Source organism: Rhinopithecus roxellana, chromosome 16 (genome assembly GCF_007565055.1).
Source record: "Rhinopithecus roxellana isolate Shanxi Qingling chromosome 16, ASM756505v1, whole genome shotgun sequence".
Lineage (NCBI taxonomy): Eukaryota > Metazoa > Chordata > Mammalia > Primates > Cercopithecidae > Rhinopithecus > Rhinopithecus roxellana.
Window position 1 is genome coordinate 9882866 of NC_044564.1, and position 137609 is coordinate 10020474.

Sequence of the window (137609 nt, forward strand, 5' to 3'; positions counted from 1 at the left end):
CAGTTGTAAGTGGTCTACCCTGGAGCACAAGCCACAAGCCTTTGGTGGGTCTTTCTGGATGCATGGTTCATGGTATTTCCAGCCTGGCATGCTTTGGACTTTTCAAGAGCAACTCCAGGAGCTAGAAGACAATGTGGAAAGGCCTTTACAGTTCTCCAGGAAAATGTCTCCCAGTTTGGACTTCTATACCCAGCCAAACTAACCATCCAGTGCTCACACGGCAGGTGGAATAAAGACAACTTCAGGCATGCGCCCTTTCTCGTGGAGCCGCTTGAGGGACGTGCTGCCCCAAACAAAGGAGCCTAACAACAAAGAGAAGAGGGCACACAGGAAACAAGGGGTTCCCCTCAGAGGAGAAGCACTGGGAACTCCAGAATGACCTTGCTGGGGAGACCCTGGGATGCCTCTCTTCCTGTGGCATCAACCCGGTTTGGAGCAGGGGAGAAGATTCTGGAAGAATTTCTTCCAGAAGACTAAAGTGATGATACCTGCCTCAGACGTTTGCATGTACACAGGAAATTTAGACACTTGGAAGAAAATTTGAGGTTCAATTATTCATAAGCACCAAAAATTACACAATCCAGGGGGGAAACAAGAGGAAAAGTATTTGTAGACCCTACAGGGTCAGCTGTAAATAGTATTTTCATGTAAATTCTGAATATTGAGTTTATGAGGAGGGTGGGGAGGGACGTATGTGGTCAGACAAGCCGAGAGATGGGGGTGCATGGGGACCCCCTAAACCTGACAGGTTGGGGAGTGGCAGTAGGAATGTGCTTTTTGGTGGCACAGAGTAAATACCGAAGGAGTCAGCTAGAAATGGGACTGCTTGCTTCTGGGAAAGGGGAAGGGAACTGTTTTTCATAGGAAGCCCCATAGCATTATTTGGTTGTTTTGCAAAGACACTTGTAATACCAATTTATCTACTTTTGCCCCTGCCCCCAGGGTGAGGGAAAGCCCATCACACCCCTCTATTGTGGGAAAAGACTCGCTGCAGCCTCTTTAACAGCAGGAGGACAGGGAGCAGGGAGGGCTCTCCTTTTGTTTGAGGTGGGATCTTGCTCTGTTGCCCAGGCTGGAGTGTAGTGGTGCAATATCGGCTGTCTGTAGCCTTGACCTCCCAGGCTCAAGCAATCCTCCCACCTCGGCCTCCCGAGTATCTGGGACCACAGGCACATGCCACCACACCTGGCTAATTTTTAAATTTTTTTTGTAGAGATAGGGTCTTGCCATGTTGCCCAGGACAGTTTCAAACTCCTGGCATCAAACTATCCTTCCACCTCAGCCTCTGAAAGTATAGGAATACAGGTATGAGCCACCATGCCCAGCCAAGGGCTCTCTTCTGAGCAACATGGAGCCACACACAGCTCCTGCCAGAGCTCTCTCCTGAGTGGCTGCTGGGCCCCCCGCCTCTGTAGATATGGAGGAAGGCTGCTTTGGGGCTGGCACAGCTGCTGAAGTGCACGGGGACCCTCGGCCTGCACCTGGAACCCTGACCCCAGGGCCCGGTGGGAGTGGGGCCTGCCGAGGGCTGGGCAGTGTTTGAGCTCTGTGATCAGGCAGGCTCTTGTTAGTAACACTGTGAATCCTCATGAAGCCAACGCCCCAGACAGGCCCCAGGGGCCGCTCCCTCTCGTCAGAGAGCAGGTGAGCCTAGGGAGGAGCTGGTGTGCCCCATGGCAGCACTGCTGCCTCGTTTTGTCCGCTTGGGGGCCATAACCCAACGTGAAGGGACGCGGGTAGGGGATGGTCTGGACACTCAGTAGGAATTTGCCTCCTCTTGCAGGTCCCAGGTTCTGTGCACAGCCCTGGGCCAGGTGAACATCCCCCTGCTTCTCTGACATTGATAGACAAAGTCAGGCTGTCCCCAAAAGCCCACACAAGGACAGCACAAATCTGAGCCCATCCGCGGTGGGAATAAACCCACGAGGGCCTCATCTGGGATCCTTGGACACCTCCTGGCCGTGTTGAGGCAGGCCAAGGGTCCAAGAAGCTCCTGCCGGGGCCGCCCCTTCCCGGCCTCCTGCCCAGGGATAGGGGCCACCTGCAGCATGGCCTTGCCTGGGACAGTGTTGAGCAATCGCTGGGGACCGAGGGATTGCTGCCCCCCAGCTGCCTGCAGAGGAGCAGGACACCCTGAGCGCTGGAGAGACCAGGCCACCTGCCAGCCTTTGCTCCCAACTCCAATCTGAACACCAAAATGAGTTTCTTGGCAACAGATTTGTTTTCCTAGGGTGCTTTTCTGGGTTGGAGGGACACATTTTCTTGGGGGCGGGTGATGGGTGTCAGGGATCCCACCCTCTCCACCAGCAGCACAGCCCTGCGGGCAACCCCACCAGGACGGGGAGAGGGTGCCACCTGCTGGCATCCCCATGGCCATGTAGATCCCCTGAGAGAAGTCTGGATTTTCAGGGGCCACACAGGCTGCCTGTCCCTAAGGGGACCCCTGGACCCCAAGGTACCTGCTTTGGGAGTGGGCAGGGAGTGGGGGCAGCGCGTCCTGTCCTGCAAACTGATTAGTGCCCTTAGTTGAAAAACTGGCCTAATGGCCCACGGGGAAGCTCGGGATCCAAGGACCCAGGTACCCAACACCCTGAGTAGGGGCCACGGGGCCCAGCAGGAGACGGAGGCTGGCAGCCGGGATCCCCACTGCCCTCCCATTACTCCTCTGCCCCCGGCTGACCGCCCCAGCCTGGCTAATTTTTAACTGTTTTTGGTAGTAGATAGGTTCTACTCCAGCAGCCGAGTGGCCTTCAGGGTTGAGTTCGGTGTCACTGGACTTGGCTGTGCCTCTGTCAGTCCCCCAGCCAGGCCTGAACTGCCCCACGGGCCGCCCTTCCATGGAACTGCTTCGAGGTTCGGAAGCAGCTCCGGGCTGGAAGCCTGCAGCTGTCGGGCCCTGCTGGCTGGGTAGGGAGTCCCAGGGGAAGATGCAGAAATGAGGGGTGCAGCAAGCTGGGAGGGCTTGCTGGGGGCTCTGATGGCCCCGCCCTCCCCTGCTGTCCTTGGGGAGCACAGCAGGGGCGTGGGTGGGGTGCCCCAAGTGTGTGCCTGCCCTCTGCCAGTCAGGGTGGGGTCCTTGGTGGTGCCTGGAGACCCTTCCCCTGCTCAGCCCCGCACAGCCCCTCAGGGCCTAACAGGGTGGAGCACCCCAGGTGTTGCCCCACCCCATCCCACCCACAGCAGGGCTGGGGGTCCGGGGGGTGGGGCTGGGGTTGGGTGGCCAGGGGGTGGGGTAGTGTACAGGTGAGGTCCCTGGTGAGTGCTGGGGCTGCAGCAGGGCTCTGGAGCTGCTGGGGAGGAGCCCGCACAGATGCCTGGAGTTTCTCTGGCAACAACGTCCCTCGCCTCCCTGGAGGCACCAGCTCCCTGGGCTCTTGTGTGCCGTGGGCAGTGCCCTTCGAGTGCAGGTGCCTCCCATGACGGTCGGGGAGGCCGGGCCTTCCAGCGGGTGAGTAGGGGGCTTTGTACCTGAGCCCCACCCAGTCCTTCCCAAGCACCAGAGGAGGGGCCTGGGGCTGCAGAGCCGGTGGGGTTGATGGGAGGGGGTGAAAGGGCACAGGCCAGTGGGGAGGGGCTTAGACTTGCCTTTTCCAGGAACTTAGCCGGGAGAGACCAGCCCACACTCTTCCATCCAGCTCCCCTGGGTAGGGGAAGGGGTCTTCCCACCTAGGGGCTCCCTCTGACAGCTTGGGGCCCCCTTACAGGCGAAGCCAGGCTATCCCCAGGACAGGAATTTTCCTTTCCCCACCCACTGGGCTGCCCTGCCTCTGGGCTTAGGTCCCAGGTAGGGCCCTGCGATGAAGTCATCACGTGATGAACTATCTCAGTTTCCCCATCTGTGAAATGGGGATAAACACTGCCCAGCCCCAGATGGCTGATGCCTGGTCCTGCATTTGGTGCTGCTGGGCAGTGTGTGGTAGAGGTGGAGGCAGCCGGCTGACAGGCTTCTCACTGTACCTCCACGGCTGACGGAGGCTCACTGCTGTACCCCCACGGCTGACGGAGGCTCACTGCTGTACCCGCACAAAGGGGGCCCAGCTGACCGTTCTGCACCCCGAGGCAGGGATGTCTGTGGCTCCTCTCCTGGTGGCATCCCATGCCGGCCGCTGCCGGGTCTCAGGCTCCACAGCTGCATGGTTGCCTGGGGAACATGCTAGGCACAGGACTGGGTGCCCTGGGCCACGCTGGCTTGGGAGACGTTGCTATCCACAGCGGTCCTGGGGGGTGACGGGTGGCCTGCTGTGGGGGCTGCCGCCCTCACTCTTTGCTGGCGTGGCTGCGGCCTCTCCTCGGCTGGGGTGGACGGTGTCTCGCAGCAGCTCTCAGCTACCCGTGTGTGCCGTAGGCCAAGGCTTTTATTAGGGGGCTGCATCACCACACGTGGCGGCTGGCCGAGGGTACTGCAGGGACTGGGGCCTAGAGGTTGGAGGGGTGCCGGCAACCTGTGACCCCGGGTCCTACCTGTCACTCCTCTAAGGGCAGGGCCACTATCGCTGTGATTTCTCTGCACCTCATCTCACCCCTTTCAGAGTTTCCGTCTGGCTTCCCCCATGGCACTCTCCCCAGGGTCTTCACAAATAGCTGGCTGTTGTGCCACCTCCTTCCCACCCTTGCATCTGCCACCTCCATGTGGTCCAGTCCCCCCGTGCCCGGCCGAGTCCCAGGGGAGTGGCTAGTGTCTGGAACCGTCTGCAGCATCATGCAGCCAAGGCTGGAGGGGCAGGTGCCTGTACTCAGTCACCCTAGCAGCCTGGGCTGGCCTTGCCTGCCCTGCAGACCTGGGCAGGTGTGTGTGTGTGTGTGTGTGTGTTGTGTATTGTCTGTGTGTGTTGTGTGTGAATGTGTGTACGGTGTGTGTTGCCTGGGTATTCGCGTTGTGTGATGTGTGATGTGGTATGTATGTGATGTGTGGTCTGTGTGCGTGTGTTGTGTGCCTGTGTGTGTTGTGTATTTTGTGTGTGTGCATGGTGTGTGTGTGATGTGTGTGTCTGTGTGTGCGCACTGTGTGTCTGTGTGTGTCTCTGTGTGTATGTGTTTTTGTGTGGTGTGTGTGTACTACTTATCTGTGTGTTGTGTGCATTGTGTGTCTGTGTGTTGTGTTTGTATGTGGCGTGTGTGCACTGTGTGTATCTGTGTGTTGTATTTGTGTGTCTGTGTATGTGTTTGTGTGTGGTGTGCGTGCACTGCATGTATATGTATCTGTGTGTTGTGTGCATTGTGCGTCTGTGTGTTGTGTTTGTGTGTGGCGTGTGTGCACTGTGTGTGTGTATCTGTGTTGTATTTGTGTGTCTGTGTATGTTTGTGTGTGGTGTGCATGCACTGCATGTGTATGTATCCGTGTGTTGTGTGTGTTGTGCGTCTATGTGTATGTTGTGTTTGTGCGGGTGTGTGTGCTGTGTGTTGAATATCACAGGGTGCATGTGCTTTTGGGTGTATGGGTGCCCAGATGCCCAGGCGTCCTCATCCCCTGCGGGTCATTTCCCCGCACCTGGGTCTGCCTTACAGAGCTGGCACTGCTGGAAGGGCTTCTCTTGGGACGCTGGAAACCGGCCCCTTCCTGAGCGCCTGGTGGCCTCAGGGCATGGCTGAGGGTGGCTGGAGCCTCCAGCCAGGGTGCAGGGCCAGCCTGGTGTGTCTGCTGCCAGGGGCCACTGCTTGGCACCCAGGGCCAGGGCTGAGGACGTGGAGGCTGGGTGCCACGCTGGGTGCCACGCCCACGTCCAGGCCTGTGCTTGGCTGCCGTGGCTGCAGAGGGCTCTGCGGTCTCCAGCCCTGGGCCCCTCTGCAGTCTCCAGCCCTGAGCCCCTCTGCAGTCTCCAGCCCTGAGGCCCTCTGCGGTCTCCGGCCCTGGGCCCCGTGAGGCAGGGGCGTGGCGGGCACCTCTCCTTCACGGCCCACTGGCTCCGTCCCCCAGGCCTGCTTGGGCCTGCCTAGGGTTTGCTTTTCTAGGGCGAGGCGGTGCCAAGTAAACAGTGTCGCTAATTAGAGCAGAGCCGCCACCAGCTTCCAGGAGGAAGCCCCCCACCCTGCCACCCACCCAGCCCCGCCATCCAAGACCGCAGCAGAAGTGCGGCATATGCCACAGGCTAGAGTGCCAACAGGCTTCCACGCCGGCAGCCGGCTACGCTTGCCGTGGGAGGTGACACCTGCAGGCTACACCTGCACGGAGTTGGGCAGAGGTGTGTGGTGTGTGGTATGTGTGTTGTGTGTGTTGTGTGGTGTGCGTGTTGTCTCTGTGTGTTGTGTGCATTGCCTGCATGTGTGATGTATGTTATGTGTTTTTTCATGTATTGTGTGTCCTGTGTGTGGTGTGTGTATAATGTGTGTTGTGTGTCTGTGTGTTTGGTGTGTGTATAATATGGATGTGATGTGCGTTGTTTGTGTGTCTGTGTGCATGATGTGTTGTCTGTGTGCGATGTGTGTTGCATGTCTGTTTGTATGTCTGCGTGTGGTGTGTGTGTGTCTGTGTGATGTGTGTTGTGTGTATGTGTGATATGATGTGTTTGCGAGTGTTGTGTGTGGTGCGTGTGTTGTCTGTGTGTCATGTGTGTAATGTGTGTCTGTGTTGTGTGTGTGGTATGTGGGTTGTCTGTGTATTATGTGTGATGTGTATTGTCTGTGTATTGTGTTTGTGTGAAGTGTGTGTGTTGTGTGATGTGTGTGGTTTCTGTGTGTTGTGTGTATTGTCTGTGTATTATGTGTGTGATGTGTATTGTCTGTGTGTTGTGTTTGTGTATTGTCTGTGTGTTGTCTGTGTGTGTTGTGTGATGTGTGTGGTGTGTGTTTCTGTGTATTGTGTGTGAAGTGTGTTGTCTGTGTGACGTGTGTGTGCTGTGTGTGTGTTATGTGATGTGTGTGGTGTGTGTTTCTGTGTGTTGTGCGTGGTGTGTGTGTTGTCTGTGTATAGTGTATGTGTGATATGTATTGTCTGTGTGTTGTGTGTGTGTGTTGTGTGATATGTGTGGTGTTTCTGTGTATTGTGTGTGATATGTGTTGTGTTGTGTGCATGAAGTGTGTTGTGAGTCTGTGTATGTGTGTGGTGTTTCTGTGTGTTGTGTGTGGTTTGTGTTGTCTATGTATCGTGTGTGTGATGTGGATTATCTGTGTTGTGTGTCTGTGTGTTGTGTGATGTGTCGTATGTTTCTGTGTGTTGTGTGTTGTGTGTGTTGTGTGTGTTGTGTGATCTGTGTGTTGTGTGTGGTGTATGTGTGGTGTGTGTGAGATGTGTGTTGTGTGTTGTGTATGGCATGTGGTGTATGTGTTGTGTGTCTCTGTGTGTGATGTGTGTTTGTGTGTGTGGTGCGTGTGTTGTGTGGTGTGGTGTGTGTCTGCTGTGTGTTGTATGTCTGTATTGTGTGTGTTGTATGGTGTGTGCTGTGTGTGGTGCCTGCAGTGTGTGTGTACTTTTATGTGTTGTGTGTGTGTGTTGTGCTGTGTGCTTTGTTATGTGTGTGGTGTGTGTGTCCATGGGTGTTGTGTGTGGTGCATGTAGTATGTGTGGTGTGTGTACTTTTATGTATTGTGTGTGTGTGTTATGCTATGTGTTGTGTGTCTGTTGTGCTGTGTGTTGTGTGTGTGTGCTGTGTGTTGTGTATCACGGGGAGGCATGTCCTTTTGGGTGTGTGGAACCCACAGTGCCCAGGCATCCTCATCCCCTGCGGGTCATTTCCCTGCACCTGGGTCATCCCCGGGAGCTGGTGCTGCTGGGAGGGCTTCTCCTGGGCCCTGGAAACCTGCCCTTTTTCCTTTCCTGGGCGCTGAGCTGCCCTTTGACGACAGAGGTGCCGTCTTGGTCCCTCCCTGGCTTCCTTTCTTCCCCCACCCCAGCCCCAGGGTGAGCACTGTGTACTCCACGTGTCTTCTGACCCCCAGGAGTCCCCTCCGCTCACTTTACAGAGGGGAAGACTCGAGCCCAGAGGGTTGAACGACCGGCCGGCCGTCACCAGCCTCGGAGACAGCGTGTGTCTGGGAATCAGTGCTCTTGGCCTCTGGGCCCCAAGGTCAGTGGGAAGGGGAGCTGCATGGCTGTTCTGTGGGGTTTTCATCCCAGCCGCTCCTGGCTGAGGTGCCATCCCCATGCAGTGGCTCTGCATGATGCTGGGACCCCAGGTGGCTGCTGCTATTTCCTGGCCTTGGGGACATGGAAGGTGTGGGACGGCTTGGCACGCCCGACCTTCTGACCCTGCTGGGACCCTGGACACATGACTTAGGCTGAGCCTCGTCCCCTGGTTAAGTGGAGGTAGCACCTGCATTTCTCCCGTGGGATTGCCCTGAGACGGTGTAAAATAAGTCATCGAGCACTTGCCACGGCGCCCAGTGCACTGGGGGTGCTGGAACGCTCTTCCTAATCTGCGCACCAGTGTGTGCCACGGGCAAGGCTACTTCCTGCCCCCAGGGACCATCCCCCCAGGGAGGGAGGCCTGGGAGGGGCGGCAGAGGGGAACTGCGTATGCCTCACTGAGCCGGACTGGAGCATTGTGGGCCGAGGTGGAGGGAGCGGTGTGGCTGTGGAGGGGCCTGGAGCCGAGGTTCAGGGTCTGAGTGGGTATGAACCCAGCTAGGAGCGGGGTGGGGACATGGCTGGCTGAGCCTGGCTGCAGGGCTCCTGTGCTGCTGGGGACAGGATGGGCCTGGCTTGCCCAGGGGATACCCCTTGACTCAGGCTGCAGCCTCTGCCCAGTGGCCTTCTCGGAGCCTTGCTGCTCCTGTCCACCCCATGCTGAGCAGCCCCAAGCCCCATATCCCAGCAGGCTGAGTCTCCTGGGGGCAGGGCAGGGGCACTAGCTGGTGCAGGCTGTGAGCGGTCCCCCTGGCACAGACATTGGCAGAGGGTCCTGCACAGATGGAACCGCCTTCAGGAGCTGACGTGCATCCCCTGATTCGGAGCTGTGTCTGGAAGTCTCGGCTGGTGACCAGGCCAGCAGGACCGACACTCAGCTGTCCCCCGGGGCAGATGGGGAGGAGAAGGAAGGAAGCTGGCGGTGGGGGCGACTCGCAGGACCTCATGATGCTCTGCTCACTGGATTTGCTTTTCCGTTCCCAGGCATTTGCTGTCATGATTTTGTTCCTGGCCACAATAATGCATTTCCACGGCTGTCCTGCTGTGTTTATGATGCGGCTTCTTCCAGAGCCTCCAGGCAGCTGCTGAGTGGCTGGGTGGTTTTCCTGCTCGTGGGAAAAAGGGAGCCACCAGGCCTGGCCTCTTCTGCTCATAAGGACCCTGCCCCTGTCCTTTTATGGGATCAGGGCTGAGAGCCCAAGACCACTGCTGATTTGGGAGCCTGAAGGCCTGGCAGGGAGGTGGCAACCTGTCAGCAGGGGGACCAGGTCTGTGCGCCACTCAGGTGGCCCCGAGGTGCAGAGGTTGCAGAGGGATCCCCGCGCAGAGCCAGGCTCTGTAGGAATGGAAGGAGGCTGGAAGTGGAGCTGCCTTCTGGGTGCCTGAGAGCTGTCCAGGCTCCGAGGGTGGTGGGGACCCTGTGGTCACACCACTGGTTCCCTGAAGCTTCCTGTAACATCCCAGACATGCTCCCCAGGGCGTAGCAGCCCGAGGGTCATCCTTATCCCTGCCTCATCACAGGAATAGGCTCATGCCCTGGCGCTAGGAGGGTGCAGACAGGCCAGGTGGGGGTGGAGGTGGCCGCACCTCACACTACATGCAGGGCCTGCCTGTCCTTGGATGGCTCCTCTCTCCTTCCCCTCCGAGGCTGTTGGTGGCTCAGCCTCTGTGCCCTGGATGCCCGTGGCTGTGCCTGCCAGTGACCAGGGCCCCGTTTGACTCGGAACCTCCCCTGAGCCTGTGCCTATGTGGGGCTGGGCTTGGGCGGCGTCTCCAGGCGTTCACCTGGTGGTCCCAGAGGACAGGTTCTATGGAGTGAGCCTGGAAGAGGGCCCTCCATCCTTCATGCCTGCCTAGACTTAGGGGGTCTTTTTCTGCAGACCCCCCTTCTCTGGGGTCACTTGGGAAGAGGCACCTTAAGGGCCATTCCTGAAACAAATCCGTGCTCATTTTCACCTCAGCTCCATGCCACTGCCCCTCCGCAAAGGTGGACTCACTAGATGCTCACAGTCCCCAGAGGCAGTGGGGTGGGGTCCCCAGGCTCCAAGGTGGCACTGCCAGTGGGGCTGGGGAAGGAGCTGGGAGGGAACTGGGATCTGAGTCCACGTTCCCCCTCAGGGACTGCAGAATCGTGTCCTCCCCACCACACTGCCCCACCAGGGCCCTCCTGGGGTGTGCAGGGGCTGAGGAGGCCAGCGGGGGCTCCTGACTTGGGACAGCACCTGGCATCTCTGCCAATGTCACTGTGGGCAAAGGGTGCCTTCCAGCCTGCACCAAGGTGAGCCCAGAAACCAGCGTCCCTTCCCCTGCCCAGCCCCATGGAACTGAGAGGTGGCAGCTGATGTGTTTCTGTTGGGATGTCTGGGCTGGGCCCCACAACTGCTGGGACCTCTGTGCCTCAGACTGAATTGAGCCTGACCCTGACCCCCACCAACCAGAAACTTGCCCAACCCTGACCCCACAAGCCCAGCCCGGCCCCATTCCCTCCCTGCATGTCATTCTGGGCCTGGGAGGGCTGGGTGGGGCACTGCTGAGAGCCCCAGCAGGAACTGAAGGCCTGAGGCTCTGTCGCTGAGTGACAAGGTTATTATGCTGTCACCAGGCCAGCCGGAACTCTCCCCCACCCCACCAAGAGACAGCTCATTAGGAAGGCCCCCAGCTGTGGCCAGCCCAGGGCCGGGCTGCCCACCGTGCCAGCCCAGTTTCAATGACCCACCTGAGGGTTTCCATCGTGGGCCAGGGGACCGGCACAGGCAGGCATCCGGAGCCAGGCAGTGGCCGGCCCATCCTGGACAGGGTCGTAGGCGGGGCTGCAGGCCTCGAAGCCGTCATGTGAAGGCAGCAGCGACCCCAGGCAGGTCGGGCCAGGCTGGCCTTGCACCTGCTTACCCCTTGGCCCTGCGGCCATGCCAACCCTGGTCACGGACACCCTGCCCACCCGCCTGGGGGACACGCCTCAGCTCGGCCACAAGAACAGCCAGAAGCAGGGCCTCTTCTCCCATGGGGCCCCAGGGAGAGCAGCCGACTGGGAGGCTGGTGCCAAGCCCAGGTAGCATCTGCGTGGACTCGGGTGGAGGGCTGCACTGCTGGCAGGTGCCATGCCTGCCCCGGGAGGCAGCAGCTCTGTGTGAGATACGAGGGTGTGGAGTTAGAGTGCTGTGCCTGCCTCTGACTGTGCCTTTGGGCAGGCAGCCCGGCCTCTCTGAGACTCAGTTTCTCTATCTGTAAATCAGGCCAATCACATTACCTACCTCAGAGGGGTGTGGTCAGGGCTTGAGAGAGAATGCTGGGGCTGTCTTTGAGGTGGGATATATTCCAGGCCCTCCTCTCCACCTCCAGTCTGCAGAGCAGGAACGCCTGGGGAGGTGGGGCCAGTCTGAGCAGCTCTGCTCGGCACTTCTCCACCTGCACATCTGACCCGCGTGTCTGCTGTTCCCTCCCAGGCTCCGCGCACCTGCAGCCGAGGATGACGTGGCATCCCTGAGGTGGCCCTCCCAGCAGCCGGACCCACCCTGGGCAGCTCCCCACGTGGTCGGGTCTGAAGACCTCGAGGAGCCAGGCCCCTGGGGGAAGGCCCGCAGCCTGCCCATGTGGTCCACAGGCCCGGAGGTCAGTGATGGGGACAGCTCGGTGTCATCGGGCCGCCTCTCGGGCTCTTCGGGGGGCCATGAAGTGTGTGTGTCCTGGAAGGAGAGGCCGCCCCAGGTGTTGGGGCCCCAGTGGCGGCCCAGAAAGAGTGACCCACGGCTGGAGCAGCTGAGAGACAAGATCCGGGCCCAGGCGTGGCAGCAGGGGAGCTGTGCGTCCCTGGGCACCTCAGCCCCCTCCAGCACCTCCAGACTCCACAAAGCCTCCGTGGTGGCGCTTAGGAGGAAGACCCAAGAGGCAAAAAATCCCCCTCCAGCCCCTGAATGCTCAGGTCAGCGGCCGCGTTGCCAGAGAGGGGAAGAGAAGCTGTGAGGCTGTCGGGAGGGTGGAGAGTGGGCAGGTTTGGGCTGTGCTGGGCACGTGGTGGGGGCCAGCCGGGTGTATGCAGTGTGCCCCCAGGGTGGGGATTAGGAGTCATGAAGGGGTGCTTCTGAGCTGGGTCCATGATGTGGATCCCTCCCTGGAGACGGCAGGGGAGCGGTGGAGATGCCAGCGCCCAGGACGGGGGGCACACAGGGCCTGCGGGGCTGGGAGAGGGGGCCTGGTCCCTGGACCTAGAGTCTGTGCCTTTGTCCCTGTAGCCTCGGGGGACGCTGCATGGTCAGGTTTGTGTGGACTTAGGTCAGGAGCTTCCTAAAATGTCAGCCTGGGATTTGGAAAGTCTAGCAGCTTCCCTCCTGAAGGGACAGGGGTGGGAGTGTGGTGGGGGTCTTGGCTTTGGAGGGGTCAAGGGTGGGAGTGGTAACTAAAGAAGTTTGGAGGCCGGGCGCGGTGGCTCAAGCCTGTAATCCCAGCACTTTTGGAGGCTGAGACGGGCAGATCACGAGGTCAGGAGATCAAGACCATCCTGGCTAACACGATGAAACCCCATCTCTACTAAAAAATACAAAAAAAAAAAAAAAAAAAAAAAACTAGCCGGGCAAGGTGGCGGGTGCCTGTAGTCCCAGCTACTCGGGAGGCTGAGGCAGGAGAATGGTGTAAACCTGGGAGGCAGAGCTTGCAGTGAGCTGAGATCCGGCCACTGCACTCCAGCCTGGGTGACAGAGCGAGACTCCGTCGCAAAAAAAAAAAAAAAGAAGTTTGGAAACGGCTTCCCTGTTGGAGTAATGTTGAGAGCCAGTCCTGTGGATTCTCTGTGTCCAGGTATTTAACTCTTTTCCTAAGAAAACAGGAAAGATACTTTTCTCCTTTATTTTATTTTATATATATATATTTTTTATTTTTTCGAGATGGAGTCTCGCTCTGTCACCTAGGTTGGAGTGCAGTGGCGTGAGTGTTTCATGGGGACAGAGCTTCAGGAGGCAGAGGTTGTCGTGAGCTGAGATTGCACCACTGCCCTCCAGCTTGGTTGACCGTGAGACTTTGTGTCAAATAAATAAATAAAGGCTCTTGAGCTGCTGCCAAAATGGAATCTTTTCTTGGAAATTCTTTGTGGATCTCTCTCTTCACGCTGCCTTCTTCTTTTCACCCTGTTCCAGGTTTCGGCATCTTGACCGCGGCTGAGCGCAGAGTTGAAGCCAAGGCCTCCCGTGGCCAGGGGCGCGCGCTCTCCAGGTTCTCCCAGCACCAGGTTCCTGGTGAGTGGCTCTGTGGCTGGCTGCCCTGGTGCTCCGGGTTACATGCTTAGGCCATGATGTGGGCAGCCATGATGTGGGCAGCACATGCTGGACCACACTCACAAAGACACAGGGTCAGGGAGGACCCCAACTGGAAAGAGGCCAAGCAGGGATTTGGAGCCAGACTGCCATTCTCCGGAGCCTGTGTTCTAACCCTCTGCCTCTCCAGTGGGGCAGGAATCCAGGCAGGCCCTGCGGGGTAGGGGAGTTGAGCAGGGGCATTTTTTTTTTTTCCTGAGAGATCTCCTGCACAAAATAGGCAAGGAGTTTCCTGTGTGGCTGCATGCCGTCTTGTAGATGCGAGGCATCCAGCCCACAGAGGGGGAAACGCTGAACCATTGGCGGGCTCCCAGGCCCGTGATGAAGGGGCCGGGGCCAAGGGCCAAGGGCCTCACCAGGTTTTTACTCACTCATTTGTTTGACAAATGGGAGGGGTAGGATGGAGGGGGCAGGAGCTGCTGCTGGGGGCTGGAGGATGTGGCCTTCATCCCGGGCAATGGGAGCCGTTGAGCCCTAGGCCGGGAGTGGCCGTGAGCTGGGCTTGGGCAGGCTCACTCTGCTGCCGGGGCAAAATGGATGCAGGAGGCTCTCTCCAGTCCGGAGAGAGGCAGATGCCGGTAAGATTCCTGAGACCCAGAACGAAGGATGGGGAGCTTGGGAACAGAGGCGTTTCAGGCTCAGCACGGGGAATCATGTGCGTTTTCTCGGGGACAGTTGTCACCCATCCCAGCGGTGCAGTGCTGGCCGGGTGTGCCCAGGTTGATGGTTTCTTCATGAGATCTGGTGGGGCAGCAGCCACAGGCATGCATTTGGGTGTGTCCCTCCCATGTGGTGTGTGAGCCAGTGCAGATGTGGGCGGGGTTCCGGGCTGGCCCTCGGAGAGCAGGGGACAGAGCCCTCTCCCTGACCCCACAGCTGCAGGGGCACTCCTGCCCAACCAGATCCAGTTCCGCCTGAGCCCCGTGGTCAGGGCCATTTTGTTCCTCCCTCCTCCGCCTTCCGGGGGACCCCAATGGCATCAGCTTGTCCAGGTGGCCACTCTCCCTGCCCCTGCCCCAGGTCAAGTTCAGGGTCCAGCAATGGGTCACTCAGGGACCTCAGCCACTCCATCCTATCAGTCACTGGCTCCTGGCAGCCTCGTTTTCATGCTCCCAGTTTGAGAACTCTCCAGAAGCAGGCATGGGGGAGGGCCTTATTTTTTTTTTTTTTTTTGAGACAGAGTCTCGCTCTGTCACCCAGGCTGGAGTGCAGTGGCGCGATCTTGGCTCACTGCAAGCTCTGCCTCCAGGGTTCACGCCATTCTCTTGCCTCAGCCTCCCGAGTAGCTGGGACTACAGGCGCCCGCCACCTCACCCGGCTAATTTTTTGTATTTTTAGTAGAGACGGGGTTTCACCAAGTGAGCCAGGATGGTCTCGATCTCCTGACCTTGTGATCCATCCACCTCGGCCTCCTAAAGTGCTGGGATTACAGGCGTGAGCCACTGCACCCGGCCGGAGGGCCTTTTTTTTAAGTGCCCAGTTCAGTGGCGCTAAGCACATTCATAGCGCTGTGCAGACATTGCCAGCCTCCATCTCTAGAACTTTCCATCTTCCCAAACCGAAGCTCTGTCCCCACTTACTCTCCATCCCCGTCCCCCAGGCCCTGGCACCTACCTTCCTACTTCTTGTCTCTATGGACCTGGTGACTCTGGGGACCGTATAGAATGGGATCACAGGCCGGGCACGGTGGCTCACGCCTGTAATCCCAGCACTTTGGGAGGCCGAGGCGGGTGGATCACGAGGTCAGAAGATCGAGACCATCCTGGCTGACACGGTGAAACCCTGTCTCTACTAAAAATACAAAAAAAAATTAGCCGGGCAAGGTGGCGGGCGCCTGTAGTCCCAGCTACTCGGGAGGCTGAGGCAGGAGAATGGTGGGAACCTGGGAGGCGGAGCTTGCAGTGAGCTGAGATCCGGCCACTGCACTCCAGCCTGGGTGACAGAGCGAGATTCCATCTCAAAAAAAAAAGAATGGGATCACAGTCTGTGTCCCTTGCAGAGGACCTGCCTCTTGAGGCTCCTCCTGCCAGCAGAATTGGAGCCTGTAAAACCAAGGGACAGGCCCAGCCTGGACCCAGCGGTGTTTGGAGGTCCAGACGCCTTTGGGCCAGGGTCCTCTTCTATGGGTCCCCACCCGTGGGACACCCGTCAGACACGGCAGGCTCTCGCATGGTGACGTCCCAGATGCGCCCCCACCCCAGCTGTGCGGAGACTAAAGCTGGGAGGCAGGGAAAGATGACCAGCCAGCTTCCGGAGCCAGGCCCTCTCTGTGGCCGCTGCACTCGCTGCAGGACTTTGAGCAAACTCCACCCCCTGGGGTTCTGTATCGCCTCCCCATCAGCAGAGGGGTCCACCCCGCCATGCCAAGGCCTCTCCAAGTCTTGCCCTTGCTCTTCCTGGCCCTGGTCCCAGAGGTGTTCAGTCCGCTGCTGCCACTCTGTGCATTCACTTGGGTCCTGGCCAGTCCAGTCATTCATTCACTCAGCAAACAGTCCTGAGTGCCCATGGCCCGGGCCCCCAGCTGGGTGCTGGATTCAGAGATGAGAAACTGGTTCCTGTCCTCAGGACCTCTGGGCCCGGAGGGGAGGCTGCCAGACACTCGGGATGGAATTTGAATAGGTATGCCGGGCTCTCCAGGGAGGAGTCCCCAGCGGCAGTCCCCAGGCAGAGCACTGCAGGGGACGTGACAGATAGACTGTGCCACGTCCCCAGCGTTAGCCGCCCACCCTGGCTCTCACCAACCAGGGACCAGGACTGACAATGTTTATGACTCTAGGAACTGTGTTTGCACAGGACCCCAGGGCAGCCATGTGGCGGGGCCTGTGTGTCATTTTATTGCTCACCCTCCCTCCCTTCCTTCCTTTCTCTTCCTCACTGAAGTTCTAAGGGAAAAACCCAAAAGAACCAAGAGCAGTTCTTGCAAAAGAGAGAAGACTCCAAAGTCACCCTCCCCTAGAAGACCAGCCAAAGACAAAGACAAAGATGAAGGTAAGGTTTGCTATTTTGGGGCCCTGGCACACTAGGTGTATATGATCCTGGCGCACACTAGGTAGGCAGATGGCTTTCATTTCTGGAGCTGGGGCTGGCCGGCCGGACTGCCATGTGCACAGGGTTCTGCAGGGCACCTGGGATCGGCAGGCCCGGCTGGAGCGTCAGGGCTGGTGTCCCAGGCAACTGGTGACCTCGGCCACCACTGGAGCAGCACGTGGTTCCTGTCTGGGCAGGCGCATGTCCCTTGAGACAAAGCAGAAGTCCACAAAACACTAGGCACTACTGTCCTCTCAACACTGGGAGACTGGGCGAGTCTAAGGAAACAGAGCCGTTCAACCACACTGTAGCATGCACTGGCAGCTCATGGTACCTACAGCTCATACCACCTGCAGCTCATGGCACCCGTAGCTCAAGGCACCCACACCCCATGGCACCCGCAGCTCACAGCACCCACAGCCCACGGCACCTGCAACTCATGGCGCCCGCAGCCTACGCCACCCGCAGCTCACGCCACCTGCAGCCCACAGCTCTCCAGAGCAGTAACAGATACTGGCATGGGTGCATGTGTGGTGGGCAGCTCAGGGCACTCTTGGCCAAGGGAGCCGTGCTTGCTTTGTCAAGCGGTCACATTTAATGAGTAAGCCCAGGACATCTCCTTCCACCTGCACACTTGGGGATAGGAAAGGGTCTTCTGCAGACCCCACTCCCTCCAGTAGCTTGGGGACTCCGCACAGGCACATGGGGGTGTGGGTCAGGCGTGCGCTTGCGTTACGATTAATGTCATGCGTGTTTCCTGGAGAGTCCAGTCAGGTACTCCTGTGGGTGGATCCCAGTGGTCACAGAGGAATTTCTGATCCAGGCATCTCCCCTGCTGAGGACCGGGCAGAGGTGTCAGAGACCCAGCGGCCCAGCCTGGACATGGGTTTCAGAGATGGCAGGGTGAACCTGAGAGCGGCCCCTGCCCTTGAGTGGGTGGGTGGCAGGCAGAGTCCCTCCGAGGTTTCCCTCTGGGGTGTCTTCACGGTCAGGGGAGTGGTGTGGCCAGCACCCACCCTATGTGGGCCCACTGCAGCCTCCTGATTCCCCGCCAAGGTCAGCAGTCTTGCTCCCATTTTGTAGATGAGGCAACCAAGGTTCACAGAGAGTCCACAGCCTGCCCGGGGCTACACAGGCAGAGGCAGAGCCTCCCACCCATCCAGCCCGAGGCCGATGCTCCTAACCTGAGAGCCTAGCCGTGTGCACCTGGGGCCACGCCTGGGCAGCTGGTCAAGGCCACCCTCCAGGTGTGGATCCTGGGGCCCCCAAACCACGGGATTTTGGAGATACCAGCAACAGCCCCCAGGTGGAGTGAACGCCACCCACTGGGCTGAGATTGGCTCTGTGGGACCCTCACTCTAAGTTTTAGCAGTGCCAGCTTGCCGGCCTCTCCCGTGATGCTCCATGCCTCAGTTTCTCCACACTGTGTGCAGTTACAGCCCTGGGGCCGTGGGGAGGGGCACTGTGTGGCGTGCACTCTGACCGTGCCCGGGTGCCTGAGCGTCTGCCCCATGTCATCAGTCACCGGCCCCTCTGCTCTTAGGCAGAGCGGCAGCTTCCAGCCGAGAGTAAACGTCTCTGTGCCCACACCCAGAGAGGACACAAGGGTTAGGTGGGAGCTCAGCGGGGCCGCGGGGCCACCATGTGCATTCAGCGGGGCCAGAGGCTGAGCAGGAGGGGAAGGCGATCGAGGGACCCGGGCACCAAGAAGGTTCCGGAAGCCTGTGGAAACATGCGTACAATATAACAATTTTCTGCATGATCACCCCCTTCCTCCCCCAGGTCTTTGGTTTGTTTTATTTTAATGGCTCAGTTGAAAAATGACCTGCTTTCTGCCTGACACCGGGTCAGAGGGCATGCCACCGGCCGCATTCATCATCGTAAGCACCATGTCACCCTGACAGTGTTGACCATTAGTTTCTGTCAGTGACGAAGTCACAGCTGGGCTAAGGAGAGATGAGTTTCAGTTCAGAGGTCAGAGCCACAGGACTTGGGAATTGGATGAATTAGAAATTTGCTGTAGTTAACAAAAAATTAAATCACAATAGTTATAAAATATTCATCCATCCGGGCCAAAGGAAAATGAAGCCCGATATTTAATTTCAGATTATATCACCTCACTTTGCATTTTTTATCATAGATTCGGTCAGCCCCGGAACTTTGACAGGGCACTTGGGGACTTCATCCATTTCCACAGATTAAAAATCCTCTCGTAAAAAAATTAATTGCCATTAAACTGCTCAGTGGAAGAAAAAATGTGCCCATCAGGACCCATTTATCGAGCGGGACCCTCTGGCGGGCTGACGGGGAAGTGAGTGGCCAGCGATGGAGGGGCTGGGCGGGCAGGCAGGCAGCCCCTCCCCAGGTGGGCCCCTGGCCCAGCACCCCAGCGAGGGAAAGCAGCTGTAGGGACTAGGATGGAGAAACCCCACTGGGGCTCCTTTCCATGCTGGGTCCCCCCCGAAACCCAGCTGTGGCCAATTGGGTCATGCTGGCCTCAGCTCCGGCCTTTGACACCACCCTGAGCCAGCGGAATCCTGACCTGCTTCCGGGCCTAACTCCTGCAATGATCGTGACTACCTTTTCATTCTTGTGGCCCTATGGGAGGTGCTGTGAGATACGCACCCCATTTTACAGATGGGGAAACTGAGGCACGGATAAGTGAATCACCTGCCTGAGGCCCATGGCTGATGAGTGGCAGAGCCAGACTTAAACCCAGGTCTGGGACTCCTGAGACCACACCCTAAACCTTCCTCTATCTTGGGGTCCTGTCCTAGACAGGGTATGGCCTTAAGGGGTCCTGTCCTAAAGTGGGCATGGGGCATGGCTTGGGGTCCTGTCCTGGAGAGGGCGTGGCTGTGGGAAACCTGTCCTTGGGGATGTGGCTTTGGGAGGACATGGCCTGGTGGGCGTGACTGCATAGCCCATTCCCCTTCCTGGAGAGGTAGCTTCAGGCCTGTGGCTGATGGCCAGGGGTCAGGGCAGTGTGAGGAAGGTGCCATGTCTGGGGGGTGCTAGGGAAGTCCCTGATTCAGTCCAGGAGCCTGCCCCTGGGTGCTTAGCTCTCTGGATGGTCCCTGCCCAAGGCACCCTCATTTGGCAAAAAAATCCCCCTTCGTGGGGGCCAGGGCGAGCCCTGGCTGAGATTCCACTGTGGTCTTAACCCCAGGCCATGGGGTGGAACTGCCCTGGGCTGGGCCTAAGGAAGGGGCGTAGGAGCCAGGGACTCATAGCACGTGTGGTGTTGGCCCTGCAGAGCTAGGTGGAATAAGCAGTGTGTGTGAGAGTGAATGTGTGAGCGAGAGCACGGGAAGGCGTGTATATGAGTGTGTGAGAGTGTGTGTGGTTGTGTGTGAGCGTGAGTCAGAGAGCATAGGTGACTGAGCGTGAAAGTGTGAGAGCATGTGTGGTGTGTGTGAGAGCATGTGTGGTGTGTGTGTGTGAGAGCATGTGTGTCTGTGTGAATGTGTGTGAGAGGATGAGACCGTGTGTGAACACATGTCAGAGTGTGTGCGAGTGTGTGTGCCTGTGTGAAAGTGTGCGAGAGCATGAGTGTGTGGTAGTGTGTGTGTGTGAGCATGTGTGTCTGTGTGAATGTGTGTGAGAGGAGACCGTGTGTGAACACATGTCAGAGTGTGTGCGAGTGTGTGTGCCTGTGTGAATGTGTGACCATGTGAATGAGCGTGTGTGACAGCACGTGTGTAGGCTGTGACTATGAGCATGAGGGTGAGTGTGCGCGTGCCTGTCAGCATTGGAGTGCGTGTGTGAGCCTGTGAGCCCATGTGGGAGTTGTGAGCATGTGTGTGAGCACGTGTGTGGGGGGCACATGTGTGAGAGCGTCTGAGCGTGAGTGTGTGAGCCCAGGGCTGGTCCTGCTTCCGGCCTTTGCCAGGGCCCTCGTGGCTGGGCGCACGGGGCTGGCAGCGCTGATGTTGGCATCGGTGGCCGTGAGCTGGGCTATGAAGTACCACCCTGACGAATGCTGCTCACTGTGTGACGCCGTTTGTGAGCGAAGGCTCGTTTCTACTGGGAACGTGGGGCCGTTTGTTGCCGCGATGCTTGGGACTCCCTGTCCTGCCAGTCTGGGAGCCTTCACCGCTGCCCACCTGTGTGACTGCTGACTCTGCTGGCTTAAAAGCAGGTTAATCTCCTGTGGCTCGGCGCCCGTGGCTGGCGGTGGCAGGACCTCCCGTGTCCGTGCGGAGCCTGATGTGCAGCGGGGAGCCGAGGGTGGGGCTGCTGGCTCGCGATGGTCACTCCTGCTGCTGTGCTGCTCAGTGTTTCCTTCGCATGGGCTGTGTGTCCGGCCTGTGCTGAGAGCTTCACTGGCAGAGCTGTGGGGCAGGTCCCGTTGTCCACGCTTTCCTGAAGACTCTGAGGGTCAGGGAAGCCACCTGCCTGTGGCTGCCCTGAGACTCAGCCTTGCCCCGTGCAGGCTGAGGGTCCCGCTGTGCCCAACAGGGGCCTGGATGTGAGGGATGTGCCCCCCGTGCCCTCTGGGAGTGTTGAAGTGGCCTCTTGGGGCTGTGCAGAGCCACCAACCTCCCCGTCCGGGCCAGTGCCCAGAGGGACATGGGGCGCCCGGCTGTGTGTGTGTTTTCTCTGTTTAAGATTCGGAGCTGGTTGGTGTTTACGCCTGGAGAAAGGGACAAGCTTTGGTGAGGTCGCTGCTTGGGCCCCCTCCCGTCCTCCGCAGCCTCCATAGCAAGGATCCCTCGAGAGACCCGGCTCTCACCGTGGCCTTAGGTACCTGTGCCTTTGCCATGAGCTCTGTCCTGCTCTGCTGTGGCACCTGGGGGCGGGCGCGGAGGAGGAGACACCCAGGCTCCAGGGTGCCTGGAAGGAGGAGGTGTGGGAGCCTCTCTCAGAAGCCCGCAAACACCCTCCAAACCTGCCACGCATTCAACTGGGGACTTAGGGCAATAAGTGTTTTCAAAGCCTAACAAAAGGGTTTCTGTCCCTGCGAGGCTCCATCAGCAGTTCCCAGGGCAGGCACGCTGCTGAGGTGCTCTCCTGGCAGGAAGGCAGGACGGGAGCTGGCAGGGGCTCCCCAGACACTGGCACCCTCCACCTGTGCTTGGCTACCGTGTGCAGAGCAGCGGCTCATCACACAGGCGTGGTGCCCACCCTCAGAGGGCTTCTGCCCAGCAGGGGCCCAAGGGCCTCCTAGCCGCCCCCACGCTCTTTGCCTCCAGCCTGGGTGGAGGAGCTGGCTTTGCGCTCCCCTCCGCTCCTCTCCTCACCCCTGATGCTCCTGTCTTCGCAGGAGACAGCGAGAAAGTCACAGCTGCTGAGTGCTCGCCGGTTTGTGCCCAGTCTCCCGGTGTCACCTCCGCCCACAGTGACCAGCAGGTGTCTGGGAACACACCCAGCCTGGCTTCCTTCGACCAGCCGGCGACCATCCAGACGGCCATGGCCATCCTACGAGACCTGCGCCAGCAAATCCAGGCTGGTCTAGAACTGGCCCAGACCCGCAAGGGAGGGCAAGAGCTGAGGCCATCAAAGCGGAGGCTGCAGGACGTGGCAAGGAAGGGCCCCTGCAGGGACCCCAATGCCCAGATATCCTTCTCTAAGAGTCCCTGGGCTGTGACAGAGGGGAAGCATTCCTCTTCAGAGAGGGCTAGGAGTTTCCACACCTGGGAGCCCTGGAGCTCCTCCATTGGACGGGAGTCCTGTCCGCAGAGGGCCTGGGAGACCCAAGGACAGGACCGCTCCTTCCAGAGGCCGGAGAGTCCCCATGAGAGGTTGGGCCACTTCTCCCGGCGGCCCTGGAGTACGTTGGCTGGGCAGGCCTACAGTTCGCAGAGGGCCTCGGGGGCCCAAAGACAGGGCCCCTCCTCCCAGAGGCCTGGGAGCCCCCCTGAAAAGCGGAACCCCTTCCGAACCCAGCAGCCCTGGAGTGCTGCAGCCACGCAGCCCTGTCCGCAGAGGGCCTGGACTGCCTGTGAAGACTGGGAGGCCCTTGGCCCCAGACTGTGGAATCCTCTGGAAAGGCCCAGTCCTCCAGCACAGCGGCCCTGGAGCAGCTCCAGCGTGCAGAGGGCCGGCCCCCAGGGCAAGGGCAGAGGCATCGGCTCCCCTGCCTCGGGTGCCAAGCATGCCCTGCCAAGGCCCACTGGGAGCTTCCCTCAGAACCCACCTGGGAAGGAGAAGGACGTGCTACGGCCCTGCCCCAGGCCCCGGGGTCTCCTGGGACCCTCACACAGCTCCGAGTCCTTGCGGGAGTTCATGTGCCAGAAGGCGCAGGCCCGGCGGCAGCAGGCCCTGGAGGAGAAGGCCTCGGCCCTGCGCACACAGGAGCTGAGGAGCCGGAGGCTGCAGGAGGTCTACCGGCAGCAGAGGGAGGCCGTCCTTGGCAGGGCGGTCCCCGTGGTCTCCCGGACCACCCCTGGCATCGTGACCTTTGTCCCCAGTTCTGCGCAGTCCGCGGTACGTGCCGGGGGTGGGTTGGGGGGACTCAGCCATGGACCCGAGGCTTAGGCGCTCAGGTGCTGCCTCCAGCCCCCTGGTGCCCTCCAGGGAGTGGCCGGGTGAGGGCTGTGGCTGGGGGCTGAGGGCTGCAGCTGGGGGCTGAGGGCTGCAGCTGGGGGCTGGGGACTGCACGGTGTCGCTGCCACTGCCTGCAGAAAGCCAGGGCTTCTGTGGATGCCTCCCTGGGGGAGGCCCTGGTGAGGTGCAGGGTCAGACTTGGGCGCCTTTGCCCCTGGGTACAACGGGGATCCGGAGAGACTCCCTTGGCTCTCACAGCCCCTGAAGTGGGTCCCCCGATTCCTGCACGGCTCTGGGAAAGCAGCCTGAGACCCCTGGGGGAGGTCAGGGCCTAGCTCTGAGGCTGAGAGAACGGGGCATGTGGGCTTCCCAAGCAGGGGGCCTCTGATGGCATTGCCCTCTGCTTTAGGGCCTGGAAGCCTCAGGGAGCCTGGAGTCCCCAGTGCTGGAGTGGAGCAAAGTGACCTCTGGCGTGGTGCTGGGGGGCCAGGAAGCCCCAGGCAGGTGGGTGTGAAAGTGCAGGGGCTGCATGTGCTGGGCGGGGCCGTGGGTGGGCTGGGGCCGAGGACAGTTCTGGGTGCGTTCTGGGGACCTCGTGATATCGCCTCATGACTGAGAGGCTCCTCAGGTGGGGCAGGCTCTGTCCCACCCGCCTGCAGTACCACCTGGCTGCATGGAGCAGGCGGTCACCACTGTGCTTGTTCTCATGGAGGCAAGAGTTGCATCTAACTTAAATCCATCATGTTAAAGGGCACGTTCTGTGGCATTGAGCACCTTCACGGTGTGCTGTGCAACCAGCACTTCCACTGAGTTCCAGAACATTCCAACTCCCCATGAGCCCCACCCTCAGGAGGCAGCCCCTCCCCCAGCCCTGGGGAGAGCTATGGGTCTGCTTTCTGCCTCAACGGATTTGCCTCTTCTTTTTTTTTTTTTTTTTTTAAGATGGAGTCTCACTCTGTCGCCCAGGCTGGAGTGCAGTGGCACCATCTCGGCTCACTGGAACCTCCACCTCCCAGGTTCAAGTGATTCTCCTGCCTCAGCCTCCCAAGTAGCTGGGACTACAGGCACCCACCACCACGCCCGGCTAATTTTTTGTATTTTCAGTAGAGACGGGGGTTTCACCATGTTGACCAGGCTGGTCTAGAACTCCCAACCTCAGGTGATCCACCCGCCTCGGCCTCCCAAAGTGCTGGGATTACAGGCGTGAGCCACTGCGCCCCACTCGGATTTGCTTATTCTTGATATTTTATCTAAATGGGATTATGGGGTATGGGTCTGGATTCTCTCACCGAGGATAACGTTTTCCAGGCTTATCAGTGTTGCAGCTTGAATCAGAACTTCACTGAGTCTGTGGCTGAATAATGCCGGCTGTGGGCAGGCGACCTTTTCTTCACAGCCTCGTGGCTGACAGATGCCTGGGCCCCACCTGCGGTGGCTGTGAGTGGGTTGCACAGGCTGCTTCGGCCCTTGCACTGTTTCTCTTGGGTACCCGCCTGGGAGTGAACTGCATGGGCACGTGCACCTCTGTGTGCAGCTTTCTTGGGCACTTGCACCCCGTTCCCCACAGCAGCCGCCCTGGTTCCCATCCCCCTGCCGGTGCGAGAGTCCCCATCTCTCCTCTTCCTCGCAGCACTTACTTTTCGGTTATTTTCTGTGTTTCTGTTTTGCTTTGACTACCGTGTATTTGAATTTCTGGAGGCCCCTCTGCCGAGGGCATCGTGAGTCACACACATGGGGTCTGAAGACCTCCCCCCACTTTGCTTGGGGGAGTTGAGCCTGGGTCTCACTAGTTTCCAGCCTGGCTCTCGCCCAGGGAGGGCTGTGGAAGGTCCCAGCTTCAGGCCAGTGGCAAACACTCTCTGGCCTGGCTTCATGCTAGGCACCTGTGAGGAACTCTCAGCCAGGCCTCCTGCATGCCCTTGGTTCCGGCGGGCAGGGGGATGCTGGCTCAGAGGCCGGGGAGGGGGCTCCCACCCACCAGGAGAGTCCCACCCTGGACTCCCTCAGGGCTGCCCCTGGCATATTTTTGGCAGCTGGTGTTGGAGGCTTCCAGTTGGCCCTGGGAGCTCAGCTCCCACCCCTCTCTGCAGGACCCGACCCCTCCCTCTGGCTCCTTTTGACTCCATTTTGTCTTGAAGGTGCTTATTTGGGGATTACTTCCCTGGAGTCTGGGTCACAGGGCAGCCCAGGGGCTGTGTCTGTCGATGTCCAGAGAGACAAGGACACAGGTCCTGAGTGAGCCACTAAGTAAGCGTCCCATGCTGGCCCCGCAGTGCCACCCCCTCCCTAAGGGCAGCCCCTCCCCCACTGGCCACCGTCGGGCTCCGTTTGCTCAACAGGATGCTGCCGAGCTTGGTCCTTATCATCTTGGGCGGCTGCAGGGCCTCATCTCACTTCATCATGTCCTTGTCCTTTTCCCCACCTAAAAAATTGTAGCCAGGCGCGGTGGCTCATGCCTATAATCCAAGCACTTTAGGAGGCTGAGGTGGGAGGATTGCTTGAGGCCAGGAGTTTGAGACCAGCCTGGACAACATTGTGAGACCCCATCTCTATTTTCTCCAGAACTCTTCATCTTCCCAAACTGACACTCTGTCCCCATAAAACACTAACTTTCCATCTCCTCCCCAGCCCTCTGCAACCACCATTCGACTTCCTGTCTTTATGGATCTGCCTGTCCCAGGGCCCTCATGTGAGCGGGAACACACTGTGTTTGTCTTTTGTGTTACTGAAACAGCAGGGGTTTGGTCTCAGTCCTGCTGCTGGCCACACAGAAGGCCAATCGCTGAGACAATGTGCATTGCCAGGGAAGAGGCTTTAATTGGGTGCCGCTGCCGAGGAGATGGGGGCTCAGTCTCAAATCCAACTCCCTGCCTGACTGACTAAAGCTGGGGTCTTGCGTATCAGGGAAGGAGTGCAGCTCCGTGCAGGAAACGGGAACTAGGGAAGGGTGAGGAAGCAAGCGTAATGAACAAGGAGTCTGGCATCTCATTGTCCAGATGCAGTGACCTGGTGCGTTTCAACTCCTTGATTCTGTCTGGGAGGGCTGGTGGTCGGTTTCCTGAGAAAGGAACTCAGATAAGACACATGAAACTTTCTCACGTGTGAAGACCGGCTGGGCTCATTTCTATGTTCATTCAAAAGAAACCATGAAGGTGAGTTCCAGGGGACCATCGGGCCAGTTTCATTTTGTGCCTGACTTATTCTACCAAGGGTGATGTTGTAGCCTGCGTCAGAACATGCTTCCTTTTCAAGGCTGAATACTATTCCACCGTGTCGGTGGACCTCATTTTGCTTCTCCGTTTGTCCCTCGATGGACAAAAGTGGCTTCCACTTTTTGGCTGTTGTGAATAAGGCTGCTGTGAACAGGGGTGACGTCTTTGAGACTCTGACTTCAGCTCTTCTGGGTGCATGCCCAGAGGCAGACTTGCTAGACCCGTGCTTGTTCTATGTTTGACCCAACTGCCTCTTGCCGCGGCAGCACCGTTTTACACCCCCACCGGCAGTGCCAGGGATCCAATTCCTCTGTCCCCTCGCTCACACCTGGCCCTGTTCTTTGCGGCAGCTGTGTGGTCTGTTGTGTGGATACCGTCACCACTTCCCCGGTCCCTGCGGACAGACACTCGGTCGGTCACAGACGCTGCTGTGATGCTCACCCCCACAAAACACGCCTGCTTTCCATGCCCTGCTGGGGCGACTGAGCCTGGGCTGATCTGCCCATGTCTCTCTCCCTGCAGCTTCTGCCTGTGTTTGAACAGAGCCTGGAACCGTGCTGAGACCCTAGAGACCCCAGGGATGGGGGGCCCCCAAGATGAACAGGATGCCCCCGTGCTGCTGTCAGCCTCACCCTCTCTGGGATCCCTGGAGCCCCAGGACCCTGACCACCCACTACCTACCCCGGGGGCTGTGCGTCTACCTGGACCCGAAGGAGGCCGAGCACCTGGGCACTTCCAGCCCCCTGCACCTCCAGCATAAGCAGGCGCGGCTGCAGGCGCTAGAGACCACGGCTAAAGTCCTCAAGCAACGGGTCGATAGCCTCACTGCCAAGCTACAGGATGCCGAGGCACCGGACACTGTCGGGGACCTAGCTGTGGGCCTGCTGCGCTTACGTCCCCACACCCTGCCTGCCGCCCCCACGCTCACCGCCCCAGCCTGCCCTGGAGCCTTGGGGGCCAACGGGGGCAGAGGGGCACCTGGGGAATGGGCGAGCGTGCAGCCCCAGCCCCTTCTCCCTGCCACCTACTTCCTGGATGACGAGACGCTGCCGTGGGGCCCCAGCTGGGAGCAACAGCAGAGTGTGAGCCCGAGGTCCCCCCACGAAAGCAAGCCCCGAGGTAGGCCGGCACCTGGGCCACGGTGACCGCTGAGTGGCCGGGGGGTCCTGTGGGCTGGGAGGAATGGGGACCCCATTTTCTTTCTGAGCCTTGGCTTCCTTCCTGGAAAGGGGGCTAGGAGGACAACAGCCAGGGGTTGTCCGGGGGGTCTGAGCAGCATGGTGTACGTGGGCTCTCCCGCATGGCGTGTGGAGTGTGTGAGCTCTCCTGTGTGGCGTGTGGTACCTGCAACAGCTGTTGCTCCAGTCTTGTCCTCTGGCCAGAGGAAGAGTGAGGCTTCTCCTGTGGTTCCTTCCCTGCTGACTCCCTGCCCTTCCTCCAGCAGAGGGGCCTGAGGGCCAGGGAAGCTCCCACACCCCCACCCCTGTCAGGTGTGGCTCAGGCTCTCCTGCTGTGATGGCTTGGGTCCCCCATCCTGTGCGCCCGTTGACCAGGGAGTGAAGCCAGGTGCTCTCTTCTCCAAGGTTTCCCAGAGGAGGGACACGTGGATGTGAAACTGGACAAAAGGCTGCAGAGAGGTGTGGCCCCCTTCCAGGCCCTCAGCCCCTCTGCGGGGAGGTAAGCCCACCTGCCCTGCGACCCCAGGTCCCTCTCCATCCCAACTCCCTCCTCCCGGGGGAGCATCTGTCCTACCCCAGCGCCTGCAGCCCCAGTGAGCCCCAGGCGGAAGTGGAGCCCAGCAGGTTCGGTCCATGGGGCGTGTGCAGATGGAAACTGAGTTAGCACTCGTGACCGAGGTTGCAGTGCATGTGGCGGCAGGCTCCCTTCTGAGCACCTAAGCCTCAGTAGCAGCTGTGGCCTCGAGTCCCTCCTGGGGACTGGTGAACACGTTTGGATCTCCTCTCCTGAAAAACTCCCCTCCACACCTGCCCCCCACCAAAAATCTTCCTCCGAGCCCACCACCTGCCCAGCCGGCCTCTCGCTCTTGCTAGGGTGGGCCGGGATCCCTGTCCAGGGCCTCCTGGCCAGCAGTGCCCTCCTGGTTGCTACGGCTCCCTGCACACTACATGCTGCCAGGCCTTCTTGGGCCACTCACGGCCACTCTCACCCCTCTGTCCTTGACGGAAGCACCCGGGTGAGGGACCCCGGCCTGATCTGAGCCACTTCCCAGGCAGCCCTGGAACCCAGGCTCGAAAACTCAGCACCATGGGCAGAGCAGGCAGGAGGCCAGGTCGGCGGCCGTCTCTTGGGAAGGCCTCTGCGCATCCTTAACGCGTGGCCAGGTCCACCAGGGACACCTAGACGTTGGCTCCCCAGACGCCAGGGCCTGGGTCATGCCACCCACCTCCACCAAGCTGTCTTCTGGGTGGCCGAGGCCGTGAGGGCAGACGCCACGTGTAGCACTAGGGTGGCAGTGGGCACCACAGCAGAGGGGCTGTTGCTCAGAGTCCACATGTGGGGGAAGGGGGTGCCCCCTCCCCAAGCCCAACCTTCCCTCCTTTCCCCTCCTCTCCCCTCCCTGCTGCTGGGACATTTCCTGGCCCGAAGTCTCCCCTGCCTATCCTTCCTAGGAAACCCCAACAGCTTCCTCTCCTGGAGCCTCACTCCTTGACCTCAGGGGATGGTGGGCTTGGTGCCTGCGCCAGGGCCTTTGGGTTGTGCCCCATCTCACTCCCGACCCCACCTGCTGCCCAGGCCCAGTCCAGCCCGTGGAACTGAGTCATTGTGACCAGAAGAGGGCAGCATCGGGCCAGACCTCGCCTCTGTCCCTGCGTTGCCCCAGACAACTTCTGCCCAGCCCTTGAGAAGCGGTAGGGGGTGGGGGTGGTGAGAATTTTTGGAAAGGTTAATTTCAGTGCCCCCAGCTCCCCGGGGACCAGCTAGATCGGCCCCCAGGGCCAGACCCAGGCTGAGGTCTCCGCATTCCTGGCCTAGCCTGGGTCCAGCCAGACGGGCAGAGGCGCGGCCCAGGCTCCCTGTGGCGATGGCACCCAGACGTTCCCACCAGGGCCAGGCACTGGGCTGTGCCCTCCACCTCCACAGCCCTGCCGAGGCAGCGGAGAGACAGCAGGAGGCAGAATCATATTCATGAACCGTGGCCCGGAGGGACCCGGGTTTGTGGAGAGCAGGGATTAGGGAGAGGCTCAGAGGCTTGCTGGGCCCTCCCAAGGCTTCCGCCCCTGCTCCAGCAGCCAGGAAAGGGGCCTGGCCTGTGTCCTCTGAAACAGCTGTTGCCACTCACCACTTGAGGGGCGGGAGCTTCAGGGCCAGCGCACGCAGCCTCTGCTGGATCCACCTGTGGCCGCCTCCTGCGTTTCCCACGCCGAGCCTCTCGGGTGCCACAGATCCCGGCTGCCACTCAGACTGACTTCTTTGTTTTTGTTTGTGTTTTGAGGTGGAGTCTTGCTCTGTTGCCCAGGCTGGAGTGTAATGGCTTGATCTCAGCTCACTGCAACCTCTGCCTCCCAGGTTCAAGCGATTCTCCTGCCTCAGCCTCCCCAGCAACTGGGATTACAGGCACCCGCCACCACGCCCAACTAATTTTTGTATTTTTAGTAGAGACAGGGTTTCACCATATTGGCCAGACTGGTCTTGAACTCCTGACCTCGTGATCCGCCCACCTCAGCCTCCCAAAGTGCTGGGATTACAGGTGTGAGCCACTGCTCCTGGCCTCAGACTGATTTCTGAGTTGGGGTGTGCGACAAACACCTGTGGGCCCTGCAGGCTGCTGAGGGAGGGTGTGTCTACCCACTGCCCAACAACCCCGGGCCACAGGTGTGGGCAGCATCTTCAGCCACTCCAGTGGATTCTGGGTCACTGTGTACCAGGAAGCACAGATGGGGGTCCTGATGAGAAATGCGAAGTGAGGCGAGCTGTGCTCATGGATGCAGGCTCAGCACACGCCCAGGATGCAGGCTCAGCACATGCCCCGGATGCAGGCTCAGCACACGCCCCCACCCACAAATCCATCTCTCTGTGCACCCCAAAGACCCCTCATCCCAGTAGCGCTGCCTGCCCGTGCCTGGCAGCTCTCCCTCACCACTCAGCCACCTCCAGGGGAAAGGCCAGCAGCCACACCTGGCTCCTGGCTCTGTCAGCCTTGCGTGCTGGCCAGCCTAAGTGGGGGCAGGTGTGTGGGTCCAGCCATGCCTGCCTCCATGGTCACAGCCTGGGAGCTCCCCAGATAGGTTGCGGTTGCCCTGAAGTCTCCAGTGCCAGCTTTGAGCAGAGGGGTGAAGGTCACAGCTGATGTGTGACCCTGTTATGCTCTGGGCCTAATGGGCAGTGCCCTTAGTAGATGGCAGAGGTGGTCCCGATGACCACGCTGGCTGGTGAGACTCTGATCTTGGCCCTGGGGACCGATGGTGGCCATGGAAGCTGACTGTGCACACCCCTGCTCTCCCTGGGGTCCGAGTGCAGAGCCCAGAGCAGCCAGGCTTGGAGCTGGCGCTTCCCAGATGTGGGCTGGTAGCCTCGCCTTGGCCCACGCCACCATGCTAGGACACATGCTCAGGCCCCACCCGCTCACCCCTGCCTCCCGCTCACCCCTGCCTCCCGCTCACCCCTGCCTCCCGCTCACCCCTGCCTCCTGCTCACCCCTGCCTCCCGCTTACCCCTGCCTCCCACTCACTCCTGCCTCCTGGGTCCCAGGCCTCAGGCTCTTCCCCTGCCAAGCTTTTGGCCCTCGGGTCCCATCCTGGGCACACTGTTGGGAGTCTGAGAGCTGCTCCAGGCCACGGGAGCCCAGCTTCCTGCTCAATGAGGGCTGTCCCCTAGATCTCCCTGCCTCCTGTCTCCTCCACGGCCCTGGCCCTGCCATGCGTGTGCCTGTATCTTCCAGCTCACACGCGGGCCCAGCCATGCTCCACCCTATCTGGGACTCCCTGCGACTGGAGGAGATGCCGTCGGCTGGAGGGGCAGACTCTGTGGCGCCCTGGACCCCCCAGAGCTGCGGTAAGGGCGACCCTGCAGACAGGCCCTGGGCTGGCTGGTCGGGTGGCCAGGGGCATCCGCCGAGAACCCCTTCCACTGCCTAGCACTCAAGCTTGGCCCTGTGGGGTAGACAAATACTTTTCCACGTGGAGAGCATCCACGCCTCGTTATTAAAGGTTTTGGAGGCTTTCGGGACCCTCTGCGTGCTCTGTGCTCGCCACGCCTGCAGTGATGGGGGCTGGGTGAATGAGACCCACGTGCTTATTTCATGACAGCCATGCCCCATGCCGCTGTGCTCACCCCACCTCCCAGGGCGCTTCCTTACAGTCCCATCAGCCTGGATTCCACTTTTTCTTCTGCTACTGAGTCTTTTCATCCTGGGTTTCCAACAAGCAGTGCCCACTGCCTGGTGCCCAAGGGACCCAGCAGCTGCTGAAGCCCTGGGCTTGAGGCCCTCGTGCTGGCGTGGGCTGTGCTGTGGGACCCTCCTGGCGGGCGGGCTTGGCAGGGCAGCTGGAGGGGCTGGTGCAGCCATGGGAAGTGAGTATGGACTCAGAAGGTGGGGGACCCCTTTTGCTGCTTCATCGTTGTCTGTTGATTTTCTTCCAAAGAACAGGTTTTGAGCGTTGGAGTAAAACATGTTCATGTCTGGCTGGGGGAGAGGTGGTGGGAGGGTGCATTCCAAGTGAATGGGGGCCCCCATCCAGCCCCTACCCCTGGACCACCACCCCAGAGCAGCCCCAGATACAACCTGCACCCTCCTCAGCTGGCAGTGGGGAGGCCTGAGGAAGTTTCCTGCCCCAGGGCCAGTGCCAGGGGCAGGGAGGAGGTTTTCAGTCCTGGGATGTGGACGCCATGGGCTGGGTTCAAAGCCTTCAGCTGGAGCCCTGGTGGGGGTGCTCATCGGGTCCTCCCCAACTGACAGCATCCTCCCAGGTCCCTGGAGCCACACCTGGCAGCTTCAGGGAAGCTGTTCTCTGTGGACCAGCAGAGAGGGTCCTGTGTGTTTGTGCACGTGCATGTGTGTGTGCATGCTGTGTGTGTGTGGAGGAGAGGGCCTGTCGGGCTCACACCTGGAGCCCTCTGAGGGAGGAAGGGTCTGTGTCTTCCCCACTCCGGCCCCTCCCCTGGGAGACTCTCCCAGTCTCCAGGATGTGGGAGCCTCTGCACCCCTGGTATGCACCTGCCCCTTCCTTCCACACACACCCTCTGAGCATCACCGCCTGCATGGCACTGAGGTAGCAGGCCCTGGCCCTTACAGTGCCTGTGTTTCAGGGAAAGTGGACAGTAAGAAGACAAGCAAGGGAGGATACACAGCGGATGGGGTCTGAGGCAAGAGGCCAAGGGGAGAATTCAACAGGAAGGGGCAGACAGCTCATGTGCTGGGGGGGTTCAGAGCCAGGAAGGCCCCCGCAGGCCTCTGGCCTTGGTTGTTTATGCTGTTGTAACAGAATCCCAGAGACCGGATGATTTATAATGACCAGAAATGTGTTGGCTCACAGTTCTGGAGGCTGGGAAGTCCAAGAACAAGATGCTGGTGTCTGGCAAGGGCCTTCTTGCTGCATGAACACAGAGAGGAAGGCAGGGGGGCGAGAGGGGGTGGGATTGCCCCTTTTATAACGAACCTCTGCCCACAATGATGGCATTCATCCATTCACAACGGTGGAACCCTCATGGCTGAAACATCTCATGGCTGAATCGCCGCCTCATGGCTGAATTGCCTTGTATTTCAACATGAGGAGGGACAAACGTTCAAACCATAGCACCACCTTTCCTCTCCCCAGAAAGTGCAGCCCGGGGAGGTGCAGCGGGCTTCTCAGGGTGCCCAGGGATAGGCTGGGATGGGGCTCTGTTCTCCCACTGCTGGATTTGCTGACTTCCCAATTCCTGAAGGGTGGATGGGCAGGGGCTAGCCAATGTGAGTCATGGACAGTTCCAGTGGCTGCAGGACAGCTGCCTCTTGGCCAGGATCTCCCAAGGGTGTTGAAGTCAGAGTCAGGCTCTGCCTTCTCCTTGGAAAGGGCAGCCTGAAGGGGCAGTTTTTACCCCTATACCTGAATCCACCATCCTATGGGCGAAAGGTGCAGTAGCCCCAGGGGGACAGGCAACAGGAGTCTATTGGGTCTAGCTTTTATGACTGGAGGCAGCACTGTCCTGGAGAATCTTCTAGACATAAACACCTACACCAGAGCTGTCCAGTGGAACCTTCTAGACTCAAACACCCAGACCAGAGCTGTGCAGTGGAATCTTCTAGACTTAAACACCTAGACCAGAGCTGTCCAATGGTACCTTCTAGACTGAAACATGTAGACTAGCTCTGTCCAATGGAACCCTCTAGACTTAGACCTGAGTTGTCCAATGGAACCTTCTAGATTTAAACACCTAGACCAGAACTGTCCAATAGAAGCTTCTAGACTTAAACATGTAGACTAGCTCCGTCCAGTGGAACTTTCTAGACCTAAACACGTACACCACACTGTCCACTAGAAACCTTCTGCAATGAGGGAAATGTTCCAGATTCTGAGTTGTCCAATATGGTAGCCACCAGTCGCATGTGGCTGTCAAGCCACGAAAATGTGGCCAGTGTGACTGAAGAGTGGCATTTTATGTTTTTTTGTGTGTGTGAATTTAAGTTTAAATGTAAACGGCAGGTGTGGCTGCCAGCCGCCATGTTGGACAGCAGGGCCCTGGCTCTCAAACTCCACAGCCCCCACCGAGGGCTTGGGTCCTGTCAGCCTCATTCTGGTTTGAGACTGTGATTCCCCAGGACCCAAGCCACACTGTAGCAGGACGAGCCACAGACAAAACTCCCCAGACACCAGGTTAAAGAAGGAAGAGGTTTTTTATTCAGCCGGGAGCGTCGGCAGACCCACGTCTAAAGAGCCGAGCTCCCCAAGAAAGAAATCCTTGGCCTTTTTAAAGGCTTACAACTTTAAGGGGTCCACGTGAAAGGGTCGTGATAAATCGAGCAAGCGTGGGAAACGTGACTGGGGGCCTACATGCATCAGCTAACAGAACAGAAAGTTTTACATACATGCTGTTTTTCATACAGTGTCTGGAATTTACAGATAACACAAGTAGTTCAGGCCAGGGGTTGATGTTATTATTATTACTTTGTTTAACTCCTAGGGCCGGGTGGTGGTGCCAAGGTTGTCTGGCTATTTATCTTACTTTTGTTTCTTTCTCTCTTTCCTCCTGTCTTGTGAACTAGGCAAGGTGGGGGGAGGAGGGCAGCAGGAGTAGTAGTGGCCTCCTTCCTTAACATGACTGAGAATGTAGCTAGTTAACATCATCATCACCAGCAGTGATGGCAGCTGCCATGTGCCAAGATCTGTCAAACTGTCCCATTGCATCCTCACAGCTACCAGGGACTTTGGGGTGGCACGTGGAGCTAGACTTTTTGGGGCTCCTCACCCATTGCTAGAGGAGTCAGGGCACTCACTGGGGTGACTCCTGCAGTCTCTGTCCAGCCAGGGCCGTGCCCAGCTTGGGGACGGCTCGGTTTCTCCTGGGTCACAGCTCAGAGCTCAGGAAGAAACAGCTCACGTCCCACCACGTCCCCTGAACTGTCGGGTGCTGATGTGGCCGGTGATGACCAGGATTCCCCCTTCTCAGGCCACAGCTGGGAGATCTTGGGGGCCGTGGGACTGTGGGGCTCGCAGGAGCCGGAGGGGCATTTGGTGGGGCTGCGGCCCCTTCGCTGGCTTCAGCCTCTCTCAGGGCCACGAAACAAAAGCAAAGGATGGTTTCTCCCCTTGGCGAAAAAGGAATTTCAGCTCAGAACAGACGCCTGAACCAAAACCAAGAAGTGTAAGAGTGTCTTCACTTTCCATCATCACCAGTTAGATGGGGCCACAGGGGTGACCACGAATGCTCAGTGCACGCCGGGTGGCCACGAATGCTCAGTGCACGCCGGGTGACCACGAATGCTCAGTGCACGCCAGGTGGCCGGTGCCCCGCTGCTCGCCCTGTCTCGGTGCTTTGGGGCGTCCTCTGCTGCTGTGGAAACGCCCAGGAACCGGCTGAGCTGTGGTTCACGGCTGAGCTGCTCCGTTCCAGGAAGGCGAGCAGTCCACTGGATGAGCTGCCGGTCTTGGGGCAGTCGGAGTGGGGATCCTGGTCTTGGCTCCGTCCACACACTAGGCGACAGTGACCAGGGCACTCATCGCCAGCCGTCACGAGGCCCCACCATCTGCAGACCCCATTGCCTGCAGCACCTCCTGGTGGCAGCCTCCGTGGGGTCAGGAGCTCCAACAGCGTGCAGAGTCAGAGCTGGGACCCGGGGCCACCAAGGAGAAAGAGAAGCCCCTCCGCTGCTACTGGGGACTTCACTATCCAAGGAGGAGGCTGAGGTTTTCATGCCCATGCTCTGGACCAATCCCAGAAATTCCAAGGAGAGCCCAGGACTTGTGCCGGGTGCTTACATCAGCACCCACCCATCCCCTCAGCACCTGCTCACCTCCCCCAGTATCCGCCCACCCCCTCAGCACTTGCCCACCCCGTCACCACCCACCCACCTCCTCAGCACCTACCCCCCCGTGAGCACCCACCCACCCTGTCTGTACCCACTTACCCCCTCAGCACCCACCCACTCTGTCAGCACCCACCCACCCCGTTCACACCCACCCGGTCATCACCCTCCCACCCTGTCCACACCGTCAGCAGCAGCTTCTACCTGCTGAATGCACAGCCAGCCTGTACCAAACCATCTCCTTGGACCCTCACACAAGGGAAGGAGGAACCTCTGTGTCCCCACTGGGCTCTGACTGACAAGCGATTTGTTCAAGGTCACATGGCAAATGCTTGACGGACCCAGTCTGTCTGGGGGCAAAGCCCATATGCTGGGCCTCCGCCCTCCCCACAGACTCCTGCCATCCATCCTGGAGTTGGTCCTGGCCAGGGTCAGGCAGAGCCAGCCTTAGCGGGGATGAGGAGATGCAGCGGGTCCCTGTGTCCTTCCGTGGGGCTGCAGCCCTCCCAGCCCTTCCTTGACATGCAGGGCAGGGGCTCTTCTTGATGGAGTTGATGCCAGCTGGGCTCAGGAGTCAGGCCGCCTGCACTCCTGGCTTCCATGCCTCAGTTTCCCTGCAGGTGCAGAGGCTGTGTTAACCCGCTGTGTCATGGTGCGCCAAGGCAGCGGCGAGGGGAGGCCTGGAGAGCGGCCTGGGCCACTCAGCTGCCCCCTCCATTGTTCCACAGGTCAGCAGGAGGACCCGTGTGTGAGACACCTTCCCATCACCCAGCAGAAGGCCTCCAGCTTTCTGGATTCTCTGAAGGTTTGCCCCAGGCCGATGACAGCTGGGTCCCCTTTCTGCTGGGTGGTGAGCCGGGAGCAGCCTCTGTCTCCCAGAGGCCAAGTGGAAGAGACTCTAATGCGCAGACTATAGAATTTAGAAACAGGGTGGCCGGGTGAGAGGGAGGGGAGCACGCAGGTGGGAGGAACAGACAGAGGGTGCCTGGCCTTCCCGGGCTGATAGGGAAGCCCGTGGCAGGGAGAGAAAGTCGGTGGGCTGGAAGGAGGGGCCCTGCCCAGACATAGGATTCCTCGAGGTCACCCCCGAGGAAGGGGCCCACCTGCCCTGGCTGGGGGCAGCAGGAACCGTGAGCGTGGGCTCTCCCTGCAGCTGGACCAGCAGAAGCGGGCACTGGCCCTCCTGCGGCGGCGGGCAGAACTGGAGGCCTGGGAGACGCAGCAGACTCTGGACCGGCTGCTCTTCAGGAGGCGGCTGGAGGTAGCGGCCGCTTGCCACGGGGTGAGCCCCTGTCTCTGCAGGAGGTTGGGAAGGCCAGTCACACTGGGAAGGGGTACGGAGACTTCCACGGGAACAGTGGGCACCCCTCGTCAAGAGGAAGCGAGCCAGAGGCTGGAGCTCCCTTTAAAGCAAAGTCTCTGTGCAGAAACAGGAGGTTTCGGCCACTTGTGTCCTCGGGGCACCGGCACTGGGGGTGCCTCAGAGGGAACCAGAGCTGGGTCACAGATGGCCATTGGAGCCTCCCACCTGTCCGTGCCCCAGGCTTGGTAGGCCCCTGAGGCCTGGGCTCTCCATGGGCGCCTACGACCCAAAACGCGCGTGGTGCTTACACCCCAGGCAGGTCTCCGGCCAGAAGGGAAGGGGCTTAGTGTCTCCTGAGCCGCCTCTGCCGGGCCATCCTGCGCCAATGGCGTCCCCTCCGATAGGCAGCTCTCGCTGTCCGGGGTGGTTCAGCACCTGACCCATGAGGGGACAATGTCACCCAGGCCTAGGAACGGTGGTCCTGGCAGGGCATTGACTGGGCGGCTGACAGCTATGACCTGGCTGGAGGAGATACACCTTCTAGGAAGTGGACTTTTCCTCTGTGTTTGGTTCAGGGGCCGATGGTGGGAAGTACATCCACCGTACGTGTTGGGAGGCATCTCCAGGAGAGTGATGGAAGTGTGTGCATGCAAGCGTGTGTGTGTGTGTGTGTGCACGTGTGGGAGTACACGTACAGGCGGCCTCAGACCCACAGGAGCACTGACACCCTGCCCCGCATCCCTGCCTGTTCTCTCCCTGCTCCCGGCATCACAGGCTTTGCTCCCCTCCTGTGCCTGCCCTCCCAGCACCCCCAGCCAGGACCGGAGCTGGGGATTCCTTCCCACCCATCTCTGTGCAGCAGGCCCCCCAGCTCCCACACAGCCCTGGCTGGGCACCGGCCACCCCTGCTTCCCTGCAGTGGCCTCTCCGGGAGGCAGGAGGGGACCGTCAGCCCCGCTGGCAAGATGGACAGAGAGGCCCCTGAGGTTGGAGACTTGCCCAGCTTCAGGCTCCTCCTTGGGACTGAACTTGGCCTGACTGTCCCGACCCAATGCCCACAGTTGTGGAGCCGCCTCCTGCGTTCTCCGCAACACGCCTCCCAATCCTCACAGCAGCTGATGGAGAGACACTCGACCCAGGCCGGGCCAGAGGAGGCGTTGAAGCTGGAGCGGCCTCCGATTTGCAAGGACCAAGAGCCGACCACAGCCTCTCAGAGCACAGGGACGGCCACACCCAGGTGAGGCCAGGGGCTGGGGCTGGCCACCCCCTCCCAATGTGGAAATGCAGATTGGGGAGTCTCTGGGCACAGGTAGTGGGGCGGGCACTGTGGGCGCTGGTGCCAAGTCTCCTGGGCGTGTCTTCACCTGTAGGTCACACCCGCCTCTGGACACAGATGCTGCCACGTCCTCCCAGGGTCCCGAGGACAGACCAGAGAGTGTGGTGGCCAAGCCAGCCTCTGCAGGTGACAGTGTCTTCAAAACCCCACCCAGGCCTGGAGGCAGGCAGAGCCCTCAGCCAGTGTGAACCCAAGAGGGGGGAACCGAGGCAGGTACACAGCTGGGAGGCCCAGAGGGCTACAGTGGCTGCCCAAGGCCATCCAGAGTGGAGCTGGGATCTGCAGTCAGATCTGTCTGACTCCAGCACTCATGTGACTGACCCTCGGGCAGCCCTAGCCCCTGGCATCCCTTGAGCCCGGGGAACTGGGTTAGACAGCTGGCGGACACCGTCTCCACCCACCCAGCCCGAGGGAGCTGCGTCGGGATCTCAGCAGGAAAGCTTCCCTGAGCTGGGGGACCAGCCTGACAGGAAGGGAGGTCCGCAGCCCAGGGAGGGTGAGTGTGGCAGCTCGGCCCTCCGAGGCTTCTGCCAGGTGACTGAGCACAGTCTGCTGTCGGCCTTGCTCTGGGACAGAGGGTCTCAGCTCCTCTGAGCTGGCATGACCCCCAGGCTGGCCTCCAGGTGGCTGCCATCTCCTGGAAGCCTGGGTACAACCTGTCTCGGTGTCTTCAGGAACGGGAACCCTTCCCTGGTTCCAGGCCTGCTGATATGCCCACCTCCATTCCTTTGAGTGGCTTTCCCTGGTGGGAAAGGTCTCTGCACAGCCTCCCCAGTGTGGGCTGTGCAGAAAGCTGGTCCAGACTCCCCTCCCGTGTGATGTGTGTCAGCAAATAAGGAAGGGTCTGTGTGCAGGTTGTAGGGATGGTGCGGCGAGACCACCACAAGGTGATTTTAGCCCTCAGTGTGATCATGGCAGATGCGGTGACTTCCCAGCTGGCCACAGTCGCCCCATTTCCAGGCTTGGCACCTGCTGCGTATTCCTAGTTTAACTTCATTGTGTTCACAAAACACATTCGTGTGAACCTCATAATGTCCAGACTCGGGTTTTAGCTGGAATGTGGTCTATATCAGTGGGTGCTCCTTGAAAACAGTGTCTATTCTGTTGTTGCTGGGGGGAGCGTTCTGCAGTATCACTTAGATCAAGTTGGTGCATCATGCTCTTCAAATCTACTGCATCTTGGTGGATTTTCTGCCTAACATTCCTATCGATGAATAAGAGATGGGTGTTGAAATATCACATTGCAATTTGCCAAGTTCTCCTTGCAGTTCTAACAGGTTTCACTTCACGTATTCTGAAGCTCTGACATCAGGCCCATAAACACTCAGGATTATTATGCGCTTTTGATGAACTGACCCCTCTATCATTATGCAATAATCCTCTTACCCGCAGCAGTATCCTTCACTTCAAAGGCTACTTTGTCTGATATTAATATAGCCATTCCAGCTCCCCTTCAACTGGTGTTTCACGGTATCTCCATTGCCATCCTTTTACTTTCCATTTATTTGCATCTTTGTATTTCAAGTGTGTTTCTTTTTTTTTTTTTTTTTTTGAGACGGAGTCTTGCTCTGTCGCCCGGGCTGGAGTGCAGTGGCCGGATCTCAGCTCACTGCAAGCTCCGCCTCCCGGGTTTACACCATTCCCCTGCCTCAGCCTCCGGAGTAGCTGGGACTACAGGCGCCCGCCACCTCACCCGGCTAGTTTTTTGTATTTTTTAGTAGAGACGGGGTTTCACCGTGTTAGCCAGGATGGTCTCGATCTCCTGACCTCGTGATCCACCCGTCTCGGCCTCCCAAAGTGCTGGGATTACAGGCTTGAGCCACCGCGCCTGGCTCAAGTGTGTTTCTTACAGGCAGCATAGAGTTAGATCTTGCTTTAAAAAAATCAGTCTGGCAATCTCTGCCTTTTAATTGGGGTGCTTACACTATTCACGTTGAACGTGATGACGGATGCGGTTAGGTTTTCACCTGGTTATTCTTCTTTTGTTCTATTTGTCCTTTATTTTCTTCTTCCACTTACTTTCTGCCTCCCTTTGGATTAAGCAATGTTTTTTATGATTCCATTTTATCTCCATTATTGGCTCAGGAGCTGTAACTCTATAATTTTAGTGGCTGCTTTAGGATTTATGATAGTATACACAGTCGACCACTTCACTTATAGTACAAGGCCAGTTCTTCTTTCCTGGTCATTAGGTGGTTGTTGTCATGAATTTTATTTTAAATGTTTTGTTTGTTTTTTGAGATGGGGGTCTCACTGTGTCACCCACGCTGGAGTGCAGTGGTGAGATCTCGGCTCACTGCAACCTCTGCCTTCTGGGCTCAAGCAATCCTCCTTCTTCAGCCTCCCAAGTCGCTGGGACCACAGGCATGCACCAACACCCCAAGCTATTTCTTTTTTTTTGAGATGGAGTTTTGCTCTTGTTGCCCAGGCTGGAGTGCAATGGTGCGATCTCGGCTCACTGCAATCTCCACCTCGCAGGTTCAAGCAATTCTCCTGCCTCAGCCTCCTGAGTAGCTGGGATTACAGGTGCACGCCACCATGCCTGGCTAATTTTTGTATTTTTAGCAGAGACAGGATTTCACTATGTTGGCTAGGCTGGTCTCGAACTCCTGACCTCAGGTGATCCACCTGCCTCGATCTCCCAAAGTGCTGGGATTACAGGCATGAGCCACCGTGCCCAGCTATTTTTGTATTTTTTATAGAGATGGGGTTTTGCCATGTTACCCAGGCTTATTTTAAATGTTTTATAAACTCTGCAATACATTGTTATCATTTTGTTTAAACAGCCAATTATCTTGTTAAAAGTTTTAAATGATATATGTGTTTATATTTCCATCTGCACATAGTCGTCATTTTACCATTTCTGGTGCTCTCCATTGCTTAGGGTAGATGTAGATTTCTAACAGGCATCCTTTTCCTTCTGCTGGAAGCACTTCCCTTAGTATTTCTGGTGGTGTGTGTCTGCTGGTGTCTTTAGCTTTTGGATGTCTGAGGACACCTTCGTCTCATCTCCGTCTCTGACGTACTCTTTCCTGGACATAGAATTCTAGGTGTGGATTTTCCTTTTCAGTACTTTGAAGACATTACTCCATTGTCTTCTTGCTTCCATTGTTTGTGACAAGAAATTGATTGCCATTCTTCTTGGTTCATCGGTACATCACCGTGTCTTTTTCTCTGGCTGCTTTTAAGACTGTCTCAGCCAGGCGCAGTGGCTCATGCCTGTAATCCCAGCACTTTGGGAGGCTGAGGTAGGTGGATTGCGAGCTCAGGAGATCGAGACCATCCTGGCTAACACAGTGAAACCCTGTCTCTACTAAAAATACAAAAAAATTTAGCCAGGCATGGTGGCAGGCGCCTGTAGTCCCAGCTACTTGGGAGGCTGAGGCAGGAGAATGGTGTGAACCTGGGAGGTGGAACTTGCAGTGAGCCAAGATTGCGCCACTGCACTCCAGCCTGGGTGACAGAGTGAAACTCCGTCTCAAAAAAAAAAAAAAAAGACTTTCTCTTTGTTACTGGTTTTGAGCTATTTTATTATGTCTTTTGTTATAGTTTTTCATTTTGTAATTTTTTTTTTTTTGAGACGAAGTCTTGCTCTGTCACCCAGGTTGGAGTGCAATGGCCTAATCTCAGCTCACTGCAACCTCTGCCTTTCAGGTTCAAGTGATTCTTGTGCCTCATCCTCCCAAGTAGCTGGGATTACAGCCACCTACCACCATACCTGGCGAATTTTTGTATTTTTGTAAAGATAGGATTTCACCATGTTGGCCAGGCTGGTCTTGAACTCCTGACCTCAGGTGATCTGTCTGCCTCAGCCTCCCAAAGTGCTGGGATTATAGGCGGGAACCACTGCGCCCAGTCCATATTTCTTGTCCTTGGAGTTTGTCGAGATTCTTGGACCTGTGGATTTTTCATTTTCTTCATATTTGGAAATCGTTTAGCCGCTATTTGTTCAAATATCTTTTTGCTCCTCTTTCTCTCACATCTCCTTCAGGGACTCCAATTACCCATCTATTAGGCCACTTGAAGTTGTGAGCTTACTGAAGCTCTTTGTATTCTTTTATTCTTTTTTCCTCCCTTTTTCCTTTTGGATCGTTTCTATTGCTACAACTTCCAAATCGTTCATCTCTCCTTCTGCAGTGTCTAGTCTGCCCTTCATCCCATCCAGTGTGTTTTTCATCTCAAGTGTTTTCATTTTCTTTTTTTTTTTTTTTTGAGACGGAGTCTCACTCTGTCACTCTGTCGCCCAGGCTGGAGTGCAGTGGTGCGATCTCAGCTCACGGCAAGCTCCGCCTCCCGGGTTCACACCATTCTCCTACCTCCTGAGTAGCTGGAACTAGAGGCGCCCGCCACCATGCCTGGCTAATTTTTTTGTATTTTTAGTAGAGACGGGGTTTCACTGTGTGAGCCAGGATGGTCTCGATCTCCTTAACTAGTGATCTGCCCGCCTCGGCCTCCCATAGTGCTGGGATTACAGGTGTGAGCCACTGTGCTTGGCCAAGTGTTTTAATTTTCATCAGAATGTGTATTCCATTTGGATCTTTTGGTTTTATATCCTCTGTGGCTCTACTAAACATCTTAAACATATGGGATATAGTTATGAAACTGTTAATGTCCTTCTTTGCCAATTCTCACACCCATGTCGAGCCTGGGTTAGGGTTAATAAATTGTCCTGCTCACTATGGGTTGTGTTTTCTGGTTTCTTTGCGTATCTTCTGGACATTGTGAATTTTACCTTGGTGAGTGCTAGATATTTTTGTGTTCTTGTAAACATGCCTTTTTTTTTTTTTTTCCTTTTGAGACAGAGTCTCACTCTGTCCCCAGGCTAGAGTGCAGTGGAGCAATCTCAGTTCACTGCAACCTCCACCTCCCAGCTTCAAGCAATTCCCCTGCCTCAGCCTCCTGAGTAGCTGGGCATACAGGCACATGCCACCATGCCCAGCTAATTTTTTGTATTTTAGTAGAGATGAGGTTTCAGGGTTTCACCATGTTGGCCAGGACGGTCTCCATCTCCTGACCTCGTGATCTGCCCACCTTAGCCTCCTAAAGTGCTGGGATTATAGGTGTGAGCCACCGCACCGGCCCCTATAAACATTCTTAAGCTTTCTTCTGGACTGCAGTTATTTGGAAGTAATTTGATCCTTTCAGACTTTGCGTTAATAGTGTGTTAGGTTGATCTGGATCAATGCTCAGCCTGGGGCTAATCATTTCCAACAGTCAGGGCAAGAAAGTTCTGTGTACACTGCCTGCCCAGTGACCTGGGAGTGCTGAGGTCCTCCAGTCTGGCTACTGGAAACAGGTGTCATTCCCAGGCTTCCAGTCCCCCGGAATGCTTCTGTCCCAGCATCTGATAGCTTCTTGACATGCATTCATCCATCAGGTCTCTACTGAATACTCCAGGAGGACGCTTCATACATCTCAGAGGTCCTGTCTCTGTGCAACTCTCTCCTCTCTGACACTCTGCCCCCACAAACTCCAGTTGCCTTGGTCCCCCCAGACTCTGCTGTCTCCTCTACCCAGGCACTCCTCCAGCTCAGCCAGCTTCCCCTCCCTCACCGTAGCCTGGCAATTCTCTCAGGCAGTGAACGGTGAGCGTCGCAAGTCTCACCTCCTTTGTTTTCTGTCTCTCAGGGATCACTGTGCTATGTTGCCTCATGTCCAGTGCCTGGAAAACTGTTATTTCATATGTGTGTGTGAAAAAAAAAAAAATATATATATATGTATATACACACACATATCTCTATATAAACACACATATGTGTGTGTATATTTATGTGATTTTTTTAGTTGTTGCAGATGGGATGGTAAAGCCAAAATCCAGTCCTTTTTGCTCTCTCTTTGTGGGGAGGTAAAGTCCTTAAGGATCTTTTAAGTACAGGCTCCGTTTTCCATCACTCAGAAACAGAAGCATGGTCAGCAGAGGTGGGCAGCAGGTCAGCTACTTCAGCTGGGGATCAGGGCTCTGCTGTCACCTGCCAGCTCCCTGGTGCAGCCCTTCTCCCTCTGTGGGCCTCAGTCTCCCCTCCTGTAGAAGCGGAGCAGCTGGGCTGTCTCCCTGAGCTCCCTCTACCTTTGGTCTGGTCTTTCCCACAATCAGTGGGGTTACACACCAGAACTTCACATCAGGAGACTGCTGGTCCCTTCCCACGTGGTCTTGTGGATTCTTCGTGAAGCCTTGTGTGTCCGGGATGGGGCGGGGGCACTAAACTACCCTAGACCTCCTACTTTTATGAGGCCCTCCGGTAGAAATGGCCCCTGACACAGGGCACTTAGACCCCCTACATGACCCAACCATGGTGCTTCCTTCCTCAGAGGTGGGGGGCCCTGACGGAGTCCTCTCCCAGCTGCCCCTGGCCAAGCTCTTCCCTCCACACAACCGCGCCCACCAGGTACGTGGAGAGGTCCCCTGGGGGAGGGGCACAATTTCAGGACCCAGCACGGCCCTGGTAGTGGGCCTCGGACCCAACCGTCCCTCCACTAAGAAGGACCAAGGCAGGTTCTGGGTTGGGAGCTTCTTCCCGCCATCGCGTCATGCAGTCTTCCAGCTGACAGCTACTCAAGCCGGTTCCTCCCGCCCTGGGTGACAGAGCGGGGCAGGCATTTCAACAGGGTGCTTTGGGCACGGTTAGCCCCCGCCCAGGTTGTATATTTTAGGGCAGGTGGCTTGGGCTTCCTGGATCAGGGCTGGTCGTGAGGCCGAGATGATGAAGATCCAGCCTGCCCCGCCGGCTCACAGTCGGGGAAGCGGGGGCGGCATGGGAGATGAGCGGGGCGGGCAGTCCCAGAGGGCTTCTCGGAGGCGGTGGCCGGTGCCTGGAGCGGCTAGAACCTAGGCGGTGACGCGGCCCGCCCTAGTGGAGCCCCGCGAGGCCCGGAAGCGCCGAACGCAGAGCTTTAGGAGCCTTGGGACGCTTCAAGCTGCAGATGCTGGAGCGGAGCCTGCGGGAGGAGGAGCTGCGAGCACAGCACCAGGCCGCGCTGCTGCACCTGCGAGAGATGGCGCTCCAGGAGAAAACGCTCGCGGAGCTGGCCTGGCTGGAGCATCGGCGAGGGTGAGCGCATGCGCCCAGCGCCGGCCCCGCCCCCGCCGCGGCCCCGCCCCGCCACAGCCCCGCCCTGCCCTGTCCGGGTCCCTGCCGTGGCCCGACAGTGTTTTGAGAAACAAGGTACTGGTCCAAGCAGTAATAGGTGTTTGCTGAAACTTAGCTAAGGCAGTACTCAATACACAAATAAAAAAAATACCCCCATCGTCCCAAAGATGACCTCTGAAATCGTCTTTGCGCATTCTTTGTTTTTTTGTTTTGTTTTGTTTTTTTGAGACCGAGTTTCGCTCTTGTTGCCCAGGTTGGGGGCTGTAGTGGCGCATGGCACGATCTAGGCTGACTGCAACCTCCGCCTCCTTCAAGCGATTCTCCTGCCTCAGCCTTCCAAGTAGCTAGGATCACAGGCATGCGCCACCACACCCGGCTAATTTTGTATTTTTAGTAGAGACGGAATTTCGCCGTGTTTATCAGGCTGGTCTCGAACTCCTGACCTCAGGTGATCCACCTGCCTCCACCTCTCAAAGAGCCGGGATTACAGGCGTGAGCCACCGCGCCCGGTGTGGATACTCTGTTTTGGGGAGAAACACACATGGCTATTGCAACGTTGCAAATGGGCGGCGTGTGCTGTTTTGTAACTTGCGTTTTCAATTTAAATGTCAGGAAAACCTTTCTGTGTGTCTACGTAACTGCTGTAATACACAGGGCGCACCGGCACAGAGACAGGGCTGTAACTCCCTTCGCCTGTCCCGGATCTCTGGGCCTGTAGGCTGTCTCCAACTTTTTGCCATTATTAATGAAGATAGAGAGGTCATTTCCTTAAGGTAAAACCTTAGAAGTGGAATGACCATGTCAGTGAGAATGCATTTGGAAGCCGCTTGATAATGCCACATTGGTCTCCAGAAAGGTGATTCCAGTTAACATCCTCACCCAGTGTCTGAGCGGGCCAGGCTGAGGGTGTTTATTCCATGATGGGAGCAGGGGTGGATGTGGGTGACCCCCACCTCCCTCCCCAGAGGACCCACTGGCCTGGGCTGGGTCTTCAGGGTGGCAGGGGCTGCTCTCTGCCAGCCTTTATCTCTTTAGACCAAAAGTCCAAAAGTGGCTGTGAGGGGTGGAAGAGTGACAGCCAGGGCTCGGGCCATCTGGCCACCTCAAGGCTGCCGAGCCTATCCACGCATGGCTGCCTCCTCCCCGGTGCCCGCCGCACCTTGGGAGGGCATTCCAGGTTGATGTGACCGACCAGGGCTGGCTGTGTCTGTGACTTTCTATATCCACTTGCACGGGCTGTCAAGATTGGCGGTGATGTTGCCACCTCCCCCCAGGTGCCTGGACAGCAAGAGGGACAGAGCTGTGCTGGCCGTGCTGGTGGAGAAGCAGCAGCAAGCCCTCAGCAGATTCGAGAAGGAGCAGGTGGGGCCAGCACAGGCCTGGTGGGTCGAGGTGGGCGGCACACAGAGGTGGTCCTGTCATCTTCTTGCCTGGAATCTGAACATTCCCCAGCACCACAGCTAAAGAATTCCCAAGCCCTTGCCACCCTCCAGGGCCATACAAGACCCTGCAGTACACAAGGAGTGCCCATGGCCCAAGGGGGCATCACGGCCAGGGTGGAGCATGGCCCTGTACACAAGGAGTGTCTACGGCCTTCCCGGGGCATCACGGCCAGAGTGGAGGGTGGCCCTGTGGCCCTGGCTCGGCCTTTTGCTGGATGTCACCTCGGGCAAGTGGCTCTGTCTCTTGGCACCTCGGTTTCCTCCTTGGAACCGGAGAAGAATAGTTAGTATCTGTAAGCAAGGGTTTGGGAGACTTTAGCGCAGCCGGCACTTACCCGGGTGGATGTGTGCCATGTACGACCTCAGAGGACTTTCCCAGCTGCTCCGAGCCCAGTTCCCTCATCTGGAAAATGAGGAGAAGCCTGATGTGCGCTGCGTGGGGGCCGTGAGGGTGGTGCAGGTGAATCCCCGGCCACGCCAGCCAGGGAGGGGTCTCCATCTGTGGCTGCTCTTGCCTTCCTGCCATCGTTGTCACCAGGGCCTGGAGGAAGCCCACCCCCAGGGAGAGTCGGTGCTGGGCGCACACGTGGAGAGGGGAACAGCTGCCAGAGTCAGGGCTTTGCCTGCGGCAGAGAGCGAGACTGAGGAGCAAGCCTGAGAGCCAGAGCGAGGACCCTTGCCGGCCCCCGCCCAGGTCACAGGCTCAAGGGCCCCTCACAGCTCGAGGCCACTGTGCCCACATCCTCACATCAGTGTCCCCATGCTGTGGGGCAGGGGCTGGCGCTAACACCCTTGGTACAGATAAAGGAACCTGGCTGGGTGAGGTGGTTCACGCCTGTAATTCCAGCACTTTGGGAGACCAAGGTGGGAGGATCGCTTGAGCCCAGGAATGTGAGACAGGCCTAGGCAACATAGTAAGACCCCCGTCTCTACAAAAACTAAATCTGCCACTACAGGTGGCCAATGCTTGTAGTCCCAGCTGTTTGGTGGACTGAGGTGGGAGGATTGCTTGAGCTCGGGAGGTCGAGGCTGCGGTGAGCTGAGATTGCACCACTGCACTCCAGCCTGGGCAACAGAGTGAGACCTTGTTTCCAAAAAAAAAAAAAAAGAAAGAAAGAAAGAAAAAAAGAAGCTGGCCGGGTGCGGTGGTTCAAGTCTATAATCCCAGCACTTTGGGAGGCCAAGATGGGCAGATCACGAGGTCAGGAGATCCAGACCATCCTGGCTAACACGGTGAAACCCCGTCTCTACTAAAAAAATACAAAAAACTAGCCGGGCGAGGTGGCGGGCGCCTGTAGTCCCAGCTACTCGGGAGGCTGAGGCAGGAGAATGGCGTGAACCTGGGAGGCGGAGCTTGCAGTGAGCTGAGATCCGGCCACTGCACTCCAGCCCGGGCGACAGAGCGAGACTCCGTTTCAAAAAAAAAAAAAAATCCCCACCCCTGCCCTGGATGCCCTGTACATACTGGAACTTGGGGTGTCAGGTGTGGGGCACGGGAGCTGGGGGCGGAGACCCAGGCTGCAGACTCATGCACGAGTCCTCTTGAATATGGAGAAACAGGAAAAGGCAGGCACCACAGAGAACCATGCGAGTCGGGGAAATAAAAGGGGCTTAGAAGGGATCCGCTCGTCAATGAGGGGGCCTGATAGAACAGGCCCTGCCCAGGGAGCCCATGCGGGAGGAGCTGGAGCTGGCCAGGGCCAGGACGCCCAGCCATAGGCAGGCTGCATGTCATAGACAGAGACGCCCTGGTGGACGTGGGGTCTGGGACCCCCCCAGCGAGGCCATGGACCAGACACCCGCTTGGTAGAGCCTCAGTTTCCCGTCTCCCTGATGAAGCTGCCATCTCCCAGGGCGGGTGGGCAACAGCCCGTGCCTGGGCTCCATACAAGGTGGTTCCGAGGGTGCGTCCACCAGGACACTGTGGGGAACAGAGAGAACAGTCGTAAAGGAGGGATGGGGTGGGGGCAGTGCCTAGAGCCTGGAGAGAGGGAGGGCGAGGCCCAGTCAACCTGTGCCAGCCCTGCTCGGGCCCCGGGGAATAAACACCTGTCTCCCTCCTGCCTCCTGCTGCCTGCAGCTGCCTCCTCCACCAAGCCCAGGGAAGCTCAAGGCCATGGGGGTATCCTAGGCCCTGCAGGAGGGGCAGGCAAAGGCCAATTGGAGGGAAAGGGAGGCCCCCCAGTGCGAGGGCCAGGGCGTCCCCCAGACACCCCTTCCCTTTCGTTGGCCTTTTCCTCTGCTGGCTCCAGGGTTATGCTGACATCTGCTTCTTTTGCCTGCTCAGAGGGAAATCCAATACCTGCGACACACGCAGCTGCTCAGGCACCGAGACAGGAAGCTGCTTCTGCAGCATCAGAGGGACGTCGTCTCCATGCCGGGGCCTGCAGGAGCCCTCCCCATCCGCGGGCCTGCGGACACCCTCCCCATCCCGGGGCCCGCGGAAGTCCTCCCCATGATGGGAACCGCGGAAGTCCTCCCCATGACGGGGCCCGCGGACGCACTCACCATCCCGGGGCCAACGGACGCCCTCCCCATCCCAGGGCCCACGGACGCACTCCCCATCCCGGGGCCAGCGGAAGTCCTCCCCATGACGGGGCCCGCAGACATCGTCCCAGTGCACGAGCTGCAGGCCCGGGCCAAGCTGCCGCAGGTGGGTGCTCTCGCCTGGGCTGGGGCTCAGCCCCAGAAATGCTGTACCCTGGGATCGCGCAAGTCCCTTGTAAAAATGCCTATGGCCCCAGGAAGACTTACTGGGGGGTGGGGGTGGGGGTGGGGCAGATGGAGGGAGGGAGGGCCTGCTTCTGGGGGCTGAGGAGGCTTCCTGGATGGGGTGGTCCTGGCCAGGCCCTAGAGCAGAGCCAGACTTTAGGTGGGGGCAGCAGTGGATGGGGTTGGGGAGTAAGCAGGACTGGGGATCTCATGGGACCCAGGCAGGAAGGAGAGTGTGGCTGGAAGTTCCTCAGGGAGGCCAGCCCCTCGGGGACCCCAGGCAGAAGCTGCGTCCTTGGAGGGAGGCTCCTGCTCCCCATGTCCACCAGCAGGGTGAGGAAGCTGTGTGGACGAGGGGTGGGGGACTATCCCCAGGCAAGCTGTGTGCCTTCCCCACCTGCGCGTCTCCTCTGTAAGGCAGGGAGGGCAGCGGGTTCACCCGGAAGGTGGGGATGAGGATTGAATGATCTGAGCTTTCTGAAGCACCTGCTCCAGGCTGGACTGCAGGAGAGGAGACACGAGCAACCTGATTCCAGAGCTGGGCATGGGGGTCTCTGGCCAGCCTTGGGCAAAGACTCCTCGTTCTGGGCCTCCCATCCATACCTCTCAGCGGGGGTGCAGGACCCCTGCTCAAATAAGAGGTCCTGTTTCAGCCTGGCACCCAGCGGGGAGCAAACAGCCCCAGCACTGCACCAGCCCTGCCACAGCCACAGCCACATGACACCTGGCACCGGCTTTTCTGAGGAGAAAATGGGCAGAGACAGCCATGCCAGGCTCTCCTGCACCGTTTCTCACAGGGTTCCAGCCCCAAAGTCAAGGCCACCTGGGAGGGCAGCTCAGAGACAAGCCAGCAGCCAGAGGCCTCCCTGTGTCCCCTGACCCTGCGCAGGCCCAGCAGCCCCACCAGCCGTCGCCCCCAGAGCAGCCCCGCAAGCTCGAAGGCCATACGGTGAGTTGGTTGGTCTTGGGGGTTGGGAGTTGGGGTCTGGACGCTTGGAGGCTGATGTTCGCCTGAGAAGCCTTTCCTGCACCGGGCGGCCGACTCTCACTCAGCCCCATCCCCACCTGTGCCTGGGAGGACGGAAGGGGGTGGGTTTTGAGGGCACTGAGGGAGGCCTGCTGGCCCAGTGGGTCTGGGCAGAAGCCAGAGCTGCCCGGGCCCCATGGGAGGAGCCTCAGGAGCTGGCTACACCTTCCCAGCTCTGTGGCTGGCTGGAGTGTGGCCATGGGGAGGGTCTCCTCTTAGCCTGTTTCCTCACCTGGGAAATAGGGACGGGTTGCTCTCCCCCACAACAGCTGCTGCAGGACGCGGTGGGGCACAGCCGGTGGACAGGCCTGGCTCAGGGGCCAGGGGTGGCACGTGTAGCCCTGGGCACCCCCTCCCAAGGTGGCTGGGGGCTGTTCTGCCCACCAGTGGCAGCTCAACCTTCTCTGAGGCCTGGCCATATGGCCGTTGGCTTTGGTTTGCAGCAAAAGCGCCTCATTAGAGGGCACCAGGGCTCTGCCTGGACTGTGCCCATGGAGCAGGGGAGGAGGTGTGATGACCAGGGTCACCTGCCCGAGAGCCTGGCCGTGGGAGGAGCAACTGCTTTTCCCATCAAGAGCCTCCCGGCTTCCTGATGCTGGGAACAGCTCTTCTTTCAGGGCTCAAAAATGGCCCTGGAGGACCAAGGAGGCCTTCTCTCCTTTGAGCTCAGGCCCCCAGGGCCGGCAGCCCTCAAGACTGTATCACAGAATCCCTTGAAGCAGCAAGCAGCGGGGCAGCACAGACCCAGGGAAGCAGCCTTTGGAGGCCCCTGCCTGCCTGGGGGAGCGTCCTGCAGCTCTTTCCCAGCCCAGAGGGGCCTCTGCAGTGACGGGAGTTGCTGACCACTCAGCCTCGGCCATTGGCTCCGTAGCTCCTCCTCAAGCTTTCAAATAAACCTGGGCACAGACTGATCTGTCATTCACATTGCTGCCAGTTGCCAGTCCCAGGAATCTCTGAAGAGGCTTCCAGGCCTGCTACCGCCACTTGGTCCCCCAGGGTTTGCTTATAGGGCTGGAGGGGAGGGGCCGGTAGACGTATGGTTGCAGACCTGGACCCCAGCGTGGGGGTCAGCCCACCCTCCTGGCGAAGGGGTACCCCCTATGTTCGGCTTGTCACACCAGTGATGTGTAGCCCTGTCCACAGCTAGAAAACAGAGAAAAGTGAGGTATTCACAGAGAAAACTTTGGCTCCCTGGGACCCCACCCCCAAGAAGCTCACCTGTGGTGTTTTGCTGGGGGTCCTGCCACACAGCAGCAGACACGCTTCCCTCCTTCATTGGTCCATTTGAGAGAAGCTCAGTTGTGAGCTGGGTGCCTTGGGGTCGGGGTGTGTCTATCTGCATCCCAGGGGAGCGAGGGAGAAGCTGGATGGAGCAGATGGAGCTGCCGCGGGGTCCTGGCCTGAGACGCTGCGTGCCGAGGAGGGTGTAGGGGAGGGGAATGAATCCTTTAGGACGTGGGGGTTCCTGTTCCCATTTTTATTCAGCCATGTTCTGTTTCTGGGGCAGCTCTGAGAGTACAGTACTTTGCTCTGCTTTGGGGGCAGTGCCAAGCCCTGGGGGCACTGCCTTGTCTCCCTCTAGAGCCTGCGTGGGGCACACACTGGTGTCAAGGTGCCTTCCCAGTCCTGCTCCAGCGAGAGTGTGGGCTCCAGCCCCTCAGCCATCTACCTTGGGATACAGGGATTCCAGGCCCTTAGGGCCACCCTCCTCTGAACCAGCACCTCCTGCTCACCCCTGGCCATCTGTGAATCCAGGGGGAAATGCTCAGGGGCACCCTTGGGTGGGGGCAACCAGCTGTGCCCAGATGTGGCAGGTGCCTGGGGGAGAAAGGGAGTCAGACGATGTGTCGCCGGGCAGGCACCTGAGAGAGCAGGAGTTTTCTTGCCACCCCAGCAGTGTGACCCAGGCAGAGTCAGACGGGGGGTGCCTGGAGGTCAGCGCAGGCCTGGGGTGGCACCGTGCTTCTCGGGGGCCCAGGATGTGCACCTGGGAGGCACAGTCCATCTCCAGGCAGAAGTCTCAAGGGGCCACACCCTGGAGAGAACACAGGTCTCTCCCACCCACCTTACCTGGGTGAGGGGGTCACAATCCTGTCTTCTGCTTGGCCACTGACCACAGCCACCCCTGGATGTGACATGAGGTTGTTCCCAGAGAGAGGGTGCTGGTGGAGGTTGTGGCCAGGGCTGGACACCTGGGAAGGGGCAGCCGGGCGGGCGGTCACCTCCACTCTGCATGGCCGTGCAGCCCTCCTGTGGAGCAGCAGGATGTGATGCCGCCCCAGACAACCTCCGACGCAGATGGTCACCAGCAGCCTCCGAGGCCAGCGTGGGGCGAGGACACACATGACCCCCGGAGCCCGCTGGTGGAGAGTCGCAGCCACATCAGCCAAGGTAACGAGCAGCAGTGGTGACTGCCCAGGGACAGATGGACTCATTCAGTGGGCCCTGGGCAGTGTGGGGTGGCGTCAGGCTCAGGGTCAGGCAGGCCTGCTGTGCCCCACCTGTGACCAGGCCACCCCAGCCTCCCCGTGTCCGCGTCTCAGTGCAGCAGGGCACACAGTGGGCTTGCCAGCAGGCAGGCGACCCCATGCACAGGCAGCCAGCATTCCCAAGATACAGAGCAAGGGATGCACTGGCCGGGAAACCACCCAGACAGGTTCTGTCTGGGAAGGGCTCCTCGTGGGCGGCTGCTCAGAGCCCCTGGGCCACATGCAGGCCTCAGACTGTTGCCAGGCAGGTCCCAGAAACACAGGCCCACAGAGAGCCCCTGGCCAGGGCAGAAGGAGGATTCGGCAGGGCCTGCCCCAAGCTTGCCTCAGAGGCTGCCTTTCCCAGGCTCAGGCTGAGCAGACCCTCAGGCCTCCAGGCAGGGGACATGGCAGGGCAGAGAGCCGGATGTGGCCCCAGGCTGTCCCTGTCTCCCTCAAAGTTGGCTTGTTTGCCATCCATCCTGCCAAGAACAGGGCAGTATGCGGCGACACCCTCCCCACTTCCCCACGCACATCAGTCCCCACCGTGTTTCCCCCACCCCGCACCCCCCCGCAGCTCCATTCTGCCCCTGCCTCGTTCCTTCCCTTCCTGGCCTCAGTCTGTGGTTGCCGTTGGTGACTTCTGGGACTATGTCTTTCAGAATCTGGGAAGCAGCCTCAGGCCCCTCAGCCGGGCCTGCAGCCTGCGAGCCCCACCGACGGACAGCGGCTGGGCACAGCCTTTCCCGTACGCACAGTCCCTGGAAGCCGTTTCCCCAGCCCCATCTGTTTCAGGGCCCTCCTCCCAACATTCTGCCAATCCGCAACTTGATCTTGGTTGGGGCCCCTTAGCTCCTGTGGCCGGTCCTTGGTTCCTGCAGTGGGTCCCTGTCTGTCCCTGCCCGTCCCTGTCTGTCCCTGTCTGTTCCTGTCCGCCCCCATCTGTCCCCATCCACCCCAGTCTGTCCCCATCCATCCTGGTCTATCCCTGGCCCATGGTGCTCTCCCTGCAGGGCCCTGTGGCATGTCCACTCCCCTGTCTCAATCCCCAGGCCGAGGAGGCGGAGGGGCGCCTCCCCACAGCTCAGCGCAGGTCGCCGGAGGCGAAGGAGCCGCTCCCAGGTAAGCACCCTGGAAACAGCATGTGGGCCATCGCGGCGCCGGACGCTTCCCCCACATCCAGCAGAGACTGTCCAAGGCTGGAGCTCAGCCACTGGACAAGGACGGAAAGCAAAGAAGATGGGCCCTGGTGGCCCCCCACCCTGGCCTCGGACCCCTTCACTGCAAGAAGAGTGGCCGGCTCCATCTCCTACCGGAGGTGACGCAGCGGCTCTTCTGGAGAAATTAAAAGTCATAACTGGCTGGGGTTGTTTTAGTCGCAACTTCGTTCATCTGGGGCAGGTTTTTAAGCGTTTGGAAGCCAGCACTGCCTGAGCGTCTTCAGCCGACGGAGGTTTTTGCACCAATTACATTTTTCTCGGCCGGGCGCGGTGGCTCAAGCCTGTAATCCCAGCACTTTGGGAGGCCGAGACGGGTGGATCACGAGGTCAGGAGATCGAGACCATCCTGGCTAACACGGTGAAACCCCGTCTCTACTAAAAAATACAAAAAACTAGCCGGGCGAGGTGGCGGGTGCCTGTAGTCCCAGCTACTTGGGAGGCTGAGGCAGGAGAATGGCGTGAACCCGGGAGGCGGAGCTTGCAGTGAGCTGAGATCCGGCCACTGCACTCCAGCCCGGGCGACGGAGCGAGACTCCATCTCAAAAAAAAAAAAAAAAAAAAAAAAAAATACATTTTTCTCTTTCCGAACCTTACACTTGGCCGGGGGCCTCCCCGAGAGCCAAGTCCCCAATTTGTAGGTGGGGCGGGAGGGGACGCGCTCACCGTGTCAGGGAGCCCTGGTGGTGGATCCGGTAGCCACCAGCTGAAGAGTGAGTGGGGGTTGCATGCCCTGTGATGCCACCTCGGAGCTCCCTGACCAGCCCTGGGTGCCGAGTTCAGAAGGCCCCCACCCAGTGTCCATCCTCGGAAGCAGGGAGACTATGCTACCAAGGGTTTGCCGGACTGTTGGAGCCAGGGAAAGCAAACCTCAGGACAGACGGGTTGAGATAGGAAGAGGTTAGAAGCACTTGTGGGGCTGCCTGCCCAGGAAAGCGTGGCTGGTGGGGCTCCCTGGAGAGGCCAGTGGCACTGAGGGGCGTAGTGAATACAGAGTACTTTCCCCCCGTGTCCCGCATCGCCCCCCGGCCTGCGTCATTCAGACTTCAGCGGCCACCGTGAAGCTTGCTCAGCCTGAAGCCTCCCTCGCCACATGGCCACATGTACCAGCTGTCACCGTTCTGGGGGCCAGCCAGGTGCCCGCACCCACCATGGGTGCTCGTTGCCTCTGGAGGTGGCTTCATTCGTTACGCCCACACTGCAGAGGAGGAGCCTGGGGCCTGACTTAAGTTCTCAGGTGGTCCGGGGCTCGCCCTGGGGCTGCCTGATTGCAGTGCTGGCCGCTCTCTGATCAAAAGACTGCACTCGCAAGGCCTCCCTGGGTGACACCCCACTGTGGTCACTGGGGCAGCCCAGGGCCATGGACAGGAGGGCAGGTGTTCCCACTGATGGAGCTTCCCCCTCCTTGGGCGTTCGCCAAACAGCTCCGGTTCCCTTAGCCAGGTGGCCTTGGCCCTCACAGTCCCCTGACCCCACAGAACGAAAGTCTAGGGAGATGAAGATGCAATGCGGGGAGGGCCTGGTGCTCCTGGGGAGGGTTCTGCAATGGCCCCACCCACCCCTTTGTCCCCCTTTGCGATCCCCTGGCAGTGCACTGGTGACCTTGCTGTGTCTGAGGCCTGCCCCCCACCAGCCCTCTGCGCCACTCCTGCCTCACACCAGTGTCTGTCTGGATGGCACCGAGGGGGAAGAGCAAGGTCTGGCAAAAGGTTTCCCCCAAGGGAGGGAAAGAGGCTTCTAAATAATAATAATATGATAATAATAATTATTATTATTTTTGAGACAAAGTCTCACTCTCTCCCAGGCTAGAGTGCAATAGCGTGATCTTGGCTCACTGCGACCTCCGCCTCCCGGGTTTAAGCAATTCTTTTGCCTCAGCCTCCTGAGTAGCTGGGATTATAGGCACCCACCACCATGCCCACTTAATTTTTGTATTTTTAGTAGAGATGGGGTTTCACCATATTGGCCAGGCTGGTCTCGAACTTCTGACCTTGTGATCCACCCACCTCGTCCTCCCAAAGTGCTGGGTTTATAGGCGTGAGCCGCCGCGCCCAGCCGACTTCTGAATTCTAAACAAATTTTCTCTAAACTTTTGGCTGGGACTTCGATCACTAACTGTCCAATAACAGGATCATTTTAGGAGCAAACTACCACGTACGTTTCCGCCCTCATACTAAGCACTGCAGAAAGGCGTGCGTCACTTTGAATTTTAAGATTTGTTTTATGTGACTTCGGAATTCCCGGGAGCTGCTCCTTCTGCTTCCTGCATCTGTCCCCGCCAGCGCTGACAGTCCCTTTGCCCTTCAGGAAACCCTCAGACCAAGCCTGGGCCTTCCTTAGCGGGGAAGCCCCGGGCTCCGACAGACAGCAGCCATATGAGGAGCTTCGGGGAACGCAGCCAACACTCCTGGGGCAGAGAAGGTCCTTGTGGCCCACAGGAAGCCAGCGTGAGTCGGGTGTGGCTGTGCACTTCCTGTGGGCTGAGTGGGGCCTGGCCTTGCTGTGTGGCCCTGCGGGGTCTCCTGGTCCATCCCATGAGTGTCCCGGGGCCCTTCCCGGCAGATGCCTTCAGTTCTGAAGTTTGCCATTTCTCTGGGTCTCACCCTAACACTCAACACCTGGGCAGAAAAACAGGCTTTTTTTCCATGGTGGCAGGGCCCAATGGGAGGAGGGGAATCTGATGAGTGGGGGTCTCCACGGCCATCTTTTGGGTGGTCTTTGTTCCTTAACCATGGTCGCTGGAAGCACAGGGGCTCCATCCAGCTACAGGAGGTGGACAGAGACAGAGGCCGCATCCTGACAGTGTCATTTCTCCAATGTGTCTCCAGCAGGTGACTGAGGGCAGCATGAGCGAAGAGGGCTCGGAATTGGGGCTGGATTTTGCCGAGAGTCGCGTAGAGGAGTCCCAGGAAACCGAGAGCTGGCGATCAGGGGAGCAGAGGTGTGGGGCTGGGCTCCCTGGAGCAGGCAGGACCTGGGGCAGGGGTGGAGCCTGAGGCACAGAGACGGGTTCAGCCAGCACTGCCTGTCCCCCTGCTGTGGAGACCCTCACTCTCTCCTGGCACAGCTGTGCTGCTAGGGTACAGCTGTGCACCCACCCTGAGCCCTCCTGGGTCTGACCCACTTTTGGAAATAAAGATGTCACCCATGAATCAGCCCAAGGTCAGCAGAGGGGCCTCAAACCCCCTGGGAGTGGCAGCCCCACCCCTCTCTGCCACCTGATCCAGTGGGACTGAGACTGGATGCCTCCTAAGACAAGCCACTGGGGAGCCCTTGCCCTCAGGGTCACCTCAGGTGGTGGCAGAGGACTAGCTGGGATGTTTTTCGAGTGTGAGCTGTGGACTGAGCCCAGTGGGGTCCCTGACAGTGGGCCCTGGGGAAGAGGCCAGGAGGACCAGGATCCCCACAGGGTTCTCCACGAATATGCTTGCAGGATGGAGGCCTGCCTGCAGGAGGTCCCCGGCGTCTCCTCCACCTGGCTGGAAGCTGCCCAGGCTGCTGCCTTCCCAGGTGATGCCCCAGCCCCCAGCCCCTCCCTCAGCCATCGAGTCCCCACTAAGGGTCCCCCAAGGCCGTTTCTACGTCACAGCCAGCTTCTCCCCACAACACACAGCCCCTGCCTTCCCCCCTGCCCCACTGGGGGGCTCTGCCCACGCACCTCCCATCACAGGGTTGCCAGGGGAGGTGAATGACGGTCAGGGATCCTCTGGATCCACCCACATCCCGAATGAAAATAAAACAAGGCAAAGCCAACCAGTCAGTCCTTGAACCACGGCTGCGGTGCTATGAGGCTGGGTCCCCGAGGCTCGGCAAGGTCCCTGGACATGACTCACTGCGTGTGGGTGGGAGTGGGTGTGGTGAACCGCTGGGGTGGAATCACAGGGGTCCAACACGCTGGCACCCTCGACGCTTTTCCTGCCTCTGTTCAGGGTGTTTCTCTGTTCTGACCTCCTGGCTTTGGGGGCCATGGGATATGCGTGGGGTCCAGGGTGCAGAGAGTGACAAGTGTTGATTGTCTCCTCTCTCAGCAGCTCCTGTGGCCCCTGAGGAGGTGGCGCCCCCGATCCTGCACCAGGGCAGTCCCCTTCTCCCCGCCAGCCCCTCCTGCAGTCCCGGCGCTGAGTCTGCTTCCGGAACCTGCTGGGGGCCTTCGCAAGAAGCCATGGTGTCATCCCACACCTCCCCAGCAGGCTCTGTCACCAGCCTGTCCTGTCCCTCTCTCTGGGAGTTCCAGAAAGCAGCGGCTACCCTGGTCCAACTTTCTGAGAGCTCCAGCTCTCTTCCCGGCTCGGAAGCTAAAGACTCCCCAGACAGCGGTTTCGCCTGGCCTGGAGAGCTCTCTGCCCGACACTCCTCAGAGGAAGCCGGCCTGCCTTTGTCCTGGGGGCCAAACCAGGGTGAGCCTCGGCCAGGCAGTGTTCCTGGGGGTGGAGGACGGGTCACCTGGCAGAGGCCCCAGGGCAGTGGGGCCAGCCCCCTGCGTGGTTCCTCCTTGGACACGGCTGTGGCAGAAGGTTCAGCACCGGAGCAAAGCCCGAAGGCAGGCTGGCTGCTGCCTTTCCCAGACATCCCTTCTCCAAGGTCAGGGTCAGAGCTGTCAGAGGCCTCCAGCAAAGTCTGGGACGAGGACAGCAAGGAGGACCTGCCAGAACCCTGTACCGGGGCCGAGCCAGCCTCGGGGAGCTCCCTGCCTGCAGGTGGCTCATCCGGCCTTGAAAGTGGTATGGAGCCCCAGGTAGCTCTTCGCTCCCCACAGCCTGGGGAGGGGCAGGAAGCTTTTGGGACCAGTGAGAGCCTGACCAGGGTGTCAGACACAGGAGAAGCACGCCAGGCACCCCCTGAGGCCGCCGGTGTGGTGTTCCCACCCCAAATCTCTTCTGCCAGCGACTCGGACTCACTGCCAGCCTTTCCTTTGGGGACCTCTGGGAGTGAAGGAGCAGATTTCAACAAAGGAGGAGAGACTTCTGGCTACCAGGAGGGAGCTCGGGAAGCTGACTCAAGTATGTCCACCAAGAGCAAACTCCCGCGCCTCATGCCAGAGCCCGAGACCCCAGTGACCCTGCAGGCTCCTCCCGGGGACCTGGGCAGGCTGGCACTCCTAGTAACTGAGAGCTGGGTGCCTGGGCCCGGTGGGAATGGATCCCCCACTGTCCTGGAGGAAGCCTGTCCCCGACTTGCCAGTGACATCTTGATTGAGATCCTGTCTCCCGTGGACGAGTTGCTGTCCTACAGCAGTGCCGACCTCCCGTCCTCCATCCACAGGGAGGACCCCCTACCCCCACCTCCTCCCACTCCCCAGGCACAGAGTGATGGCGAAGACACCAACCCAGGCTCAGATGCCTTCCCTTCCCCGCCCTCGGGGCCCCTCGGGGAGGACAGCGCTATCACCACCCAGGATTTGTCCTCCTTGTCTGAGGAGAGTCTGCCGGAGGGACTGTTTCCTGGGCTCCAGGGGTCCGCGGGAACCCAGGAGTCGGGGCTCTGCCTAGGAGTGGCTGGACCGGGTGGAAGCCTTGAGGACCAGTTGGGTAGATGCAGTTCTATAGCAGGGGATGAGGCCGGAGGCAGCCAGTGGCCTGAACCTGTCAGCTGGCCAAGGCACCCGTCGTGTGAGGGGTCAGGCAGTGTCCCTGGAGGGCTCCCAGGGCCATCAGTGCAGCCCCCAGCTCCATCCAGAGTGGCCTCTGTGGCCAGGGAAGGTCTGTCAGGGCTGTTGGCAGCTGGTGACGCGGACATGACGATTGGCAGTTCGTCGGAGGACTGGGCTCCTGCTTTGGGCACAGGGTTCTGGGCTGATGTGGCCTTTGAGGAGGTCTTGGGCAGTCGGGGAGAGCCCTGGGAAGGAGCACAGAGCTCTGGGTGTGCAGAGAGCCAGGGAGGGTCGGGGCAGCTCTTGGTGGGTCTGGATGAGCTCCTAGACACTGCTTCATCTGCAGTGGGGCCCCTGGGCAGCCGAGCCTGCTTGGCCAAGACCCCCACCAGGGGCCGAGACCCCAAAGAAATGCTGCGTAAGAGCAGGAAGGCAGCCACATCCCCATAGGCAGCCACACCTCCACGTCCCTGGCAAGCAGCCCCGGCATCCTCTCCCCTAGGCCAAATACCCTTGGCCACCAGTGGAAAGTGTGGGTCCCTGGAGCATGCCAGCGAGGACATCGAGGGAGGCCTGAGCCGCCAGGTAGAGGACCCACCTGGGCCCGAGGGCTCACTGGGCAGAGAGCTGCTCCTGGAGACAGACTCAGGCTGTTGTGCGCATCTCCCAGGTGTGGAGAGAGACCAGGCAGTGGACCTCGTCTCCACGCGGCTCACTAGGAGGGTCCCGCACGACTCCTTAGCAGCTCTCTCCACACTGGCCCCAGGTGCAGCCCCTAGGAGTGTTTTCTGGAACTACAGAGATGCCCAGGAGTCCACGATGTCATTGTGAGCTGTGTGTGGCATACACATGCACACGTGGGAGTAAGAACCTAGAGGCCGGCCGGGCGCGGTGGCTCAAGCCTGTAATCCCAGCACTTTGGGAGGCCAAGACGGGCGGATCACGAGGTCAGGAGATTGAGACCATCCTGGCTAACACAGTGAAACCCTGTCTCTACTAAAAAATACAAAAAACTAGCCGGGCGACGTGGCGGGCGCCTGTAGTCCCAGCTACTCCGGAGGCTGAGGCAGGAGAATGGCGTAAACCCAGGAGGCGGAGCTTGCAGTGAGCTGAGATCTGGCCACTGCACTCCAGCCTGGGCGACAGAGCGAGACTCCGTCTCAAAAAAAAAAAAAAAAAAGAACCTAGAGGCCTGGACTTTCCCAGGGTGGACCGGCTGGGTGGCCAGCTGTGCGGGACGGTCGCCTGAAGCCGGGCCCAGACTGCACACCCACTCCTTCGCATCAAAGCCATGAAGAGGCATCCAAGAAAAGGTGTTGCAGCCCAAAGGCAGGAACAGTCAGAGTCGTCAAGAACAGGAGCGAGGACAGGGGTGGAGCAGCGCCTATGCCAGGACAGGGGTCATGGGGATGAGCGAAGGCCAAGAGAGGAAGAGAGAACATTTGGGGTAAAGAAGAGCTGGGGTGGGCCCGGCTGGTGCTGACTCACACCCCTGAGCCCTGTTTAGAAGACAGTCGGGGCCGGGTGCGGTGGCTCAAGCCTGTAATCCCAGCACTTTGGGAGGCCGAGACGGGCAGATCACGAGGTCAGGAGATCGAGACCATCCTGGCTAACACGGTGAAACCCCGTCTCTACTAAAAAATTCAAAAAACTAGCTGGGCGAGGTGGCGGGCACCTGTAGTCCCAGCTACTTGGGAGGCTGAGGCAGGAGAATGGCGTGAACCCGGGAGGCGGAGCTTGCAGTGAGCTGAGATCCGGCCACTGCACTCCAGCCCGGGCGACAGAGCAAGACTCTGTCTCAAAAAAAAAAAAAAGAAGACAGTCGGGGGCATCTGCCTGCTTTGACTTTGGAGGTGCCCCCCCCGCCACACCTACCCTGGCCACATGGCCAGCAGATGATGTGCAGCTGGGGGGACTGGGCATGGGCGTCTCTCACCTGAGCTGCACAGACCAGAGGAAGCCGCAGCTCAAAGGCCCAAGGTCATTTCCCCTGCAGCCCGCACAGCCGGGGGCTTGTCCTCTGGGAATCGGTGGTCCAGGGTCTCTTTTGGAGCATGTTTAGGATTCGCTGTGCCTGGAAGGCCAGGGCATCCGATTTCTCCTGGTGTCATGGACTTTTCTTTGCTTCCAGAGGATTTGCTGGGACCCCTGTAATTTCTCTGGGATCCTTTTGAATGTGAGGGTCTCTCCTTGAATGGGGAGTTGATGGCCAGTGTGTTGGCCTCAGGGACCTCTGTGTCCCAGCACTGATCCCTCCAGGATGTGGCTTCTCCTGTCCAGGGCCTCAGGCCTCCTCCACTTTGAGAGAGGACCACACTCCAGACTTTATGCATGCAGTCCAGTGGGAGACATCACAAAGCTGGCCTGGCAAAGCCCTAAGGCTCCAGGTCACAGGACACACGGAGCTGCCAGGGCCCTCTACCCCATAGCTCTGGTGAGAGACCCCAGGCCCCTGAGAACCCCTTTGGGCCCCCTTCCGTGAGGTAAGAGCCCCTCTCCAGACACCCCTTGCTGGGCAGCAGCTGGGCCCAGCCTGCCTTCTCCAGCCCCGGGGCGGCTGCTCAGCCCCAGGTGCCGTTAGGATAGCCGGCCTGTGTCAGGGCCCCCACTCACCATGTGCGTGGGAAGCCCAGCTCGGGCCGGGCATCTGATTTTGCGCCGGCTCCTGCCCAGCCCACCTGAGAACGCAGAGGTTTGGATCCAGTGGGGAATGTGTTCCTGCTCCGTGCTCTCGGTTTCAGAACAAACTTTGAGCTGAGCTACAGCTTTCTCATGGATCCCCTTCTAGTCTTCCGAACAAATTAGTCTGTGATTTTTTATTTTTTTCCATTTATTGCTGACCCTTTTGGATTTATGAGGCCGTGTGAGCGGAATTATGTATTTCACACACACGCATCTGGCATGGCAATAAATCTCCCCCACTGAAGTCCCGCCGATTTGCGGCGAATCTGATGGCTTCCCGGCTCACCGCCACATGGTTGGTGCTGACGTGCGGTGTGATGCAGTGGCGGCTGCACTCACGGCTGGAACCAGAGTGACTTTCCCTGGGAGCCCAGCAGGTGCCGGTGGCAGGGTGCCCTTGAATGGGGCTGGTCGTGAGGAACGAAGGAAAACCTGGGCCAGGGGCTTCCAACGACGGCAGCGCTGGAGGGGGCCGGAGCTATCAGGTTACTCTGACTACAGGAGAAAAAGCCACTCCACCAGAGGTGTAAATACATTTAATCTCCCAACACGACACATACAGAGCAGAGGGCTTTGGCATTCAGATATATCGACCGGGCGAGATGATAATCCAAGGTTCCTCTCCTTCAAGGTCTCCTGCTGTTCTTGCCTAGGCTCTGATCTGTCGTCACCGCTTGGGCCAATAAATCTTGATACCAGCCTCCAGAGACGTCATTATCTTTCATAGAAAATGATTATTTCTCAGTTAAACCCTACGTTTAATTTTCCTGTGATCTGTCTCTTTCAGCTTCCCTGCTTAACGGTTCCCTCCTGCATAAAATGCCCATGAACGTGTCCGCAGCACTCCCAGTCCCAAATCATCAGACAAACTTTACGAGTCCTTTTGATTCCCTGCCCTGCGTGGCCATCATGGCCACCCTCATAAAACACACATGAAGGCCAGGGGGGCCCTTTTATGAAAGGTGGCGGCTGCACACACTCCTGGGAAGCAAAGCCTCCTGGCACCCAGGGGACTGGGAGAACTCACTCACTGCCCAGGCGGAGCAGGGTCCCTGCGGGTCATTTTCTCTGTCCCCAGGGTCTAACCTGGCCTGTTCATGCCCAGCAAAGCCAGGCTCAGAAGCCGTCCTTTTCCCGGCTCCCCAGGCAGCTTTGGGGTCCTGGAAGAGTGCTGGCAGGTCCCACAGCCATCCCATAGCACCTTGTCCCGTCCACCCACCACACGGCAGCATCAAAGCTGGGAGCGGAGGATGGGATCACACACACCCCCTGGCCCTGCCCCGGGGCTTCCTGCCACCCTTCCCCTGCCCGCCACTCACCATGTCCATCAGTCTGTAGCCGATGCAGCACCGGCCACACTGGTACTGGGAGCCAGCTCGGGCTCTGAGGCTGCCTGGGCCCTGCTCCACCTCTCCATAGGGGTCTGGCAGGGAGCCCCTGCCCTCAGACGTGCCTCTGTGTCCACAGTCCCAGGAGGGTGGCCACCCACCTCCTCATGGTGTCCTAGTGAGGACATGGAGAATTCTTCCCCTGGGCACTGTTCCTGGCACGTAGCCAGTACTCAGGGGCTGGCACAGGTGTGCACAATTCCTCCTCAGAAGTTTTCCCAAAATGGGTGGTAGTCATAAGCAGCTGAGCCCTCCATGCCAAACTCCTGCTAAAGGGGGAGATGTGGATGGCAGGACCAGTCCTGGAGCCAGGGCCATTGAAATCCATCGGGCCTCATCTCCGCTCTCCCCGTGTGGAAAGGGAGGTGGCTCAGAGCTGGGGTTCTGCCTTTGTCTGCAACACAAGCGTTGGAGTGGGCCCTCCTGGGTTCTGGGAGGCACGTGGGCCTGAGACTCTCCTCTCTGTCACATACATGCCATGTGCCCTTCACCTCGCACAGTAGTCAGCCCTCTGAGCCTCAGTTTCCCCTTCTGAGGAATATCAGGCCAGGCGTGGTGGCTCACGTCTATAATCCCAGTACTTTGGGAGGCCGAGGTGGGCGGATCACGAGGTCAGGAGATCAAGACCATCCTGGCTAACACGGTGAAACCGCGTCTCTACTAAAATACAAAAAAAAATTAGCCGGGCGTGGTGGCAGGTGCCTGTAGTCCCAGCTACTCGGGAGGCAGAGGCAGGAGAATGGCGTGAACCCAGGAGGCGGAGCTTGCAGTGAGCCGAGATCGCACCCCCGCACTCCAGCCTGGGCGACAGCATCTCAAAACAAACAAACAAACAAACAACCAGGAATATCAATACCTGTTCCACGATGGGCAGGCTTGTGCAAATCTGCCCCAAAGATGGAAGAGGCTGAGAGGCAGAAGAAAGGGGCTGACAGGTCCAGTTTCTCAGGAAGAAACATTTAGTAGGGATTTACAAATAGAAGCCACATTTGTGTCTCTGGAGGCCCAGACAGATGGGATCCCGCCAGCACCCCCAGGCCCAGGGCTTATCTGCCACAGGGGAGGTTGGTTTAGAAGGGATGTGCAGAAACCTGAAGCAGATAGCATCAAGGCTTTGTGCCCTAAGGGTAGGATTGACGGCAAGTACCTGCTCTATACAGGGAACAATAGATCAACTGCAAATCTTGGAGGCCTTCCCTGAATCAGGCTCATCAGGATCCAACACAGCAAATTAGGTCCAAGATGCTGCCTCAGCCTGCACAGCACCTTATCTCATCAGGTCTGAGATGTGATCTCCCCACATTTTGATCCCTTTGAAGCCAGAGCTGTCTCTCTCAGGGCACCTGAAAATTACCACCAGCCACGTGTTTCCTCGCTCAGCGGCACGCATGCTAAACGCGCCTGCAGTCACCTGGCCTTTGCCACAGCGACATGCAGACACCTCTCCTGCAGGACGAGGGGCAGATTTCACGCGGGCTTTGGGCAGGACCTGGCTCAGCACAGACAGCTCTTGCCTAGACTCTGAGATTCAATCCCAACCCCTTCTCCTCCCCCACCCTGTCTTGGATTGGAGAAACTCTGGTTGTTCTGGGGTGTGGCCTCTAAGTGCTGGGCTGAGCTTGGTCCCATGGGTGGCTCCATTTCACCGAGCAGGTTTGGGGTGAAGTGTTGCCCCGATGTTCTGAATGTGCCCCTCCAGTTGGGCTCATGGCATCCTCTGTCTCAGCCGGATCAGGCTCCTTTTTTCCACTCCCTCTTCCCCTGCCACCTCGCTGCTGCTCCTTCTGGAGGCCTGGGGCTTGACATGTGGCCCTCCCCTCTGTCCCACAGCCTCCCCGGGGGACCTCAAGCTCTGAGCTCCAGACTCGACTCCCACTTCCAAACCCTGACCTGACACCTCCCTTAGAGGTTGAAAAGGCTGCTCAGATGTAACGGGTCCAAAGCAAACTCCTGGTGTCCTCCCCAGCATAGCTCTCCCATCTCATCGCTGCAGGATTTAGTCTCAGCCATAAGCAACCCCATTCCTCCAATTGCTTTGGCCCAAACTCTGCCAATGTGACACCCTCCACCTCCACCCAGGCTCAGCCGACCCCTCCACCAGCATTGCCTCTCACCCCTCCCCTGAGTCCCTCCAGCTCGTGGAAGGAGGCAGCGGCCCCTCCCAGGTCCCCTGCTTCCCCTCCTGCCCCTCCTACTCTGCAACTCGAAGGGCAGAGCTGCATCCTTGCACCGATCCTCCCATGGCGGACCCCAATTCAGCATCAAAGCCCAAGTCTGTGGCCCGGCTTGTGAGGCCCCCTGGGTCTCGCTCGGGCTCTCAGCTTTTCTTCCCTCCCACACTTCCCCCAGCTTGCTCCGCTCCCACCAGGCCCGGCTCCGGCTCCTCGCTGTTCCTCCAGTGCGCTCAGCACCCTTCTGCCCCAGGGCCTTTGCATGTATGGCTCCTCTGCCTGGGCCATGTGCCTCCTCCCTCACCTCCTTCTCCACTCGGGTCACCTTCTCAAAGACTTCCCCACTCTCCTGTATACGGTAGCCCTGCTGGCACTCGCCTCCTTATGCAGCTTCACTGCTTTTCATAGCACACGTTGGCTGTTTTACGCATTGGTTTGTTTTGGGTCTGCCTGAATGGCAGGCCAGGGGCATTGGGGGCTCGGTTTTGTTCTCACTTTGTCTCCAAGGCTTGGCACAGAGCAGAAGCCAGGAAACATGGGTGATGGAAGGAAACGTGAACAGGGAGACGCAGGACGTGAGGGAAAGGGAGCAGGTGCCTTTCTGGGGAGAATCCTCTCATCTGGGGTTAACTGTTGTTAGCAGCAAAACCGTTTAAACAAAATCTTACATAGAACCCCACAACACAGTTATCTATTTATTTTGAGACAAGGTCTCGCTCTGTCATCCAGGCTGGAGTGCAGTGGCAGAGTCACGGCTCACTGCAGCCTGGAGCTCCCAGGCTCAAGCCATCCTCCCACCTTAGCCCCTCAAGTAGCTGAGACTACAGGTGTGCACCAACATGCCCAGTTTTTTTGTTTGTTTGTTTTTAAGAGATGGGCTCTTGCTATGTTGCCCAGGCTCACCCACTCCCTTTTTTTTGTTTTGGTTACACAGTTCAGAGAAAATACTGACGTGTAAAAATTAGGAATAGGAACTAAAAAACCCCAGGTATCCTGTTCGATGAAGCAAAAAGTCGTATGATTTCATTTCCAAACCTTAAAGCTGCGTTCGACTGGAACACCCTAAAAGGTAGCATGCAACACATCTGACTTTGAGTGGATGCTTTGCTGCATATTCTAAGCGGTCAAATCTCATACTAGAAAGTCGAGGCTGGCTTGCAGACCCTCTGAAGCCCCAGGTGGGGTTGCCAAGTAAAAGAACTCCGGAATAGTTTTTGACGTCCAATAATGTCTTATTAAATTTGCATTTCAGGCATGGCACAGACCTAGGCTGAAAAACCGACTATTTGTCTGAAATCCACATTGAACCTGGCGTCGTGCACTTTCATTTGCTAAATGTGGCCACCTGGCCCGGCTCAAGGAAGGGGTTTGGGGACCGCGCGGCGGGGCGGGGCGGGGCCTGGGCGGAGCCTGCCACCCATGGGCGGGGAGATGGCGTTATCAGACTCTTGGGGGCGGGGCTGCCACGCATGGGCGGGAGGGGGCGGGGCCATACGCGCGGGGGCGGGGAGAGAGGGTGGGATCAGACGTACGGGGGCGGGGCGGGACAGAACTGGACGCGCGGGGGCGGGGCCGGGCGCGCCGGCGCACGTGACGGTGGTTGCTAGGGTGAAAGTTCAGCGCGGCGGCGGCACTTCCAACATGGCGGCGGCCGGGGTGGCTGTGGCGCGCAGCCCGGGAGTCGGAGCAGGACCTGCGCCGGCAGCCCGGCGCTCGTCCCCGCCGCGGGCCGCACGGTTGCCGCGGCTGCTAGTGTTGTTGGCGGCGGCGGCGGCAGGGCCGGGCGCGGGCGGGGCGGCGCGGCTGTACCGCGCGGGCGAGGACGCAGTGTGGGTGCTGGACAGCGGCAGCGTGCGCGGGGCCACCGCCAACAGCTCGGCCGCGTGGCTCGTGCAGTTCTACTCGTCGTGGTGTGGCCACTGCATCGGCTACGCGCCCACCTGGCGGGCCCTGGCCGGGGATGTGCGAGGTGAGGCGCGCCCCCGCGCGGGGACCCCCGACCCCCGGGACCGCGGCCTTCCAGGACCCCCCGCGATCGCCCCAGAAGGCGGGTCCCGGGGCCCCTCTCCCGTTTTTCTTTCCTTACCGCAGAGCCAGCCCCTGCTCCATAGAGGCACCCCACTCGGATCAACCCTGGCCTTTCCAGGGGCAGGGAACTAAGCCAGCTGCTCCCCACGTCTTCCCCAGGTTAGATCCTGGCGAGTCGGGCTGTCACAAGTCAAAATGAAACCATTTTCCCGCAGCCCTCACCGCACACTTGGGGATAGGGAAGCCCTCCCGTATCCGAGCTCTCAAAATACCTGTGTTTTGAGCCCCAATAACTTCATTGACCTGCCAGACCTCCTACCCTAGCTGTTTCCTGGCGTCCACACACCCCATCCCCAGTTATTCCACATCAGTGCCTAGAATTCCTGTTCTCTGAGAATCCCTCATTTCTATTCCACACTCGTAGCAGCTGCCTCATTCCCTTTAAACCTTCATCATTAACTTCCTGGTTCGGATAGCTGGCTATATAGTGGGTGCTCAGAGTGAACCCACAACTTAGCGATGCAAATACTCTGGAGACTTCTCTATCATAACCCACAATAACCTACAAAGCATTTTTTTTTTTTTTTAACTCTACAAAGCATTTCTTTGGTGGGTTCCTTGATCACAGATGCACAGCCTTTGAGAAATGTTTCACCAAACTGCCGGTAGTGTTCCGCACTTTACTGTTTAGTGCTTTCATTTGGTCGCACGTTGTTAGTCACGAAGTTACTCGCCTGCTCTACAGGTCAGAGTTGGCGTGGGAGGGGCATTCACCACACCCTTCCCTTAAAATGGAATTTAAATCACTGAAGTAGGAGGTCCTCCCGAGCCAGTGAGGTTTGGCAGGGCTTCCTGTGTTGTGCTAACCTCTAATTACATGTTTCAGTGGGCAAGAGCTGTAACAAATTGCTGTTCTTTCTTCCTGCACCTTTGTTTTTATGTCTTATACCCAATCCTGCTGTATTTTTCTCATCGCCAAACAGATTTGTAAAGAAATCTTTTTTTTCTCAAGTCTAAATAGGGCTTTTGTATGTGATTGTAAGTGGTTATCTTTAAAATGCATTCTCCTCTTACCTCACGGTGATGGGGCCTTTTGATTCTAATGGGTTCCTCCTCTTTGATCTCATGTTTTCTTATGTCCCTGTTGACCTGACTCAGAACTGAGGTCAGAGACTGGAATAGAAAGACAGAAAAACTGTTCAGTGGGGTTTTCAGACACTGCTTTTAGGAAAACAATTCAATCGTGTAGAGAACCCTTCAGTTCTTGTGTGTTATTCAGTGGCAGAAACAGTTATGTTTTATTAAAATGCAGGTGGCCCTGGCAGGACTTTGTCACCTGTTTTGCTTTTTTGTGGGTTTTGGGTTTGATTTTTTTTTTTTTTTTCGCTTGAGTCGCTGAAGTCTAAAGATGGTAACCAGATTCAAATATTGCAGATTCTGTAGCTGAAGCAGCACTTAGGCAGCCTTGAGAACTGTCCCCGGAGCCCAGAAGGAAGGCCACTCCTGAGAGCCACACAGTAACCTCCATACCCAGTGGTGGGATTAACTCAACTCAATAAGGTTCCTTTAGAGGGTCTGACTGTCTTCCCAGTCACAGCAGGAAGAACAGGCTTGGGCCTGAGACTGAGACTGGAGGAGGATATGGCTGAAAGTGAAAGACAGCGGGTGGCCTGACCAGGCAGCAGGGAGAGGGCTTCGGGGAGCCCAGGCAGAGGGTCCTGTTGGCTAAAAAGCCAAACTATAAAATATTGAAAGAGATTTGTTCTGAGCCAATGAATGGAGTGGCCGTGGCCCGGGGAAGAGTATCAAGAGGTCCTAAGAAAGTGTGCTCCAGGCAGTCATGTTAATTTGATTTTATACATTTTAGAGAGACAGAAGTTATAGGCAGAGAAACATAAATCAGTACATGTAAGGTATAGGAAGGGGTAGATTTACAGATCATAGGTGGATTCTGATTAGCAGTTGGTTGAAAGAGTTAAGCTTTGTCTAAAGACTTGAAGTCAGCAGAGAGAAATGCTTGAGTTAAGCTAAAGGGGCTGTGGAGGCCAAGGTTAAGTAAATGAAGCCTCACAGGCAGCAGCCTTGGGGACAATAGAGGGTAAATGTCTCTTTTCAGACCTTAATGCTGTCAGACTCATTAAATGTCTCCTAGATTCAGGAAAGACCTAGAAAGGGAGGGAGATTCCCTACAGATGCAAATTTCCCTCACAAAAGACAGCTTTGCAGGACCATTTCAAATATGTCAAGGAAATAAATGTATTTGGGGGTGAAATATTTTGATTTCCTTCAGGGTTTGCTATCTATCATGAGGTGCTGTACCCGAGTCAGGCTGGAGTTTGGTGTCATTGCTGGTGAGGCTGTGCTGTTTGTGACCTCTGTTTCCTTCACGCTGGTCAGCTCTGCCTAAACTCCAAAGGGAGGTGGTTACAGCCAGGCGTGAGTGACCTCCCTTGCCTTCAGGGCCTGGAATTTGTTTCCGCAGGTTGCCCTGGGGTCTCCTTGGCCGAGAGGGGGTTCAGTTCAGTTAGTCAGGGGACTCAGGATTTTATTTTTGGTTTACAGTCCTGAGAGCCAAGCTGTGCCCAAGAGGCTTGTCGGGGGTGGAGGCCGGGTAGAAAGGGGTGAAAAGCCCTCGGCACTGAGGAGGCACTGAGGCTGCAGCTCTCAAAGTGGGGCCACTTGGGTACTTGTTAGAAATGCCTGCTTCTCGGCCAGGCGCGGTGCCTCAGGCCTGTAATCCCAGCACTTTGGGAGGCCGAGACGGGCGGATCATGAGGTCAGGAGATCAAGACCATCCTGGCTAACACGGTGAAACCCCGTCTCTACTAAAAAAATACAAAAATCTAGCCGGGCGAGGTGGCGGGCGCCTGTAGTCCCAGCTACTTGGGAGGCTGAGGCAGGAGAATGGCGTAAACCTGGAAGGCGGAGCTTGCAGTGAGTGGAGATCGCGCCACTGCACCACTCCAGCCTGGGCAACAGAGCGAGACTTCGTCTCAAAAAAAAAAAAAAAAAAAAAGAAATGCCTGCTATTCAGCCCCAGCCCAGACCTGCCAGGTCAGAACTGTCTGCTTGGCACCTGGCTCCCTGTCTGTCATCCCTGCATGGAGCTGTCCCACAGGGATAGGGCGCCCACTGCCCGTGGCAGTGATAGGTCTGGCTGCATGCAGTCATCATTCCCATTGTCAGCATTCTCATGTTTTCTTATGTCCCTGTTGACCTGACTCAGATCAGTCACCTGTGGCCCTGATCAGTCACCTGTGACTTAGGTCATCCTGCTGATCCCCTGGGGGCACACAGGCCATGGCTTGGGCCCCCACTTCGACCTAGAGTGTCCAGCCACCTCCTCCCACCGATGCCCCTGGCTGGCACCCGCCACGCCCTGCATTCTCCACGCCTGTAGCTGCTGGAGAGGATGGTAAGGTGTGGGCTCTGCTCCCCAGGAGCCTGCAGCTGGAAAGAGCAGGACAGGCCAGGGCCGCTCTTAGAGGCCTTTTCCCCACAGCTTAGGGCACGTTTGTTTTCCTCAAAAATTTGGATTGAACTTTAGCTCTTGACTGGCATTTTCAAGGTTGGGAAAATAAATGTTTTTCCTTATAAGAAGGTGGCTTAACAAACAAAAGGTGTACTACTGTTTGGTGTGACCCAATGTCATTCTAGTGTTGGTGGAGATTTGGCTTAAGCCTGTCACTTCTAAGTACTTTGCAGAACAAAACCTTGCTGAGTTCCTGAAGATCTGCCTGGCAGTGATGGTTGCTGGGTTTGTGATGGAAGATGAGACACCGGGGCCTGGGGCTACACTTTGGCCTGTCTGACCAGTGAGATCTCTGAAATGCCTCTGCAGTCTTGAGTGGGCAAGAGGATGCACCCTAAAGGCAGGGCCTGTGTCTCCGTGAGCCCTGTGTGGCCCTGGTGCCTGTTCCCTCCCATCTCCTTCACTTGGTCAGCCTGAGAAAGCAGGGCAGGCCGCCACCCACAACAGGCCGAGTCCTCCCACACCTGTCCTCAGGAAGGCAGTAGCGGTCATGTTGCAGGTGATAGCACGTGAGGTTGCCTGGGACAGGCCGAGTCCTCCCACACCTGTCCTCAGGAGGGCGCTCATGTTGCAGGTGATAGCACCTGAGGTTGTGTGGGATAGTCACGGTCATGCAGCTGAGTGACAGGCCAGGATGGGTGTCCAGGTGTGGGTGACCTGGAGCCCTGGCAGTTCATTCCTGTGTCTTTGTACAGGATGGGTGGGGGTTGGGCACATCCCACGTCTTCTGAAGGAAGGGAAGGGCACTCTGTGATTGCTGCCAGCTCCTCTGTCCCACTTGGTGTGGTTTCTTATCTACTCGACTAGGCTACAGGCTTCTTGGAGATGAATTAGAACTTGGTGTTCCCCACAGGCTCATTGTCTGTTTACTGGAGAAAGAAACAATAAGGGCCAGAGGGAGGGGGACATACAGGTGTCAGCGGGCATCTGGCGGGGCTGACGGCCCTGAGAGCCGCTGGATGCTCACTGGACTCGTGGGGATGGAAAGGGTGGAAGGAGGAAGGGTGGGACAGGAGGCCTCCCGTCTCTTTATGGGCCCAGAAATGGCCTAATGCAGCCCCGCTGTGGCGAACGCCTGGGTATTTCACAGAAAGGATGGTGCTTCGGAGCAACCGGCCTCCCTGCTGGCCTCCCCAGTGGCTGTGGTTGGTGCGCTGAGAGTCCACCAAGAGCTCTAGGCCACTTACTTGTTATTGAAGTAAGACGGGATGGTTCGCTAAGAGGGCCTTACGCCACATTCAGGGAGCCGTCTCTGTTGTGTAGTGCGGTCGTCGTGCCTTGGGTGACCCAGGTCGCAAGCACTGCTTGGGCTTCCCGATGGAGGACGGGCTGAGGGACTCGTTCCCTCCTGAGAGATAAGCAGCATTGGAATTGCTGTCACCCTGGAGCACCCTTCGAGGCTGAGGACCGTGTAGTTGTGGTTTAACGGATTTGAGCTAAATGCTGGGGATCAAGAGTCCACGGGACCCAGCCCTGCCCTCAGTCCGCAAAGGAGGTGACCATAGCGTGCGCCCAGGTTGTCTCAGACCAGCCCTTGGCAGCTTCTAGGTGATCTGTGTTAGGCTCTCCTGGTTGCTAGGCGGGTTTCATTTCATTTCTACCCAGGCCTGTTATTCCAAACTTGTACCTTGAACTTGGAGCTTAGCTAAGAAGACCTTTGCTCAGCGGAGAGGGGGCTCCACGCAGAGGGTCTTCTCCAGGGGCTGGCGTGCGGAGTTCGAGACCCCAGTGTGGCCCTGACTCAGGAAGGAGAGGCCGCGGTGGAGCTCTGTCCCTTAAACACAGCTCTCTAGTTGCATTTAAGCTTGGGAGATGATTTCGTCTTTACTGTAATCATTTTCTAGAACTAATTGATACTTCACTATACGTTAGACTTCTATAGACTTTTTCATTAGAACATGACAGGCAGCCGTCAAAGAGTTAAATCTTGTTAGATTCAGTATCAGAGTTATTTGACAAGCACATTTGAAATAAATGTTTGTCTGCTATATATAGAAGCTTAATTATTTCCGAAGTATTTTTAAGACTGGAGTACTAAAATAGCCAGACTCTTGAGCGGAAGTGAGAATAGGCCTGCAGTCTCATTTCTGCCTCCCTTTGGAAGCCCCTGGCTGCTCTGGGTTGGACACCCCCGCCCCTGCCCACACCCTGTGCCTCTCAGCCAGCTCTAACCCCAGAGGCCCAGTGAAAGCAGGCCATTTGCATTCAGTTTTAGAGGTTCAGAGCTGGACAGGTGGGCAGGGCAGGAGAAGGGGAGGGTACCCGTTGAATGAGGCCAGTGCCCTGAAGCTAAGCCTTTTACGTGTTTTGTGTTTGATTTGATAAGATGGACTGCCATATCTTTTGTGTTGCCGTGAATACCGTCCATCTGCCGGGTCCTTGCCGGGACTCCTGGCGCCTGTTCAGCTGCTGAGGGCGGCCCGTGTAACTGAAATTCTCCCTCATCTGCTCAGCCTTCCCCGAGCACACGGGCTGGCGTTCTTTCAAGGGCAGACAAAGGCGTCGTGGGGTGCCTGCAGGCCCCTTCACCAGGACCGACCCTGCGTGGGATAGTGTTGTTGGGAGCATAGCTCTGCCGAGGCAGGTCGAGGTGCCGCCCCTGTGGACTAGTGGAGCTGGACTTTCCTGGCCCTGCAGTGTGTGCAGGGGCTCTGTGTGAATTCAAACTCTGGGATGAATTTGCGCTGCGTGCTCTCCCAGCCCCAGGCTTTGGAGAGCTTGGAGGAACAGCAGGGAACAAAGCAGGGAGGTCCCTGCCTGAGGAAGCCTGTGCTTTAGAGGGAGCAGCTGACAGTCAACAGGAAGACAAATGAAACAAGGAAGTGGCCGGCGCAGTGGCTCACGCCTGTAATCCCAGCACTTCGGAAGGTGGGAGGATCACTTGAGCCCGGGAGTTCAAGACCAGCCTGGGCAACATTGCAAGATTCCCCACTCCTGTGGTCCCAGCCACTTGGGAGGCTGAGATGGGAAGATCACTTGAGCCCGGGAAGTTGAGGCTACAGTGAGCCGTGATCACGCTCCTGCACTCCAGCCTGGGTGACAGAGCGAGACCTGTCTCAAAATAAAATAAATAAGTTACCTATAGATTGTAAGCCTAGAAAAATGAATAGACCGATTAGAAAGAAACTGGAGTGGCTCTGGGTGGTAGAGCAAGGCATCAGACGGCAGCGACTTGGGAGAGGAGCTGCGAGGTGAAGGTCCTGCCAGGGGCATGGCCAGCACAGAGGCCCCGAGACAGCCAAGACTGCAGTGTCCAGGGGGCCTTTTGTTTTAGAGACCGGTCTCTCTTTGTGGGCCGGGTTGGCTTAGAACTCCTGGGCTCAAGAGACCCTTCTGCCTCAGTGTCCTAAGTAGCTGGGACAATGGGCAGGTACCACCATGCTCGGCTAAAAGGACTTTGATAGGGCCTTGATTGCTCAAGGGGGCAACCACGAGGTCCCTGAGGGCCCAGCAGCAGGCAGATGCAGGTTCAGGGCTGTGGGCCTCTGTAACAAGGGGGCGACCACGAGGTCCTTGAGGGCCCGGCAGCAGGCAGATGCGGGCTCAGTGTACAGTGCTTGTCTTCTTCCTGAGCAACAGAACCCCAAAGAACGATTTTAAGCAGGGAAACCTGGTTTCTAGGTAAAAATCTCCGGCTGCTCTCTGGAGAACTGAAGGCCAGAAACCAGCGGAGGACAGTGGAATGTGTGAGAGGCCAGGCCGTGCGTGGCAGCTGGGGCCTGAGCGGCGGAGGGAGGGTTGGCACAGCCAGGTGGGAGGAGGCCGCCCACCGGGCTTGCTCAGGGCCTGGATTGCGAGGCGGGAAGGAGGCCCGGGGAGCATTGTCTTTGGAAGGCCAGCTCACGGTTCCCTGAAGTCTGAGGGATCCTCAGGGAACAGAGGGGAAGACTCTGCCTTCTTGGTAGAACTGTGGTTTCAGGTCATGTAGACAGTGTTTGGGCAAAAGTTACCGAAGGCCATATCTCTCTCCTGGGAGCATGAGAGGGTGCGGGGAGGTGGGCACACGCCCGAGATGTGGAGCAGCGCGTTTCACTCCTGTCCAGGGCATGGCTCTTGTTCCTGGCCCCTGACTGGTTGGTTTCCCTGTCAGCTAGTTTTCTGTATCCTGCTGCTAAGGAAATATTAGGTAAAACCTGGAAATAGGACAAAAGCTGAGTCTCGTGTCCTGTCAGCATCACGTTGGGGTGTTGCACAGGCTTGCCTGAGGGCTGTGACCTGGGGGACATCTATGTGTTTATGCTGCTGTTCACTGCTGACTAAGGGCCCAGGCTCTGGGGTATGCATGAGCTCGCAGACCTTTCCTGGTAGAGGGGTGAACAGCGTCTGTCCAGTAGACAAGGAAAGCCCAAAGTTTGTGGTTTTCTTGCCCAGTAGGACAGTTTCTTTGCACACTGTCCCTGGGGGCAGGTAGCACGATTCTCTGCTCCCCAGCTGGCCTCACCGTTTCCTTCAGCAGTCCCACTGAAGAATGTCGTTGACGTGTGTTCACTCTGTGTTTGTGTGAAAATCGCGTGTTTAGCTTTTAGAAAATTCTTCTTGGACACTGGCACAGGATGGGCTCCAGGTGACGGCGGCCCAGGACGGGCTCCAGGTGTGCATTCGTCTCGCTGGGAATCCACCTGGTATTTTATTTATCAGAGGTGTCACAGTGGAGTGCACCATGTGAGTCTGGGGCGCACGCTGGGTTTCGGAGCACCCGTGTGGCCAGCGGGCCTGTGATTCGGGTGATGCCTGCAGCCCTGGCTCTTCCTGTCCTCGTGAGGAAAGCCTCAGATTGGCCAAAACTCAGGGGAAAGCAAGGTGGGTTTTTTCTGCCTCCTTTATTTAAGCTGACAGCTGCCGCCTGTCTCAGAGGGCAGGTTCCGCCTGTGGATGTCCATCCAGTCCGGGTGAAGGAGAAACATCGCCATTGCCACCTAGCATCTGCCTCATCTCCCCACACCGCGCGTCTCCCCGGGAGCTGGCGCACCCCTCCCTCTGTCCTTGGGCAGCAGCCAGTCCTGTCTCCGGGTGCCCCATGGAGGGGAACTGTCTACCTGGCTCTCTGTGGAGCAGGGAGTGGGGAGGAGGTGGAGGGTCAGGAGCATTGGGACGATGCCTGGGACAGCTGAGTGGAGGTGGTGGGTGGCAGGTGTCTTGCAGAGTCTAGACTGGGAGAGGTCTGGGTTGACTTGGTGGGGTGCAGCGCCCCCACCCGGCCCTGACCCTGATTTCCAGTGACTTCGGAACCAGAGGGAGACTGGATGCTCCTTCAGCTAAGGTGGCTGTGAAACAGTTCCATACTTGATATTTATGATGGAAACTGCTCTCCGCAGCTCAGTTCCTCCCAAAGCTGAGGCCAGAGAGTGTCGCTGGTGAAAATGTTCGTAGAGGACGTGCCTGCAGGCACTCAGCCAGTGAGACCCACTCCTTTCTGTGTACCCAGAGTCTGTGGCCTTGGATATGGAGAAGAGACGGCTCAGCCCTGGCCACCACTGGGCCATGCTGCCTCTGTAGCCACCAGAGCTCCACGGGTCGCCTGGGTGTGGCCCAGCCCGAGGGTGAAGGAGCAGGTGGTCTTCAGGGCTCTGGCTGACGCCGACACTCTATGCTCTTCGGCCGCCCGTCTTCCTTCACTCGGACGTCATGGTGTTTGAGTTCTCCACACACATCAGTGGCCGCCCGTGGCTGTTGAGACAAAGAACAAAGTCCATACCAAGATCTGCAGCCTCTTGTGAACCGGCCCGAGCCCCGCTCAGGGCTTCCTCTCGTCTTCTGGGTGACGGTGTCCCTGACTCGAGGGGTTCCTGCAGCCGCCTCCCCTCCTGCTCTGCCAGCCTGAGTTGTCTTCCCTCCTTCTCTCCTTCCTTGGTCGTCACTCCCCGTAAGGGCCCGGCAGTGTCCCTGGTCCCTGCAGGTGTGGCTATCGTGGGGTCATGGCCTTCGAGTGGGCTTGTTGGTCCTGGCCCTGTTCCGGGCGGTTGCTGTGCCAGCACGTGTGCCTCTGACCCGGCCGAGCCTCACACTGCCCTTGGAAGATGGATCTTCCTTGGCATCTCCATTTTATAGATGGAGCCCCCGAGGCAAGAAGAGATTGTAACTTGCCCCAGTTCTCAAAATCCAGCAAGCAGCAGAGCCGGATGTGAAGCTGGACCTCCTGGCTGGGTCTCTACCTGGAAGGAGGGTCTGCTGACCATGGGCCTTGGGTGGGGACCCAGTTGAACAGCGGTCAGGGTAGACTCCCAGAGGAAGTGGCATTTGGGTGGAGACCTGTAGGGCAAATAGGAACGAGCCCGGTAAAGGGAGCAGGGTCACACAGCCCAGATGTGTGGGGACAGGACAGAGCAAGAGACGCAGACTCACCTGTGGTCGCTGGGGTGTGGCACGATGAGGCTGGGGCGGGCGCAATGGAGCTGGGGGGCCTCGTGGAGACCAGCCTTGCTCCCAAGCGGGGAGTGGCCGTTGGGGCTTCCTCCAGGGCCCTGCTTCCGTCTCCGCCTGCTGGTGCGAGGTCCATAGGAGAGGTCTTAGTGACAGCAGCCTCACGCCCAGGACGGCTCCCGGGTGCTGGCGTGCTAGCCTGAAGGGGCTGTGTGAACTCTGTCACCTTTTTCTCCACTAAGTGTCTCTTTGTCAGGCCAAAAAGAATTTGCCGCCGTTGCTCTGGGATGGTGCGTTGTCAACTCTGAGCTGGAAAAGGTCTGGGACGTCTGCCGGTTACGTCGGGGCTGCCCTCTGGGGTCAGTTAGAAGGGCAGCACTCCATTACACGTACAGTTGACCCTCAGACAACTTGGGGACTGGGGGGTGCCAGCTCCTGTACAGTGAAAAATGTGTATATAACCTGTGACTCTCCAAAAACCGAGCTCATAGCCCACCGTTGACTGGAAGCCTTACCGGTAACAAATGGTCGATTGACACAAACTCTGGGTGTTACACATGTTCCGTACTGTGTTCTTATAGTAAAGCAAGATAGAGAAGATGGTCGTACAAAAGAGAAGTAGGCCTTCTGCTCAGGGAAGTGTCCTAGGCGGACCCTTACAAAGGCCTTTGTCCTGCCTGGGCTGCCCCAGGTGGCAGCGGTAGAGGAGGTGGAGGCAGTAGAAGGGAGGCAGACGTGTTCCATGTCACTTCATGGAGGTACGTCATTCTTTCTGTCTGGCTTTTTTGCTTTTTATTTCTCTAAACTGTTTGTGTGTGGTCCCAGTCCTCCTTCCACTGTTTGCTTTAGTTTTAGTGCTTGTTTTAGAAAAGGGTCCACGTCGTGGAAGAAACCAAAACCATCTTGAGTGATGAGAGTCCTTCTGCCAGGTGATGGGCTGAGTTTGTGTTTGGCCCTGGTGTGATGGGCTGCGTTTGTGTTTGGCACCGGTGTGATGCTGCGTTTGTGTTTGGCACTGGTGTGATGGGCCGCGTTTATTTGGCCCTGGTGTGATGGGCTGCGTTTGTGTTTGGCCCTGGTGTGATGGGCTGCATTTGTGTTTGGCCCTGATTTGGAGGCACTTGGATCCACAGCGTCGTCTTCTGTTCATTCCTCTGGTGTGGTATCTGTTAGCTCTTCAGTTTCTCCACGCTTGGTCTCATGGAACCCTTCTCCCCTGCCCTTTTGGCCACATCCACACTCTCTCGTGGTCTCCTTGATTGGCTCTGTCATAAATCCTGTGAGGTCAGGCACAGCCTATGGACACAGTTTTCTCCAGCTCGACGGCCTTCACGGCTCTTCCTGTAGCAACGAGGGCATCTTCTGTCGTGCCGTCCTTCCCGCTGTCGTGATGTTCCCTCTGTGAGGTTCTCTGCCACCATGTTGGCCGTCCTGAGAGGACTGTGTGATGAGCCCTAAAGGGCCTTAGGACCCCAGATCTAGAGTAAGGCTCACTGTGTCTGGGGGCAGGTAGACTGATGAAGCCTTCGGTGTTCAACTCATGAGTTCTTGGTGGCCGGGGGCATTGAGCAAGATCAAATCACTGCAAGAGGCAGCCCCTTAGCGGAAGGACTTCCTGGCTTCAGGGACAAAGCGTCCGTGGAACCACTCCGGAAAAGTGTGTCTCATTGCCTGGGCCTTCTCGTGCAACCAGAAGACTGGCAGCTGGTGTTTGCCTTTCTTATTCAAGGCTCAAGGGTTAGGAGCTCTAATTATAGGTAAGGGCGGTCCTGCCGATACACCCGGCAGCATGTGCAAAACTGCAGAATTGGCCTCTCCCAGCCGGTGCTTGCACCTCTTCCTTTCTAATTCATGTCCTTCGTGGCATTTTTTTCCCGAATAGGGCACTTTCGCCTGCATAAAAATACCTGTTCAGGCAGATGTCCTTTCTCCTCCGTGATTTTCTTTTTCATTTTCTTTTCTTTTCTTTTCTTTTTTTGAGACAGGGTCTCACTCTACCCAGGCTGGAGTGCAGTGGTGCAGTCTCTGCTCACTGCAACCTTGACCTCCCGAGCTCAAGTCGTTCTCCCACCTCGACCTGCTAAGTAGCTGGGACCACCATGCCTGGCTAATTTTAAAATATTTCGCAGAGACAGGGTCTCCCTATGTTGTCCAGACTGGTTTTAAACTCCTGGGCTCAAGTGATCCACCAGCCTCAGCCTCCCAAAGTGCTTGGATTATAGCCATGAGCCTCTAGGCCCCGGCTTATCCTGTATCCTGACAGTGGTTTACCTTTCTCTCTGCTGTGAATGGTGCTGTGTGTGGTCTGCAAGTTTTGTGGGTGTGCGTTTTGATGCATTGTAACTTTTTATAATAGATTTGTATATATTTTGTGGTAGTAAATGATGAAATAGCGTCTACATATGGTCTCTGCATTCATGACATGCCTTTTCTTAATTTTTTGGATATTTCTAGGCCATGTGGCTCATTCGCAAGTTTTTTCAAATTGTCACATATCTCCAAAAAATTTCCCAATACATTTGTTGAAAAAATGTGCGTATTGGCCGGGCGCGGTGGCCCAAGCCTGTAATCCCAGCACTTTGGGAGGCCAAGACGGGCAGATCACGAGGTCAGGAGTTCGAGACCATCCTGGCTAACACGGTGAAACCCCGTCTCTACTAAAAAATACAAAAAGCTAGCCGGGCGAGGTGGCGGGTGCCTGTAGTCCCAGCTACTCGGGAGGCTGAGGCAGGAGAATGGCGTAAACCCGGGAGGCGGAGCTTGCAGTGAGCTGAGATCCGGCCACTGCACTCCAGTCCGGGCAACAGAGCGAGACTCCGTCTCAAAAAAAAAAAAAAAAAAAAAAAGTGCATATTTAAGTGGACACACGCCGTTTGAAGCCATGTTGGTCAAGGTGACCCCTTCGCATGTGTCACGAAGAGGAGGGGACAGGAGGTGAGGGAGGCTGCCCGCCCTGTGCAGAAAGCCCTCACTGCACGGCCTCAATGGTTTCTGCAAACTGCCATGTGAAGCTCAAAGAAGACAGCACGTCCTCAGATAACCACGTTTCTGTCAACATCATTTCCTTACAACGTGGATGCGGGAAAAAAACTGCTTTTGTTATGTGTCCTTCCGCTTCAAGCCACCGTTTCCAGGAGCCTGTCAGTGACACGAAGTGAGGACTTCTGTAGGTTCCTCTGCCTCCCTTTTTATGTGTCTGAGGGTCAGCGGGTGGAGCAGTTCCAGAACAGAGGTTCCTCCTCGCTGGGAGAGCCTGGCAGACGGACCGCGGGGGGGGCAGCGAGTGTGGCGAGGGTGGAGGGGCCGGAGGGGGCAGAGCGCCAGTCCTGAGGCTCGCTGTCCCTCTCTTGGCCTCTGGGGTCTTGGAGCTCGGTGTCCTCATCTGCCAAGTGGGGCGGTGACATTCACACCATAGCCTCTGATGGAAGCTCAAGAGGGATAAGGTGGGTCCGAGTGCTTCTAAAGCATTAAGTGCTGAAGAAACTGCACGCAGGCCATGGTAGCGGGCTGGGTAAGGAGTGATCAGTGTGGGGCTGTGAGGGGCACTCCCTTCCACTGCGTCATTTCACACAACCCCCTGAGCACTGGCCAGGGACCTCCTGTGTGCGGGGATGGGCTGCCAGGCTGATTGGACACAGATCCGTGTCTTCCAAGGACAGAGCCCTCTGGTCTAGTGGAGAGACAGTGTGAAATATGTTGGGAAGGTGAAGATAATTTGCTTTTACAAAGCATTGGTTTTCTGCATGTTGAAGGAGGCAGCATGTCCTGCGGGAGCCTTTGGAAGGGAATTGGTGGAATGATCTCTCTGCTCCACAGGTGTTTGTCTCAGGGTGTAGCAGGTGCACGTTTGGGCTGCAGCATCTGACCTGTGTGATGGGAAGTCTTCATTTGCCCCAGTAGGCTGGGGGCGTATTCTGGTCACACACTAGTCGGAGTTGGGCACGCCTGTTAGGAGGTTTGCCCTCCACGCTCGAGGTGCATGCTGTGTGGACCTGACGGACTTTGGAGCCTTCCTCGGCCTCTGTAAGCATCAGCATCCCCGTCTGTAGGATCCTGTGTTTGTCACCAGGCCACTCCCATGGTAGATAAATTTGGTCAGAAAGCTTTGTCAACTTTAAAGGGCTGTGTAAATTTACTTCCCGTGGAAACAAGGCTGGTAGGAGGCTTTTCCTGCCAATGAAACAAGGCCTGGGCAGGGAGTCAGGGAAGGCCTTGCTGAGTAGGTGTTACCTGTGTTCAAATCGTGAAATCGATGGGAAAGCAGCCAGGAACAGATCAGTGGAAGGAGTTCCGCCAGGGAAGAGAAGGGGCGAAGGCCCAGGGCTGGTGGGATGGAGGTCAGACCTGTGCATGGCTGGAGGGGACGGGAGAGGACGAGTGAACGGAGCAGTGCTGGGTCCGGCGGATCCTGCGGAGACTGGGACTCTCCCAGGCGCCTTCCAGCTGGGTTCAGAATGTCAGAATTACGTACTTAAATCTTGAGTTGAATGTTTATTTGCTTATCATGGAAGAGTAACAGGTAGAAACAACCAGCAGGCATTCAGTCTTGGGAATTTGAAGCCTCGTTGGAGAGGCAGAGCCTGTGAAGAGGGTGACAGGGTGGATTTGTGGCCCGACGTGATGAGGATGCCGTCACGGAGGCCGACTACTGAGGCTCGTGTGTTTTTGGGCAGCACCCTGCGGTGGATGAGCTGGATGGGAGTGGGGGCACGGGAATCAGGGAGCAGTTGTGAGGCCTGGATCTGATCGTGCCTCTGTTCTTCATGGGCTCAGCCCTTCCGCACCTGGGATTCTGCATTCCCGGTGTTACAGAGTTGTTTACTGCGGGGCTGACAGCCATTCCCACCAGCCACATTGAACTCTTCACATTCTCTCTAGCACTGCATGAGATTCAGGAGGGTTATTAAATTTTAGGTGTTTTTGAGACGGAGTCTCGCTCTGTCGCCCAGGCTGGAGTGCAGTGGCCGAATCTCGGCTCACTGCAAGCTCCGCCTCCCGGGTTCCCGCCATTCTCCTGCTCAGCCTCCCGAGTAGCTGGGACTACAGGCGCCAGCCACCTCGGCCGGCTAGTTTTTTGTATTTTTTAGTAGAGACGGGGTTTCACCGTGTTAGCCAGGATGGTCTCGATCTCCCGACCTCGTGATCCGCCCATCTCAGCCTCCCAAAGTGCTGGGATTACAGGCGTGAGCCACCGCTCCCGGCCGGGAGGGTTATTTAAAAAGAGCAGCATTGGCCGGGTGCAGTGACTCACGCCTGTAATCCCAGCACTTTGGGAGGCCGAGGCAGGTGGATCACGAGGTCGGGAGATCGAGATCATCCTAGCTAACACGGTGAAACCCCGTCTCTACTAAAAATACAAAAAATTAGCCGGGGGTGGTGGCGGGCGCCTGTAGTCCCAGCTACTCGGGAGGCTGAGGCAGGAGAATGGCATGAACCCGGGAGGCGGAGCTTGCAGTGAGCCGAGATCGCGCCACTGCACTCCAGCCTGGGCAACAGAGTGAGACTCCATCTCAAACAACAACAAAAAAAGGCAGCACCACCTGGCCTGGGCCCAGACTGTCCAAGCAGCCTTCGCCTGAGGTGCTGGGAGAGTTCCATGGCTGCTGTGCAGGGCGCTGTGTTGCCACCTTGTACCAAGATCCATGGGAAGACAGAAACTAGGAAAATTGCAGGAGAGGTGGCCAGCAGAGGAAAGGGTGTGATGCGGCCAGCGAGTGCCTGGGGCAGCGGGGACGTGCTGTGTGTGTTTTTGTAAGTAACGTGCACTGAGGACAAATCTGAGAAACCACAGATGGGGCCAGATCCCACCGTGAAAACCAAATCCTGGCAAACATCTTGGAACGTTTTCTTCTTCCCGTCTTATGTTTTTGCTGTTTCTAGGCCAGCTTGATCATGTCACACGGCCGTGATTCTGTTGTGTGTGCAGTTTGGGCTGTCAGAGCAACTTTTTGTTTTCTTACATGTTATTTCTGGGCACAAAGGTGCTTTATTTTTTTATTTTTTATTTTTATTTTTTATTATTAGACTTTAAGTTCTAGGGTACATGTGCACAACGTGCAGGTTTGTTACATATGTATACATGTGCCATGTTGGTGTGCTGCACCCATTAACTCGTCATTTACATTAGGTATATCTCCTAATGCTATCCCTCCCCTCTTCCCCCACCCCACAGTAGGACCCGGTGTGTGATGATCCCCTTCCAAGTGCTCTCATTGTTCAGTTCCCACTTATGAGTGAGAACATGCAGTGTTTGGTTTTCTGTTCTTGCGATAGTTTGCTGAGAATGATGCCTTCCAGCTGCATCCATGTCCCTACAAAGGACACAAACTCATCCTTTTTTATGGCTGCATAGTATCTGGGCACAAAGGTGCTTTTAAAAAAAAAAAGTGTGGAATAAAAATGTGTCGTAGAAATTCCCAATAAACAGAATGAAACCATGTGGAATTGTGAGCCAGATGAAAGGCCACAGAAAGGAGACACTTTGCCAGGATGCACGGGCCGAGGAGCCGAGGCTGTGGAGGGGTCCACCGGTGAGCAGCCCACGGCGGGGCTGCCGGGAGCACCCTCTGTTTCCGTGTCCCCTGCCGTCTGCTGCGCTGACTGGATCAGAGCGTGAACCCTCTGCCTCAGTTCCATGTGGTCTGAGGCTTGAGGAAGGTGTGGCCGGGGAGGCAGGGAGCTCGTGTGGCTTTTCCCTCATCCACTGAAAGTGGCCTCGAAATATGAATTGGTTTCACTTAGCCGGCGTAAGCAGGAACGGTATTTGGTCATTGTTTCTGAAAGAGGTTTCTTTGTTGTTGTTGTTGTTGTTTTTAAATTACAGAGAAAAGACCAGTATCTGAAACAAAGCTGTGGTATATTACGTAGAAAAATAGCAATCCGGGCCGGGCGCCGTGGCTCAAACCTGTAGTCCCAGCACTCTGGGAGGCCAAGACGGGTGGATCACGAGGTCAGGAGATCGAGACCATCCTGGCTAACACGGTGAAACCCCGTCTCTACTAAAAATACAAAAAACTAGCCGGGCGAGGTGGCGGGCGCCTGTAGTCCCAGCTACTCGGGAGGCTGAGGCAGGAGAATGGCGTAAACCCGGGAGGCGGAGCTTGCAGTGAGCCGAGATCCGGCCACTGCACTCCAGCCTGGGCGACAGAGCGAGATTCCGTCTCACAAAAAAAGAAAAATAGCAATCTGAACCGCTAACACACACAAGCCTTCATATTTGTAGTGTCTGGTGATACGTTCCGTCTCTTCCAGGCATGCTTTTAACAGGACCTCTGAAGTTTGAGATCATAGCTTGTTCTCAGAGAAGACTTCTTACTCTTTTGACATGATTTATAGTCGAATCATTGATTTAGACAAGTGGTCAGAATCAGAATACAAGTCTACAAAGAACCTTATCAGTGTCTCAGTGACAGGCAGACATACCTTCCCATTCAGAAATCACTGGGCTTCTGGTCGTAAGGCTGTGCCATGGCACTGTCCCATGTGGCTCGCTCCGTTCCTCCAGGCAGATCCATTTGCTGGGCGCCTGGGTCTTGCCTCTGCACCTGCCTCTCCCACAGCGCGGCGTGCCCTGCCACACTGCTGTCTCTGCCAAGGCCTCCAGGCTCTATGATAGCCAGCGCCAATCCCTTGACCCGTTGGTGCCCCTTTAGGCTGTCCCCTCAAAGTCTCAGGGCCTGGAAGGGCCCCTACGGGGTGAGGAGCCGGGAAATGTTTGTGAATTGTTGGCAGTGCAATTTTTACATCCCAGAGAAAGAACACAAATCTTTTAAAAAGAAAACCTCACTGGTCAGCTTCAGAAACCATGACTTTGATACTGGTGACTGAAGCACGAGCCGGGCACTCCGCTTCCTCGTGTGAGTCGTTCCTCTGGGTTACAGTGAGGGCAGGTCTCTCTTCACAGAATTGTCCCAGCTCATCATGAACAAACGGTGAGAGATGACACGTCACCATTTCGCTGCAGCCCTAGTGCATTAATGCATTTAGGTCGTGATCACTCAGGAGAGAGGTGTCGCTTGCCTCTGGGTGGGAAGCATGCCCCACTACCTACAAAGTCATCTCACCAAACAAATTAGACAGGCGTCTAGATCTGAGTACCCTGTTACAGAAGAGCCAGGAGTCCAGGGTGCTGTCGGTCAAACCCCAAGAAGGAAAGTGCCAGGACCCATGAGGGAACCAACAAGCCTGGCTGGGGTCTCGATTCAAACAAACTTTAAACAAATGAACAAATAGGGACTTTTTGTTTTTGTTGTTTTTTAAGACGAGCCTCCGTGTGTCACTGGCTCTCTGTAGCCTCTGCCTTCTGGGCTCAAACGGTCCTCCTACCTCAGCCTCTTGAGTAGCTGAGACCACAGGTGTGTGCCACCAATGCCCAGGTAATTTTTTGTGTGTTTTTTTTAAGAGACAGGGTTTTACCGTGTTGCCCAGGCGGGTCTCACACTCCCGAGCTTAAACCTTACCTCCTTGGCCTCCCAAAGTGCTGGGATTCCAGGCGTGAGCTGCCATGCCCAGTGGAGACCCTTCATCTTTCAGAGGCAAAGCCTGGTAGATTTCGTGTGGAAATGACGTGCTGTCTGAGATTTGCTTTGGGACAGTTCTGGAAGTGGGTGGAGGCTTTGGCAAAACAGGATTCACCCTGAACTGGTAATTATTGATCCAAGAGGTAGGATGTGTGGGATTTGTTACATTTTTATCTCTATTTTATTTTCATGTTAGAAATTTTCCATAGTAAAAACTTTAGAGTTAGGAACAAAAAATTAAAGTAAAAACTTAAGAGATAGGAACAAAAAATATGGCTCCTTTTAGCCTCCCCAAAATGGCACAGGTGTTCCAGGGTTTGTGGGCAGCGTCTGGGGTGGTGTTGGAAACCACCTCACATGTGTCTGTGCGCGCGTCCTGGCCCTGAAAGAGCCTGCCCAGGTGCTGCCAGTACCTGCTCGCTGGAGTGAGAACGTGGGAAAGTTTTTGCCCAACAGCCTGGACCATGTCCAATTAATCTGCACATACGTGCTTGCTGTCCTGATGAAGTGCTGGCCGCCGACAGCCGCTTCTGTAACCAGCGCTTTCATCCATCAGGGTGTCGTTTAATTAGGGGACCGCAGCCCCATCCCTGCTGCATGATGTGCAAGTTCAGCACAAATCCGTTTGTTCTGTGACCATCTGTGGTAGGAGAGGCATCATGCTGTTGGTGGAAGTTCTCTTTCCTAGCTCCACATAGACGCTCTGTGTGGTGAGGGCCTAACTGATGACATAGAGGGGGTAGGTGGGCTGGTCTCTTAGGTGTCTGCAGCCTGGAGTGGGGACTGCTGGGTCCTGGGCTTCCTGAGAGTTCATTGCTCACCACATTGAGGGTCATGCTCCTGCTTTTCAGACTGGGCCAGCGCCATCCGCGTGGCAGCTCTGGACTGCATGGAAGAGAAGAACCAGGCTGTGTGCCATGACTATGACATCCACTTCTACCCTACCTTCCGGGTGAGTATCACGGGCTGCTTGTCTGTTGAAATTCACCTTCTACCTCACCTTCCGGGTGAGTATCACGGGGTTTCTTGTATGTTGAAATTCGCCACATCATAGTGCCTGTGTTTCAGCCTCTCTGGCTCTCTCCTTAAAACTTCATAGGAATTGTAGGAACTGATGTTTGCTGGGGGCAGCTCTTGTTCTACCCTGTTGTGCTGCAGCAGTGTCTGTGGGACTGTCCATGCTCACACAGCCCCGGTCACATGGAGGGGATGCGTGAAAAGACCCCCTGCAGCCTGCATGGCCAAAGGACACAAGGACACCAGGAGCACAAGGGCTGGCACCCCAACCTGAAGCCACACATGTGGTCCGTGTACCACGGGGCTCCCCTCGGTGGAACACACACACGCTCACCCATGCACACACACGTGCACACTCATACGCACACACACCCACAGGACCTCCACCTTCCTGAGCCAGGGTCAGCCCCGGAGAAGACAAGGCTGTGCCCGTTGCTCCCACTAGGGGGCAGAGGTACCTGTGACCTGTTGCAGGCCCGTGCATAGCATGTGTGTACACGCCAGTGCCGCTGCCTCCTGCATGCCTTGACATGGACATCTCCAGAAATGTAGGCGCCTTGGGCCCACTTCCCAGGAAGCTTTGTGCCCCCGTCCTTGTCAGCCCTGGTGCCTTGCTGTGTGGTGTGGTGTCACGTCATGGTGGCTTCCCTTATGTTTTGGGGGCTGTTTTCACTGTGCTGGCAGCACCTGTGGTCCTGCCCTAACAGGTGCCACGCTGGGCGGCACCGGCGTCAGCCCCGCCCCAGGGCCTCTCGGGGCCTGTGTCGCACGCTTGCTTGCCTGCCCCTGCGTGTGATTACGTCAGGATGGCTTCCTGTTTTGTTTTAGCTTCAGACACAGGTCACACTGTGCTGTGTGTAAACTTTCGGGCCTTCTTTCCGTTACTTAATGGGACGTTGCTCAGATCCACTACGATGCTCATTGGATGGGATTGTCCAGTGACGTCACTCTGAGACCCAGAATCCCCCGTTGCCAGGCATGTGGGCTCTTCCAGGCTTTGGTGGCCTTGAACAGCACTGCTGTGTTCATTCCCGGGCACGGGAAGAGCTGAGGCTGGGAGAGAAGCCGTTGGGCCGCGAACCAGGTCTGTGCACAACAGACCTGCAGGGCCAGCAGCGTCAGGCAGTTTCATGCTCGCCCAGGGAGCGGTGCAGTAGGAAGCACCAGCAGCTTCATTTGCATTTCCCTGGTGGCTGCGGTGCCAGCACATCTGGCTTCTTGGGCTGTGGGTGTCACAGGTGAAGTGTCCGCCTGTCGTCTGCACATTTCCCTCTTGGCTGGCCGGTGCTTTTCTTACCGACCTGATCTCCGCCATCCTGTAACCTTGTCTCGTCACTGTCTTTGATGTGCCCTTTGATGAAGAAAGTTTTTAATTTTAACCTAAGAACCCTTGCCATCCACTCAGAGATACTGCGTGGTGTCTCCTCCTCCTGCAGATCTCTGTGTTGTTACAGCTAACGTTACAGCTCACCATTAGGACACACGCTCACTACCAAGTCCCGGAGAGCCGTGTCTTTCATGATTCCAGCCCAGTTGAACTGTCTTTTGCTTCTAGCCCTGTTGGGTCAGAAGATGTCAATGATGGGACTGCTGATTGGAGCTAACCTTAGCCCCCTCGTAAATCTGACAGGAAACACTAATATGCACAGAGACATGGAGAAGCGTGTGGTTTATCATCCATTTATGAAAACTTTCCGAAGGAAATTGAGTAAAGCTCCCTCCCGAAGGTGACGGTTGTTTTGTTGCTTAAACACATATGCAGACGCCCACGCGAGGCTGCCTCTTACTTGTTCTGTGTTTTTCCTCTTAGTATTTTAAAGCATTTACAAAGGAGTTTACAACTGGAGAAAATTTTAAAGGTAAGGACATAAGCATTGTATTTTAGTCCCTGAGATTCCCCCCCATAAACCTGCTAAAGACACGCGGTCCCGGAGCCGGGGGAGCTCCCAGCCCGGGCCAGCACCTTTGCCTCTGCTGACCTTCCTGCCTGCTTTCCCTCAAGAGTTCAGACGTTAATAGCTTCAAGAGAAATTTTCATTTTGTGATTTGCCTTGCTTGGCAAATACGGTAATAAAAACTTTTTCAGAGTAAATTTGTTATTATAAAAATATTTGGAGATGTACAGATCACATGTACCCACCCGATGAATTTTTGCAAATGACCTCACCCAGGCGAGCATCACCCAGTGTGATGGGACCCCGTAGGCCGCACCTGGGGGTGCTCTGCCTGTAAGGGGCCTGGTGGAATTGCCTGGCCTGCTCCTTGCCACGCCCTGGAGGGTCTCTGCCTGTAAGTGGCCTGGTGGAATTGCCTGGCCTGCTCCTCGCTGCGCCCTGGGGGGCTCTGCCTGTAAGTGGCCTGGTGGAATTGCCTGGCCTGCTCCTCGCTGCGCCCTGGGGGGCTCTGCCTGTAAGTGGCCTGGTGGAATTGCCTGGCCTGCTCCTCGCTGCGCCCTGGGGGGCTCTGCCTGTAAGTGGCCTGGTGGAATTGCCTGGCCTGCTCCTCGCTGCGCCCTGGGGGGCTCTGCCTGTAAGTGGCCTGGTGGAATTGCCTGGCCTGCTCCTCGCTGCGCCCTGGGGGGCTCTGCCTGTAAGTGGCCTGGTGGAATTGCCTGGCCTGCTCCTTGCCGCGCCCTGGGGGGCTCTGCCTGTAAGTGGCCTGGTGGAATTGCCTGGCCTGCTCCTTGCCACGCCCTGGGGGGCTCTGCCTGTGAGTGACCCAGTGGAGCTGCCTGGCCTGCTCCTCGCCACGCCGTGTCTTGCCATCTGCCTCTGTTGCCTGTCCATGTGGCCCACCCATGCGTGTCTCATTGCCATGTGGTCTCCAGTTGTGTGAATCCCGTGCTGTCCATACCACGCCTGTGGGTGGCATTGGGCACACCTGCTGGGATTGCACACATTGCTGCCACCTGCACCCTGCTGTCTTTGGGCCCCGGGCTGGGACGGGGCTGCTGTCCCTGGGTGTGCGCCTGCCCCTCGAAGACAGCTGCACACACCTCTGACCCTGGTGTGCTTCCGGCAGGACCCGACCGAGAGCTGCGAACAGTCAGACAGACCATGATTGACTTCCTGCAGAACCACACGGAAGGAAGGCGGCCGCCTGCCTGCCCGCCCCTGGACCCCATTCAGTGAGTAGCTCCGTGAAGAAGGTGGCTGTTAGACTCACGCTGAGCTGTGCAAGGAATGTAATAGGTTTCTATTAAGTGATGTGGCCACTGGAATGTGGTGGGCAACTCGCTGCTGTTGACAGCACTAAAAGCCTCTTTTTTTCTCTTGAAAGGCCCAGTGATGTTCTTTCCCTCCTTGACCACCGTGGCAGCCATTACGTGGCTATTGTCTTTGAAAGCAACAGCTCCTACCTTGGACGAGAGGTACGGCCTCTGTGTGGGCTCCAGGTGTCACACGTGGTGTGATTGGGGTTGGCGGTGCATCTGTGATGAGATTCGTGAGTGCCAGTCACCGCGTCGGCGTCTCGTGTCCTGTCTGTGGCTTTAGGTCTTGTTCATTATCAGAAGTGTAGTTAACGTTTCTCAGCAAAGTCACTGGTGTCTGGAGAAGACTGTTAGGAGGAACGAGCTTGGCAGTGGGGGGTGGTTCAGAAGGTGGCCTAACCCCAGGTTTGAAACTGAGAGGGTTTTGCAGAAGAGCTCATTTTTATGACAGGCTCAGCTCACCTCGAGGTCATTCTGTATTTTGCGTGTGGTATTGCTGAGATTTTTTCATTGCTATATTCTTTTTTTTTTTTTGAGACTGAGTCTCGCTCTGTCGCCCGGGCTGGAGTGCAGTGGCCGGATCGCAGCTCACTGCAAGCTCCGCCTCCCGGGTTTACGCCATTCTCCTGCCTCAGCCTCTCGAGTAGCTGGGACTACAGGCGCCCGCCACCACACCCAGCTAGTTTTTTGTATTTTTTAGTAGAGACGGGGTTTCACCATGTTAGCCAGGATGGTACATTGCTATATTCTGAATGCTCAACATTTTTGCCAAATCCAAGATTCTATAAAACATAATTTCTGTCATTGTCATACTTTGATTTCACACGTACAGTTCTGAAGCCTCGCTTTTGGCCAAGTCTAAATAAGGTCCAGGGACCAGGTGCAGGGGCAGCCCAGGGAGAGGCATTATTGCCAACAGTCTTTCCGGAGATGAAAGGCCTCACTGCGCACACGTTCGCCCAGCACTCACCCTGTGCTTCTCCTCCTCCTCCTTGCAACTTGATAGGCAACTGTTTTTCTGTCCACTGGGGGGGCCTTGCGTTGAATAGAGGAAACAGCTTTGCCCCTACGAGGGCTTTTGGAGGCACACTTGGGAAGGAAGCTGCAGACACCTACGCCGTGACCATCTCGCTTCATGCCCTGGCTGCCCTCCTGGCACCCCAGCACTGCCCCTCCAGATTTGGTGGTGACGCCAGGATGCCTTCCCATGGTTGGCCAGGATTCTCCGTGGAGGGCTGAGGAACCACTAGTGGTGTGTGGCTCTCCCAGACCCCTCGCCCTTGTCCCAAGGCCCCTCGTGCCCTTGCTGTCTCAGGTGGGGCCTCTACACATGCAGACCAGAGGCAGGTGTTCCCCCGAGCAGAGGTGGGTGTGGGCCCGTTTTGCACGCTCCCCTACCTCCCTGGCATGCTGGTGCGTTCGGGGCAGCCAGGCTCCACCCGTGCAGGAGGAGTGCTCTTTAACACAGAGTCACGGCACGGCCCAGACACCAGTGCGGCCCAAGAGTAGTGATCAGCTCTTCGCAGACACACCCAGCTCAGGAGAGGCACAGCCCCTCAGGGCGCCCAGTTCACCCCTTTAGCCAGGGCCCTTGGTTTGAGGAGCAGCTGGTTGTGTTGCTCTCTAAGATAAGGAAAGATGTACGCCCGATGTGGTGGTGGCGCACACGGGGTTTCTTCCGAAATGCTGAGATGCCAGTCCTGTGCTCTCTCTGCCACCGAGACCCTGTTGCTGCCCCTTCAGCCTGAGCAGAACCAGACAGGAGCAGGGTGGCTGGGGAGGAGCGGCAGCTCGAGGCCTGCTGCCCTGGCCACGAAGCTTCCACAGGTGGGACAGGAGTGTGAGGCCATGGGGCGTGGCTGCTGTGTGCAAGGACTCACTTGACCAGTGTCAGTGTTGTTAGAGGCGCCCTGGTTTTAGAAAGTCAAGTGCAAATTCATGGATAAGGGTGTTCTTTGATTGGTCTGTAAAATTGCCAAATAACACTGGTTTCTGCGCATGGCGTGTGTGCCATCAGTTGCCTTAAAGTGCGGTAAGAATTCAGATGTGCGTGAGGATGTGAGTGAGGGTCTTGCCTGCAGGGGCCACACTTCGTGCCCTTTTGGGAAAGGTTCCCTGCAAGGCTGTGTATCTGCACGTCATGTTTTCTGAGAAGCTACCAGCCCCTGTGGAAGTGTCATTGTGTTCTCACCCCCAGGTGATCTTAGACCTGATCCCGTATGAAAGCATCGTGGTGGTCCGGGCGCTGGATGGGGACAAAGCATTTCTGGAGAGGCTCGGTGTTTCCTCAGTGCCTTCGTGTTACCTCATCTACCCAAATGGGTCGCACGGATTGATCAACGTGTGAGTGCCCTGTGGGATCTGGGAACCGCGTGCTGTGCGGAGTGACTGAGCAGAGGCTCCGAGTAGACCATGCAAGTCTGGTGTGAGATCCGGGGAGCCCTGGCCTCTCCACCCCACTTCCCTGGGCAGATTTGGGCCCTGGCTCTCAGCCCTTGGGTATTGCTGATCTGTGCTGTGTTTTTGTGGATTTCTGTTTTCTCACTGCTGTGTCCCTGCACCTAGGAGGGGCCTGGCGTGGTGACTCACCCAGAGCCGCAGAGGAAACCGTGGCTAAACCTGCACATGCACACGGGCTGCTGGGCCAGTGCTTCGGGAGCAGCAGATGCTCCTCAAACACGGCTCTGGGTGGACTCTGGGCTGCCGTTTGGTCTGTATCTGGGGCTGGCAGGCAAGCCCATGTGCCTGCCTCTGCAGAATGAGAAGTAGGGGTGGGCGCCAGGCCCTGCCCCTCATGTTCTGCTGTCTTCTCTAAGAACCGCAGAACCTTGGCAAGCCATTTGCCTCTGCGTGGAGTGCTCGTGTGCCCCTCAGATAAGCCCTTTGCCTCTGCGTGGAGTGCTCGTGTGCCCCTCAGATAAGCCCTTCGCCTCTGCGCGGAGTGCCCGTGTGCCCCTCAGATAAGCCCTTTGCCTCTGTGCGGAGTGTGTGCCCCTCAGATAAGCCCTTTGCCTCTGCGTGGAGTGTGTGCCCCTCAGATAAGCCCTTTGCCTCTGCGTGGAGTGTGTGCCCCTCAGATAAGCCCTTTGCCTCTGCGCAGAGTGCCCTTGTGCCCCTCAGATAAACCCAACAAAAAAGTAACAACTTGAATAAGGTTCGAAAAAGAACAGTGAGAAAAATGGGGCTGGGCACAGGTGCATCGTTTGAGTCTAGGAGTTCAAGACCAGCCCAGGCAATATAGTGAGACTCCGCCTATACCAAAAATAAAAAACTAGCCGGGCCTGGTGGTGTGTGCCTGTAGTCCCAGCTACTCGGGAGGCTGAGGTGGGAGGATCGCTTGAGCCTCAGAGGTCAAGGCTGCAGTGAGCTGAGATCATGCCACTGCACTCCAGCCTGGGCAACAGAGCCAGACCCTGTCTCAAAAAAAGAAAAAGAAAAGAAAAAACAAAAAACGATTGAGAAAGTTAAGTAACGTCCTGAGGCTGGAGGGGACCCGGCCTCCTCACCCTGGGGAGAAGGACAGCATGAGGCCGGCCTGCCCCACACTGGGCGGCCCCTTTCCCTGGCCTGAAGCCGCAGCACCTCCGGCATGTGCAGGTTTAGCCACGGTTGACTCTGTGGCTCTTGGTGACTCACCACACCAGGCTCCTAGGTGCAGGGACACAGCAGTGAAGATAGGACATGTTTCCTGTCTCTTGGGGCTTCCAGTTTAGCCTCTTCAAAGATCGACTGGGGCATAGAGGGCGCCCTACAGAAGCCCCGAAGACCGCAGCTTCTTAGGTATTTTTCTATCCTTTTGAAAAGGCGACCAGGCGTGGTGGCTTACACCTGTCATCCCAGCACTTTGGGAAGCTGAGGTGAGAGGATTACTTGAGCCCAGGAGTCTGAGACCAGCCCAGGTTGATAATGAGACTCCAGACTATGAAAAATAAAACATCAGCTGGGTATGGCGGAGTGTGCCTGTGGCCACAGCTACTTAGGGTGCTGAGGTGGGAGGATCATTTGAGCCCAGGAGGTTGAGGCTGCAGTGAGCTGAGATTGCACCACTGCACTCCAGCCTGGGCAACAGAGCAAGATCCTGTCTCAAAAATAGGTAAGTGAAAATAAAAAAGATAAAGCTGGAATTCAGGGTAACCACAGAGGCTACTGAGCTTGTTAGGAGATGCTCTGAATGCTTGGGGACCCCGCTGTGCTGACAAGGTGGCCCATTCCAGGCCTGGGGCACAGCACTGCCCTTGGCAGAGCGGCCTGAACCACTGCCAGATATTTGTTTAGTGTTAAAAGTATCATATAGACAACTTCTTAGTGTCAAATAATGTTAGTAGTTTTATAGATATTTTAATATTTTTGCAAATATCACTGCTACATTCTGTCTTTGGAAACAAGCTCCACGTCACACTGAAGTACTCGATAATGGCATTGAGGGTGTCCTCAGAAGGCGGCTCCACCTTGTCCACACGGGGCGGGCACGCAGGGGGCTCAGTTCCACCCTGTCCACACAGGGCAGGCACGCAGGGGGCTCAGCTCTGCCCTGTCCACACAGGGTGGGCACAAGGGGCTCAGCTCCACCCTGTCCACACAGGGAGGGCACACAGGGGGCTCAGCTCCACCTTGTCCGCACAGGGAGGGCACACAGTGGGCTCAGCTCCACCTTGTCCGCACAGGGCGGGCACGCAGGGCTCAGCTCCACCCTGTCCACACAGGGCGGGCACACGGGGCTCAGCTCCACCCTGTCCACACAGGGCGGGCACACAGGGGGCTCAGCTCCACCCTGTCCACACAGGGCGGGCATGCGGGGCTCAGCTCCACCCTGTCCACACAGGGAGGGCATGCGGGGCTCAGCTCCACCCTGCCCACACAGGGCGGGCACACAGGAGGCTCAGCTCCACCCTGTCCACACAGGGCGGGCACGCAGGGAACTCAGGGGCCTGACGTGAGGGAGGGGCTGACGTCCACCTCAGGCCCCGACTTCCAGATGCCCCACTCAGGGCTGGCAGCTTGTGGGCGCGTCGGTGAAGGCTCTTAGGCATGTCGGAAATCGCAGTCAGAATAAAGCTGATCTTGGCAGATGCTCAACCCAGCTTTACAAAACGCCTTAAGTTCCCCACAAACATAAATGAGTCATAGTGCTTGTGACAAGTGGAACTGGTTATTAATCTGTGGATTTGGTGTCTCCTCTTATCCGCAGGTGGAAGCTCAGCCAGGGCCCAGGCGGGGTGTCGGCTGTCCCCACTGACCCCTGGTCCCCAGTACATGCCCGAAGGATGGATGGGGTGGCCCAGAGCTTTCCTGAATGCTGGGGGCTCCTGCTTCAGGATTTTATAAAGGAGGCTCTTCTCACCTTTGCCTTCTCCTTTCTCGCAGCGGGAAGCCTCTGCGGGCCTTCTTTTCCTCTTACCTGAAGTCATTGCCGGATGTGAGGAAAAAATCGCTTTCCTTGCCTGAAAAGCCAAACGAAGAAGAAAATTCAGAAGTCGTGGTTTGGAGAGAATTTGACAAGCAAGTATTCATTTTGAACTGAAGCCCCCTGGAGACAGCGTGGGTAGACCGAAGGCTGGGTGCGTGCTGGGCGGGCTCACTCAGAAACCCACTCCAGCCGCGGAGGGCCGCTCAGGAGCCCTCCCGGGGGCCCCGGGAGTCCGTGGGGAGGAGCCAGGCCAGGGAGAGGTGCTGTGGAGGGAAAAGTTGGGCATTCCCTGACTCTGTCATGTCCCGTCGTAGGTCCAAGCTGTACACTGGCGGACCTGGAATCAGGGCTACACTACCTCCTGCGGGTGGAGCTGGCAGCCCACAAGTCCCTAGCTGGAGCAGAGCTGAAGACACTCAAGGACTTTGTGACTGTCTTGGCTAAGGTTTGGGACGGTTCTGGTCTGGGCTGCGTGTGGGAATTTGGCCCTGCACAGAGTGGGCCCTGGGGGCCAGCGGACCCTGCGGGGGCTCCGCCGTCTCCACTGAGGTGCTCTCCACCTTGCTTTGTCCGCTCAGGCCTGCGCCCCAACTCATTCCACCCGTTTCCCGAGTGCCTCCTGCGTCCCATGCTGTTCCCAGCAGTGGGGCTGGGGCGGTGGATGTGGAGAGGGGCGGGGCCATGAGCCAAGCACCTGTTGGAAAAGCCCAGCTCTGGCTTCCTAGAGAGGAGACGGAGGAGGGAACGGAGGCACACACCTCAGCTGGCTCTCAGAGGAGCGGTGCACAGGGGATCGGGGGGAGAGGGAAAGGCAGGGGCCGTGCAGATCCAGGTGGGGTGTGCACCTGCTCTGCCAGCCAGGTTCAGGGAGGGGTCCTGGGGGCTTCACACTCAGCACCATCACAAGCACAGATGTGGTGTCTGAAACCACTGAGAGGGTTGCCAGGAGCGGGCAGAGATGCAGCCCAACAGAGCTCAGGCCTGGCTGTGCCCAGGGTCAGGCCGAAGAGGACCAGCCAAGGAGGTGGCCAGGTGTAACTCCGTGAGCTCAGTTACTTGTTACTGTCTAAATGACCAGGAGGCTTAGGCTTAAACTATTTCTCTTGCCAAAAATAAGATGCTAGTGATAGAATAATTTATAGTCAGCACTTTGGATAGAGTTTACTTACAATGTGATTTGTGAAAAGTACAGGAAACCTTGAAGGACCAGAGGCACCTCAGATGGATGCACGAACCCCGCCTCGGCAGGTTCTTACCCCACAGTGCGATCCAGAGTTCAGAAATCTCTAGCTGGCCTCGTTTCCTTTAAGAAAGTGTCCTGCTAATCTGTCCATCATATTAGTGGAGGACAGTGTGGCTCTTAGTGGTGATGGCCGCCGGCCAGCTAATTCACTGGAGTTGCACAGCTGTCGCGAGGCAGACCTGCTGTCCTCTCCCTGCTTCTCTGTCTTCCCCCTTAGTCTAGTTAGGCCTGGAGCTTTTACACTTGTGCTCTAGGTAACTCCTTAGGCCAGGGTATAAATAAGTTATTCTTTTTTTTTCTTCTTTTTTTTTTTTTGAGACAGAGTCTTGCTCAGTCGCCCAGGCTGGAGTGCGGTGGCGCAATCTCGGCTCACTGCAAGCTCCACCTCTCGGGTTCACGCCATTCTCCTGCCTCAGCCTCCCAAGTAGCTGGGACTACAGGCGCCCGCCACCACACCTGGCTAATTTTTTTGTATTTTTAGTAGAGACGGGGTTTCACCATTTTAGCCAGGATGGTTTCGATCTCCTGACCTCGTGATCCCCCCGTCTCGGCCTCCCAAAGTGCTGAGATTACAGGCTGAGCCACTGCGCCCGGCCGTAAGTTATTCTTAATATTTTTCTGACATTTACTTGAATGTCCAAAATAAATTTGATACTGGTAAATTAATCGTACTTTTTCACCTACGTGGGAGAGTAATATATTGGACTGAGCTAAAGATGCCAGCGTTTCTGGTCTGGCATCGCCACCATGAGCTTCAGCTCGGGTTTGAGGAGCTCTTTTGGTGGCCAGCGTTTCTGGTCTGGCATTGCCACTTGTGAGATTTCAACTCGGGTTTTCGGAGCTCTTTCGGCAGCCTGCGTTTTGCACGGTTTGTGGTGCAGCAGCTGATCAGAGTTCCTCCTAAAAAGACAGAGCCCTGGGATCTTCTCAGCGAGATGCCTCCCTAAGCTGTGTTGATGTCAGCCAGCCTCACGGCCCACACGAGGCCACAGGCAGTTAGCCCCGGCTGCCGGCGCCTGTGCACTGCCGCACACCCTTCACACAGTCGGCGATGACGGAGGGGAAGCCTAGCGGGCAGGCAGGTGGGGTCAGCGCAGCAACTCGTGAGGAAGGCAGAAATAAATCAGCAAGCCCCCGCCAGTTCCATGATGAGTCACACACCGTGACCTTGCCTGTCATCTGGAGGGAGTGAGGCCGTGGGCACAGGTGGGTGAGCTGCAGGCATGGGCTGGAGAAAGGCATGGCCATGGGCACAGGCTGTCCTGGGGAGAGGCGCTGGCTGGACGCCTGCCCCACAGCCCCTCAGGTTTCCTGCCTCCTATCAGAGAAACGCGAGTTCTGAGAGGCCCCGTCCTAGGTTCAGCCCCTCCGCAGATGGAGTTACTTGTCCTCGGAGGTGTTGTGCCCGGTGGTGGGGGCGGGCCCGGGTTGGGTCTCTAGCTCTCCAGTGGCTCCTTCCTCGTGCAGCTGTTCCCTGGACGACCGCCAGTCAGGAAGCTGTTGGAGATGCTGCAGGAGTGGCTGGCCAGCCTTCCCCTGGACAGGATCCCCTACAACGCCGTGCTCGACCTGGTCAACAACAAGATGCGGGTGAGCCCCAGAACCCTTGCCAGCCACGCTGCGCCCTCCTTCCCTCGCCCTTAGCTGGTGCGTCTCCCTGCTCAGGGCCCGGGCTCCGCTGTGAGGAAGGGGAGCGGTGACTTACTGTCTCCATGACAGTGTCATGGCTACAGCCTCGTGTCTGCCTTGGCAGCGTCATGCTGAGGCTTCAGTTTGAGGACAGCTCACCAAAAGTGCACTGTGACCACCTGTCCTTTGGACAAAATGGGGTTTTCTCAAGCAATGTAGTACTTGGGCTTTTTAAGTTTGTAGTAAGCCAATCTAACGAAAAATGATGTATTCAGTAAGTGTGGGCAGTCCTGCCAGAGCTTTCCCCAAGACCAGCTGCCAGCAGGTGCCAGTCTTCACTCAGGGGACCAGCACCCTGAGAGGTCCTGGCACTCCCTCTTGCCGTTCCCTCCTTAGTCCAGATCAGCAGCTTCTCTGTGGCCCCCAGAGCATTTAGTCGCGGGCAGTAAACCCACCATGTGCTTGTCCGACGCCCCCGTGGCCAGCGTGGTCAGTGGCACACAGCAGGTCTTTTGGGAATCCTATAAGGTGCACTTATCGTGCTGTGACTTTGCCAGCTTTGTCATTCGCTGGCTGCAGCTGAGAAGCAGATGGTGCTGGGCTTCTTGCCTGAGTCTGTCTTCCACCTTGACTCCACTCTGAGCTCGAGGTCGTGGGCGCACCCTCTCACGTGACTGTGACGTATGACATCTCCCTCGAGCGCGCGTCCTGGGCTCAGGAGTCCTTAGGGAGGGAAAGGTTGATGAGACAGAAAACCAAACCGAACGGAATCTGCCTGGGGCTCACAGCCCTCCAGGCCAGCAGTCACCCGCTCCGATGGCCACCTCATTGCTTCTCCAAAGTGAACGCACTTTGTTTCTTCTGGCCGAGAATTATTTGATGGTTGAGCTTTTTTATGTTGTTAGTTGCTTTTTTCTTAATACTGTCCTTACAACTAATTCTAATTTAAAAGAAAAGGTAAATACTTTTTATGCTTAACACTACTGGTTTATCAGTGTGCAGAAGAACTCTCCCTTCTCTTCAGAGTGGCCTGAGAGCTCCTTTAGTAAAGGAGACCATTTCCTCGTTTATTTTATTGAATTTGAATTTGCGTACGGTAGGAGGCACAGATCTTGTGTGTGCAGTTGATACAGCTTCAGTAAACCACACCCCCATTAACCACCCCCCCAGTCAAGAAGGTATCTGTCGACTGTTTTTAATTTCAACAATTTTATTCTTTGGGTTGTTTTTTTTTTTTTTCCCCAGATTTCTGGAATATTCCTTACTAATCACATAAAGTGGGTTGGATGTCAAGGAAGCCGAGCTGAGTTGAGGGGTTACCCGTGTTCTCTCTGGAAACTGTTCCACACTTTGACTGTTGAAGCCTCAACCCACCCTGATGCCCTGGTTGGCACAGGTAAGCTGTTCCTGTACAGGCCGGAGGGGCCGACGGACTGCCTAACACGTTAACCCAGGCGGTGTGTGCCAAGGTGCGTACTACTGTATGTGAGGCAGCATGTCTCCAGGGCACCAAGGCAGGGGAACCGCACTTCAGGCTCCGCCCACAGGCAGCTTACCCAGGGCTGTGGCTGCGGGGGCACGAGTTCCCCTTGTCAGAACTCACAAGGATGTGCGTGGCTAACGTGCAGGAAATAAACCATGGAGAAGAAAGGGAATGCTGGCTGGGAATTTTCCTGCAGTGTAAACTCCCTGTTTTTTGCTTTAAAAAGACAGAATAAGTGAAATCTATTTGGAGAGGTGTTTTCATTATCAGCTGTTACATAACAAATCACCCCGAAATTTAGCAGCCAGAACTTCCCATGGTGGTGAGCTCACAGTTTCTGAGGGTCGGGCGTGGCCTCATCTGGATCCTCTTCAGGATTGGTCAGGCTGCAATCGGAGTGTCAGCGGGGCCTGGGGGGTCACCCGAGACCCACCTAGGGAGAGTGGATTCCCAGCACCCTCACGGGGCAGAGAGCAGGGCACACCTCCTTGCACATGGCTTCCCTAAGGCCCTGAGCTCCATGCTGGCTGTTGACTGCAGACCACGCTTAGGGCCTCTCCGTGGGGCAGCTCATATCATAGCAGCAAGCCTCATCAGCGAGCCAGTGAGAGGGTGCCCATCCGAGGATGACGCTCCGTCACCTCTGTCAGATGCTGCTCATTAGTCAGTCACCAGGCCCAGGCCACTCGCAAGGGGTGGACATTACAGGAGGGGTGAGTATAGGTGGCATGATCTCTGGGGACCGTCACGGAGGCTGCCCACCACAAGGGGTTAAAACCTATAAAACTTTGAAGTTGGATTTAATAATTTTCAATTACTAGGAAATAGATAAAATGAAATTTTCTGTCCTTTACAGAACACTAGAGTATGTATTGGATTTTTTATTCCCTCTGAATTTTGTTGTGTGTGTGCCTCTCAGTTGAAGCAGTGATTCAGGTTCATTAATGTTTACTTTAAAGCTGAAGTGGAGTCTTGACTCACACCGTTCAATACTCTTTCCAGTAAAATTCTCAAATTCTTTTACAGTTATTTTTTTACCACAGAACAAACTAACCTAAAATGCTGGGGCTTAAAGCAGCCACCACTGTGTTTGCTTATCATGCTGTGGGTCAGCAATTTAGACTGGGCTCGGCCAGGCGGTTCTTCTGTGAGTTGCTGCTTGGGCTCACCTGCGTGTCTGCCTTCATCTGGTGGCAGCTGGTCAGTCCAGGGGACCTTGGAATGCCTCGTACTCCTGAATGTGGTTTCCCCACCAAGTAGCACCAGGTTCAGGCAGGACCCCCTGAGAGGCCTCAGTGTGGAGTCACATAGTATCACTTCTGCCATATCTTGTTGATCCAGCCTAAATTCGTGGTGGGAGAAATAGATTCCACCTGTTAATGGGAGAAGCAGCAAAGTCACATTGCCAGAGAGTGTCCTGGGATGGGGGCACTGTAGTGGCCATCTGAAAATCTACTGTTTTGGCCCTCCTCAAGGTGACATTGGATTACTGCTTCTTGAGGGTCTGGTTGGGGGAGACGGTGGGTTTTAACCTCAAATCCTTTTTATAATGATACAGAAAAAAAGAGTAGTATGTTTTCAGGGAGAAACGTTAGGAGCTGTCTAAACAGAAATGGAAATCAGAGCATCCACACTGCCTGATCCAACGCCCAGCCAGACCATGTAAACCTGATTCTGGGCTATGCACAAGGTTCACACCTGTAATCCCAGCACTGGAGGTTGCAGTGAGCCGAGATCATGCCACTGCATTCCAGCCTGGGCAAAAGCAAGACTGTCTCAAAAAAAATAAAATAAAATAACTGTTTCTGAAACATGAGGCTGAGTTAGGAAACCTCACGTTTACACATGGAAAGTTCTGGTGAGGAGATGAGCTGACATGCCATCCCCCTTTCCATCTGCCCTGATCACACGGGCACACGCAGGCCTGAGCCGACATGCCGTCCTCCTTTCCATCTGCTCTCATCACACGGGCACATGTGGGCATGAGGAATGGCTCCTTGAAGGCAGTGTGGGTACAGTGTTGGCTGAGGGAAGAAGTTGAATGACCAGGGTATTTGATTGTAAACTATGCTAGCACCGGGCCTAGTGTAGTGGAATTGTAAGAGCAGCGTGATGGCAAAGCATACCGCTGACAAGACCCTCAGCGCTCCTTCCTCCCATCAGCATATTGGAAGCAGCCTCCAGGAGTAGCCTCCTGCCAAGAGAATTGGGTCAGTGGCGACCACAGGATTAAGTCTTGGAAGGTTTTTCTTCTCTTTAGTGTATGTTTAAGCCCCATCTAGTAAAATGCCTGCGAAGGCCTCTAATCCCCCCACAGGTAGAGGTTTATGGTTCTTGTCCACTTTAAAGATTAGGGTGGCCCCATGCTTGCGGTGATGTGGGGAAGAGGGAGGGGGATTACGTGGAGATGCAAGGCAGATGTCCGTGGACCCCTCCTGGCAGGAGAGCAGGGCAGACGGGCCAGGTCACGGGGCCGGCCTGAGACACCGCCCAGCTGCCTGTGGACACACTCACGGCCGAGGAGGAGGTGGTCTGCTCTACTCTCACCTTCTCTGGGTGAAATAAACAAGAAGTGTCGGGATTAAGGATCGACCAGGACGCTGAGATCGGGGCCTGCATGCAGCTGTGCTTTGCAGGGAGCCACAACAAGCGTCAGGCCTTCGCTTGTGCGGGAAGCTCCCCCAGGGCCTGCTGTCCATGAAGACGGATTCATTCGCGAAAGCATGTCTTTCTTTAATGCTGACATGTAATCTGTTTTAATCTCATGGGTCTCCTGTCTGTGCGTTCAAGCTCCCGTGTCGGTCGTCTGAGCGGGGACTGCTGAGCCCTGCCCTGTGCTGCCCCCTTGGTTTTCTTAGGGGTTCCCCTTGGGTGCGGTGCTGGCCACTTCCTGCCGCCTGCGGGCAGGGCTTTGCTTTCCTGAGACGTGCGTTCATTCACAGCATCTGCGCAGGCACCCCGGCCTGTCCACGGCTGTTTTTACGTTTGGTGGCACAGACTCTGGCTTGTGGGTACACCCGTCCCTGTGCCTGCCCACCCGCTCCACATCCTCACGCCCGTGGCTGGCAGCAGCCTAGAGTCACTTCCTAAGGCCGTGTCCCCACTTGGGCTGGTGTCCTGCAGGGCTTTCAAACACGACAGCCGCAGATTTAGAATGAGCAGCGTCATTGCCTTGGCACCAGCCTCTGGGAGTTACTTGTAGGGCAAGAGAGACTGCACCCAGCTGGCAAATCCCGGGGAAGAACCATTGCTTGGCACTGTGGGCGTTCTGGCACAGACGCCCGGAAGCCTGGTGGGAGGTGCGAGGAGCTCCTGGAAAGGCTCCTTGGGGCCCTGGCAGCCGAGTCTGTGGCTCATCCTGGCACGTCCATCCTCTGGGCTGTCCATGGTCATCGTGTCTCCAGACACTGCAGCACCCGTGGGCATGGTGGGCATCTTGGCAGGTGCTGAGTCCTGGTCTGTGCCCACAGCCTGAGGCCCCGGGGAGACATGAGGTGGCTTCCCGACACGTCAGGAGCAGTTTCCCCCAAGGCTCTCTGGACAGGCGTGGGGTCAGGTGATCCCCACGCACCTGCCATCGTCAGCATCTGCCTGTCAGCGGTGTTTCTTCCCCTGCAGGCTTTGAAGACGACCCCCAGGCTGTGCTGCAGACGATGAGGAGGTACATTCACACCTTCTTTGGGTGTAAGAAATGTGGTGAGCACTTTGAGGAAATGGCTAAAGAATCCATGGACTCGGTGAAAACCCCAGACCAAGCCATCCTCTGGCTTTGGAAGAAGCATAATGTGGTGAACGGCCGCCTGGCAGGTGAGAAGCCCCTGGGCGTGGGGGCTCAGCACGGGCGGAGGGAGGCCCTGGTCCTGGGACAGCACGGATGGCATGGCTGCGGTGGGGCTTGTCCCTAAGCTTTGCGGCCTCGTGCCACCCACTGTGCTGATGGGATCAGGACTTGGGTGGCTGGGAGCTGTCAGAGCCGCAGCCTTTCCCAGGCTGCTTCTGTCCCTGGCTTTCTAGATGGTTCTCTCACTCGGGGGGCTCTTGGACCCTCGTGGAAATGGGTGTGGCTCTTTCTGCCCCCGTCAGTGCCCACTGGTGCCCGTTAGACTCTGAGGATGTTTTTGACTCTGGAAAGCTTGGAACGTGATTAATTTTTGATGAGGAATTTTAGTAGTATGAGAATTTGTTGTCCAAACGTAAACCAAACCTCTCAAAGTGGTTTTGTTAAAAAAAAATAATTAAATAGAGCACATGTGTTTTCTCAGAGTCAAGTACTTCAAACTGTTCCTAAATCAGTGGCAGATTAAAATTAGGCTTAAAAATAATTCCACTGAGAAATAAATCTTAATAGAGATGAATAGAAAATGCCACTAAACTACTGGTTTTTATTTAATCCACTGTATTAGAAAAACATATTACAGCTGAAGCACTAAAGAAATTGGTTTTTCTTTGGCCTGAGCCTGACTGCTGGGGCCGGGGTCATGTGGCGAAGGCACCGCGTGTCTGTGGGATTTGTTCCCTCGATCAGCGCAGCTCCTCTGCCTCTCCACTCTGGCAGCCTCTGCATCGCCGCCGCCCACAGAGCTCCGTGTGCTTTCCCTGAGCCATCGGTGCTGAGGCAGTAGGACCAGGACCCTCACCAGGCCTGCCTGGACCTGGAGCCCCTGCTGTTACCTGTGGCCCCAGCCTGCATGTGCCCCCACCACTCTAGTCATGAGGCTGCAGCAGAAAGGGGCCTTACAGCCCAGTGTGACTGTCCTTCCCGAGATTCCCACCCCACCCAGTCCCACCTCCAGCCTGTGCTTCGAGACCCAAGCTCCTGGGAGGCCCCTCGGAGATCTGCCCAGGGTCTTCTGCCCAGGACTTGCGCCTTACTTGACAGTGCTTTGAGGTTCTGGCCGCTTCTGACCAAGCGCCGCTGGTCTGTGCTTGTCCCCTCTGGCTTCGTGTGCAACACCTGGCACCGGTTAGCAGGATAGGCAGTCAGTGACTGGCCCGAGTAGGGCATCTCTTGATTTCAGGCACGTGTGAAGTCCCCCAGACAAATGTGGTTGCGTTTACATTCACTTCTGGAAGCTCTCTGAGGGTGGCCGGGTGTCAGCAAGTCGGCTCGCAGGGGTTCCGAGAGTTGGGAGGCGCCGTCTGCCACGGCTTCTGCATGACGGATGCCTGTTGGGCCCAGGAGTGAGCAGGTGTCACTTTGGAAACGAGTTTTGGAGATCTTGAAGGGATTTGTAGTCTGGAAAGGGCCACTGTATCTGAAGTGCAGTGGAAATTCATTGCTGCCCCTCTGCCCTTTCCCGAAGGTCCACCTGAGGCCCACTGTCCATAGAGCCCAGGTGGTTGGAGCACTGTGGGAGTGGTCCTCAGGTGCACCCTCAGGAAAGGGCAGAGGGGCAGCAGTGAGGGGAGGGGCACACAGGCAGCACTGTGTGGACAAAGGCCTCGAGGTGAGAGCTGCATGCTCCGTTTTGGAAGCAGAGTGCTGGGTGGTTTGGGACAGGTGCGGTCTGGGAAGTGGCGGAGGCTGAGTGTGTAGCGTCCCCTTACTCGCAGGCATGGGAACCGGCAGAGGGGAACATGTGCGCAGGGGCCTACAGAAGCAGGATGTTACCTGGGCCGCACTGCAAGGGAAGGGTGGTGGGAAGGGCAGGGAGGGAGGCCTGGCAGGACCCTGGGCCGGGGCAGCGGAGGCCCGTGGTGGGTGGGAGTGGGAGTCCGGTTGCCTCACGCTGCACGTGGCTCCACAAAGCCCCCTTACCTCGGGCTCTCCCGCTTCCTTTCCTTCCTAGGCCATCTGAGTGAGGATCCCAGGTTTCCAAAGCTTCAGTGGCCCACTCCGGACCTCTGCCCAGCCTGCCATGAGGAAATTAAGGGCCTGGCCAGCTGGGATGAAGGCCACGTGCTCACATTCCTGAAGCAGCACTACAACCGTGACAACCTCTTAGACACGTATTCTGCAGACCAGGCGGATTCCGGTGAAGGAGGAACCCTGGCCAGGGGTGAGGAAGAGGAGAAAAGACTCACCCCCCCGGAGATGCCCCATGGAGACCGAGACGCCCAGAGCGTCCGTCCACCCAGTGCCCTGGGCCCCAGGCCTGCCCTTCCAGACAGCTTGCACCACAGCTTGGACATGAAACTCCAGAATCTGGATGGGCCCGGGGCCCACAAGGAGGTGGGGGGCGCTGCACCCTTCCTGGGGGTTGACTTCTCCAGCCTGGACATGAGTCTCTGTGTCGTGCTGTACGTGGCCTCGTCCCTGTTCCTCATGGTGATGTACTTCTTCTTCCGGGTGAGGTCCAGGCGGTGGAAGGTCAAGCACCACCACCCGGCCGTGTGAGTGCCCGGTCGCTGCCAGCCATGGCGGAAGCTCCCTCGGAGGCAGCCCTGCCCTGTGCCCCCTGCAGCTTTAACATTGATGATCAGGGATTTTATAAACATGTGGGCCTGCTTTCACGTCGGATGGCATCTTTTGGCTTCCAAGTCCTGGTTTTACAAACGCTCTTCTAACAAGGGAAGAACACGGGGTAATTTTGTGGGGATGTTTGCATTCCTGGAATTCTCAAGTCTGTTCATGCTCCTTTTGCAGGTCCTACAGCAAAAAGACTTCGATATTTTTACTCTTCTAGATCTAAGAGGGTGGGGAGTCCAGGCCAAATAGTGTTCCCCACACACTTTCATCTCGTTTCCTCGACTCTGCCTCATCCTGCAAGGCCTTCTTTTTGTATTTGGAGAAGAACCTCGCCTGTACCCCCCGCGGCTCCTGGCTCCCCCCCCAGCACCCTCCACTCCTCTCACCCCCCCTGCACCCTCCACTCCCCTCGCCCCCCTCTGCTTCCCCCGTGCCCCCTGCCCCAGGCTGCCAAGTGTTTTCCTTTAGTCAGGCGGGGACAGGGCAGAGCTCCAGGGACTATCCTGTGCTTGTGGCTGCTTCCCTAGGGCAGGCTCCTGAGGGCTCTCGGTGTTTCACGCCAGATGTGGGGAATTCAACAGGGGAGGAGCCACGGAATTCTGTGGCTGTGCTGCATTTCAGAAAATAACCCCCCGAGGCCTTGGGCAGTGGACTTGGGGGTTGGAAGGATGGCGGCTCATTTAACCCTCAGGCAGCGCCTTTGTCTATCTGGTAACAAGAGAGAGGCAGGTAAATGGGGGCCATTTGGCCGCTGGTCCCTGGAGGGCAGCTCTGGGATCAGTGGGCAGTGCTCAGAGCAGAGGTCCCTCTGTTGGGGGGTGGGGAGGAGAGCGGTCTGCCCTTGGGAGCACAGGCCCCAGGGAGACTTCTAAAGCCTCCTGTGTTGTCTGCTGGTCACCCAGCACCAGAGGCGCCTGCCACACACTCAAGCATCTCACTTGGAGAGTGAGAGAGGCGGAGGTGGCAGGGGCCTGCACCACCAGGCTTCTTTGCCTGAAGCTATTTTGGGAAGGGTTTCCACACAGGCCCTGATCTCCCAAGCTTTGGTCATGATTTCCTTTACCATTTCATAATTTTAAACATTGTTTTTAAACCCAAAACATTTAGTGGTCAGTTGCTTCTGAAGATTTAAACAAATACACTATTTCTGGGAACATTTATATTGAGATTCTTTGTGGCTGCTGGTGTGTCTCACAGGCAAAATTTGATTCGGCTAAAATAGACTCATGTATTTGTGTGCCCGTGTGTGTGTGTGAGAGAGAGAGACTTTGACAGTTGTATTTTTTCCGCTTTGCCTACTTTATGTTGTGTACTCCTGTGTTTACTAACGAGTTGATCACATGGATGTATTCATAAGACCCCTGTAATACTGATGTGACTGTTGCCGCTTAAGAAAAAAAGTCAACAGCTGATTCCTTAAACAACTGTCACAGAATGGCTGTGCTGAGAACGCTGCCCAGGGCCCTGCAGCTGGTGGCAGAGGTGCCTGGTGGGAGAGGTGTGTGGTAGGAGAGGTGTGTGGTGGGAGAGGTGTCTGGTGCCTCAGCCTCCTGCTTCACGTCTCTCACTCGAGAGTTGCTTCTGGTTTCACACTTTTTAGTCCCTCTGTGCTTTAGCAGCCATGACCTTGCCTTCATCGCTTCATCCAGTGCTGGCCTGGGTTGTTGAAGAAACCAGAGTGTTTCTGTTTCAGTTTGAAAACCAGGCAGGTTTACACATGGGTTTCAGTGTATTTGCCTTTGAACCCTTTAAACTTTTGCCTCTTGGCTAGTGTTGAATATATTCAGCTGGGGTGGCCTGGGGTGGCCTGGGGTGGTGTTGTGGTTTACCGTAACGTCTCCAGCTTCAGCCTTTCCAGAAACCCTTGTGGAGGGCAGTGTTGGCTGCAGGTTTCATCGTCATATTGCAGTTCGAGGTCACCACTCTTTGGGGGACAAGCTTGTGTCCTGCTGAGGGGCAGGATTTTCAGCAGAGCGTCAGTGGTGGGGCTGGGCCATCGTGGAGGTGGCCTCGGGTTGTAATGCCGTGCCCAAACACCTCGTGTGGCCTGTTCAGAGCTGGATGCCGCCTTTAGGCAACGTTTAGAGTCTATTTTCTAAAGTTTTAAGTATTTTAAGAGGTATTGAGACTAATGAATATAATAGTTCAGTAATTTAAATGCTTATTTATTTTCAATGGAAGGATTTTTATTAAAAAGAAGCAAATCGACATGGAAATGTCAGTGAAATTTCTTACCCGCAAGGAAAGCGAACATTTTGTATTTAAGTAAACTATGAGGTGCACATTTTAATAAAGAAATCTGAGATTTGAAAAAATGGTGATTCTTTTGAAGTGTGAACCAGCTCTACCAATGGGAGTTGTGGGAGAGGCGGTGGGTGCAGAACGGACCCTCTTTCTGTTCACGGACTGGACATCTGAAATCCTACAATTTCTTCTGTCGAAGGAGACAGCCCAAGGGTCAGATGGAAAGTGGAAGATGGAAATCAGTGATAGATCATCTCCCTGGAGCTGATCTGGGGGAGACTGTCACAGGACAAGACCCTTGATTTTATACAGATTAAAGGGCAGCTGAGATGCATGTAAATACACACTTCAAAGTGCATGCGCGGCAGCCCAGCCTGAGGGCGCCTCAGAGGAACCTAGCCTGTGTCAGCGGCCACCCCTCTGCTTCCTGGGTTTGAGTGTCCCGCTAAGGCTGAGTTTGTGGTGCTCTGTGGGGTGCCCTTGACCCCTTGTTTTCTTCTGCCCAACCCCCACTTTTGTTGTGCCGGTGGGGGCGGGGCAGTGGTCTCCAACAGTCTGCTCTGTGGCTTTGGAGGAGTCCTGTTGGCACCTCCCTGGCCAGGCTGTGCAGAGGCTGGCAGGAACTCAGTCCCTCAGCAGGCACGAAGCAGACACCAGCCTGGGTGTGTGCTGGGCAATTCCTTCAGGCCCTGCCTATGCCCAAGGTCTTCAGTCTGAGCAGTGCTTTTGTTAGGCGGGGCTGCAGGTGCCCCTCCTCCTGGCAGCCTGAGGGGTGCGGGCTGAGCTCTTCCCAGAAGTTGGAGGTTGAGTTCAAGGAGGTTAAGAGTGGAAAGTTCCTGGACCAGCAAAACACCTGCAGGAGAGTGCCCCCAGTGAGCCCTGGGCTGGAGGTGATCAGACAAGGGGCTGCCCTGGGGCACGGCCTGCGCACTGCTTTCCAGAGGCTGCACGCCAGAAGGGTAGGGTCAGCAGCCTCCTGCCCCGCGGCTGGACGACCCGTTTGCTGCGAATCTCGGCGAATCCCAGCGCCTCAGCGGGGCCTGGAGCTTAGGGAGGAGCGGGCGCGGCCACCCTGGGTCTCAGTGGGGCGAGGGCGGGGGCTGCCCCGAGAGCGGCCCAACCCAGCCAGGGAGGGAGGCGCGCCCGACGCTGCCCGCCCGAGCACCGGGGAGGGGGACAGAGGCGGGGGTGGGGACCGGGGCGGCGAGAGGGGCCCCGGGAGGTGGGCGGGTGCGCGGGAGGGGCGGGCAACGGGCGCCTCCTTCAGCACCGCGGACAGCGCCCGGCTCAGTGGCTTCCGGGCTCCCTGCTCCGCACGACGCGGCGGGACTTGGGAGCCCGGAGCCCTCCAGGGGACGCCGACCTTCGAGGAGCGCGGCTCGCGCCACGCGGCCTGGTGGCCGCGATGCTGCTGGAAACGGCGCTCGAGCGCGACCGAGAGAGACCTGGGGCCGCCGCCGTCTGCACCTTGGGCGGGACTCGGGGTAAGCCCCAGCAGGACACCGAGGACAGAAACCGGCAGAGGCGCGAGGAAGTGGGTGCGTGCAGGGCCAGCGGCCAGGCAAAGAAAGTCCCGCCGCTCTGTAGGCGGGACACAGAGATGGGAACAGTGCAGAGAGTGAGTTTCCAGATCCCAGGGTGGCGGGGAGGGCCTGACGCTGGCCTGCAAGAGTGAGGGACAGCGGTTGGAGTGGAGGCCCCCAAAGAAAAAGGGGCATCGCAGGCACATCTGGGGGGTGATGGGGCTGAGCAAGGGGTGCCAAGTTCTCCCGGTGACCAGTGCCCCTCAGCTCTTGCAAACAGCCCTGCCCAGGCCTCTGGACCCCACAGCAGAGGACCCAAGGCTGGGTCTCCCGCCTGAACCACCCTCTCCAAGGGCCATTCCATCACCACGGACGCTGGGAAATAATGGAGGCATTGTTGGAAGGCTGGCCAGATGCCAGCAGAGTGGGCTGCCTCCTTGACCTGCCGCCGCCCCTTCCCTTGTCCAGCCACACAGGGCCCCTGCTCCCTTCAGCAGCAGCTGACACTCAGCCACCTGCACCCAGCACAGCCCGCACACACTCAGCTTTGCGCCCGCATGTCCTTGCCCTGGCCCTTCTCGGGTAACAAGTGCCGTGCAAAGGGAAGGGGCAGAAAGAGGGCTGCATGGGCCACTGCTCAAAACGGACACATTGGACCTGCTGGGAGCTGGGAAGGAGGGACTGTGGTTTCTTTTGCCCATCCTTGTGAGCCTGGGCCCTTAAAGCTCACAGTCCAGAAGCCATGGACAGAGTGGACAGAGTATTACTGTGAAACCCACAGGGAGAGGGACCTGGAGGATGGCATCAGCCCCTGGTCCCCCAACCCCTCCTGGGTGTTTCTGTGCGCTGCCAGGGCCCCCTGCCTTCGCCATGTCCTGTGCTGCCGAGGGCCGCCCACTGCTGTGCTCTTCCCCGGGTGGCTGCCCAGGGCTGGTGCTGGCCCAGGGCCCTCTGGGCAGTGGTGGGTACATCCCTCTGCCTGCAAGGACAGCATGGGTTCTGGAGAGCTCACCTGTGTGGACTGGGGCAAGGGGCTGGAATACCAGGTAAGGGATCCTGTTCCGATGGAGCCAGAGGCTGGGGGCTGGAAATGGAGGGTGTGACCTGGGGCTTCCCCAGCTCAGCCCCCCACCGCCTGAGGTCTTGGCTGCGTGTCCAGGACACAGCCTGTTCTCACTCAAGGATTGCCCTTCCTCCCTGAGCCCAGTCCGGGGCCGCAGTTCCAGGGGTGGAGCCCAGAAGCCCGTTAGCATCTGGGATCGTCAGGCACCTTGCGGTTCCCGTACGCAGCCTTCGGCGCCACACTCACCCCTTCTGCGTTTCGGGTTGAGCTCCTGCCGACCATCTGCGGCTCCCGAGGCCAAACCTCAGCGGCGGGAGGACCCGGCTGCCTTCTCGATCCCTCTCCCGGGAAGCTTAGCCCTCCTGGCGTGTACTCCAGCCCAGGCCTCTGCCCTCGGCCCGCTCCTGCGCAGGAAGCTGCGGGGCCGGGACGAACGCTGGCGGGCAGCTCTGACCTGAGCCCTCCCCTACCGGTGCCCGCCCTCGGGCCGGGCACGCGGGGCGGCCTCTGGGCACCGCAGGTCCCGGCGCAAAGGCGCGCAGAGTCCGCAGTCACCCCGGGCTGGTCTCCGCGACCCCCGGCCCCGCCCCGCACCGCGGCCCCGCCCCCCGGCCGCTCCGCCCTCCGCTCGGCCAGAGGCTCCGGGCCCCAGGGCGGCCCGCGGGCGCAGCACCCAGCAGCACCGGGAGTCGCTTGGACGCCGGTTCGGGACCACTGCGGGGTGGTGTTGCCGGGCCCGAGAAAGTTCGGGACCGGAGAGTGGCGACGCCGGGCGGCGGGACCCATGGAGGCGCGCGGGGAGCTGGGCCCAGCCCGGGAGTCGGCGGGCGGCGACCTGCTGCTAGCGCTGCTGGCGCGGAGGGCGGACCTGCGCCGAGGTGGGTGCCCCGGCAGATCGGCTGCACCGGGGAGACCCGGAGATCCTCGGGCCTTTCCGGGCCTGACCGCGGAGGCTGGCAGGAGCTAGAGGACCTGGGCGGGAGTGGGTGCGAGGACCCCGGAACGTCCGCGCCTGGGCGCCTCAGCCTGAATTTGTTTCGGGGCCCCTGGCCCGGGTTGTCAGGGAGTGAGTGAGGTTGTGGCACCACACTGCTCAGGCCAGGGAACTCTCGGGGGTCCAGGGTGGGCTTAGGAGACCTCTGCAGCCCTGAGCCGGCCCCCTGGGCTTGACGAGGCGCAGGGAGCAGTGGCAGGGCGGTGACCACGGGACCCGAGGGTCCCCAAGAGGGCCGCCCCACCTGGACTGTTTCCACGTTCCAGCGGAACAGAGTCAGATGCAGGGGCCAAGGTCGGGCTGAACTCCGACCATCGGTCTCCCCGAAGTCAGGTTTCAGCGTCTGCGCCCACAGACACCTGCTTGGTTTATCCCCGCTCAGGGCCCGTCTGTAGGAAAAAGCCTCGCTTCTCCGAGGTCCCCAGTTTCCTGCTGGAAATACTCTAGCTCCCAGCACTTTGGTTCTTAGAGAACCTGGGCAGTTCTCTTCGACTCCTGGGCCAGCTGGAGCCGCAGGATGGGGAAGGAGGCCCCTGAGCCAGTGGGGAGTGGGAGGGACCGACCGGCGGGAAGAGGGGGTTCCATCCAGGTTGTGGGGGCTCGCGGTTCCCTAGTTATTTATTTATTTATTTATTTATTTTTTTCGACGGTTCCTGGGAGGGGTTGACCGCGGGGGCTGGGAGGCGGAGAGAGGGAGGGAGGGAGGAGGGCTGCGCGCCCTGCGCTCCGGAGAGCTAGCCGGAGCGGGCAGGCTGGCGTCCAGGCTCCGCCGACCCCGCCATCCCTGGCCGCAGGAGACCCCGCCGGGGCTGGAGTCGCCATGCAGCGTAAGACTGGGGTCGCGGACGCGGCGCGGGGTGGGCTGGGGCGGCTTTTGCCCGACGCGGGCTACGGCGGCGCGTTGCGGCCGAGGCGCTGTCCGGTCCGCGGTGCTGAATACGCGCTGTGTGGGCCTGTCGGGCCGCCCCGCTCTAGGCCGGGTCCTAGCCGCCCTGCGATCGCTGCCCGCGATGGGGACGGTCACGCAGCGGGTCCTCCATGTTACGCACCCGGAGCTGCGGTTTTGCCGGATGCGGGGCGCATTCATTGCCGGTTTCCCGACACTGCGGGGGTGGCGGAGCCCAGTTTTTTCCGCCAGAGGCCGAGGGAGCACCTTCCCGGTGTCTCTCAACCACTGGGAGACGAGCTGGAGCCGGCGGGGTCCACAGCCAGAGAGGCGGGTGCAATATGGCAGTAGGTCCCGGTCCCTTCAGCGGGCACTCTCGTCTTCCAGAGACTTTTTCTAAGTGAAGAGGGAGTCCTCAGCCCTTGACACCTGGAAAAGCCACTCACAGACTCCAGGCTCCTACAGGGCACCCTTGGACCTCCCCAGCGTGGTTCTTCCAGGGGGCCTGCAGTCCCGAAGTGGAGTGTGGGGGGCAGAAGCAGCGGGAAGCCGAACGTCTGAGTAACTCTGATGGTGCTGGGGGCACCCATGCCTGACACAAAGGCAGTGGATCAGCTTGTCCAGTCCACTCATAAGTACTTCTGCGGCCGTCCAATGATGAGAAAGGCATTGATACTTACCCCAGAGGCCTGCAGACAGGGCCACCAGGCGCGGCAGCTACTTTTTCGAGGAGTCCCTAGAAAGAGTGGTTGGTCATGACACTTAATATGAAGCAGACCCCAGTGGGGTGCCCCAGCTGCGGGTGATGGTGAAGACCCGTTTCCCTATGTTTCCTGCCTTGCTTCAGACAGCAGACCTGGGGTGGGGTTTTCATTTGAGCTCCACATGCACCCTTCTTGGCACTGACAACATTTTGTAATTGAGTATTCAGCTTCGTGAAATGGCTTGGGCCGCTTTCCTGCTCACACACACACATTTTTAGACCGATGCCAGTTTCCCCTTAGTTCCTGCCACAGGATGAGATGCCTATGCACTCCCGGAACTTGCGGGGCTACTTAAGCTGGCTGGGGAAGAGGGCCTGCAGGGAAAGGAGAGCCCCTCAGCAGCCCTGAGTCCTGCGGGCTGGAGGGGAGGCTGACTCGCGTTGGGGTGGGAAGGTGGCCTCACTGTCTCCTGGTCTAGGAGGTGACCCAGAGCTTCCTCGTGCCCACAGAGATTCCGCTGTGCGCCGGCTGTGACCAGCACATCCTGGACCGATTCATCCTCAAGGCTCTGGACCGCCACTGGCACAGCAAGTGCCTCAAATGCAGTGACTGCCACACGCCACTGGCCGAGCGCTGCTTCAGCCGAGGGGAGAGTGTTTACTGCAAGGATGACTTTTTCAAGTGAGTCCCGAAGCCTCGCCTCACTGTGGGAGCGGAGAGCACGCCGGCCCCAGGGAAAGGCAGCCTGGAGTCCCGCCACCCCAGGGCCTCAGTGTAGGAGCAGAGGGCACGCCTGCCCCAGGGACTCCTCGCCTCACAATCACTGAGGCCAGGCCCTCAAAGCCCGCGTCTCTCACAATCCCAGCCCCCTCCTGTCACCCAGGCAGGGCACCCTGCGGCCTGGCCAAACTAAGGATGGGTCCTCTTCATGGGTGCTCCCTGGGTGGCTGGGCCTGGCTGGGACATCAGCAAGTATTATTTGGAAAAAATAATTTATTTCCTAAATCACAGAAGCAGTCATTAGAGAAGATACGCCCAAGTTTGTAGAATTTTATCGGACTTAGTCCCTCTGAAATTGGTGGTGTTTTTATCCCTAATGATCGGGACCCAGGGGCTCCGGCCCAGTGGCCTTCATGGCTCCAGCTGTGGGGTGTGAGGGACCGGCCCCAGATGGGTCCTCTCCCTCCGGATTCACCTTCCCAGATCCAGCATGGGTCCTGCAGGCAGTGGCGGCCGGGCTCCCCGAGGTCTTCCTGAGGTTGAGGTTCCCTTCTCAGTGGGAGTGGGCAGCTCTGCCCCGGAGGCCAGGCTGGCGACCAACCTGCAGGGCCAGACAGACCCTTCCTCCGGGGCCGCCTCCCCAGTCACCCGCTTCCTGCTCTCTGACCCGCTCGGGGCGAAATGAGCCTCGCCCTGCCGCGCTGAGCCGGGCCCTATGCGTCCCGCAGGCGCTTCGGGACCAAGTGCGCCGCGTGCCAGCTGGGCATCCCGCCCACGCAGGTGGTGCGCCGCGCCCAGGACTTCGTGTACCACCTGCACTGCTTTGCCTGCGTCGTGTGCAAGCGGCAGCTGGCCACCGGTGACGAGTTCTACCTCATGGAGGACAGCCGGCTCGTGTGTAAGGCGGACTACGAAACTGCCAAGCAGCGAGGTCAGCCGAGGGGACGACGCTCCCACCTTTTCTGGTCTGAAAAAATGGGGCTGAGGCCAGGTCCAGGGGGGCTTCCGGGGAGATGCTCACCCCAAGCGCTCACTAAGGGGGGCTGGGCTAGGGCTGTGCGGGCAGAAGGAAGCCGAGACCCGGAGCGGCGGAGTCAGGGACAGACCGGCGCCCCGAACTGCTTCGGTCCAAAGTGTGCGACTTTTCACCCCTGGTCGGAATTATTGCCCCAAATTCTTGGCCGCGAAGACTGGGCCATACCCACACCCTTAGAATAAAGGGAAGGCCGCGGGGAAAGCAGGGTACTTGGAGGAGGGTGGCCAAGGCTGAAGGCCGGGGCGCCACGGAGGGTGGTGTGATTTTAGGGAAGACGCCGCCCCCACCCCCTGCAGCAGAACCCGCCCTCCGCCGGCGCCTTCTCCACCCCGGCCTGGGTGCCGCCCGTTTTCGCCAATCGCTCCCAGCGCCCGCGCGTTCTCAGAAGCTCGTGGGGGCGGGCTGGGAGTGGGCACCTGGGGCCCCGATGTCCCTGCGCCGGCCAGGGTGGGGAGCGCTGGGGGTCCGGCTGGGGCCGGAGGGGCCGCCGCGTCTCACCGCTCGCCCGCCGCGCAGAGGCCGAGGCCACGGCCAAGCGGCCGCGCACGACCATCACCGCCAAGCAGCTGGAGACGCTGAAGAGCGCCTACAACACCTCGCCCAAGCCGGCGCGCCACGTGCGCGAGCAGCTCTCGTCCGAGACCGGCCTGGACATGCGCGTGGTGCAGGTCAGCGCTCGCCCCCGCTCCCCTCCCGCCCGCGGCCTTGGGGACCCCCGCAGAGCCGGGCGGCCGCTCACCCCGCCCCGCCCCCAGGTTTGGTTCCAGAACCGCCGGGCCAAGGAGAAGCGGCTGAAGAAGGACGCCGGCCGGCAGCGCTGGGGACAGTATTTCCGCAACATGAAGCGCTCTCGCGGCGGCTCCAAGTCGGATAAGGACAGCGTTCAGGAGGGGCAGGACAGCGACGCCGAGGTCTCCTTCCCCGGTAGGCGGGGGGATCGCGGAGCTCGGGGAGGGACGAGCGCGCCTCAGAGGGGTCGCAGGGGGCCTGCGGATCTGAATTTCCCATGGGATTAGGGGGCTCCGTAAGTTGTACTTTCAAAAACATTTCACTTAAGAACCTGATCCCCAGCACCCTCCCCGCCCTGGCTGGCCACTCCGGACCACTGCTTTTCCCCTGGTTGGGACACAATCCCTGTGGCCCAACCTGTCCCCAAGCTGGGCCCCTACTGGGCTTTCTCTGGTGAAGTGGTGGGCGTGTCCAGACCGTCTCTCTGGCTCCTAGCCCTTGCAGTGATTTTTAGGAGAATGGGCAGCGCATTTTGGGAGAGACTGAGTCAAAGTCCCAGCTGCTTGGATTTGAGGAGGGCCGCGAAGGGGCTACCTGGGGTCAGGGAGAGAAGGTTCCATACCCTTCTGTGGGGCCCGGATTATTTATCTCATTCTCCAGCGCCGGGGATGCTGCGTCCCCATCCATTGATGCCCATCCTCAGAGTGTGGGCAAGACACTCTCTTCTGGGTAGCCTTGCGACCTGGGCTACTCACTCAGCCTCTCTGGAACTAAATTTCCTTGTCTGCAAAACGTGTGTGGTGGTATCTGTGCCCCCTCCCTAGGCTGCTGTGGGGCTGGTCCTGAAAGCTTGGGCCCAGGCTGGGCTGGGCTGTTCCTGACTGATCCCACCAGGCCTGAGACACCTGGGCTGACTCAGGGGTGAGGGCAGTGGAGGGACAGGGGCAGCCACGCCTTCCAAGAGCAGAAGGGACATGTGCTGACCTGTCATGTGGCGTGGGGCAGCCACTCCTGCTTCGGCCCAGGGGTGCTTCTGCTTGCAGGATGGGACTCAGGGGCTGCAGGTGGAGGGCAGACGCTGACTGAGCCTCTGCTTCTGTTGCAGATGAGCCTTCTTTGGCGGAAATGGGCCCGGCCAACGGCCTCTACGGGAGCTTGGGGGAACCCACACCGGCCTTGGGCCGGCCCTCGGGAGCCCTGGGCAACTTCGCACTAGAGCATGGAGGCCTGGCAGGCCCAGAGCAGTACCGAGAGCTGCGTCCCGGCAGCCCCTACGGTGTCCCCCCATCCCCCGCCGCCCCGCAGAGCCTCCCTGGCCCCCAGCCCCTCCTCTCCAGCCTGGTGTACCCAGACACCAGCTTGGGCCTTGTGCCCTCGGGAGCCCCCGGCGGGCCTCCACCCATGAGGGTACTGGCAGGGAACGGACCCAGTTCCGACCTATCCACAGGGAGCAGCGGGGGTTACCCTGACTTCCCTGCCAGCCCCGCCTCCTGGCTGGACGAGGTGGACCACGCTCAGTTCTGACCCAGGCCCAGCTCCACCCAGCACCGGACACGAGGGAGCTGCCCCTGGGTGGGCGGCTCGGGGATGCTGGGGGTTGCGAGGAAGTGGGGCCAGGGCGTCAAGGGAGGGCTGGTGCCTTCGGAGCCTCCCACTGCTGACCACACAGCTCCCTCCCTGGGGGCTGACGGACCTACCTGGCCCCTCCTCTGACACAGGGCTGGCCCGCCAGGTGGCCGCCCAGCAAGCCGGCCTTTTTTGTAAGCAAATTTCTCCCCTTTATTGATCAATTAACCGAGCACTTGCTGCTGTTTCTAGACATGAAATGTCACCTTGCTGAGGCCCAGCCCAGCCCAGCATAGCCTGAGGGCTGAAAAAACTGCTTTCATCTCTAAAACTGAGAAATCATCATAATCGTGCTTTCACTTCCCAGGCTCCGTATGTCTCAGAGCCATCACCCCGAGGCTCCCTCTTTAGATCACAGATTGGCCTTGCCTGTCCAGGCAGGAGGCTGCAGGGGTGGGGACACACCTGTCCCCCCTCCTCTCCCCAGACTGTGGGGGGCCTCCCTGCCTTCAGCCCCGCCTTCCCTGGGAGCAGATTTCCCCAGTCCCCAGGTCTCTAGATCTTTCTATTCTTCTTGAGTACCCTGTGGAGGAGGCAAAAATGCCTGGGGTCCCTTCTCTCCAAGCTCAATTCTCTAAGCCCCTCAGGGTTTCTTCCTCAGTCCACCCCAGGCCCTTGGTGTCCAGGCTGCACCCACAGATGTCCGTTGCCAAACAGCCTGCCCTCCCTGCTGGAGCCGGCTCTGCCTGCCCCAGACTGGGAAGTCTCCCCACTGGAGAAGGGCGGGGCTCCTCCGAGCCTGCCCTGTCTCCTCCATCAGATCCTTTGGTAAGAAGTTTCTGGGAGACACCTGCAGCTGTGTGTGCCCCAGACACAAAGGTTGGCCTGTGTGTAAGTCAAAGTCAGTCCCGCAAACCTGAATCTCCAGCTACCTACTGGTTCTGTGAATGTTCTGTGTCTTTTATTTATTCTCGGGTGATCAGCTCTTTCCAAGACTTCAATAAATTTGTCAGTTACAGTCAATGGAAGGCCTGTGTTTTTATGAGGCTGCAGGGGTTGGGGGAGGGTGTTGAGTGTGGGGAACATTCTGTGAATGTTGAGAGGCAGCCCTGGAGGGGCCCTGGGTCCTCCCTAGTTCCTTGCTTGGGCTGGCACCCAGTATGAATTTGGGCTGTCTTTATCCCTGGATCTTGGCCATGCTCAGGAGCACTAGGAGGAGGTGGGGGGAACAGCCTGTCCATTCCTGATGGAGGGGGGAGGTTGGGGTCTCCACACCCTGTCCCTGGGAGGGGTAGGGGTTGGGATGTCCAGAGAGCATGATGGGGGTGGAGGGTGGGCCGTGTGTGTCACTCACAGCTTGCAGCTGGCACCAGCCGCAGGACAGGGATGCTGGCGTAGGCTGGTAGGGTGACGAGGCTCATGGTCATGGAAGTCTCTCCAGCTTGGATTCCAGTCCTGGCTCTTCTAACTCGCTGTGTTAGAAGACTGGGGGCTCGACCCCTCTGAGCCCTGCTTTCCCCCCATCCCTCCCCCACCGTAAGCCATAAAGAGAAGACAGTGGTGACAGTCCCCTCAGAGGGCAGAAAGAAGTTGTATGCGCCCCACCCCCACCCCCAGGTGAGTGCTCCTATAGGGGCAGTGGTAGAAGCAGGCAGGATTGGCCCTTCCACCTCGGCCTTCCCTCCTGCAGGATGGCAGGGCTGGGCCTCCTCCTTGAGGGTCTCTTCCTCTGAGGGTCTCCCTGGGGCACAGTGGGGGCTGGAGGGAGGAGCCCTCTTGGAGCATGGTCTGCCTATTTCTCAGTGGAGGGGAGGGAAGGTGGAGGAGCCTGGTCTGCCTATTTCTCAGTGGAAGGGAGGGAAGGTGGAGGAGCCTGGTCTGCCTATTTCTCAGTGGAAGGGAGAGAAGGTGGAGGAGCCTGGTCTGCCTATTTCTCAGTGGAGGGGAGGGAAGGTGGAGGAGCTTGGTCTGCCTATTTCTCAGTGGAAGGGAGGGAAGGTGGAGGAGCCTGGTCTGCCTATTTCTCAGTGGAAGGGAGGGAAGGTGGAGGAGCCTGGTCTGCCTATTTCTCAGTGGAAGGGAGGGAAGGTGGAGGAGCCTGGTCTGCCTATTTCTCAGTGGAGTGGGAGGGAAGGTGGAGGAGCGGGGGAGTGCCTTTCATGGGGATCTTTGCACTGGCCTCAGTCCCCCAAGTAAGGGTGGGGAGGCCCCTCCAGAATGTGGCCAAGGGAAGCTGCTTTGAACTGCAGAATCAGGATCTTCCCCCTTTTTTGACCCCCAAGTCTCTCCAGAAGCAGCCATCTTTTGGGGGAAACTGATTGGGACCAGTTGTCTTTTTTTTTTTTTTTTTTTTTTTTTTTTTGAGATAGAGTTTTGCTCTTGTTGCCCAGGTTGGAGTGCAATGGCACGATCTCAGCTCACCACAACCTCTGCCTCCCAGATTCAAGCGATTCTCCTGCCTTAGCCTCCCAAGTAGCTGGGATTACAGGCCTGCACCACCACGCCCGGTTTTGTATTTTTAGTAGAGACAGCGTTTCACCATGTTGGCCAGGCTAGCCTCGAACTCCTGACCTCAGGTGATCCACCCGCCTTGGCCTCCAAAAGTGCTGGGATCACAGGCGTGAGCAACCACGCCCAGCCAAGGGAACAGTTGTCTTTTGAGGGACATCCTTTTCATCGTTTTGGGATGCGTGTCAGGCAGGTCCTCTTCTGAGTCCCACAGCAGCCTCTTCCCTCAATCTCACAGAAGAGAAAGCTAAGGCCCGGGAAAGGGAGGGGAGGGAGGAGAGGAGAGGGAAGAGGGAGAAGGGGAGGGGAGGGAAGAGTGGGGAGGGAGGAGAGAGGAGGGAAGAAGGGGAAGAGGGAGGGAAGAGGGGGAAGAGGGGAGGGAAGCTGGGGAGAAAAGAGCGGGAGACTGTCCTCAGCTATGCAGGCTTGGGCAACCCTGGGGACCTCTGCTGACCTCTAGGTGCCCACAGACCCCAGGTCTGTAGGGCTGAACCCGGCAGGGGCTCTGGCGGGCTCCTGGATCTGTTCATTCCGTAAACATTTCTAGGATTGGCTATGCTCTGCCCAGCGGCCCCTGCCTGTGGGGAGACTGAGGCCCAGAGAGGGAAAGGGCCTGTCCTGGCCTGGGTCCCCCCCCCCCCCCCCCCCCCCCCCCCCCCCCCCCCGCTGTGGGGAAGGAGGTGTGCTGCTCAGGCAGTCAACCTGGTTTCTGTCGGGTCCTCCCAAGCCCCACCCGCCCCAGCGCCGCCCTCCCTCCCTCCATGTGGCGCTTGACTTTCGGCCCCCAGTCTGGGCAGCCCCTCTGTGTCTAAGGAGGTACCGGGCACCCCTGGGAAGCGGAACGACGCGCAGGTCACCAGGGCGGCCCTGGGAGGGGAGAAGGGCCCCGACGGCCACTGGTAATGGAGGCAAAACTGGAGCCGAGCGTGGAAGCAGATGGGGTTGGACGCGGGGATGGCGCGTGGGGACCGTGACCAGTTCGAGCAAAGGCGCGCCCATGGGAAGGTGCGAGGTTCGGGGCCGGCCTTGGCGGCGGTGCCCCCAGGGCAGAGACTCCAGCCAGCGGCCCCACGGCCAGGGACGGGCGCTGGAGGGACGACCCCGAACTCTCTCCGGGGGCAACGGGCAACCCGCCGGAGAAAGCGGCTCCAGGCCCAGGTCGAAGGCGGGATTTAGGGAGGGGGCACCGGGGTGCGGCGCAGGCTGGGAGGGGCAGCCTCGAGGAGGGGGTGCAAATCCCCCCGTCGCGCCCCCACCCCGTCGCGGCCTCCGGCCCCTCCCCCAGGCCGCCCGGGACCTTTTAGGCGCTGACAGGTTAATAAAGTGCCGAGTGTTCCCGCGGGGACCCCGTCCGCAGCACCCCCGCCCGAGCCCGCTCCAGCTGGCGGCGCGTCGATAATCCCGGAGCCCCGGGCCGCCCCCGCTTCGAGTGGGGGCGGGGCTGCTCCCGACACTGCCCTGGGAGCCGCGGGGAGGGGGGCGCGGCGGGATCGGCGCGGGGAGCGGGGCCTGCGGAGGCGGCCTCCGCGATGGGAGACCCGCGGTGCCCTGGAGAGCTTGTCTGCGTGACCTCGCTGTCCTCAGGTTCCCGATCGGAACAGCGCGCGCCGTACGCGGTGCCGCCCCGCGCGGGCCTGCGGGGAGCCCTGTGACCTCCCCGCGCCCCAGGGACAGAAACACAGGCTCCGACCTCCTCCGGCTCCCGCTCAGTACCCACGAGGGCAAACCCAGAATCAGACTTAGGGCCGCGGCCCCCACCTGGACCCCCGCCAGGCCCGGGGGCGCCCAGCTAGAGCTGCAGACCTCAGGCGGAGAGAGACCTTGGGCTGCGGGGCGGGCTGCGGGGCAGTCTGCGGGCTCTGGGCTGTAGCGAGGTGAAGGGAAGGAGAAGGTGGACCCCTCATCCTCCCTGGGTCCCGCCCCAGGAGACCGACGCCCCTTCCTTCCAGGGTGGAGACGCCTTCTCGCGGATGGTGGAAGCTTTAGCCGCGCGCCTGCGGGTTGTCGGCCCGGAATTTGGGGTTCCTGGCGCCCGGTCTCCCCGCGGAGCGGGAGGTGCGGGGGCAGATCGAAGGCTGATGTCCCGCCGGCGGCTGGGGTCTCCCGGTCTCGGACCCTAGTGGGGCGGCGGGTGAGGTAGGGCCGGGGGCGCAGTGGGAGAGGGGTCGTCCGGGCTGGAGGAGACCCCGAGATGGGACCTGCCCGGTTCTGCTGGCGTGGCTGGCAGAGGAAAGTCGGAGGGCAAGGGCTCTGCGCAGTCGGGGGTGCAGGGAGCCGGGGCCGGGGTCGTGCGCCCCGGCACGCGTTTTGTCTATTTTTTCTCGCTTGTTGAGGTCCCGACCCGAGAGGCAGCAGGGGTCCCTGACCAAAGAGGACCGACCCTTGCCAGGACCCCATCCCCCCTTGCAGCAGGGGAGGGGGTGAGGGTGGCACAGGTATCTAGGTGGCCTCCCCTTGGCGGGACGGAGAAGAGGCTTGCTAACTTTGAATCCAGCAACTGTATTACATCATCCAACTTAAATACCTGAATAATAAAATAATTTCAACCAACACATTAAAAGGGCTTATTTTCTCTTAAATATGAAATTCACACGAAGAGCTTCTTTTAGCCCAAAGGACCTTCCCAAATCAGGGGATGCCTTAGAAGTCACAGCGGCACCCCTCCCTCTCCCTAAGAGCAGGGACACCCCCTGCCCTCCCCTCCTCTCCCTCCTCACCATCTGCCGCCAGGTCCAGCCCCCCTCCCCAAGGGGGGACAGGAGCGGGTGGGGGCCCAAATCCCTGGGCTTGCCTGGTCGAGTAGCAGCCCTGATAAATCAGAGGTTTTTCAGGGGAATCAGCCTGCAGCGCTAAATCCCAGAGGCTGTGATGATCAATTCTTTAAGCCCATAATTGTTTAAATTACTCTGAGCAACATAAAACATTAATTTTGAGAAATTTAATAGAAAAAAGCTCTTTAAATCCACAATGAGATAAATGACACCCAGTATGGCGACCTTTTTCCATACCTTGGTGACATTGAATAATCTGAAAGTTATTTACATTTTCATTCTTCGTGGAAAATGTTGACAAGCTTTTGGCCGTGGGCGAGGTGCGTGGTGGCGCCGGAGTGCCCCCTCCCCCCTAATTAATGGGGGAGCAGCGACTTCATAAGCAGAATTTTCATCAGTCTGCTTGTGCGACCTCGGGTGACGGCTCCCACCCTCCTGGAGCTGATGCAACTGCAGCTCATTTTTTACCATAAAAATATTCTGTCCTGACTAGCGGAGCCCCCTCTTGGCATTCAAAAGTAGGTATGAGACGAAGATGCAGCTGTCATGTTCCGGGTGTAGGATGGAGCCCAAGGCCAAACCTAGGAGAAGACTCCGGATTCTGCAGCCCCCCGGGCAGAGTCTGCCCTGCACGTGCGTGAGAGGCTGCAGCGCTGTCGCTGTTGGGGGCAGCCCTGCTTGGGAGCCACAGGCCCCAGATGCTACACAGCCCTCCAAATCCAATTTCACACACTTCCCCCTACACCATCCTGGGATGCCATCTCAGGAGGACTGGGGTCCCCCAGGTCACATCGTTGGGGCTGGGTGGGTCCAGGAGTCAGGGAACCACAGTGGGATGCCCTGGGCAGAGCAGGCCCCAGAGCACAGGCTCAGGAGAACTGGCCTCTCGTCCTTCTCTTCCATGCGACTCACCGGCCACACTGTGTGACCGTGGGCAAACCACTCAGCCTCTCTGAGTCTGTGAAGAGCAAGTACAATCTCCTTCCCAGGGTTACCGTGGGGCTCGCCAAGGCAAAGCCTGGGATGGGTGGGTGAAGGGCACACCCACACCTGCTCATCCACACGCTCATCTGCCCTCCAAGAGGTCACACACCCACGGCACGGCACACTCACAAACATCCCCCACCCTCTCCCACAGCATAGGTGCGGGAGGTGGTGGCTGGATTGGAACTAGACTGTGGTGATGGTTGCACAGGGTTTACTTTAAAGTGGTTCATTTTGCGTGATGTGAACTTTACCTCAATTTTAAACAGGAAGATTACTCCCTCCCAGACCGCCCTGGAGGATGCGCCTGGCTCCCAGCGGGAGAGGCGGACGGGAAGTCTTGTAGTTAGCCTGGTGCGGGCAACGTCCCACCTGGCTCCAAAAGCTGCCATCTCTGAGAGCCACTCCCCGCCTCACCCCTTCCGGGAGCCTTGGCCCAGGGCAGCAGGACTGAGCCTCGCTAGCCTCTCCTGTACGGGTCAACCCCACGGGTTTGACCTGTGCACAGGGCTGGGCCGTGGGTAGCAGCATGTCTGCACCCAGCACCTGATTACAGCCGGCCTGTGTTGGACAGGATGTCCTTAACCCACCTCCCGCAGCCCCAGGGCTTCCCCGGAAGGCTTGCATCTCCACAGGTTTGCCTTGACTGGGGAGAACCCACCGAGGTGGGCGGGGAACTGGAGTCCTCGGGGTCCAGCAGGGATGTGTTTTCCAGTGTCCCCGAAACCACTGACTGCCTGTGGCTGGTAGTCATTTATAGAGTGGTTCTGTCCTGTCCTCAGCCAAAAGCTCTGCAAGAGCTTTGTTCTCAGGCTGGCCGGCCCTGACCGCTGGCTTTGTCAGACCTTCAGAGAGGTCAGAGGTTGAGACCTGTGATGTTCTAGGGGTGACACCATGACTCATGCCACCCTCCCCATTGTCTTCCTCTGCTTGGGGAGCAACGCTGGCTGCAGATATGGTGGGTGGCTGAGCGTTAGGGATGGCCACACTTGAAGGCTCAGCTAGGTCTCCCAGAGGACAGGGGTGGCGGGACCAGCCAGCTGCCACCTGCTCTGAGTCCGAGAGGGCTGACCTTGGGATGAGGTAGGGGGAGGAGGAGGATGGCAGAAAGGGCGGTGGGTCGTCTGGGAGCCCCACCTCCGGCGGTTCCTTACAGCACTTACTCCCCAGGTCTGTCCCTGGGAGACAGCCACCCCGCCCCATCTGGCACCCAGGAGGGGTGTGGCCAGAGGGCCCTTGAAGTCACTTCTTCAGGGCAAAGGCCCCGAGCCAGGCCCCTCCTGGGAGCTGCCTGGGGATCTAGGGCCCTGAGACTCCTAGGCCTGACGAAAGCTCCTTTTTGGCTGTGGCAGCCAGAGGCCCCTCCGTGGTTTGTGCCGGACGCCCAACGGCCCTGCAGGGCAGAGAGCAGCTGACGCCCGGGAGCTCCAGGCCTCTCCCAGGGTGGGGCTCACTCCTCTCCCTGGCAAACGCTTTGTTCAGAGCTCGGTAATCCTCGGAATGACAAGCTTTAAAATTTAATTAGCAGGTTCCTCTTATGCAAACTCTCGTCATTAAACTAAGTGTCCCATTAGTTAAAGTGAAACTGTATGGCAGTGGGATTGGGATCGTGGTGGCGATGGATAAGGCAGCCAGGAGTTTTATGGGGGGGCGGGCGGGCACCTTTCCTGACGCCCAGGCTGGTGTCAGCACACGGGCAGGCGGGGGTCCCCCCAGTCCTTCAGGTGACACGGGCCTCAGAACCGAGGGAGGGCTGGGCAGGTTCTGGCAAGGCTCTCGGGGGACTGAGACATTCAGGCCTGGGACCTCTGCAGCCAGGGTGTGTGGAGAGGCCACCGCCTGCAGACATGATATCGCCAGTGGGCACACCGAGCCCTGACCCCACCGGGCATTTGAAAGGCAGCATGGCTGGCAGGGGCTGCCTCCTTCCCCACTGGGGCTCGGGACAGAGAGACCTGGGTTCCTCCAGTCTCATCTCCCAGGGGCCGGGCTGGCCATGCTCAGCATGTATAAACTCACGTGCATGGTTGATTTTTTGTTACAAAAGTAACATATGCTCATTGTGGAGAATTTGGAAAACAGAACCTGACACTGCCCCACCGGTCCTCTATCCAGACCCCATTTGCTGATGCTCCTTCCAGGCTTTTCCTAGGCGGTGCACACACATATTTTGCCCAGGGTGGGTTTATCTTTTTAATTAAAAAATAATTATTTTATTTATTTTATTTTGAGACAGAGTCTGGCTCTGTCACCCAGGCTGGAGTGCGGTGGCGTGTTCTTAGCTCACTGCAACCTCTGCTGCCCGGGTTCAAGTGATTCTCCTGCCTTACTAAGGCCTCCTGAGTAGCTGGGATTTACAGGCGCCTGCCATCGCTTTGGGCTAATTTTTATAGTTTTCAGTAGAGACGGGGTTTCACCATCTTGGCCAGGCTGGTCTTGAACTCCTGACTTCGTGATCCAACCCTTCTCAGCCTCCCAAAGTGCCAGGATTACAGGTGTGAGCCACCGAACCCGGCCCAAAATTTTATCTTTGTTTACTGATTTTGAGACAAGTTTCACTCAGTTGCCCAGGCTGGGGTGGAGTGGTGTCATCATAGCTCACTGCAGCCTCCAACTCCTGGACTAAAGCGAAACTCCTGCCTCAGCCTCCTGAGTAGCTGGGACTTCAGCAACTAGAGCCGGAACCACAACCGCCTTTTTGGGGGTGGGGGGCGGGAGTAGAGACAGGGTCTCCCTTTGGTGCCCCGGCTGGTCTCCAACTCCCGGCTTCAAGCAGTCCTCCCTCTTTAGCCTCTCAAAGTGTTGGGATTACAGGCAGGCAACACCACATCCCACCCTACAGGGTTGGGTTTCTAGGAGATATATTGTTTTGTTTTGAGACAGGGTCCTTTGTCACCCAGGCTTAAGTGCAGTGGCAGGATCTCGGCTCACTGCAGCCTCCACTTCCCAGGCTCAAGCCACCCTCCCAGTTCAGCCCCTCCTTCCCTCCAGTAGCTGCAACCACAGGCACAGGACACCCCACCCAGCTTTTGTTTTCAATGTTTTGGAGAGACAGGGACTCATTATGTTGACCAAGCCAATCTCGAACTTCTGGCCTCAAGGATCCTCCTGCCTCAGCCTCCAAAAGTGCTGGGATTCCAGGCGTGAGCCACTGCACCCAGCTGAGATGTACAGACTTGAAACCTACCTCTTGGTTTGATTGTCACACTATGACCATTTCTCAGGCCATCTGTGACCCTCCAGAGATGGGGTGGCAGAGCCTTCTGAAGTCGGGCTGTCCATTTAGGCCTCTCTCATTGCTTCCACTGGGCAGTCATGGGCCACATCCAAGCTGGGTGGAGTAGGGGCAGCTCACCAGGCCAACAGGGCCATGTTGGCAGCAGCTGGGCTCATGAGCCCCCCACCAGCACACACACAGACCCAGACACGCACAGCCTAGGGTGCGGACGGTGGCCCAGGACTCACCCGGAGGAATCAGCCTCTCCCCTATCCAGGGGCGACTCCCTGACCAAAGGAGCAACCCACTGGGGAGGACTGTTCACATTGCAGCCTTCTTTTTGATTTCTAGAATGTTCCCATGCCCAGGCCACTCCCCATCCCCTTCTGTATTCCTCCCTGTTGCTGAGGGGGCCTCTGAGCACGTGGGGACCCTGTTCACAGCCACCATTGTGGCTCTACCCGGCCCCCGCTCTCCCTCCTTCCCTGCCCTGGTTGGGTGACTGAGTTTCTCAAACTGCAGCCAAGGGGCCATCGTTCTCCACGCATCCTGTGTGCTTTGCCAGAATCTTTAAAATGTTGTGTTTTGGAGTTGACCCTGCCTGTGCGTTAGAAGCACGTGAGGGGCTGGAAATAAACTGCGTGGCGGCCAGGATCCTCTCCCAAGAACCCCAGGTTTGAGACCCGGTACCCGGGGTTCCTACAGCTCCCAGGTGGCAATGAGGGTGGACTGGACGCTGGACGGCACGATAGGCGTGGACTTCTCGGGTGCAACAATGACACGGTCGACGGAAGAAGGAGCCCTTCTTGTCACTGAAATACGCGGTTAGTTGGAATGCACTGTTCTGAATTTCAGCCAAAGCTGTTTTGATTTTATAGTTACCGAAGGCCACAGGCCTGGGGATGTTCACCTGCCTTCTGATTTTCACATATTGAAATTGTAATAAAGACAGCTGAGGTCAGCTTGGAGGACCTGAGAAAAGTTTCCCTCTGAAACTGTCCCCACGCCCGTTTCCGGGACAGTCGAGTGGGCCTGGAGCCCTCATGACTTATGGATGTACCAGCGAACAGCTGGCCAGCTTCTGTCAGCACCGGAGCTCTCTGAAGCCCCATTTTCTCACCTGCAGTGTGGGGTCGGGAATTCGTTTATCTCGTGGGCCTCTCCTTAGGGTTAAGGGAACAAATGCTGTTTCCAGCCTGGGGATGTGACCTTGGATGAGGCAGCAGGGTCCCTTCCAGTGTCAGAGGTCAGGAAGGAGCTGAGCTGCAGTGGTGTTGGTGGCTGAGGAAGGCTCCCCTGAGAGGCCGTGCTCCCACGAGGCCTGAGGCATCCCCACCTGGGAAGGGCATCCCGGCGGGAGCTGCAGTGGGAAAAGCTCAGGTCCAAAGAGGCTGAACCAGGGCTGGGTGGGGGCCCTGGGGTTGCCTGGAGGGCCGCCTGCCCCCTTGGGGCTCTCCATCCAGCGCAGCAATGTGATTAGGGACCAGTCAGTCAATGCCCCCGGTGGAGGCGGTGGTGGTTGGGGTGTGGGGTTAGGCGTGGAGGTACAGATGTGGGTGGATGTGGCCATGAGCTTGTGAAGGCTTTGGGGGATACTGAGAGAAAGTGAGGAGTCTCTCTCGGGGAGGGAGCAACTGAAGGAAGCCCCTTTTACCCATCGTGGGACAGGGTACTGGGAGAGGCCGAGGGGAGTAGTGTATTTGGGTCACACAGTAGGTTTTGGCAGCTTTGAGTGTGACCTCTCCAGGCACAGCGGCAGTGTGAAGAGGTGCCCTGGCTGAGGGGTGTGGGCTGGGGTAGAGGGGTGGGGAGGAGGGGTGGGCAAGAGGCGAGTTCCAGAGAAGGAGGAGAACCACGTGGTGTGTCCCAGCAACCCAGAGAGGAAGCTTGGAAAGCCTGAGGCCTAAAACCGTTTCCCGCAGTAACGGCTGGAACAGCAGCAGCTGCTGTCCATTGTTGCTACCAATCCTATTCACAGCGCCAGCGCCAGCGCCAACGCCACGCGGTGCCAGCGCCCACTTTCCCTCCTGCTGTGCAGAGCTCACCTCCAGCCTCTGGGGCCCTCGCTCCGTCCCTTCCACCCCAGGAGCCACCCTGGGTGGCTCCCTCCGCCATTGGCCGCATTCCCTTCTCCCACCCTGAGGCAGGCGTGTGGCTGCCCTGTGGCACCTTTGGGTAGCAGGCCAGGGAGGGCACCCAGTGGGCCTGGGGAGCTGGCTCCGGAGGTGGGGCTCAGTCACCTGCCGGGCAGGTGCTGCCTGGGTAGCCCAGGGACGTGGATGACCACTGCGAAGAAGGAAGCCCCTGGTGGCCGCCTGGACCATCCCACCCCACACCCATCCCTGCCGCCCGCGCCCCTGTGCCTGCATCTGGCCATCCATCTGTCCCTTTGTGTGCAGGCCCCGGCAGGCAGGCGCTACACGAGGGTCTAGAAGGGTCGGACCCCCGAGGCTTGCCCAGACCCGCCCCCTGTCACTATTCCTTAACAAACCCTCTGAGGAATTTTTAAACAGAACTGTCTCCTTTGACTCCCCCAGTCACGGGGCGGCAACAAGAGGTATTAATGGGCCCGGAGTCGAGGGGGACAGCTGTGGGGGATTGGGGAGCTGAGGCAGCCGGCGAGACCCTGCCGCCCCTTCCTCCTGTTCCTGGGGATACCTCAGCTGCCGACAGGGGTACCTCAGCTGCCCCCAGGACGCTGGGGCACTCAGCCTGTCCTCCACTGAGCCCCCACTGAGCCGACACCTAGCATCAGGAGTGGTGAGCGCCGTGCAGGGGTGAGGAGGGGCCAGGAGCTGACCAGGGCTGGGGGGTCAGGCTTTCCAGATGGGTGAGATGTTGACAGAGGTCAGGGCTCAGGCAGCAGCAGCTCAAGTGGGGAGGTGGCGTTAGGAGATGGCCAGGCCTCACACAGGCTGTGACTTCTCACAGGCTGTGACCCTGCACCTGGCCTGGGGGTCGGGGTCACATGGTCCCCCCAAAACAACCCCTCATTGTTTCATTTGGAGTAGGCATCATTTAACTCAACACCACAGAGAAATGGTTCTAGGAATGTCGATGCATTTGGGGTAAAAAGGAACCTGCCTGTTTGCTCTCTTCTGTTTTTGTCTTGGTTAAAGTAATTTGACCCGTTAGTCAGAAGTTAGCTGCGATTCCAAAGGAAATGGTTAATTAATCCACTTAAATTTTCAGGTCAATCAACTTTGTAAACTAGATCGAAAATATAAGAGAGCTGAGGAGGCTTCACGTTTGCAAGTTTAATGTGTTTTTAAGACTTGAAAGAATGGCCCATGTTCACGAGGCCTTTGCTTTACATCCAACAACTGAAGTGATTAAAAAGGAAGCCAATTTTTTTTTTCTTTTTTTTTTTTCTTGAGGCAGAGTCTCGCTCTGTTGCCAGGCTGGAGTGCGGTGGCGCAATCTTGGCTCACTGCAACCTCCACCTCCCGAGTTCAAGCAATTCCCCTGCCTCAGCCTCCCCAAGTAGCTGGGATTACAGGGACCTGCCACCACGCCTGGCTAATTTTTGTATTTTTGGTAGAGACGGGGTTTCACCATGTTGGCCAGGATGTTCTTGATTTCCTGACCTTGTGATCCACCTGCTTTGGCCTCCCAAAGTGCAGGGATTACAGGCGTGAGCCACCGCACCCAGCCGGGAAACCAAATTTTAAGTTTAAATGTTGAAGGAAATTTAATTGAGTAGTGAAAGTTCCTTCATATTGTTCTTAAAATTTACTAAGATTCCTAATGGAATCATATTTGTAAACTGAACTTAAAAGCTTAATGAACAACTAGAGTTTTAAATTAATTGAATATTTCAAAAACCAAAATAACTATGCTGAATAATATTTTCTATGCAAAAAAAAAAAAAAAAAAAAAAAAGAAAGAAAGAAAAACATTCAAGAGCACGGAATACTGATACTTAACAAATTAAATTTTTCTTTCTTTTTTTTATTTTTGAGATGGAGCTTCACTCTCGTTCCCCAGGCTGGAGTGCAGTGGTGTGATCTCGGCTCACTACCTCCACCTCCCGGGTTCAAGTGATTCTCCTGCCTCAGCCTCCCAAGTAGCTGGGATTACAGGCACCCGCCACCAACCCCGGCTAAGTTTTGTATTTGTAGTAAAGACGTTTCATCATATTGGCCAGGCTGGTCTCGAACTCCTGACCTCAGGTGATCCACCTGCCTTGGCCTCCCAAAGTGCTGGGATTACAGATGTGACCCACCGAGCCTGGCCAACAAATTAAATTTTTCTTACACAACTTCACACTTGGGCTATTGGGTGCTCTGAGCATTCTGTGGGTGTGAGATGACAGCCCCCCATCCCTGCCCCCCACTTCCTGTTAGGGGTTGAACTATGTCCCTCAAAAATATATACCCACGTTCTAACCCCCATCCCGGTGAATATGGCCTTATCTGGAAATATGGTCTTTGTTGATGAGAGCAAGGGGAGATGAGGCCACACTGGAGTAAGGGGCCCTGCTCCAATGAGGATCCTTCTAAGACTGTCCTTGCCCCGGGTCCAGGCATTTCCTGTTCTTAGAGTGGGATTTGGACCAAAGACACAAGGGAGGTGTACCAGAAGGCCAAGTGATGGCAGAGGCAGGTGTGGCGGAAGCCAACAGGCAAACGCCAGCAGCCACCAGGAGCGGGGAGAGAGGTGTGGGACGGGACAATTCTCCCCCGGCGCTTGGAGGCAGCCACTCCAGCGGGCCACCTCGATTTCGGCCTGTGGCCCCCGGACTCCGGAAGGACACCCTCCCGTTGTGTGAACCGCCAAGCTGTCGGTACTTTAATGAAAGCAGCCCCAGGACACTAATGTGCCTCCGAGGGGTGGATACTTTTGGTTACCCCTCCCTGGGCCGGTCCCTGGCCCGTGCTGACTGGTCCCGGGAGATCTGGCCAGGCCGGTGGGCGTGGTATACTCAGGTCCCAACTTGGGGCTGGGCACACCGGAGAACAGGGCCCGGTGTGGCCCTGAACAAGTCAGCCTGGGTGCTGGCTCCAGCCCAGGGCACCTACTGGGGCCTCACATCTCCAGGGCCTGGGGCTGCTGCCTCTGTCCAGCCTTGGTAGCAGTGACCCCTGCCCCGCCACCAGCTGGGGCCCTTCCTTCTCATCCTGCAGCCCGGGCAGGCATCCGCAGCCCCAGCCCACCGCCCCTCGGTGCCCTGACTCTCCCAGCAGCTTTTTATGGGCTGCGGGTGGTTGCGGGGGGCAGGCAGGGGTGCCCAGCCAGTGCCTTGGCTGCTCCCTGAGGGCCCCCAAGACCTTGCCCTGGCCTCCCAAATCCACCAATATTAGAAAGGATTTGTGTCCCCGATAAATAATGCAAAGTTAAATTACATCCGCTGCGGCTTAAAATTTCATATTCCTATTTCTCATCTCCATAAAGAAATTCCACTCGCGGGCCCCACGGGTTGGCCTCTGCCAGCTGCCGCGGACACTCCTAATGAAATTGCTCCTCCAGGCGGGGCGGCACGAGGAGCCGCGCAGGGCGGTCGCCTGCAGGGGAAAAGGTAAAAGGCCAGAGTTCAAATTATTTATCTCCCTAATAACTTAATAGATTACATGCATGATGTCAGAGGCTGGCAGGCAGGCCTCCAGCCAGTCGGGGTGGGTGATCTATGAGGAGGCAGGAAGGGGAACCCCGCCCCAAGGGTACAGCTAGGGCATGTCTGCAGAGTTGGGGACCCCTACATCCACGTCCAGGAGAGGTGGGTCCTGTGGTCCTGTGAGCTCTGCCCCCACATTGTCCTTCAAAAAACCCCACATCCCAGGAGTTGTGGCTCCTCTTGCCCCTCCGGATCTCAGCTCACTGCAAGCTCCGCCTCCCGGGTCCACGCCCTGCAGACTTTCTAATGCTTCCTTGGGACCAGGATCCAATAGGTGCTCAGAAAGTGTAGGATGAACAATGAAAGTGTAGGATGAACAATGTCACCAGCCCAGGGCAGTGCAGGGCGCAGGGAGGAGGGAGCCCCTGGGCCTGCCTCGAGGGTCCTGGGGTCCAACGGAATGAGCTGGACTCCAAGGCAGAAGCAGGAGAGGCCCTGAAGGCGAGGGTGGGTCTAGTGCAGGAGAGGGAGGAGGTGGCCTCTGCAGGGGAGTAGCCCCAGGAAGCAGGACAAGCAGGGAGGCCAAGGCCCAGGGAGGAGCGAGCCTGCCTGCCTTCTTTTCTCCCCTCCTTCCTTCCTTCTTTCCTTCCTTCCTTCCTTCCTTCCCTCCCTCCTTCCCTCCCTCCCTCCCTCCCTTCCTTCCTTCCTCCCTCCTTCCCTCCTTTCCTTCCTTCCTTCCTTCCTTCCCTCCCTCCTTTCCTTCCTTCCTTCTCTTTCTTCCCTCCCTCCCCCCTTCCTTCCTTCCTTCCTCCCTTCCTTCCCTCCTTCCTTCCTTTTCTTCCCTCCTTTCCTTACTTCCTTCCCTCCTTCCTTCCTTCACTTCCTTCCTTCCCTCTCTCCCTCCCTTCCCTCCTTCCCTCCTTCCTTCCTTCCTTTTCTTCCCTCCTTCCCTTCCTTCCTTCCTTCCCTTCCTTTCTTCCCTCCCTCCTTTCCTTCCCTCCTTCCTTCCTTCCTTTTTTCCTTCCTCCCTCCCTCCCTTCTCCCCCTTCCTTCCTTCCTTCCTTCCTTCGTTCCTTCCTTCCTTCGTTCCTTCCTTCATTCCTTTCCTTCCTCCCCAAGCAAATCAATACTTCTTTTAACGTGGTAAGGTTTTTTTTAAAAAAACATGGTAGGGTTTTTGTTTGTTTGTTTGTTTGTTTGTTTGTTTGTTTGTTTTGTTTTATGTTTTTTTGGTTTTGTTTTTTTGAGACGGAGTCTCACTTTGTCACCCAGGCTGGAGTGCAGTGGCATGATCTCAGATCACTGCAAGCTCTGCCTCCCAGGTTCACACCATTCTCCTGCCTCAGCCTCCCCAGTAGCTGGGACTATAGGCGCCCATCACCATGCCTGGCTAATTTTTTGTATTTTTAGTAGAGATGGAGTTTTCGCCGTGTTAGCTGGGATGGTCTTGATCTCCTGACCTCGTGATCCGCCCACCTCGGCCTCCCACAGTGCTGGGAATACAGGCGTGAGCCACTGCGCCTGGCCAAAAACATGGTAGGGTTTTGACCTCAAATATTTACTTGGTCTGTTACTCAAATGAACTTGTAGCTGAACATGTGAACCTTGAAGATGCCGCTTCCAGTGCAGTTCAGACTCCAGCATAGACGGTCCCTACTCTCATCCCCCAGCCCCCTTTGCACAAATCTCTTCTATTTTATGCTGAGTTCCCTGAAATGCATCAGGTGTCACATCAACCTGTACAGAGTATCAAGATCTCATTCTCTACCAGAGGACAGGACAGGCCTCCGAGGCCCCAAAAACCAAGGAAAGAACCGTGGGTAAAAGTTAAATCATTTTTTAATGATTAAAACAAGTGATTTAGTGATGAAAATCATCTAATTGAATGATTAAAACCCCTCCTGGCATGCCCTTCCAGCCTGCAGAACGTTCTGGTGCACGGAGGTGAGAAGATCCCTCTGATGCAGCAGCTCCTGCATCCCAGGCCCCTCCCCCGTCCAGGACCAGGGTCTCTTGGCTGTTCTCAGCCTCTCCAGGCCTTGGGGACGGTCCCTCTGGGCTCCCACACCTCTGAGCCTGTCAAGGTGGGCCAGGAGGCCCTGCATCGGGCTGGAGGCAACGCCCCAACCTGCCCTACAACTTGGCCCTGCACCCCTGGCTCCTCCATGCCAGATCCAGCCCCTCAGGTGACTCCCCCACTTGGGGGCCCCAGGGAAGCCTCCAACCCTAATCAGACCCTCCAGGCCTCCTGCCTCCCTCTGGAGGTGCCAGGTACCCCCTCACCTTGTATTTATGGCCACTTAATCTGTGTGAGCAGCCGGCCCCTAATATATCTCCAAGTATTGATCAGCATTGGGCTGATAGAAGTTCGAACTCACAAGGTCTCGCTCTTTGACCCCCAAATAGGGTATGAATCTCAATCGAATAGACAGATATTCACACGGCTTCTACCCCGGGCTGGAGACCGCAGGAAAATCAATGAAGAGTGTTGGTGACTCACGATTTATAGAACGCCTGCCATTTTAATATTAGAATAAATGTTCTATTGCCCAGGGAGGGGGTGCAGAGGGTCACATGGCAAATATTTCTTAGAGAGTCTTTTCTGCTGGAAAATGATGTGCGCGGGATTTTATGAAGTCAAATTTATAGACCTCATTGAGGCTTATAATTTAAAACTCCTGATGAGAAAGACATTAAGTAGAGTGCTTGGGGGGTGGGGAGGGGGCACGGGCTGGACAGGTGGGTGGTCCCGGAGCTGCAGCCTCTGGTGAGGGGAGACAGCGGGCTGCGGCCAGGGGCCGGACTGCAGGTTCTGCCAGGGCCTGGGCAGCTGGGCACTGGGGAGGCCCCGGGCATGGGGAGGACTGGTCTGCCCAGGGGCCCATGGGTGACTCAGAACAGGGGCTGCCAGGTTGTCTCAATCCTGGGGTCTCAGGGCTCTGGAACCCGGGAGCATCAGGCCTGATGTGGGAGGGCCCAAGAAGATGAGGCTAGGCCGGGCGCCATGGCTCCCGCCTGTAATCTCAGCACTTTGGGAGGCCAAGGTGGGCAGATCACGAGGTCAGGAGATCGAGACCATCCTGGCTAACATGGTGAAACCCCATCTCTACTAAAAATACAAACATTAGCCAGGCGCAGTGGCGGGCGCCTGTAGTCCCAGTTACTTGGGAGGCTGAGGCAGGAGAATGGCGTAAACCCGGGAGGCGGAGCTTGCAGTGAGCCGAGATCGTGCCACTGGACTCCAGCCTGGGTGACAGAGCAAGACTCTGTCTCAAAAAAAAAAAAAAAAGAAAAAAAAAAGAAGGCGAGGCTGCCCACAGGTGTCCATGAACACACCAGGCAAGCATGCTGTGTGTGCACACATGCTCACGCAGAAGGCTGCCCACCGGGTGTGGGGACACACACACACACGGCCACGTTGTGCTCAGTTACACGCATGCACACGTACACAAACACTGCACACTGGTGTGCATGCTCACACACGCCTGTGCACGCACACATCTGCTCCTTGCCAGATCTTGCTTGACCTCCTCTCTCCTCCGAGGCCACTTCTCCAATTTCCCTGCTGAAGAAAGTTCTCGGCCTGAACTTCCCGCTCTAGAGAGACCCAGAGCCACATGTGTCCCGGGTTGGGAAGGTTTGGCCTCAGCATTGCTGGATAAACTTGCAAGAAAGCACCACTGGGTCATGGAGGTTAGGGGCACACTGTTTTCTTTTTCTTTTTCTTTTTTTTTTTTGAGACGGAGTCTCGCTCTGTCACCCAGGCTGGAGGGCAGTGGCCATATCGCAGCTCACTGCAAGCTCCGCCTCCCGGGTTTACGCCATTCTTCTGCCTCAGCCTCCTGAGTAGCTGGGACTACAGGCGCCCGCCACCTCGCCTGGCTAGTTTTTTTTGTATTTTTTAGTAGAGACGGGGTTTCACCGTGTTAGCCAGGATGGTCTCGATCTCCTGACCTGGTGATCCGCCCGTCTCAGCCTCCCGAAGTGCTGGGATTACAGGCTTGAGCCACCGCGCCCGGCCACTGTTTTAGTTTTTACATTTATTTATTTATTTATTTGACATGCAGGAAGACACATTGCAAGGGGGTGCTGTTTTGCAGACATTAGCTCAGGCCAAAGAAAGGGCTTCACCGTTGAGTCTGATTCCGTGGCAAGGAGCAAACTTCCCACCTGGGAAGCAGGACAAAGGGCAGACGGCCCCTCCTGAGGCAGCCTGACTTTCTGCGGATGGGTCCCTACTGCAGGGTGGGTGGGGGGAGAACAAGGAGCCATGTACGGGGCCCCGGGGGGTCTCT

General features: G+C 57.7%; 4 protein-coding genes and 1 pseudogene across 6 annotated transcripts; 4 read left to right on the top strand and 1 right to left on the bottom strand.

Annotated features, from left to right (window-relative positions):
* The first annotated feature begins 6074 nt into the window (after positions 1–6074).
* CCDC187 (coiled-coil domain containing 187) lies at positions 6075–31256 on the top strand. Its single transcript, XM_030920408.1, is given in 14 exon segments — positions 6075–6179; positions 7897–8000; positions 10178–10337; positions 11503–11978; positions 13186–13284; positions 16243–16350; positions 21001–21135; positions 21656–22818; positions 23288–23382; positions 26613–26751; positions 26753–27209; positions 27674–27767; positions 30991–31150; positions 31152–31256. Coding segments are annotated over 12 exon segments (3072 nt in total). The 5' UTR covers positions 6075–6179; positions 7897–8000; positions 10178–10296.
* Positions 31257–44834: 13578 nt separating this feature from the next.
* Positions 44835–60667, top strand: LOC104669779 (collagen alpha-1(I) chain). The gene is made up of 11 exons (XM_030920409.1): positions 44835–45241; positions 46555–46642; positions 49010–49375; positions 50232–50383; positions 52707–52852; positions 53592–53677; positions 53982–54051; positions 56454–56593; positions 56975–57087; positions 57580–57656; positions 58175–60667. Exons 1-11 carry the CDS (start codon positions 45114–45116, stop codon positions 60184–60186), a joined length of 3378 nt encoding a protein of 1125 aa, XP_030776269.1. The 5' UTR covers positions 44835–45113; the 3' UTR covers positions 60187–60667.
* A 1292-nt stretch (positions 60668–61959) lies between these two features.
* LOC115893989 lies at positions 61960–64134 on the bottom strand (annotated as a pseudogene).
* A 3484-nt stretch (positions 64135–67618) lies between these two features.
* On the top strand, positions 67619–109130 carry QSOX2 (quiescin sulfhydryl oxidase 2). The gene is given in 13 exon segments (XM_010372738.2): positions 67619–67946; positions 87268–87368; positions 89244–89292; positions 90455–90560; positions 90713–90803; positions 92842–92987; positions 96009–96143; positions 96366–96381; positions 96383–96496; positions 98762–98884; positions 100169–100319; positions 104025–104213; positions 106196–109130. Coding segments are annotated over 13 exon segments (2097 nt in total). The 3' UTR covers positions 106744–109130.
* Positions 109131–110353: 1223 nt separating this feature from the next.
* LHX3 (LIM homeobox 3) lies at positions 110354–119303 on the top strand. Of its 3 annotated transcripts, none has more exons than XM_030920087.1 (6): positions 110354–110543; positions 114739–114910; positions 115678–115880; positions 116502–116653; positions 116741–116909; positions 117820–119303. In XM_030920087.1, exons 1-6 carry the CDS (start codon positions 110465–110467, stop codon positions 118236–118238), a joined length of 1194 nt encoding a protein of 397 aa, XP_030775947.1. In that variant the 5' UTR covers positions 110354–110464; the 3' UTR covers positions 118239–119303. The 3 variants fall into 3 exon arrangements, with proteins under 3 accessions (XP_030775947.1, XP_030775945.1, XP_030775948.1); XM_030920085.1 differs by lacking the exon at positions 110354–110543 and adding an exon at positions 112286–112523; XM_030920088.1 differs by lacking the exon at positions 110354–110543 and adding an exon at positions 113460–113466 and having other exon boundaries at positions 117820–118336.
* The last annotated feature ends 18306 nt before the right edge of the window (positions 119304–137609 follow it).

Bases quoted from the DNA above. Each gene is read 5' to 3' on its own strand.
- LOC104669779 (XM_030920409.1), top strand. From the start codon at position 45,114: ATGCTGGAGCGGAGCCTGCGGGAGGAGGAGCTGCGAGCACAGCACCAG. The intron at 46,643-49,009 runs GTGGGGCCAGCA...TTGCCTGCTCAG, and splicing joins GCAGATTCGAGAAGGAGCAG to AGGGAAATCCAATACCTGCG. The intron at 57,657-58,174 runs GTGATGCCCCAG...CTCCTCTCTCAG, and splicing joins CCAGGCTGCTGCCTTCCCAG to CAGCTCCTGTGGCCCCTGAG.
- LHX3 (XM_030920085.1), top strand. From the start codon at position 112,430: ATGGAGGCGCGCGGGGAGCTGGGCCCAGCCCGGGAGTCGGCGGGCGGC. The intron at 112,524-114,738 runs GTGGGTGCCCCG...TCGTGCCCACAG, and splicing joins GAGGGCGGACCTGCGCCGAG to AGATTCCGCTGTGCGCCGGC. The intron at 116,910-117,819 runs GTAGGCGGGGGG...CTTCTGTTGCAG, and splicing joins CGCCGAGGTCTCCTTCCCCG to ATGAGCCTTCTTTGGCGGAA.